This window comes from Scardinius erythrophthalmus (assembly GCF_964197995.2).
Source record: "Scardinius erythrophthalmus genome assembly, chromosome: 14".
NCBI lineage: Eukaryota > Metazoa > Chordata > Actinopteri > Cypriniformes > Leuciscidae > Scardinius > Scardinius erythrophthalmus.
Genome location: NC_138234.1, coordinates 24,521,342 through 24,649,197, shown reverse-complemented (window position 1 = coordinate 24,649,197; position 127,856 = coordinate 24,521,342). Strand labels below are relative to the sequence as shown.

At 38.6% G+C, this 127,856-nt stretch overlaps 3 protein-coding genes across 5 annotated transcripts in view; all 3 read left to right on the top strand.

Moving 5' to 3' along the window:
* Positions 1–17,523: 17,523 nt before the first annotated feature.
* On the top strand, positions 17,524–46,900 carry LOC308702358 (guanine nucleotide-binding protein G(q) subunit alpha-like). 2 transcript variants are annotated; one of them, XM_081385156.1, is made up of 7 exons: positions 17,524–18,508; positions 29,063–29,247; positions 29,612–29,766; positions 36,865–36,993; positions 41,776–41,905; positions 42,624–42,777; positions 42,938–46,900. In XM_081385156.1, the coding sequence occupies exons 1-7, from the start codon at positions 18,373–18,375 to the stop codon at positions 43,126–43,128; spliced, it is 1,080 nt and encodes a 359-aa protein (XP_081241282.1). In that variant the 5' UTR covers positions 17,524–18,372; the 3' UTR covers positions 43,129–46,900. The 2 variants fall into 2 exon arrangements, with proteins under 2 accessions (XP_081241282.1, XP_081241283.1); XM_081385157.1 differs by lacking the exon at positions 36,865–36,993 and adding an exon at positions 36,390–36,518 and having other exon boundaries at positions 17,552–18,508.
* Positions 46,901–48,414: 1,514 nt separating this feature from the next.
* Positions 48,415–71,121, top strand: tle5 (TLE family member 5, transcriptional modulator). Of its 2 annotated transcripts, none has more exons than XM_081385243.1 (7): positions 48,415–48,792; positions 61,388–61,476; positions 65,009–65,072; positions 67,026–67,070; positions 69,327–69,389; positions 69,550–69,624; positions 70,761–71,121. In XM_081385243.1, exons 1-7 carry the CDS (start codon positions 48,766–48,768, stop codon positions 70,986–70,988), a joined length of 591 nt encoding a protein of 196 aa, XP_081241369.1. In that variant the 5' UTR covers positions 48,415–48,765; the 3' UTR covers positions 70,989–71,121. The 2 variants fall into 2 exon arrangements, with proteins under 2 accessions (XP_081241369.1, XP_081241368.1); XM_081385242.1 differs by having other exon boundaries at positions 70,758–71,121.
* Positions 71,122–112,049: 40,928 nt separating this feature from the next.
* tle2b (TLE family member 2, transcriptional corepressor b) overlaps positions 112,050–127,856 on the top strand; it is a 47,809-nt gene continuing 32,002 nt past the window's right edge. The window contains exons 1-6 of the mRNA XM_081385241.1: positions 112,050–112,076; positions 112,848–113,049; positions 113,462–113,525; positions 113,625–114,407; positions 121,851–121,948; positions 123,791–123,854. Coding sequence (XP_081241367.1) covers positions 114,384–114,407; positions 121,851–121,948; positions 123,791–123,854 — 186 coding nt within the window. The 5' untranslated portion in view covers positions 112,050–112,076; positions 112,848–113,049; positions 113,462–113,525; positions 113,625–114,383. The remainder of the gene's footprint in view (positions 112,077–112,847; positions 113,050–113,461; positions 113,526–113,624; positions 114,408–121,850; positions 121,949–123,790; positions 123,855–127,856) is intronic.

The window sequence follows — 127,856 nt, the reverse complement described above, 5'->3', positions numbered from 1 at the left end:
CGATGTATGTATGAAATGTGCGTGTGTGTGTGCGTGTTCAGTCCGTGCATAGTCACAGGCTTACCCTGTGACATTTCCTCCCCCTTCCCTAGACACCACTCGTGGTGTCCTGGAGAGGAAATCTGCCGTGCAGTTCTCAGAGCCAGTCCGATACAAAACTTCAAAATCAAATGGCTGCACAGCCAGGAACCACCGTGTTATACGGGCATTCGTGTCCTTCATTCGACCAAGCCAAACCAGTGCCCGATGATCAGTCTCCAACTTAAACTTCCTACCCATGAGGTAATACCTAAAAGAGTCTAAGGCCCATTTAACAGCTAGGCACTCTTTCTCTACGGTTGAATACCGTGTTTCTCGTGGAAGGAGTTTTCTGCTGATAAAAGCAATGGGTCTCAAGTGCCCCTGCTCTCCCTGTAAAAGCACAGCCCCAAGGCCAAATTGTGAAGCATCGGTCTGAACTGTAAAGGGTTGTTCAAAATCTGGACTTTGCAACACTGACTCTTTGCACAAAGCATCCTTCAAATCCACGAAAGCACGGTCACAATCTGTCGTCCAATTAAGCTTGTTAGGTTTACTCTTTTTTGTCAGTTCAGTAAGGGCTACGGCCCTCGCAGAGAAGTTTGGGATGAAACGTCTATACCACCCCACCAGGCCAAGGAAGGATCGCACCTGTTTCTTTGTTACAGGCCGCTCAGCCTGTTTAATGGCCTCAACCTTCCCTACCTGAGGGCGTATGATTCCATGCCCCAGCACATGACCAAGGTAGCAGGTCTCCGTCTTCGCTATAGTGCACTTGTCTGAGCGAATGGTAAGTCCAGCATTCTTTATTCGGGTTAACACTTCCTTGAGATGTTCCAGATGACCCTGCCATGTCCTACTATAAATAATGATGTCATCCAAATATGCTGCAGCGAAATTCTCAGTTCCCTGAAGGATCTGATCAATCATCCTCTGAAAGGTCGCAGGTGCCCCATGCAGCCCGAAAGGAAGGACCCGGAATTGATAGTGCCCAAACGGTGTCTTGAATGCTGTAAGCTCTTTGCTATCTGGACTTAAGGGCACTTGCCAATAGCCTTTGCACAGATCAAGAGTTGTAAGATACTTTGCACTACCAAGTTTCTCAATCAAATCGTCCACTCTGGGCATAGGGTAAGGATCAAATTTGCTCACCGAGTTGAGTTTCCTGAAGTCCAAACAGAATCTGAGGGACCCATCTTTCTTAGGTACTAACACGATGGGGTTATTCCACTCACTGAATGATGGTTCTATAACCTCCAGTTTCTGCATCATCTCCAATTCTTGCTTCATGATGGGCAACAGCCTTTCTGGAACTCGGTAAACTGGTTGTCGGATCGGTTTCAAGTCCTTCAAGTAGATGTGATGTTGTACTAGGTCTGTTTTCCCAGGTGTGTCCAGGAACAGTTGGTCAGGTATGCATTCTTGCAATTGATTTCTCTGTTCAGTTGTCAGATGCTGCAGATTTAAAGGGCACTCACTTTGATGAACAGGTAAGTACTGCTCCTCTACTTCGTCCTCCTCCAGCACTGCCCTCACCAAGAGCTCTTTCACGGCTGCCCCTGCTGGTTCTGGCAGTGAAGACGGACTGTGCCACTTCTTCAACATATTGACGTGGAAAGTTTGCAAAGGTTTATTTCTAGATGGCATTTCGATTTCATACATTACAGGACCAACCTTCTTCCTCACCTGGTAAGGACCTTGCCATTTGGCCAACAGTTTGTTCTCTGATGTCGGTAGCAGCAATAACACTTTCTCTCCTGATTGAAAGGTTCGGGACCTGGCCTTCTGGTCGTACCATGCCTTCTGCTTCACTTGTGCCTGTTGCAAGTTCTCTCGTGCTCGGGTAGATGCCAGTTGTAACTGCTCTCTCATTTTGAGGATGTAAGAAAGGGTGTTTTGCTTGGGTAGCTTGCCACTAGCTTCCCAACTGTCTCTCAACACATCCAATGGACCTCGGACCTGGTGAGCAAAAAGTAATTCGAAAGGAGAAAACCCAGTGGATGCTTGGGGAACTTCACGGTAAGCAAACAAAAGGTAAGGCAGCCACTTGTCCCAGTCTTTTCCGGTTTCAGACACAAACTTCTTCAACATGCCTTTTAAGGTCTGATTAAATCTTTCTACCAGACCATCAGTCTGTGGGTGATATGGAGTAGTTCGAACTCTCTTAATGCCCAGTAACTGATAGACCTGCTGCAGAGTGCGACTCATGAAATTGGGACCTTGGTCAGTTAACACTTCTTTAGGGATGCCTACATGCGAGAAGAAGTTTAAAAGTGCAGATGCAATCTGTTTTGAAGTGACCTCTCTCAAGGGGTAGGCCTCTGGGTATCTGGTTGCATAATCACAAATTACCAGAATAAACCGGTTCCCTTTTTGACTTCTCTCTACAGGTCCGACAATGTCAACCCCTATCCTTTCAAAAGGTGTATCAACTGCAGGTATCGGAATAAGAGGTGCCTTTGCAGGTGTTCTGCCAACTGTCAACTGACACTCAGGACAAGTCTTGCAATATTCCTTCACTTCGCCATACATACCGGGCCAATAAAATCGTTTGGAAATTCTCATTTACGTTTTCATGAAGCCCATATGACCTGCCCAGGGAATAGCATGGCTGAGTTCTAACACCTTCCTGCGCTGTGCTTTGGGTACTACTAACTGCGTGCCTTCTTCACTTTGTCTGTAAAGAAGACCCTGTTTCACCAGGAACCTCTCACCATAAAATGAACTCACAGTCTCATCTTTGCCAACTTTCTCAAAGCATGCAGACAACGTGACATCCTCTTTCTGAAGCTGTCCTAGTTCACTGGGTATGACCAAATCTGACTCACCAATCTCAGGTTCTTCCCACTCATACTCTGCCTGTTCTGCGCTATCCATCAAGTCTGCAACCCTTTTTCTGCGTCTGTCCAATCTATCTTCCTCGGACAACCCTTCTTCACCTAAACTTTCTTCTATAAAAAATGGCATCTCCTGAAGGGTGCTATCTACAGAATCTTGGGGTTGGGACACCTGGGTAAACTTTTGAGCCTGCGCTCGAGTAACTACTCCACACCAAGCTGTCTCCTGCACCAAATCTGCTAATATGGGCATATCAGTCCCTAGCAACACTGGATATGGCAGATTCGTGGCAACACCTACGTTCATCAAAAATGGCTGACTGTTAACCTCCAAATACACCTCAGCGGTAGGCAATTCTGACTTGTCTCCATGTACACAACAAACCGTTACAGTCTCTTCAGTCCATGACTCTCTGGGTATATACTGTGACTGTACTAGAGTACGTACACAACCTGTGTCTACCAACGCTGTTAGTGGCTTACCATTCAACAACACTGAAATGATGGGTTCCTTATCTAGGTTAACTACTACCTTAGAGCTGGATTGGGGCACATAACACAATCTGGCAGATTTAGGTTTTCTCAAAGGGCAATGTGGACTAGTATGCCCTGCCTCTGCACAATTGTAACATACTATATCGTCTTTAGACAAAGTCTGGCGTGTAGCTACCGGTAGTGTGGGCTTCAGGTGAGTGGTTTTCAAAATTTGGGCTTGACTTTGAGAGAACGAACTACCCCCTGACCCCACAGACTTACCTCTTGCTGCTGGAAAGATACCAGAATACCGAAAGGTCCCAGAAGATCCTTTCCGCGCTGCTATATAGGATTCTACCAGGTCGGCTGCTTCTCCTCCAGTGCTGGGGGTTCTCTCCTTCACCCAAGTCCTCACCTCTGGATACAGCACCTTCATATACTGCTCCAACACCAAGATCTCCATCACTTCTGTCTTGCTGCTCACCTCCAGCTGGACCCACTTTGAGAACAAGTCCTTTAAGCGGATGTACAACTCTGTCGGGGACTCATCAGAGGCTGTATTTAATGAACGAAATCTCAGTCTATAAGTTTCTGGACTAATCTCATACTTCTTGAGAATTACCTCTTTAACTCTATCATAGTCAGAGGTAAAAGCAGGAGACATGGCGACAAAAGCACTTCTCGCTTTTCCAGTGAGCAAAGGAATCAGATGAACAGCCCAGTCCTCCCTTGGCCACCTGTACACCTCCGCCAGTCTCTCGAACGTAGTCAGAAAATGTTCAACATCATCACTGTCTTGTAGCTTTGGCAACGGAGGCACATGATCCAGCACTCGTGTAACTGGCTGATCTGAACAGGTAGCTTTATGCCTAGTACGCTCCACGTCCATCTGCATCTGCGTGACCTGATGATTGAGGACCTTGTACTGCTGCTCCCGTCGAGCTGACTCTCTCTCTTGCCTCTCGTCCCTCTCCTTCTGGTACTGCAGGAAGGCCTGAAACATCCCTGCCAGGGCTGTCACAGCTGCATCACCTGTGGTGGTTGGAACCTCAGCAGGTTGGAAACTTTCCTCTGGAACACCACCCACTGCACCTTGATCTTCTTCCGTTTCCACATCTGTAGTCACCTGACCTCTGGTCTTCGGTGGCATTTTGATTCACTGTCACTTTTACCGCTATTTATTTCCTTTACTTCTGACACCAACTGTTATGATAGCAGTAGCGGATGGAGGCCCAAAGTGACAGAAGAAGCCGTTGGTCAGGTTCACGAACACATTTTATTTTTGCCACACGATGAATCTCAATAATTGGGAAACAAAACACAAAAACAGACAAAAAAACTTAAATACAAACTACACCAAACACATAATAAAAATAAATGATATTAACAAGACAAACTCTGACCTGTACGTGCAGCCGCACGACACAAACAGCACTTCCCATCCCCATACTAAATTTCTGGAGCCTTTTTATAGGCCTAACTCCTCCCATGGTCCGGGACCATTTGAAAAGGTAATTATATTTCACATAAATCACATATACATATAATAATAACAATAATACATACATCAACTCATATCTGTAGATATACACAACACACACATTATATACACACAAATAATAAAACAAATAACTCATAAAACATTTCTTTTGTAAAGCTATGATGGATGGAACCCCCGGGTGACGTCACACACACAGACGCATTACCAAGATGGTGCGAACACCAAGTATAAATAAACCGGATTTTTAACTGAACAGGTTTGGCAAATGACTCGTCAAATGTGGTAAGTATATTTGTATGACTCTTAACACTGTACTGAATAAATCTTATAAACCAAATAATAATAGTGAGGTGTTTTATTTCTGTACATCAGACAACAATCCTACTATGTTATATACACTGATGTTACATCCACTGATTCCCCATATAACTCACGTAAACCAGGTAATACTAACACACAGGACATAATACACCACAACACACCTTTAAACATACAATAACATCAAATTTTACACAAGTCCGTGTACATATGATTGTCAGTGCCGGCAAACAGACCGTGTTAACATGACGCCGATGTATGTATGAAATGTGCGTGTGTGTGTGCGTGTTCAGTCCGTGCATAGTCACAGGCTTACCCTGTGACAGTACAAATAATGTAATAATTATTTAATATTTCTTATAATAATTATAATTAGATTATTATTAATAATAAACATCAATATGACACACACACACACACACACACACACACACACACATATATATATATATATATATATATATATATATATATATATATATAAAATCTCACCAATCCCACCACCAATATGATAGTTGATATAAAATGGCCCTCATAAATCTCTGGGCTCAACAGAAACACACTTAGTCTCTTGGTCACCTTGTTCTGTGGGTTGAAGTAGGGAATCTTTAGCGTGCTCATGGCTTTTGTCATTGCACTCATTGCTTGGAAGATATTCTGGAAAACCAGTTTAGAATAGCTACGCCTCTCATCAATTGAGAAGTCCTTGCCAAACACAATCCTCATCTGCTTCATAAACGTTGTCTTTCCACTTTCTCTCGTGCCTAAATTAAAGCAAAGAAATCATGAAAACCTGCTAACTGGACACCTGAAAATAAATGCGCTTTGTAGTGGATTACATAACATTACACTGCTCTAAAAATAGTCATTTGCCATTATGCAATCTGTCCTGTATAAGAATAATTGATGTCTTAATTGTGTATTAATTGAATTGTCTTTTCAGAAAGCTCTTCATTGAGCTGTATGAAACGTCTCGGTTATGTATGTAACTCTCGTTCCCTGAAGTAGGGAACGGAGACGTAGTCGACATGTCGATAGATGGCTCCAGCCTATAACGGGGGGAGACACATCCAGTCAGTGACGGTAAAGCAGGCTCTGCCAAGGGAAGACACGGAAGCGTGGAAAAATTAACATATGGGATCGCCGTAGGGATCACAACATATGGACCCCACGTACCACAAGTTACACAAGCATACAAGTGATAGGTCTAGCATCGGATGCTCCACCACGTCGAACACCAACGGGGGTGAGGAGGAACTCAACAGGGTTCGAAAAGGGAACTCAACTGGAACAAAAAGGCGCACTTATCCAGTCCAAAGGAGTAGAATGGCGCATCAATCCGACAATACAAACCGGGCTAAAGTGAAGCTGGCTTTGTGTGAAGGGAGCCCACGGAAGCAACCAGCTCACATAGGCTAATTTCTTAGCGAATGTGCTGGTGTCTTCCAGTCCACAGCTCTTAATCTGTCAGCGAGGCACTTGTGTCAACGCCCAGGAAGGAGCTACACTCTCTTTTTGGAGGAGCTCACTACCCAGGTGGGCACGGTGCACCTTGGGAATTTCACCAAGATGATGACAACACTAATCTTTTAGTGGGTCAACCTCTGCATGGAAACCGCCTTCCTTTCTGCTGGTTTCCGAAACAGACGAGAGCTGGGGAGGTCCTGTGACTTTGAATTCTGTCCTGAATAACCGCAAGGCGGGAAGAACAGAGAAAGTCAGGGCTGGGTCTGCCTCCTTTGGGGCAGCGCTTGCAGGCTCACCACCTGGTTCCGTTTTAAGGGAGAGGTAGGAACCTTGGGCACATATCAAGGCTGGGGTCTCACATTAGTGACAGTTAGCTGGCCCGAACCCAGGCACGATTTGTTGACCGAAAATGTGTGCAGGTCCCCTACCTTCTTGATAGAGCAAGCAAGCAGGAGAACTGTTTCTTTAAAAACAGGTGTTTAACTCAACTACCTGTAATGCTCAGGGGAGGTCTCACCCCTAATTTCCACCAACTGCGAACGGCTGCGGATCTGCTCCGGAACGGCGGCAGAGTCAATAGGTTTCCATTAAAGTCAATGTGTGTATTCCGTTCCGACTCCGGCGATCCGCAGCCCTCTGGAGCAGATATGCAGAGCTTCTATTTTTCTCGAGATCTCGTGGGTCCTTGTGACTTCAGCTATCAGTCATGGCCGCAGCTGTTCCACAACACATCCGGACCTGGTGGGTATTGAAGGACTACGTAACATGGAGCCGACACGCAGCAGAGCCGATCCGCAGCCGTTCCGCAGTTGGTGGAAATCCGGGGTCAGAGTGCAGTAGCACTGGAGATAGTTCCCAAGAAGGTATAGAGGGGGCGCAAGGAAGATTTCAACTCCTTGCACCGCTCAGGAACCTGACGATCAAGTCGTACTTCCTATATCTCAACCGCATCCTGATGTGCTTTAAGGGCAACATCATTTTGAGGGTGGAGCGGAACTGCCACGCTCCGACCCATCTTCTGCCGGAAGGAAGCACAGAAGTGATCGAACGCTCTCGGGGGTCCTCTCATAAGAAGAACACCAACAAAGAAACAGGTTCTTCCTCAGATCGTAAGCAAGCTTCATTCTTTAGAGGGAGCTCTCGCAGAAGTAATAGTATCTACATTCCTTCAGAGGTAGATAGCTGAACCACAGCAACGGAACCTGGATTTCTCCGGTTCGGTGCGGGTCCCAAGGGTGCCCCATCCCTGAGAAGTCTCAGAGGAATGAGTCAGGAAGGCTGTCTAGGGAACGAGGTCCTAGTTGGGCCATTATGGGGCAACTAAAACAACCTGCTCTTTCTTACCTGACTTAACACAGTGATGTGCAAGAGCGCTCACTGGGGAATTAATGCATTTTGCGTAGGCCCCAGCATCAGCTGTAAGCCGGTGTCTCAGTGTTTAAGGGAGTAAGCAACTGGCAAGGGGACAAGATCAGAGCGGCAACAGATGTAACTGTGCGGCCCCGAAGATATCCCGGACAGCTGGAATGCCTGGGGATGGAGTCTCCTCTCTCTTTGGCAACAGGCTGTCGTGAGGCCACATGGGCTACACGATTGAGCAGGCCGGAATTTGTAGTGGAAGAAGCAACCTCAGAAGCTTCTGACTCCATAGGAGTAAGTGGCGGGCGAGTTGTGACCAACGGTCACAGTACTTGATGAGCAACAGTCGCTGTACTGGGCAGTGCATCTCGCTGAGCAGTGGCATCAAGCAAGGAAACTGCTAACAACTCGAGGCAATTGAATGCCAATGCAGTGTGAGATATGCCCAAGCCCTCCTTACAGCATGCCCGTTATACATGGCCCCTGAGCTAGTGTTTTGTAGACACTTCTGTTCTAGGAGCGATTATCCCAGAGAAACAAAAGGTCTGAACACTGCTTAGAGTTTGGCAGCATACCAGGTGGTGTTAACACACGGAGCGGCCACCTAGGGACTTGGTCATGAAGTCAGTGCTGAAGCGGTCATCATATGGAGGAAACCATTTACATGCGGCTGCGTCTCACGTATGCCCCAGGAGCCTCTGAAGTTTATTCAGTGGGACTCTTTCTTACCTCTAAGCACCGACTGGACACATTCCAGTTGAGAAACGTGTAAACCAAGTCCACCTCTGTACTGGAAAAAAGCTCCTCAGTCCGTAGACGAGTTACTCTTCTCCAGTTGACCTGAAGACCCAACTGGCTATGTAGCACTCGAAGGGAGGGACTTGTACTGAGACTTCGACCCCTCACCGTAAGACACAGGATGGCCCGTGTTTATGGAGTGGATATCTGAAGTATACGTCCTTCAGTTCCCACGCTGCTGACCATTCATAGGGATGAGGATTAGTAATGCATACTGTGTAGTTACTTGAACGGAGGCTTGAAAAAGGGCCAAAATCAAGCACACAGATCCCTGATGGTCTAACTCACTATAGTTTGAGTACAATGAAGGACAGGTCTCACTAATGGCGCTTTTCCACTACACAGAACCAGCTCGCCTCGGCTCGACTCGGCTTTGTTTGGTTTTCCACTGTGTAAAAGTAGTACCTGTACCTGCTTCCAGGTACTTTTTTTCGTACCACCTCCGGCAAGGTTCTAAGCGAGCTGAGGTGATACTAAAATGTGACGTGAAAACACGGCAGACTGCTGATTGGTCAGAGAGAATCGTCACTATTCACTGCGTCATCATTGCACGCACCAGACGGAGTATCCTGAAAAAAAAAACAGCAAAAACAAAAACAAATCATCCAAAAACAGCATACACTCGATTTCCTCCATTGTCCTGTGTGTGTGGCAGCGGGTGTGTCTCGCGTAGAAGATTAAGTCACGGCAGTTTCCTGCGGCGTCGCTATGACGACCAGGTACTATTGTGGAGGTACTATCTGCAATGGAAAACGGAGCGAAAAGCAAGCTGAGTTGAGTCGAGTCGAGTTGAGCTGGTACTGGTAATGGAAAAGCGCCATTAGAAGCCTATCCTCATTTTGGCTGGAGGAACGGCTCGATCGCAACCTTCGCCAGTAGGAAGTGACGACCGCACACATGGTAGCACAATTCGGAAAACAAAGATGAGTAACAAACAGCGCTGCACATGAGAGGGTGCCGGACGAACTGAATCGTCTTAGCTGAGTCTGATGATACAAGAACCGGCTGAGTCGGTCGGGAGCACCGGTCCCCTCAAAAGATGATGTAACAAACATAAAATTGTATTTATCTGCATTGTGTCATAACATATAATGCCCTAAGTTTACCTTCAATTTTAGAGACCAAAAAAAGTAAAAATTCCAAAATGTTTCACTTCTTGTCCCTATGGGAGGAATATATCTTGTTGTTAGAAAGCAAAAATAAGCACACATGATCACTTCACATAAATGAGATTGTGTGGAAGTATTAATGACATTTCTGATAAAGGACTGACAGAATCATCTCACCCAATAAAAGCAATTTGAGTTCTCTATGGTCACTTTTCCTCTGCTCCGTCGATTTCCTTATTTTTGGCAATGGCGTTCCTCTTTTTTTTAGACAAGCAACAGATGCAACATCCACAGTAGTAGTAATCCCCCATTTCTCCTTCAGAAATACAATAACTACAAAAAACATAAATATTCAGCATTATTTTTAATACAGTGTAGGAGATTTGTATTTTATTAGTGCTCCACGTATAAAAGCCAAAGAGTAAGTCCTTCATTAAATGCAAATTCAGACAGTTGAGTTTCTCGCAATAATGTACAGGGAGATGGAAAAGGAAAACCCGAAGTGGAGATTGATTACAGAATGCTTTGAGCGGGAGGTTCTACTCATTTATGCTTATCCACACAGGTTTTAGCGTTGCCAGGTGACACGCAAAGCCTTGAATTCATCTGGAACTTTTTTGTTATTGAAAAAATAATATTTTCTGGCCAGTTTTTGTCTGAAAATGAATTGACTTGATATTAATTACTCGTTTAATTGATGTATGAAAACAATGTTACACTCAAAATCAACATTCAGATTGTTTCTAATAAAATATAGCTTACTGGAATGCAAATGTGAAAGTTCTTCTATAGACAACAAATAAAGCCAGGCATAGCAAAAAAACAAAAAAAAAACAAACAAACACATAATCTTCTCAAATGAATACAGCCTTTATGAATTTTGAAGCTGAAATATAATCGGCAGAAGTAAAAAGCTAAACAAACTACACTACGGTCACATGACTTCAATGCCACCATCACTAAGCTTCAGACAACTCTTTGGGCCCTATCTTGCACCCAGCGCAATTGACTTTGTACACCGACGCATGTATCATTCCTATTTTGCACTCGCGCAAAGCGCGCTTTTCCCTCCACAGAAGCACGTCGGTTAACTAAGAAATACACTTGCGCTTCAGCGCAATTTGCGGTTCAGCGCAAAGAGGAGGCGTGTTCCAGCGCAAACGTTCCTTCATGCTGTTTTGCAGGTTTAGAAAACAATTGCGCTACTAACCAGGAAAAAATGGTTTAAAGTCAGTGGCGCGTTGCGCATGTTATTAATATGCTATTTTAAGGGCGCATGCTTGGCCATAATCAATGTAGCGTGTGCACAACGCGAATGCACTTTGATTCTCTCATCTACACAGAAGCAGCAGTTTTCATTTTTGCAAATCATAGCCTACATTATTACGATAGATAGATAGATAGATAGATAGATAGATAGATAGATAGATAGATAGATAGATAGATAGATAGATAGATAGATAGATAGATAGATAGATAGATAGATAGATAGATAAAAGCATACATCTAGCTTACACATTTACCCAAATTATCATACGCCTTTTTAACCGAAGTTAATTTGGGTGGGTTTCTCCATCCCCAACGTCCCTGACGAGAGCGTTGCTCTCCTTGGCTGTGAACCGCTCCTGGCGCGCGCCTGGCAAATCCGCCGTTACAATAGGAATCCGCTTTAGAACAAACGCGTCTGCTCTTAAAGGGAATGTGAGATGACGCTCTGATTGGTTTATTTCACGTTACGCCCAAACCACACCTATGAATAATGAAGCTACTTCAGACCAACCCATTTTAGATTTGCGCCTGGCGCAAGAGTAATTTATCCCGCCGGGAAAATAGCAACAGCGCCAAGACCCGCCCACAAAGTTACTTGCGCTTTGCGCTTTGACACTTGCGTTTCAGATCGTTAAAATAGGGCCCTTTAAGTCTTTGTTTAAAAATATTTTCCTGAAAGTTCGAGTTATAGTAGTTAGCAAGAGCGTGATTATAAACACAACGAGGCTATGAAAGTGGACTAGTGAGTAGATGAGTTTAGTTTACCTGTTCGGCTGATAATGTCTCTGATGTATTTTTATTTTATTTTTAGCCCAATTTTCCACCGGACAAAATTGCGATTGTTAACTCATGATTTCTGTTCTGTCTGTGCGCACCAATCTTGCACTTCTATCTACTCCTCAACCAGACCACCTAGAGACTTCGGGTTTTCGGCATTATGTTAAATAGGGTCTAATCTCGGGAACGCACAAAAAAAATCCAGGAAAAGATTTACTTTTTTTTTTTTTTTTTTTTTTTTTTCAGGAAAAGATTTACTATCTCTTAGTGTTGTGATCCCATGACGTCAGAAAATTGCGCTAAAACACTCACTGAGTTTTTATTACTTGTTTTCACTTTTAAAGTACACTGCCCCTGCAGTCAATCATTTTATCCCTTAAACTCATGTTTGATAATCAAAACGACATATTAAACATTTCTTCCTGTGAAAATTTCTTCACACCTTAAAATAGCTTGAAAGGAATTCTACACCCTTGCTTCATTTAGTAAACGGGGATCAATGAATATGCAAATAGTCCCCGCCTCTGCTCAACTGCACCAGCTCAGACTACCTGATCCACTCGGTCAACTGTAGTAAACGCTACAATTGGAATTGTAGTAAATGCTGGCAATTGTAAATATTGGTTAAATTCAGCCATATATGTTTGCAGGGGTGGGCGATATGACAAAAATCTTATATCACAATATGAATAATTTTATTTCACGATTACAATATGTCACGATATAGTCATTTTTGCTTTAAATAAGGTTTTCATATTTACTGACGACATGTAAACAGTAGGTGTTACAAGTGTCACAAACAGTGATAAAATAAGAACAAATATACTAATTACAAGCAATAGGACAAAAACAACAACAATAGAACAAAGACAGCTAAAATAGACCTGAAAAACTAAATAAGAATAAGAAATGCTACCTAAATTGTATAAAGTAATCAAATGTATAACAAAAACTAAACCTCCACACAAAAACTAAAACTATATATATATTTTTCTTTTATGTTTTTATATTTATGTACATTGTTGGTTCTTACGCATGTTGAAACTCAAGCAACAAAAACTTCCCCACAGAGATAATAAAATGCAAGTCAAGTCAAGTAAATATACATTTGTTCTAATTAAAGTTACAAAGTGAGTGATTTTCTCTCTTTGTTGTTTGATTAAAGGGGTCATGAACTGAGGAATAAAATTTACCTTGAGGTTTTTGGTCTTCATATTATAATAATATCCTGAAAGTTTCAGAACTGAAAACATGTTAGTCCAAAAATCAGCTTTTATTGTTACCAGGCCCAGCGAACGTCTCGTCCTGGAATGTGCCTCTTTATGACGTAATAAGGTAGTGAAAGACCGCCTCTGCAAGAAAATCAACTTAGGCCCCGCCCACTGGCGTTAGTGAGATGAGGAAGAGAGAAGAGCAGGGTGACTCAGTTGTCTCAGTTGAACATTGTTTATTCGTGTTCGGTACTTTTCACTGGATTCTTTGGTAAATCAGTCCACAAACTCGGTGCAGGCTTTTACGATATGGACTCGACAGTATTGCCACAACATGTTAGTAACCCTGTTCATTCTAATGCCTGATTTGTGATTTCTGATGTAATGATTCATGTAGCTACAGTCAGATGTTCTGTGAGTAAATCAAACCAGTGACAAAACAGTCAACTTCACATTGTTTCTCTTAGTAGGGTGTAAATAATCTTTTATTTAAACTAAAATCAGGCTAGGAAAAATGCCTTTTATTTCTAAATTATGTAAATTTTTGAAGTAAAAATCATACTAACATTATAAGCGCACCCCAGGAAACATTATGAAACAATAAAACAATGCAGTTCATGACCCCTTTAACATGAATGACAGACAGCAGGAATATTAGGCTGTTGTCACTTTAAGAGCTTCCCGGATCCAATATACTGTTACACATGCGTTTCCTTTCTCAACTGTGTTTACATTCACTTAAGACATAAATGAATGTAGATACTTGCAAAGACAGGTATTTTGACACCTACATGTGTGTATTTAGCTGTTCAAGGCCAATAAAGGGGCACAAATAAGTCAGGACACACTCGCTAATTGAGCAGCAGGCCTCACGTGTGTCTCTCAGAAACAGTCTCTCAGAAATGAGTTCTGTTTCATATTATATTCATATTCTCTTATCAGTTGGGCAACGTGTACGGTTCTCTAACAAAATTTACTAGCACCGGCAAGAACATTTTTTCACCCAAATCCAACCATTTGGTCCCAGTCTGGTTCCCTGAGCCAAGTTTAACTGCCAAAAAGTAATTCCTTCATTAAATGCAAATCCGGACAGTCTGGTTTTCTTGCACTAGTATGCAGGGAGCTGGAAAAGGAAACATTGTGTGGAGTTTGATAACAGAACGCTTTGAGCGGGAGGTAAAATGTAGACCCGCTCCCCCCAAATATGCTTATATACAAATATCACAATTTAAACTGAGAAAACAGAGGCGAATCACTCACCTTACTTCATAAAACCTACGGCGTTGATGGCGAAATCTTCTTTGAAATAAACAATGGCTGTGACACATTGAAGGAGTTTTTCCAAGTGCAGTTTTCTGTCAATTGCGTCACGTTCGTTCACTAAAAATAGTTGAACTTCCCAAAAGTCTGACTTTAATGCATAATATGCTGGGTATGTTTCAGTCATGCAGAGCAGATAGAAATAAGTCATTGGAATGTGCCCTGACATTTAAAGTGACTGACACTAGTTTTCAACTTAAAGTAGTTGTTTCCATAATGTTTAGAATCTGTTTGTGTTCATTTATTAGATTACTTGGTAGGGGAGAACGGGGCTAGATATCACACAGATGTCACACAGGGAAGTTATAGCTATAGTATATTGGGACTGATTGTCACATTTGTTTGTCACGATTTATTAATTACGTTTTCTGCTGATCAGAACAATGGTTTACTGTAGTTTAAACGGGCTATTTATGTTTTATTTTATTGTACTATATAAATGTAGCAGAAGCTGTGTTGTGGCAGGCCCTGTTTCCTGCGTTTTCAGTGATCCGATCACAAGTGGTCGCTATTTCTCATAGCATACAATAGCATTAAAGTCCACATGAAATTAAAATTGTGTTTTGTGCTTTTAGTATGAATATGTTAGTCTTACTGTTATCTAAGCAAGTGTGCTCCAAATCAATGACAAAATTTGCATTTAGAAGATATAAGCATTCAAAACATAGAGTCTTTTCACTTCCGCCAATATGGATCAATGATTTTGATCTCTCTGCACTTCATCTTCTCATCAGATTTTCTGTCCAGTCCAATGCTCTCGTCTAGAATCTGAAGTGTCCCGACCCTACACTATAAATGGAGGCTGAAGCTGTGGCTAAAATCGGTCACTTGTTCACACATTTAGTATTTTCTAATGGTTAATAGTATTTTGAATGGCACATAGTGCACTATATAGGGTATAGGAAACAAATTCAGTCCAGTCTAGAGACACGATCATAGCACAGAGCGGATCATATGTGCGAGTTGGTGCAGACCACAAAACATACAGTATCGGATCCATTTGAATTCGGCACAGAATGCTCTATTTTAAAGTCATAATATGCGATTTCTTGTTTTCCTTTTTCTTTAGTGTGTTATGTAGCTGCTTGTGCATGTGTAAGATCTGCAGAGTTACAAAGCTCAAAGTCTCAAACGCAAAGAGATATTCTTTGTAAAAGTTAAGGCTCAGCCACGCCTTCCCAAAACGCTTCAATTTCATAACACCGGCCAGATGTATTATTGTTGCTGCTGGCGCCGCCATGTTGTGGAGACGCTGTGTTTTTCGTTGCAAAAGCCAAACTACCTTGTTTGGCCTTCCAAAAGAGGACACCATTAGAAAACAGTGGTTAAAAAAGTGGGGAAATTCCATCTTTGCAAGTATAGTCTGGCACTTCTGACTCACAGACACAGGCCTGTAAGTATGTTTTCATGTTTTAAGAATTTGCTTCTGACTGTTCAAACACAAGTTTTGAGCAGTATAAAGTAGCACTTGTATGTCGTTTGTACGATCACAAATGCAGACATGGTTTCATGTTTATAGTGTTCTCCCCCCGTAGCACGGCACGACGGGTAAAAAGACAGTATAAGTCATTATAATCATTAATTATGTCCCCAATGAAATAAAAATGAAATCTAAAACGTTCAAGTCCAGTCGCGCTGGCAAAGTTGATCGATCAGCTTGGTCATTGCATTTTCCGGAACAGATTCGGGCTCGAATTGATAGTACCGACCAAATATGGTAAGGGGTGGGACATTTCCGTCACATGCTTAAGGTTTTCGGGCCAATCACAATGCACTGGACCGCTGGCCAATCAGAGCACTTTGCGCTTTTCAGAACGATGAGCTTTGTAAAAATCACCGCATTTCAGAAAGGCGGGGCATAGAGGAGCAACAATTATGTACGATATGTGTAAAATAATTACTTTTTTTTAACCTAAAACCACGTAAACACATTGCATTAAACCAAATACACAAAATAATGTTCTTTTTAGAACCGTCATATGACCCCTTTAAAGTGATATGGAGGAGATTACGAGGAAACTTCGACTTTACAAAGCTCAACAGCTCTGGCTGAGCAGTGATACAAACAAAACGCCATTGGCTGTTTTAAAAAAGAGGAGGAGCTGTTCGATATGTCCCGCCCCGTTTTCCTGCTTCAGTGGAAATAATGTCAAATAAGAAATATTCAATGGAGTCAATTATGTGACAACTAGTCTATTTAATTTGTTATTTTAGTAACAATTATTATATGGAAATGCAATTTTAAGCAATTATTTGATAAACGACGGAAGTCAATCAATCAAAACTTTAGCTGGACAATATCTTTATTCTAGAGCTGCTGTAAAGCCAAAACAATCTATGTTACTTTAATTTCCTATTATCACTGTTAAGCTGCTTTGAAACAATCTATATTGTTAAAAGCGCTATATAAATGAAGGTGACTTGACTAGACAAGTGCTGAAATAGGTTACATGCAACTACAGGCTCAGAAGCAGCTTTTAAATAGTTCCAACTATAATAAATATAATTTTAATAACATGTAGTTGATGAAGTGATGGAAGTGAGAACAAACTGTTTGGACCTTGTTTATTAAGTTACATTTCCGTTTAGATGAAAGCGTCCCATAGTCAGGGGTGGACACAATTTTAACAATGCCCCAATTATGCAATTTCCTACTCTTTTCTTCCAAGCAGTTTCCACATGGTGTCGATAAAGAGCTAGGAATCATCTGCAAATCTGGACGTCGATTCTCTCTTATTACAGTTTGACAATGACACCACTCAAGTCAAGTCACTTCAACTATAAACGGAACAGAAGCACCACGTGTATAGTCTGTGAGTGGTTTGAGTAATACGCATTTGTATATATGCGTTATATGTTTTATGAAACTATTAGAGGTGTTACAGAGGCTTAGGACTTAACCAGATTTGTTTGACTAGGAATGGGCGTTGTCCATTCAGTCGAATAGCAGGGTTTGTGGCGAGACACGCCCCGCGAGCTCCACAGTCGTTCCTCCACCAACCTTGCCTCATTCCGGGCCCCGCCCCCTCGCGCGTCTCTACCTCTGATTGGCTCCGCGCCCTGTCACTCACGCTCCATTTTCCAGCTGTCGCAGCTCCAGGTTTGTGTGCGACTCACACCGGACTGGACGGTGCGATCATCTGGAAATTTTTTCACTCCGTCGATTTTTTTTAGGAGCCCACACCTGTGTCATTTTTTCGTCCATTTCTCGTCTTTAAATATTCATTAACCCCAATCGGATGCAAAGAAATGAGCGGTGAAATCAGCGCGCGTAGTGTAAATAAAGATTCCGGCTAGCTAGCAGGTTAGCCCACCCAATTAAGCTAGTTAGTGCGCTTAGCTAATTAACTTATCGGGTTTTGTATGCTCAGAATCAAATGTTTGCACTGTAGTCAGTGTTGTAAGTGCACACAGCGTCTTTAAAAGCGCATATGGCTGTCTTCTGCCACCTGTCGCCGTGTGTTAGCCAGAGATCCGGGTAGCTGATGGACAGTGTTGCGGTGATTCTGGGCAGTGGGGCGGTTAGCTTAGCGAGACAGCAAAGGACAGCACGGATGTCGTGGCAGGCTAGTTTGTCCCTCCGGGACTCTAGTTGGTAGTCATCACAGATTATTAAAAACAGGGCTTGGGTCGGTCTGATTGTGGGGAGATCTTTGGATTCACATCTGGCCTCCAATCTCATCCAGTCTTTGGCCTTGTTTCATAGACCCGTTTGTATGAGCAGGCTGAGGTTGTGGTGCTCTGTTTTACTTCATCGATTTACGTCTACCATCATAAGGCATCCTGGATCGCATGCTGCATTTTTAAACAACATTCCCCCAAATCCATCCTGTTCCTCTTTCGACGCGGTTGCGAAGGGAAGCGGACCGTAGAAGTGTGTCAGATCAGGGTTGGGATCTCCAAACGCTGTGGTGATGACTCTGGAGTCCATGATGGCCTGTTGCATGAGTGAAGAGGCGAAGGAGTCCAAAAGAATCAACGCCGAGATCGACAAGCAGCTCCGGAGAGACAAGCGAGATGCCAGGCGAGAGCTCAAACTCCTCTTGCTGGGTAAGTGCATCTCTGACAGCTGCTGATGGCGAACACAGAAACGCATATTGCTTTGTGGATCTAACGCATAACGTTAGTGATGCTGACATGCGGTTTAAGTCCAAATCAAAGGCAAACGTGTAACTACTTTCACTGCTTCGTGTACATATATGATTTCACTTTATATAATTCATGCACGTGTCGCATTGTGCTTTTAGGAGGATTGTTTCACGAAATGTCCTTGTCAAAAATCCTACAGACAGAGAATGCTGATGGAATGTTTATCTTAATTAGACCTGGTTCCTATAGGATCTAATAGCATTCCCACGGTCATGGAACTATCAGGGACTTTCATGGCATATTCTATTCTTCCATTTTTGCTTGATTACATGGTGAAAAATATTTTAAAATGTGTATAGTGAATGTTTTTGCTTTATTACATGTGGAAAATATTTTAAAATGTTTAAAATGAATAGTGTTTTATATATATATCATATGATTTTTACTTTATATAGTTCATGTGTTATAGGCATTGTGGTTTTTGTGATATTCTGCAATATCTTGTCAAAAAATCCAAAAAGGAAACAAATCCCACTCATGGAAAACTGGAAATATGAAGGAACTTGATGGAATATTCTATTGAATTGCTTGCCTGCATGGGTGTACAAATATTTAAAAATGTATTCAATATAGTGAATGTATTTAGTTATATAAGGGAAACTATTCTAAAATGTATAGTGAGCGTGTTTTTACATTTATGCTTGGTTATATTAGGGAAAACTATTGTAAATTGTAGGCTATTCCAAATACACAGGGAATGTGTTTGTATTTTTTCTTGGTTACATTCCCAAGGATCAAACATGCATCCTCAAAGAATCAGAAAAGTTCCTCAAATCCTATTTCAATTGTTCCCAAATTACAGTAGAAATTTAATGTATGAAAGTACCCCAACACCCGTTAAACTTTCCCTAAAAGTCTAGATGTTAATTTATTAGCACTGAACATTAGTGTTTTAGAGTTGCATGAGTGTCAGTTTACATTCATCTCGTGATCTGCCCATTAGTCTGCTCTTTGCTTTCGTTTTGGTGTCAGAGCCATTAGGTCATTTGTGGCTGTAAGCAAAGCTAAATTGTCAGCAATTTAAGCCTAAGAGATTATATCTGAATATTTCAGTACTGCAGAGCGCTTCAATAACACGCGTCCTTACATTATTCTCAGAACGGAGAGATGCAGTAACTATGAAAATAATTAGATCAGAGGCTTAATTTGAAACTCGGGTTGCAAAATCTATTTAGGACGGTGTTTGCATCCCAGTTAATCGCTGCTAAAGTCAAAGAGAGTCCAGATTTTATCTTTTCTGATTGAGTATCTTTAACCCGATACTTGGCTCTCAGCGAGAAGAACGCTCAGCGCTAACGTGGAGAATGAAACCTATTGTGACCAGATTGTGGTTTTACAAGCCGATCCGGTTCCCAAAAATGGCGAAAACTGGCAGCCGTGCGGCAGGTTGCTGTTAAAAATGGCTGATCTGGTCAGAAAGGGATCCTCAAATTGCGTAGATGAACAGACACGGTCACGGACGCTTGTTGTGTGGTGTGGGCTGACCCGTAAAAGTGCTTCATAGAATGCGTGTCCTTAGAAAGCTTTGGCCCTGCTGCGTGCAACACAACCAGCCTTTGTGCCGAGACTCTCAGAGGAAAGACGGCAATAAGATACGCCTCGGTGGAGGAAGAGGGCCTTGCGTGACCAACGAACGCTGTTAACCTCCTGCTTCTGTCTCGGTAGACTCTCGACCGCTCTGTCTGAAAGCTGACAGGAAGTTGTCATCTCTCAGTGTTTTAGGGGGGTTTGGAAAACCATGTTCTCACAGATCAACAGATTTCAGTTTTACTTGTGTGGTCAGGCCCGGTTTCACAGACAAGGTTTAGATTAAGCCAGTATTAGGCCTTGGTTCAATTAGGACATTTAAGTAGCTTTTATAAACGTGCCTTTGAAAAAAACATTGCTGGTGTGCATCTTTGATACACAACATATTTGAAGATATGTCAGTGCAAGTTGCTTTCAGTTAAACAGCTCTAACATGCATTTCAGTCTGTGAAACGTTCTCTTTGAGGTTTATAAAAAAAATTCTCATTGTGCTGTGTTCCTCAGAAGTCTTCCAGCACTTAGATTCCCCCCCCCCCCCCCACTTTCCAAGAAAAACGTCTGTTTTGGATGTCTGGTTAAACCGGATTCTTAAAGTGTGCTTAAATAGGCATGATATGGCGTATTTGAAGCCTTTGACCTCGCTCTGAATATTTGATCAACTTGTCAGCGTGACAACCTTTCCTAATATTGTCGTTTCTTTCCAGAGTAATGTGTCGGAAGAGTTTGCTGCATGTGATGCTCAACGTTCATGTGAGATCTGATGTTTGTTCAAGCACTAGTTGGATTACTGAAGATAAATGCCTTCTGTTTGAACCATTTTTTTTTCTGATTACAACGCTTTTTATTGTACTAGAAACCAATTCGTAAGATTACTTTTGTAATTTGTTTTAAATGTTCCGTCAATGTTTTCTCCATGCTCATTTCTTGGAATGTGTGAAATATTTCGTTTTTTCATGAAATGGCATGAAATGAAAATTCACCCTATTTTATAAATGCGTGGTATTGATCTCATATCCATATAAATGTTTTTTGTTTGTTTGACTATTTTTGATTAAAAAGTCATAACGCGATTTTGTCTTGAAATGACAGACTTCTCTTTGGTGATGTATGCAGGACTTCTCCAATCATTTTGTCCACTCAAACTCTACTTTCCTCCAATCGACTGCAAGCTCGCATTTATCTGCCTTCATCCAATCAACAGCCGTTGAACAGAAACTATTCCTAGTGTGTGTGTTGACATTGGTTGAACTGATATTGAAATTTTTGCAGATAAATATGGCCGTTATTCTAATTCCTTATTTTAAGTGCTACTAGTGAATTGTGGCATTATAATATACAGTATGAAAAATGGAAATTATGGCAGTTAATCAAAACGTACAATATCCGAAATGTGCAAATATCTAATATCTACTGATAAATAAATCAAAACGATTTTGTAATATTGTGTGTTAACTGATATGGTATCGACATATCGTTCATGCACAGACCCAACTGAACTATTTGAACATTTTAGCACTTTTTAAAATTAAAATAAAGGTAAAATGATCTGTATAAAATAAGGTGTATATATGGATGAAAAGAGTGAAATTTTGGCTGATAATGTTTTTTTTTTATGTAAAATTAAGTGGATATTCATTTTCAGATTTGCTAAAGATTCATTTTAAATGACTGCTAGATGATTGAAAAAGTCATTAAAGTTTTTATTACATTTTTTATTTCATATCCAATATATACCGATAAACAGAATAAAAATCTTTAACATTGCCTGATAAGTAACTGATATGATACCAATGATATTGTGCATCCAAAGTTTAAGCACAGAGCCAATTAATCACATTTAACATTCGTCGTCAGCTATTTTCATTCATCGATTTGTATGGTTTTGACCGGTTTGTTGTAGCGGCCCAGCGCGTATGAGCTGCGTTTTGTTCTCTGCTGCAGGAGCTGAAGATACAGGCTGATTGAGGTAGAGAGAAGCCTGTGTGTGTGTTGGCGTTCTCTGCTGGAGGGACTTGAGCCGAGGGCAACCACTCTTCATTTTCAGCCCACACTTCTGCTGCACACATGAATGCACGCTGTTGCTGTGTCACATGATCTGGAGGCAGAGATCCAGAGAGAAAGAAAGCAAGGAAAAGATCTCATCCGTCACTCACTTGAATACCTTATTCACGAAAACGTGCTACTAAGCAACTTGTTTCTGGCGCGGGCACGTCTGAATGACAACCCGGACTTCCAGGTTTCTTGTTACGCCACACGGTCGGTTCTAGCCAATATTTACCTAGCCGAGTCGAAAGCGCGCTGGAGTATAGAGTCTATAACACCTGAGTGTTGTGGAGGAGCTCGATGACTCATAAAGATTGTACAGAATGTTTGTTTTTGGACACACCTAGCACAAAGCTGACATTGTTCTCATGCAACCAACATATGGCCTGTTTTCGTTTCACTTTATTGCTAAATAAAGTCCATGTTGCCCTTTAGTGTCGTTCAGTGCTTCTATACGAACCGCTCGGAATCCGAATTTTAAGTATTACTCAACCCACTCGCGATGAATTGCTCTCGGAAAAAAACTGATTTGTTTCAAACTCTGCTCCTCACTCAAGCGAAGCAATCTGACCACTGTGGTGGTGGTGTTTATTAAACGCCGGGTTCGCATTTGCAACCACATAACGATAAGGATTCAGTATTTGCATGCAAGTTTAAAACCATGCAAATAGCCCGCTAATACACACCTCATGATTTCCATGTTCAAACCAGTGAGCTGGAGTTGCAGAGACTGTAGAAAGTGTTTGTGTTTGTTCAACAACGCTCCGGTATCGGGTTCAATCTTGTGAAAAAGGAGGGACCGGCAAAGTAGAATTAGCTGGTTTTCTTTTAAAATCACCACAGTGCCTTTTGTTGTTAATTTTTTCGACTTTTTTTTTCTTCTTATATATACACTTTTTACTATTTAATTTTATTATTATATTATTTTATCTTTTTTTTTATTATTATTATTATTTTTCTGTAATTCTGTGAAATAGGAGGGACCGGCAAAGTAGTATTAGCTAGTTTCTTTTATAAAACCCACAGGTTTTTTTTTTTGTTTTTTTTTACTTAGTTTTTTTTATAATTGTTTCTATTTTATTTTAATTTAATTAAAATAGGAGGGACTGGCAAAGTAGAGCTTTTTTTTTGTGTATGTAATTTTTATTATTTATTTATTTATTGTAAGTTCATGTCTGGAGGCATCTCCATGTGCTTTTGTTGGACCGTAGTGACTTTTAGTGGTAAATATGCTATAAAAAAAACACTGCAGAATCTGGTTTCACTGCAAGATTCAAATGTTACATCTGTTGATAGGGAAGCTTTGTCTTACCCTCGCTTCCAGTTCTCCAGTATGTGTGTTTAGCAAGCACCCACACACACTTGTATCTCGACATGGGTGTATTAGCTGATGTGAGCTGATTTTACTATCCGCCATTTTACACTAGCAGGGGAAACCGGTTATGTAGAGCTGGAACTTTTGATTGAACTGATATAAATTTTGGAGTGTAATCAGGTGGATGTGTAAGTTATAGAATATAGGTTGAAATGAAAAATGATTTTAATTGTCCAATTTCCTACAAAATGTGCCTCAGTTAAATTGCTGCCATACATCATGGCTGTTATCTAATGAGTTTTGCCAATATAATACCAATATATTTGACAGTGCAAAAATAAAAGTTCGACATTAAATTCAAAATGTACTCTAATGCATGTTCCTGGTCTTATTGTGCACTACGCCTGGATGTACGTCAAAATTCACTAACTTGCTCCTATAGGGTTGTCAAAAGTACCTGTGCTTCGGTACCAAATTGGTACTGAAATTTTGAAAACGTGACTATACCAACATTTCTGTAGTACTGAGTACCTGGTATTCGGTACCCAGTGATAGGCAGCTGCTTTCAGACGCTTTTGTGTTTATCGAAGTGCGTCAAAGGTTTCTATTTACTTGTTTTTTAATTGTTGATCTTTGTCAAGTCAAGTCACCATTTATATAGCACTTTTAACAATATAGATTGTTTCAAAGCAGCTTTACAGTGATAAGGTGAAAGGCCCGCTCTTTCATACAACAACGGTGCCTGGTGGCTCGAGAATGCAAACCTTGAAATAGGTTCCAAGGTGCAAGCCTTGAAAAAAATAAAAAAAGAATTATATCTGTGCAAACTTCAACAACGCAAACCTGTGAGAAAACTGACGGTATACAGAATGTGTGTGCAGGCGTGTAGTGTTTCTTTACAAATTGACCTCAACAATTACTTGTCTGGCCTTAATTTATAATACAGAATTTTTTTATCAGATCCGGCGGACTGCGGTAAAGCTCGGGATAAACAGAGAATAATATTAGCGTAGATGCCATTCTTCTGTGTGTTATGTGTATGCTAGGTCAAAGAAATGTGTTTTTAGTCTAGATTTAAACCAGGGTTTCTCAAATTCGGTCCTAGAGGGCCACTGTCCTGCACAGTTTAGCTCCAACCCTGATCAAACACTCCTGAGCAAGCTAATCAATGTCTTCAGGATCACTAGAAACTCACAGCTAGGTGTGTTTGATCAGGGTTGGAGCTAAACCATGCAGGACAGTGGCCCTCCAGGACAGAGTTTGAGAAACCCTGATTTAAACTGACAGAGTGTGTCTGCTTCCCGGACAATGTTAGAAAGATTGTTCCAAAGTTTTGGTGTTAAATAGGAAAAGGATCTACCGCCAGCAGTCGGTTTTGACATTCTAGGTATTATCAAATGGCCGGAATTTTGAGATCACAATAGACGTGAAGGACTATAATGCGATAAGAGCTCGCTCAAGTGCTGCGGAGCTAAACCATTTAGTGCTTTGTAAGTAATCAACAATATTTTAAAATTGATGCGATGTTTAATAGGGAGCCAATGCAGTGTTGACCGAACCGGGCTAATATGGTCATACTTCCTGGTTCTGGTAAGAACTCGAGCTGCTGCGTTTTGAACTAGCTGTAGTTTGTTTATTATGCGTGCAGGGCAACCACCCAAAAGAGCATTACAATAATCTAGCTAATTGTTCCGCATTTGTCATTGAGAGCATATGACATAATTTAGATATATTTTTAAGATGGAAGAATGCGGTTTTACAGATACTAGAAACGTGACTTTCTAAATCATTTGTGACTCTTAATGAGAGCTGTCGCAGTACTATGGTACGATCTAACTCCCGACTGTAGCCAATCACAGCCAATATTTCTCTGTCCAGTTAACACAGTATAATGTAAACATTCTACATTTACATTACCTTATATATATTACCGACATTGTAACAATACAAAACGGGTTAAAAATCAACAGTTACACTTAAATGTGAAGTGAAATTCATTTTTTATTTGTCTTAAAAGGAGGATGTATGGCACATACAACAGCCTTTGAAATAGGCAGTTTATTTTTACATGAATTTATTTTTTGGTTGTTTTTAATCTTGTTTCACTTAGTCTAATCAATAACTGATAGTAATTGTAGCTGTTCTTTTAGCTATATTTGTCAGTAAGTTTTGTCAGGGAGTTGAGTATAGGACCATCACCTCATTTCCTTGTCCAGTAGTGTTTCGCAATACAAATCATGCATTGCTATTATTGCAACGCCATTTTATTGGCTTTATATATTATCTTGTAGCAAGCAGCAACCCGGCATGGCTGAAATGTAGAAATTGTTTTACAAATTTGTTAATTCCTGCTTGCCATTTTGTGTCCGTTGGTGGATTGACACATTTGATGGTGGAAGAAGAGTAGGGCTTGCTAATGTATGGCTCCTCTTTGAATCATTGCTGTGTGGTAAATGCTTTAAAAATGTTGCCATGGTAACCTGCTTTGCTGCACTGTGAGCTCACAGACTTGAATATAGGATGGATCCAGTCTCACTGGTGTTGAACGCTGTGTCCTTCCCCAATAAAGAGACCATTGGCCTCGTCACCTTGAGTTTTGACCTGTCATATTTAAGAATGCCTGTGTAGTTCTAAGGAGATTTTGCTGTCTTGAAATCAAAATTGGCACCATTTACATTACATATTCTTGGTCTTACACTATTCTATTATTTATTTATTTTTCATAATATTTGATCCAATATCATACTTTTTGCCTGGAACTAATGATTACCGTGGCGTGTACTACATTTTAAAAGTTTGGGGTCTGTACAAGTTTTTGAAAGAAGTATCTTATGCTCACCAAGGATGGATTTATTTGATCAAAAATGTAGTAAAAACAGTGAAATAGTATTACAATTTAAAATAAATGTTTTCTGTTTGAATATATTTTAAAATGTAATTTATTCCTGTGATGGCAAAGCTGAATTTTCAGCATCATTACTCCAGTTTTCAGTGTCACATGATAATCAATGTAGAAAACAGTTGAGTTGCTTAATTTTTTTTTTGAATGGAAACCGTGATTAAAAAAAATTCAGGGTTCTTAATTTATCTAAATATATAGTATTTGTCCTTATTGAAGTGTTATTTCTTTCTAAAAAAAAAAAAAGTTTACTGCCTCAACTTATTTTTAAATTAGATTTAGTTGTTGTTGGTGGTGTTATTAATAGCCTATATATTTTATTTTCTTTGTTGTTGCCACTTGGTTAATGTTTGGACAATAGCCTATTTAACCAATAGACAGCTTTTTAGCCATTGTTTTAAAATTCCTTATCAGTCTCCTCCATTTGGTTATATATTTGGGTATGTATTTTCACCATCCAATCAATTCCCAAAGGATAAAATGTAGGATTCCCCCCTCACCATGTTGCCCATCACGTTTCGATTAAAAGCATCTAATTACGGAAATAAATTGGTTGCAAACAGCAATTTACGGTGACAAATACCCATCTATTATTTCTTTACTTTGTAAAATTAAACTCAGTATTTGTTTTGCGCATGCATCAGTTTCACTACCAGGTCTCCGGTTTCTTTTTATGGTCTTAGTATTGTCATTCAACCAAACTATAGTGTGTTTGTTATCCTCAAAATGACCTAATATGGAGGAAAACCTGATATCAAGGTGCTCCAGTAATGTTCAAACAGTTGTGGTGCTATTTCTATGGAGCAACTGTTGGAAAGCTTCAGGGAGGTGCAGCTATTTGGCAAGCTGAGGGAGCCAGGAGTGCAGCGGTTATGCAACCAGGCTTTTTATTGGGTTTCCCCTGTCAGCAAACCGCCGGCAGACGGAGATGAAGACGGAGCAGACAGTCAGCAGGGAGGCCGGAGCATGACAGTCCAGCTGTTGGAGTTAAAACTACCCATGACTCGGCTAAGGGAGAGATGGGACAGGAAATTGATGGGAAATCGAACCCGTTACGGGTTCAGCGCATCTCGAGCGTGTGAACCAACCGTTCGGCCTTGGCTTCTAGAAAAGATTTCTAAAGCCTGGTTTAGACTAATGTAATTTAAAAAAGCTTGTGTTTGTGACTCATGAAATTTGAAGCCCAGACAGAACACCTTTTGTTTGAATGGAAACCCAGAACTATGGCGCATTTAATTACAAATTCACAACAACAAGAAATGTCTGATTCCTCTGAAATGCATGTTTAAAGTTGTAAAAATGACATCACAGGCAACTTCTCCATGTAAAAATCATTTGTTTCCTTACCTGAAAAGTGGGTTCTAGTGGGTTTTTTTTTTTTTTTTTTTAATAAGCCTTTCTTGTTTATTTAAATAAATGGCAGTTGTCAAGGATGTCAGTCGTATGTATGCCAAGATAAAACTTGTGGAACTGGTTATCATACCAATCGAAGCGTGACTTTCCAAACTGTTGACATTGTATTGTCAAGAACGTGATAAATTTCAAAAACTGGAACAGTTACTTGACTTGTTTTTCCCCCTGCCGGTCCAAGACCTCCCAAGTTTCCAGGGAAGTCATATTGTTGAACTTTGGGGATGGCTAAAACATTTTTATTGGCTTGAGTCATCAGGACCAAAGAAATTTACGGGGAGATGGTTCTTTTTATAGGATTTCTGTTTTAAAGTGCTGTATGTGTTTACATAATGTTAATATTGTTTACAGCAAGGTTAGATCCTGAACTTGAATTAATAATAAAAGTTTGTATCTCCTCAAAGTTGATTTTGTGGGGAGGGGGGGCATACTTTTTTTATATATTCCAATTCCAATATAGGATTGTCATGTATCAACTTAAAGTTCTGCATAACTCAAGTTACTTATTACGCCTGTACAATAATGATTTTGCAGTTCAGGCAGTATGTTGTTAAGTGTAGAAAGTGTAAAGACCAATAAGGGCACATATGTTAAATATTGTTATTAAACATTTTGGATAATTGTTTTCTGATACCGGTTAGTGTCTAGTAATCTTAAATGTGAATCAAACAATTTCAAGGTGTCTTTTTAAATTATTAAATGTGTTTGTTTATAATTATTTCTTTTTATTTTAAGTATAGAATTGTCAACATGGCTTATTAAATACATTCTGATACCAATAAGTGTCTGGGGATCTTAGTTTAGTTTAACACATTACTATATATTAAAAACAAATGTATAATAAGCATAGTAATACATGAAATATTAATAAATGTATTGTAGTTTGTTTGTAACACTGTTTTTTATACTTTTGCAAGGCTGTTATTAAATGTGTATGTGTAATGTTACTTATTAATTTAATGAGTGTAGAAATTTCAATAAACAATTAACAAATCAATATTTGCCTAAATGGCTTTAGTGATCTTTGTTCTGTCAATAATAATAATAAATGAATGCTGTAAATATATTATTGTAATTTGTTTGGGGTGCTGTCTTTTATACTTTTATTATTATTATTATTATTATTATTATTATTATTTTAATAATTTGTTACCTTAAAAGTATTTATTTACTGTGATAAGAGGCTGTTATCATACTGAAGCCAAAATATTATCTAACCCTATTCCAAAATTTGTGTGTTTTTCTCTCTCTCTCTCTTCAGGCACGGGAGAGAGCGGCAAGAGTACGTTCATCAAACAGATGCGCATCATTCATGGGACAGGCTACACCGACGAGGACAAGCGCGGCTTCACCAAACTCGTCTACCAGAACATCTTCACCTCCATGCAGGCCATGATCCGTGCCACCGAGCACCTCAAGATCCCATTCAAATACGAAGAGAACAAGGTGACAATCCCTGGCCGTCACTGCGCCGTAATCATCTATTTGATGCCCAGAGTGCACGTCGAGATGCAAATCAAACCCAGATAGGCCATAAACGTGGCTATAAAAAGCACTGCGAGCCTCACTTGTAAATTTTATTGCTGTCACACCATGGTCAGCTGTCTTTCTTCTGTGAAGGATTACGGGTTAATTATTCTCATGTTTTGCTTTTACAGAATCAGTTAATATTTCCTAAAGAAGATCCTTAAACTTTAACTCGACAACTTGTGACCTAGTTGGTTCTAAACCCCTCTGGAAGTCATTAGTATTACACTGCCATTAAGTCATAAACTGGGTTGTTTACTGTGTACGGTGTCTTTATCCACAGTCCAACGCTCTGGTGGTGCGAGATGTTGATGTGGAGAAGGTTTGCTCCTTTGAACAGCCCTATATCAATGCAATAAAGATGCTCTGGGCGGATCCAGGCATCCAGGAAGCCTATGACCGCAGGCGAGAGTACCAGCTCTCCGACTCCACTAAATAGTAAGTGTGTGTGCTGTCATTAGCCATTAAATCCTTTTAACTTCATTGCTTTTAAATGAGTTGTTGAATGCTCTGTCTTTGAATCCTTGAGGTCAGTTAGAAGCATATTTCTTTTCATGTATAAATGCAGTATTAAGGCCCGTTCACATCAACAACAATGGTATAACTGTAATAGCATCCACATCAACAAGCACTTATGCTCTGTTTATTATAAGCGCGCACTGCTGTTATGTTGCCTGCCAGTTTAAATGGTTGAGCTCTTCAAAGTCAGGTGGATTCTGATTGGCTGTCAAGGTTTTAGTGTTCATCAGCTTAAATCATTCTAAAAGTGATTCCAAAAATATTGTTTCTCTGTGTCGTTATCGTTATAGTTGTGGTGTGGACTTCTCTACTCTCATAGAATTCTTTAAAACTGTTTCTTTATCATCTTTGGTGTGAACGGTCCTTTACAATACAGTAATATCATTTATTTTGATCACAAATGGCATAATTAGTTTGTTACACCCACATGGAATCTACGCTCTTCTCAAAAACTTGTGAAATTAATATTTCTACCCCCGTAGAACACAAAAGAAGACATTTTGAAGAATGTTTACGCTGCTCTTTTTTTAATACATTAAAAAGCTCCTAATGAAAAAAGGCTGTCAGGATCCAAGAATATGCCATAAAAGAAGCCCATGTGATTGTGAGCAATGTCTTCTAAAATTATATAATATCTTTGCTCATAAGGTTCGGTCCCGCTGCGCTTTTTCAATATATTAGCTTCTATCTATATCAGGGTTTCCACGGAGTCATAAAAAGTCATAAAACGTCTTAAATTTAATAATAAGAATTTTAGGCCATAAAAAGTCATAAAAACGGACGTATTTTCCATACAAGGTCATAAATTTCATTTAGCCACTTCTTAAATTGATATGCCCGTTCATTCGTTGGTTCTACCATTGCCTTTTCCCCCTGAAAATGCGCTGGCGGCATAATGTTAAATGCGCCAAAAGTGGAACGCTCATTTGAAACGCGCGCCACACGGACCATTTACCCGCTCGGCTCCAAGTCCAAACGGCAGCGCAGCGCGAGCTCAGTAGAACTGATGCGTTTACTCTGATCGGTCTCGGTCACAAGATCCAGTGAGAAGTGCTTGAATTCAGCGAGGAACACAAGTGTCTAAGTGATTTAAACCAGTTTAAAGGCAGATGAAGCAGCGCTGACAAACAGGAGAAACTCTGCACAACGATACAGTCAGAGGGCTTTTCCGTCTACAATCTCCCATCATTTATCATGGATTTACTGTAACGTTAGCCTAGTAATATTAACTGCACCATGTGGGATATACATATTGAATTTTATTATATTATTAGTGCTGATAATGTATTAAAGGACTAATGGAATATTTACAGTATTTAATAATATATTTAGGCTACTGTTTTTCATACATTTCCTGAATATACGTGCCATCAAAGTTAGGCAACACAAACCTGTTTCAAGACTTGACCCTTATTAGTAGGGCTGGGTAAAAAATATCGATTTCTCGATTTTAATCGATTCTCATTTTTATGAAACAATATCGATTCTTAAATCCCAAGAATCGATTAGTCTTCCTGTTTTCAGTTGATGAATGAATGGATCATTGTTGCGCACATCCCATCCAATAAATCGCAATAATCTTTGTGCTTTGTTATTATTGATATGAAACAAAGTCTCAGATTCAAATTACGTCCATTTTCTTACGAAATTCAAAAACATAATTACCGTTTTGGCGCTGTGGCGTGAGATCGCTCCGACTCAGCTCAAGAGAAGCAACGAAGCTACTCTTCCGCCTTAATAATACCAGTTACAGCGCGAAATAAACATGAATGAGCGTCTGAAAGTGTGTTAAAAGATAGAGTACAACTTATCGAAGTCCGTATCATGTCTCATGGAATCGCTCAATCAGTGTTTCAACCGTGCAAAGACGTTAGTAAACAATGTCATGTAACGTCACATTTACCTCAGAAAAAACATATAGTGACCATAAACTCGTTAGTCAGCTAGAAAAGTTAACTCTAGAGGACTGAGGAGCATTTTGTTAAATATATGCACCATATTATATATTCATTATAATTTTTAATGTTCTTCAATATTTAATGCATGTTTGAATAAATCTGGAAAGTTTTTTGACAGCCATCATTTAAAATTGTATATAATTTCATAGAACTTTATTATTATAAAAATAAATAAAAGTGTATTTTAAGTGTTTGTATACATCAGTTAATTTTTACCTTCAATATTATAGTAGGCTAATGAAGCCTATAGGCTACAACTGACTCCCATGGTTTACACAGCATTAAGAGATTTGTTTTCCTTGAGAAAATTTGCAATGTATTGTACCTGATATCCAAAATAATCGATATTGAATCGAATCGAATCGTAATCGTAATCGAATCGAATTGCAAGCTTGTGAATCGAAATCAAATCGAATTGTGAAATTTGTCAATACCCAGCCCTACTTATTAGCACATGCAGAAACTAAGTAATTATTTTCCCAATAAAGATATTTATTTTAAGGACAAATGTTTGAATGTCCTACCTCAGATTTGTGAAATGTTCACCTGTTTTAGCAAGTGTTTGTCATTATATTTTCTGACAATAAAGAGTAAAGTTAGTTTAAAACCACAATTAACGCTCTGGTTTCTACAACTTTCACTTAGAAGCAACAGTCTGCCTTTAAACTTGAAAGAAATAAAGATTTGACATTTATCGTGATAATTATCGATATTGACTAATATAAAACAGTTATCGTGATAATTGTTTTTGGCCATATTGCCCAGCCCTAACTGAAATCTCCAGGTCTATCACAATGGGAAAGTGTACATTTAACGAGCCATGGCTCAAAAGGTGGTGTGTTTAGTAGTTGGCTCAAGCCCGTTGCAAATAATCAGTATCAAGCATATTGCACACTGGGTAAGAAGGCGTTGGAGCTGTCTTTAGGCATTTAAATAATACATCTTGTTACTTTCAATGAAATTCAATTAAAAAAAAAAAAACTTTTGAAAGGAATTTTAATGAATTTTTCGTAATTCGTGTAGGTCATAAATTTCAATCATAATGGTCATAAAAAGGCCTTAAAAAGTCTTAAATTTGACTGACCAAACCCTGCAGAAACCCTGTATATGTATGCGAATACAGAGGACGGAAAACTGTGAATTTGCTGCGGTCTAAAGTTCATGTAGAATTTGTATCATGTGAAAATGTGCGCCCAATAGAAGACAGATCTTTAAAATTTTACATTATGTATGGATATATTATACATGGAATTGTTTAAAAAAAAAGAAATTGTAGAGTTTGACGTCATATTTCGGCTATTGCGTTTGTAGAAATGTCATGTGCGTAATGTCTTGTGTGACTGTGGCTTCAGGCTGTTTTCACGCCTGGCTTGTTTGGTTAAAATTTTTTTTTAAATAATTTTATGCATATACGCACACGCAGTTGCACTCGAATACGCATCAAACCAGTTGGTCCAAGATCACCTGAACGAGGTGTGACCCGAAGAACCAATATCTTTATGAATTATTCCAGCTCAAAATCATAAATTTTGTGGCAATGTTGTCAGACATAAATGACACACTTCTGACCCATGAGTGGACAGTTTACTCAGTTGTGACTTGTATTAAAAAATTTGTCAGTTTAAAAATGTTGGTTTATTGTATATTTTATTTTATTTATATATCAATATTGTAGCAATTTCAACCACAAAAAGTAAACAAACTACAGATCTGAAAAGTAGTGATCGACCGATGAACTTAAAGAACAGGGTGGCCGAAATAAAGCATATATATATATATATATATATATATATATATATATATATATATATAAATATAAAATAAAAGTTTGGGTTTAAATAATATATGTGTGTGTACTGTGTATAATTAAATTTGTATATATAAATACACATGCTTGTATATATTTCAGAAAAATGTGTAATTTATATATACAAAAATTATATTTATATATAATATAAATTATATATAAATATATACAGTATATGTATGCAAATATTTCTTAAATATATACATGCATGTGTGTGTATTTATATATACAAAATAATTATACACAGTAGTACACACTTACATATATTATGTAAACACAAACTTTTATTTTGGATGCGATTAATAACGATTAATCTTTTGACAGCCCTAATATAAATAAATAAATAAATAATTGGAATTAATATTTAATAAATTAGAAATAAATAATTTGATAGAATAAGTCTCTGAATTAAACACATAAGATGCCTACTCCTTTACTCTTGTCATAATTCAGTATTTTTCACACATAAAGACATTTTATTACATAAAGTGTCAACACTGTAACCAATAAGGCAGGGAACGGCAACTGGCGGCCCGCGGGCCAAAACTGGCCCGTCAGCAATATTTTCTGGCCCGCCGGATTATTTTGGCAGTCCTAAATGCTGTACAAAACTCTTCCACTACTTGAGAAAAGCCTTAGTCGCGCGGCGATTTCACCGCCGCATACTGTGTGAAACGCCCATAGGGAATCATGCGGTGCAGGATTACATTTTAAAGTATAACTGTGCGTTCACAACGGACGCGAATAGCGCGTCAAATTCGCGCCTGCCGCGTCTAGTTATACGCTTGACCACTTTGTGTCCATTCGCGCGTCAAAAGACGGTAGCGGTCAGAACTCTGGTGTACTTTGGACGGAGCGTGCGGTCTGACTGACAATAGCCAACTCCCGACATCTTTTGACAGCGTATCCGCACTTAATTCTGACCGCCTGTACACCTATCTCTGAGGAGCTGTTTGGTACTGAAACCATTGTCAGTCAACAACATTCTTTTTTTGCAAGGATGTTTGAAATAGTTCGACAGAAAATAGCCTACTTCATTTCGTCAGTAGGGCAATATGTTTTTCGTTTATGTTGCTTAGAAACTTGAGTGATAGGCTTTGTCCTATTTAATTCATGTTATTTATATTTCATATTTTTTTTCTGTGACATTTTTTTTCTCTGCTGACAGTACAATGTTAAAATAGCCTAATATTTATACTGACACGAACACAATTTTTGTATAGCATTTATAATTATTATAGGCTACTCCAATCTCCTTCTTTCCATTAGAGACATTTGAATGTGAGATTATGGAAACGAGATCTAAATTTTGTGGACCCGTCAGGTCGGGAAATAAAGCGGGTGAACACCGAGTGTATTTTAAGCGGTTGCTGAATAGAACCTTGTGGGAGCGGGACGGAAAAAAAAACAGTCCCACGCAGACCTCCTTAAACCTTAGGTGTGTATGTGTGTGTCCCCGAATAAATAATAATAATAAAAAAGGAATAAAGTTCAAAAGTCGGACTGTACGGAATGAGGCATGATTGCTATTCACACCTTTATTAAAATGGCTGTAATATGTTACCACAATAGTAGCCTACTTGATCTGTTTAAAATGGTTTCCTTGATATATGCATAAGGTGTTAAATTAAAACTTAAAAATCAAAATTTAAATTTGTCTAATCCAGTAATTCATTTTTTCTATTTTTGATCTGAGCACAATCAGAAAATCAGAAAACCCGTCCTTATTTTTTTTTTTTTCATTTCAGTTTAGGAAATAAATAATGGAAAAACAAGTCGTTTTTCATCTTTTTATTTTTGGTTTTAATTTGAAAAAAAAAAAAAAACGATTGAATGAATGATCCACGGACGGTGACGGACCCATCATATTCCGCAATTATAGGCCTATATAAGAGTATTTAATTTGTATCCATAGGCCTACTCTGTGTAGCTGGCCCGCCATCTACTGGCTAAAAAAAATATTGGCCCGCGGCCAAAGTTACTTGCCGACCCCTGCAATAAGGCATTCTGTAGTTTAAGCTTGTGCACTCTGGGATCATATTTTTTCAAATAAAGACAAAGTAACAGTAATTTTACACACAGCACAGTGAAAATGACATTAAGATAACAAAGTGGTCAACTGAATATAGCACGGCATAATTTGAAATCAAGGGTTGAAGTTTGTCGATCGTGCGTCTCCAATGAAGCTGAACTCCCCCGTCCGCATTCAGTTCACTCGGACCGACCGTCACGCACCATATAAAAATACTAATATAAAATCAAAGTAAATATTTTTGCTTTTATTTTTGCTCGCTATAATACTTTTTCGTACACAGTTTAATTTGTTTAACAGTTATATCTAGTAACGTATTAAACCAAACTGTTAAGAGACCATAACTAAAGACCGTCAAAATAAAAGTCCCACTTCCAACACATTCCGAAAGTTATCGGCCGAGGATGATATTTAAAAAAATGCTGATATCGGTTGACCACTACTGAAAATCCCTTTGATTCTCATATTAAAACACGTTGTGTCAGGTTTGACTTGCTATCGACTCTTACGTGGCTCGTATTGAATGAGTCGCGGTAAGTTAGAATGGAAAAAAAGAGCAGCATAAAAAATCCTTGAACCTTCTGTTTTACGAAACAAAATCGAACAGGTTTGGAATGACGAGGATGAGCTTTTCCAAAACTGGCTGGAAAATATGAAAAGCTTGTGAATTCCATGTGGGTCTACTTCTGTAGTTCTGTATATGCACATGTACATGCCTGTGTTTCTTACCGGTTCATCCCCACAGTTACCTTAATGATTTAGAGCGTATATCAACTTCGGGATACGTGCCCACCCAGCAGGATGTGCTGAGGGTCCGAGTGCCCACTACTGGCATCATAGAGTATCCCTTTGACCTAGAGAATATAATCTTCAGGTATCGCCAATCCACGGCACACCCTCACTGCCGCCGCTGTCTCCTGACCTTTAACCTGCTGCTGCTGCAACTGCACTGCTGCCTTCCCTGATCGCACTCTCACACCCACCCGGGGCTCAGCTATTACTGTTGTTGTTTCTTTGCTGCTCTTAAAGAGTTTTGTTTCGGGGAACTCGGTAGAGATCTTCACCGGAGTAAGCAGAAGGTTGTGCCGTCGCATCCCAGGATCCCCGAGCGGCATTCTCTCACTGCTTTTCCAAAGCTCTCAGGCTCTTGAAGGGATCTGCTGCCATGCTTTATTTTGTTTTCTTCCTCCTTCTCTCTCTCCGTCTCTCCTTGTCTCTAGCTATCTAAGCGATTTGGACCGTATCGCAGAGCCGTCGTATCTGCCGACCCAGCAAGACGTGCTTAGGGTTCGCATCCCTACCACAGGGATTATTGAATATCCCTTCGACTTGCAAAGCATCATTTTCAGGTAGATTATAATGCCGGCGAGGACTCCTCCCCGTTTCAATGTCTCCATGTTTGTAACATTTTGCAAATCAGCTGAACGAACGAGGTTCGATAAGTTCATCCACTTTTCTGTGACGTTATTGGCTGTTAATGTCCTTGTTAGTCATTAACCTCTTTGCATCATTAACTTCATTAACATTCATCCGTTTGTTTGTCTTTATCGTTTGAAATTGAGGGGATTGTAGAATGATTTTGGGGTCATCCTTTTTCTTTTCTTTTTTAAACCAGTAACTTTCATTTTTTTATTATAAAATAAATGCATTTAAATATTTTGCGTTATTTAGAAATCGAGTTTAAAAAGGATAATGTACTTTTTTTCTTTTTTTTTTTTTTTGGTACCAAAGCTTTTGTTTTTGTGTTTTGAATATAAAATATTAAAAAAATGTATATTTATTTAAATATATTTAGCTGTATGTTACAATCAAATTCAAGAAACAGAAGGTGATATGAAGTCTTTTAGACCCTGTTTACACCTGGTATTAACATTTTGGTCGATCGGATGACTCTAAATACAGGTGTAAACTGGGTCTAAAACGTTTTGAGTTTGTCCATTTTCTACCACTTCCAGAGGTAGTCGAAAACACATTCACATAAACGCTTATGTTGTCCAATGAGTCCGAACAGCCACAAAAGACCGTCTTCTCTCCGCCTACTGACCTAATGCAACATTATGGGATTACATTAATTAAACATTAATTATGGGAACATTAAACTTTGTCGGCTGAAGTCCCAAATTTAGTTTGAAGATGAAAAATGTACCAAGCACAATGTTCTCTCACCATTTCTGATTTCTAACACACTCAGCCTTTGGCTGGCCTTGTTTCTTTCAGAGCAGAAACTAAAGCTACTGCTCCACGTATGTTTCTCCGTCGTCTCCGGGCGCGTTCATATTTAAATTCTTATTTCGTCCATTAGATTGAAAGATCTGAAAAAACACACACATTTACCCGCCAATAGACCCTCCCCAAATCAGGAAAGTGGACAAAAGAGACTAATTAAAAAACTTGAAATACATCTACTTGTGATCCGATCAACCAAAACGCATTTTAATACCAGGTGTAAACGGGGTAATCAAATTTTACATTTTGATACCAAAGCTTTTTTGTTTTGCCTCTTGTTTTTGTTTTGAATATAACATTTTAGTATTTAAATCTAACAATGTTTAGCAATCAAATTCTAATAAACGGGTAATATAAAGTCTCTTTTTGATGGGGTGATAAGAATTTTCTAAAGCATTTGTTTTTTTTTTGTTTTTTCAATTTTGCCTTTTGTTTGACGTTCTTGAATGCCCACAATTTTTTTTTTCTTTTTTTGTCTGTGAGCTCAGAAAGCACATCAACGCAAATTTAGTCTACTTTTAATAAAGACTTTGCTCTTAATTATTATTTGCATAATGAAAAATTTGGCCATAGTAAGATTTGTAATTTTCTCAACCACATACTAGATTGAGTTCATGCTACAGAAACCGTATAAATCCTAGCATGGTATCGCTGCTTTAATAGTGGCGATGATCTTGTTTTGAAGTTCATGGTGGCCAGGCGGCAGAGTTCTTTGACAGTAATCAAATGTACCTTTTACGCATTGCAACTGAAGGAGCACACAAATGCACAGTTTGAGCTCAGGCCTGTGAAGGGGGAACGTTTCCGAACCGCAGGTGATGCGGCAGCGAGAAGCCCTCCACAACCCCCCCCCCGTTTAGAGCCGAGATGAGAGAGAGAGAGTTCCTCTGAAGAGAGGTGATCACAAAAGCCCACAAATCGATTGGAAGCCAGCGTGTCAAACCCCTCCTACGCACGCTGGCGCCAGAAATAACTTCACTTACAACAAGGTTCCCTCTTGATCTTGCTTGACGAGCACAAATAACGTATTTGTGAATGTTTATTGTGCATTTATTTATGTGGACACTTCCAAACAGCTCAGGAAAGGTGGCTGGGTCACATTCCAGGTAAATGTTGAGGTAGATCTAGTACCTTCAAGGCCTCTCGTGGTTTTAGGTGATGCATACTACAAAATGCAAATAACCTGTAGGCGATGTTACGAAATACAGGTGAAGTGTTTTGGTTAAGTAACCTACATGGTTACCCACTTAACCCAACCCCAGCCATTAAAACATTCTGTAACAAGGTTGAGTTGTCTTCCTCGTCCTCCAGAGTAAGAGAGCTTATCCTCGTAAGTAGGTCAGCTGTACCTCCTGCAGGAATGGAGGCTGGCTGAAGAGGCTTTATTTTAGGTTGTAGCTCCTGAAGGAGTCCATTTATCAAAGCTTTACGCCTGGCCGCTAGAGACTGAGCTAGCGAGACTGTGTTGCCTACATAAAATAAAACCCTTCTCTAATGTTTTCCCTTACTGAGCCTGAGTGCAGGTGTGATGGGCGGCCGGGGGGGGGGGGAGGAATAGCACAGATGAGAATTGCTCTGATTATTCCCTTGTTTTAGCTGGAGTCTCCTGTGAGTTGTCTCCGTACATTTCCATTAATTTAGGAGCAGTGAGCGTTACCCAACTGCTGAGCTGGGAATGGCCCATATTCTTGTAATGTGCTGTAATTTTAGGCGAAGTGTTAAGGTCTGTTCACGTTAAGAGTGACACAGAAAAGCAGTTTGATCATTCGCCTGCTTTAATGCAAGGTATAATCAGTGCTGGGCTGATTGCTTGCTAATTGTAGTCCGTTACTGATTACAAATTACATGACGATAATTGTTAGTAATGTAATGGTTACTCATTTTAGGTTATGTGTTCAGATAAATTAGGTCAAAAGTAATCTAAATGTAGTCAATCGCTTTGTTCATCACTTGAATGGGAATGGGCTTTAAGCATTACATTATGCCAGGACTTTCCCAAATGGGAGAATCAGTAAATTATGAATAATTTACTGCCATTGTGTGAATATGCAATCATGTAATCCATTAGTTAACATCAGTAACTAACATTAACAATGAGCAGTACTTTGTTGCAGTATTTATAAATCTGTTAACATTAGTTAATAAAAATACAAGTGTTCATTATTAGTGTTAGCTCAGGTCCATTAAATAACATCACGTACACAACATTTGATTTTAATTATGTATTAGCAGATTAGCATGAACTAATAATGAGGCATTTAATGATAATAAAAGTTTAATTACTTGAAATAAAATGTAAAAAAATATATATAAATATTATATTATAATATTATAAAATATTATGATATTATTAAAATATTATATTATAAACTATTTCTGCTAGTTTCTGAGGTAACTTTATTTTTTAATAAAACCTTCAAATCACCTTAAAAAACAATCGACATTTCTGAATGTCTTTTTTTAACACCATTCCTTTTATTTTTATTTTTTTATTTGAGTTTTACCTCAGATTTTAACCTAAAATATAGAAATCTGCAGATAATTTTTTTTTCATGTTTCAAACTATATAATCTAAGTAATATAGTGTTAATAATAAAATCTAAATAATTAAGAATTACTTTTATTTTAAAAATATTTATTGTATTAATTACCAATAAATTCATTACGACTGTCCCACTGTGGCATTACTTACACCACGCCGAACAGTCCCCCCCCCCCCAATAAATGTTTTTTTTAGGGTACTTGTTTACCATACACTAAAAGTGATCGTAAAGAGCTTGCTTAAGATGAAACATGATGTTATTAAATTAGTGTGTTAATTTTATAAAGTCCACAGGGCCAAAAGAGCCTGTAGAAATGTCCACATAGCCAAAAGCTCACATCTGATTGGTCAGTGAGGTTTAAAAGAAAAATCTACAATCACTCCGTTGTGAATAAGCTTTTAGCGTGTCATTAAAGCATTTTTCTTATTCCTGGAGCACCTTAGAATTGCGTATCTGTTTTTCCATCTGTCCGGGGGCTTTACTGATACAGTGCCAAAGTCTGAGCACGCTATTTCCTCGCTCATCCACCCCATCCGTCATGTCCATTTTTCTCATTGTCTTTGCATGGATGTTACTAATCCCAGCGTGCATCTGAAACTCTACACTTCTCTTTTTGTTTGTGGCGTATCTATAAGTGTTTGTGTCTAAGTTTTGCTTCCTTTGTGAAACAATGTCACTGTTCTTTCAGAACTGAACTGAAGACGGCCGGCTCCATACTTGACCATAGATTCAATCTCCCGCCCAAAACTCTTGTTTTTAAAAAAGCTTGGTTTCCCGTTTTGATACTTCTGTAATTTTTTTTATTAAATTGGGAAGGTTTTACCTCTGCTGTCATGTTTTGAGCTGGTCTTGTTCGGTTCACGTTTTATCCAAACAGTTGATACCTGGAAACCGTGCAATGTCACGACTTAATTTGTGCATGTTTGTGAGAATGAATTCCAGATGTAATGCGATTAACCTCATGATTTTCCTGCCAAAATGTTAATATAATGATAACCGACATGTGATTTTTGAGGTGCATCTAATTTTGTATGACAAGTGGTTCCCATCCTGAAGTGCCCATTTATTTTGCTGCCGTTGCAGGGCCACTAGATGTAATTTGATTTAATAAACAGGCAATATTCTTACTCTTCGAGAAATATAGAAAGAGCAAATCTCTTTCAGAAATGGCCCTTTTTTTTTTTCACGACGACCAACAAAACTTAGTTTTAAAGACTAGTAATTTTAATTCAATGTCCAGATTGGTCACCTTATGCAAGTGGAAAAGGACTATATGTAGCCTTTGTTTTTCTCTGCTTTTTCATTGTCATCCTCATCAAACCATTGTTTATGTCTACTCATACTTTGTTGCGTCTGTCTCAGGATGGTGGATGTCGGAGGGCAGAGATCAGAGCGCAGGAAGTGGATCCACTGCTTTGAGAATGTCACATCTATCATGTTCCTGGTTGCCTTGAGCGAATACGACCAGGTCCTTGTTGAATCTGACAATGAGGTGATTATTTAGATTTAGTTTTTTGTTGTTGTGTGTATGTTTATTTTGTGTTATTTTATATATACGTGTATATGTATGTCTGAATGTGTGTGTATAAATGAGTACAATATACATATTACATTTTTTATTGTTATATTTATAGGTTTTTTTATGTATTATTTATTAATATTATCATGTTTTTTATATATTTTATAATTTATAATGAAGTATTTTATTTTTTTATTCATTTTGTCATTATTTATAGGTTTTTATAATATTTATGTATTTATTATAGGTTATTTTGTTTTATAATGTACACAAATATTAAAACAAATGAATATACATTTGTAAATTAAAATGATATTTTAATATTTTTGTTGTTTAGATTAAGATTTTTAATGTATTTATTATGTATATATTACATATTTTATAATGCATAAACATACTAAATGTACATTAATAGAATATAAATTTATTATTTTTAGTTGTTAATTTTTCATAGATTCGTTTTTTCTTTTAAATGCATTCAATTTTTTTTTTTATGGTCCATTATAGAGTAGTATAACATAACATTATAGTATATTCGGAAATGCATCAATTAAATTAATTGGTGTTCATGGAACAGTTAGAAGTGCATTTAACCATGTTCAATGATGCTTGACAGTAATGCATTAGTCCTTAGCGCAGTCGAAGCCGGGCCGCCCTTTCATTGTGGTATTTTTGTTTCTGAAATCTGCAGAATCGCATGGAGGAAAGCAAAGCTCTGTTTCGCACAATCATCACCTACCCCTGGTTCCAGAACTCTTCAGTCATTCTGTTCCTGAACAAGAAAGACCTTCTGGAGGAGAAGATTATGTACTCTCACCTAGTGGACTACTTCCCTGAATTTGATGGTAACATCCTCTTAAAATTCAGATGAAGCCTACACTGACACCATGTGGTAGACTTGTAAACTGCAGCCACCTCCAAAAAAACATTTTATTTTACTTCCATAGCCTGTTTTGTCTCCATAATCAGTGATTTGTGTACTTGTCTCATCCACCGACTCCGCAGGTCCACAGAGGGACGCCCAGGCGGGCCGCGAATTCATCCTGAAGATGTTTGTGGACCTGAACCCGGACAGCGACAAGATCATCTACTCGCACTTCACCTGCGCCACAGACACCGAAAACATCCGCTTCGTCTTCGCGGCGGTCAAGGACACCATCCTGCAGCACAACCTAAAAGAGTACAACCTAGTGTGAGAGAGAGAGACCGAAAGAGAGCGAGACACCTGCAGCCCACATACGGCCGAAAGCACTACACACCTCACACGCAGAAACACACACGCACGGGAACCGTGCGGACACACCTTCACTCCCATTTGGCACTGGATCTTCATGTAGTCCTTTTCTTTGCCTGTTTTTTCCTCTCTTCCTGAGTGTCGACCCCCTCCAGTTGATAGCTTTATCATCCACTCTTCCTCAAACCCGAGGGCTGGGCCGCTAAACCGGTGCCTAATGATAAAGAGCATTCGTTTGCTCTGTAGATGGGCTGTAGGTGGGCTCTACCTGAATGAAACTGAGGTACGAACTTAACGGAAACACTCTGTGGAGGCGCACGTGTCCGTAAACGAAGAGCGGGCGACATTCTTGAAAGACTTTACACCTCGCATCACTGAATTTAACCAGGTGTTAGTTGTGCAATCACATGCTATAACACTAGAGGTGAAGGTGATTGGATGATTTGATTTAATACTATTTTAGGAGTGATGTATAGAGATTTCCCATCACTACTTGAGTACTTGGAGAAGACCGTGTGACTTTTTCCGAGACGTGAGGAAGATAAAATGAGTAACGAGAGCCACCGCAGATTTGAAATGTGTGATTTCGATCGAATTGTGTTCAACTGTCTCTGAAATTTTTCAACAAATTCCCAGGTTTCATCTGTATCCTCTAAATTTAAATCCAGTCCAGTAGTTGGCAGTATTGGGTGTTTAATCAGTATAATTAAATGGATCCAGCTAGTATTCAAAGATATTAACCGAAAGATTGTGATTTGTTTACATGCTTCGACACAAATCAGTTTTGAATCTTTGAAGGAATCAAATAAACGCCTTTCCCAGCTGATTCATATACACTTTACTCCGTATTACATTATAAAAATATGAATATCCAGTGATTGAAATGTTCGTAAACACTCAGCACAACACAAAAGTGCTATATAGGGTGAAATCGGTTCGTTTTTTTTTTTATTTATGTAATTTATGGACCAGATATGTAATCGGACTCACTTTTCCGCATGAGCGCACTACAACGAAAGCGGGGGTTGAGTCTCTACTGCTGTAAAAAAATCCATTGGCAAGTGATCTTTTCTTTTTTGGTATTGATAAATTGATTGTCACCGTTATGTTCTTTTAGTTTTTTTTTTTTTCCCGAATATTTGAAATGCTTGAAAATGGGAAGTTGAATTTCCATTTCATCAACGTCGCTTTATGCAAATAGGAAAGTGAGAATTTTATCAGTGGTTGAGTTCTTAACTGGTCTCTGCTTGCATTGTTTTTTCTCTTGGTTTCGTAGTATCATATCTTAGTTCTCACTTGATTAGCTTTTTGGATTCCATAGCTAGCTGGCTTTTTTGGGATCTTTATGATGTAATTCAGGTGAGTTTTCATACTTTTCATTACAAGGGCTAATCGTGGGCGGAGAATGAACCGACTCTATGGAGACTATAGAGCAATAGGTACGCCGAAGCGGGTATCTGAATCAGGGACAGCGCGGGTGACGCCACAGGAGTTGCCATTTTCCGTAGGTTCGACTTGCAGTGCATCCAGGGAGCACCTTTTGTGTGGCCCTTGTGATCCTCGGAAAAAGTACGCTATTTCTTGCCGTAAGTTAAGCGACTTTTGGATGGGTTGTTTTGATTCTGTAAGTTGATGGATGAAGTATTAACTGTTTTACTCGGTGGCGGTGGTGTCGCACATTTCTATTTGCCATGTTTGGTTTTGGGGGCCATGACGGTATCGCTTTTGAGTCCCGTTTACTCATTTATCGCACACCTTGAATTTATCGCACATTAGCACTCGTACAGTCTTATTGGCTTCTGTTTGTATTATTGAAACAAAATATCTCGAGAGAACCTGATTCGTTGGAATTTGCGAAAATAGCGAAATCTCACGTCAATCAACATTATTGCCGCAGTTTTTTTGTTTGTTTTAAACCTGTAATTGAATGTATTTTAAGAGGTTTCTCTATTTGTGACGAATTCTAGAGTTTGGAAGTGTCGGTCAGTGCACAAGGCTTTTGAAGGTGTTATTTATACGCATTTTCCCCCAACCGCAGCTGTATATTCGCTGTTTTGTTGCGTTTAATCCTGCAAGCCTTCTTTACATACATTTGGACCTTTTGGTGCATTGTAAGACTTGTTTGCCAAATTGCGAAAAAAAACAAAACATTTTTGTTTAACTAAACGATCCTCCCGTGCCAGGCCAGTTAAGCGTTTTGTTTTGTTGTTTCGTTGTTTGTTTCGTTGCTTTGTTGTTTTGTTTTGCTTTGTTTCATTTGTTTTGTTTCGATGTTTTGTTTCATCGCTTTGTTGTTTTGCTTTGTTTCATTTGTTTTGTTTTGTTGTTTTCATTGCTTTGTTGTTTTGCTTTGTTTCATTGTTTTGTTTTGTTTCCTTTCCTTGTTTCGTTTCGATTTTGTTCGTTTCTCAAACATCCAGAATTTGCATACCGTCATGCTTCTGGGCGGGGTTTCGTTCATTTTAAACTGTATGTTTACTTGGGTGGGATGGTACTGTCAGTCGTCATATGCCAATTTCAAACGGTTGCGTTGTTGTACAAATAGTGGACCTGCAAATTATGACGGCATTTTTGAACATGTGAACGTTTGAAGCTTGTACATACAGCTTTCATTTTAAAGGGCTAGGCCTAATCTGAGAAACACCTTTCTTTCTTTATCCAGCTAAAACACTACAGCCATTCATTTCGTACCCATTAAGTACAAAAGTACAAAAACATCGTATGTTGTGCTGATGGTAAAAATAGCTTTGATTATGCTATTCAACTGGTGTTTTTTTTTTTTTTTTTTTTTTGGTCCTCCTCAACAATTTGCGATGAAGTTTGATACGTTTTTCCTCCCTGGGTCAATGCACTGAACCTACTCTGCAGTAATGAAACTAACTCCACTCATGTGATGTATCTGTTCCTCCAAACTTGTTCCTGGTACTCTGAGAGATGCAGACACTAATGAATAGAAATGACGCTTTCGCTTGAGGTCCACACTGACGTGATGGATGCGTACAATATGAAGCTATCTTTACTTTTTTTTTTTTCTTCTGACGTCGATGCATTACCTGAACACTTGTATGTAGGACACTTTAATATAATACATTTGTTTTTGATAAAACCGGTAAAAATAAACTTGTGTAGTGGTGTATAAAATCAAAGTATTGTATTACTTTGTAATGTATTGTTCAGTTGGTTGCTCTCTTTTTCTTTTTTTTTTTCAGTTCTTTTTTTTTTTTTTTTTTTAAGCATACCAAATGTAAATGATGTACTATATTGAGTGTGCCAATCCCTTTGATTTGTAGAGCCAGACTCTTTACAAGTGCCAATGTTGTGGAAATCATTTAAAAAGGACTCGTGTATTTTATGGTCCGGTTTTTAAAAACAAATAAACATTAAGTATGTGATTATGGTAAAATGCGCAACAGGAAAAGGACAATTTTATTCTGTATTTAAGATTAAAGATGACAAACTGCTGTTTTTAAAAAGAAATGACATTTTAATTGCATGTGTTTGTTTTCGGTGGAGAGGGTTAGGTAAAGGAGAAACCGTATTAACGCAAAACCCTGCTGACAAAGGGGCTTAATTATTGTTCATTTACAGTATTTTAGACATATTTCTCTTTTTGTATGTTTCATTTCAACCACTGTTGCCTGAACCTCATTCATACATGAAAATGACTTTCATAGCCTTCTCCTTTCAAGAAAAAAAATATCCATTTTAAATTGGAATAAAATTTGTTCCTATACATTTGGGTCTGTGTTGAGCTTTTGTTCGTCATTTATTACATGAGAGATGAACAAGGTAGATGATTCTCCTGGTGAAATATGAACTACATTAAGAGTCCTTGTAGTTATAACGATAATCCTAGTTTCCACCAAAATGACATATTTGAGCTTGGTATTACCCTTCCTTCTCATGAAGAATTAAATGGATGACAAAATGATTCATACACTGTTCAACAGATCTCATATTATAATATAACCTCAGCTACAGAGATATTAAGTCTCATTTCTGCATATTTATTGGATGACTGTCACATGCACTTATTTAATCTATGTAAACATTGGAAAAATCATTAATGTTCGTCAGCACATTGAGTAAAACCGAAAAAATAAATGTAAACATATACATTTTTTTTTTTGAAAAATATATTTGCATAATATACTTTTTATTTGCATAAATTATGTAAAAAAAAATCTAATGAAATGAATATACTGTATATATGTTGATATTGTTATATATTAATCATATAACTATAAAATTAAAATGAAATTAAAATATAAAAATGTATTTCTATAAATATTTGAGCTATGTGGTCGTTCTGTTTTAATATTGTGACAAATTTAAATGTTTTTTTTATAAATGGTGTAAATAAAATAAAACAATATATAAACTTATTTCATATATTCATGCGAGCTGTTTACTGGTTTTGATATTAATATTTTTTAAAATATTATTCAATAATTAATATTATTGATATCAGATAATATATAACAATTTAATATATATAAATACATAATTGTAGATAAATAAATTATATAAATATTCCAGCTATGTGGTGGTTCTGTTTTAATATGTATATATATATATATATATATATATATATATATATATATACAAATTATGTAAATAGAACGTATATCAAATAAAAATATAAAAAATATTTTATATATTTATATGAGCTGTTTTCTGGTGATGTTTGGATACGGTTATTAATTATATAATAACTATATATATATATATATATATATATATATATATATATATATATATATATATATATATATATATATATATGTTTTTATATAAATTTGATATCGAGCTGTGGTGGTTCGTTTTAATATTGTTACATATTAAAACAGTTTTATATAAATTTTTATCTATGTAAATAAAAAGTAGATCATATAAAATTGTATATATTTATACTAGCTATTTGCTGGAGCTGTTTTGAACTAATTATAACTAATACAAAATAATAATATCAAAACAGCTCCAGCAAATAGCTAGTATATATATATATATATATATATATATATATATTTGTATTATATATATATATATATATATATATATATATATATATATATATATATATTATAACTAATACAAAATAATAATATCAAAACAGCTCCAGCAAATATATATATATAAAAAAAAAAATTAAACATATTTGAGGATTCTGTTTTTATATCGTCAAATATGGAAAGAAAGAAAAAAACAGCAGCAGCCATCAGCTCCCAAACTCCACTTCAGCTCTTGCACAGCCACTCGGTTTCCTCCAACCAGGGAGGAGAGAGACACACCAGCCCTTGTCTTAGCTCATTCCCAACGTGGAAAAGGACGGGAAAGATACCATATCAAATCAGCAGATTCCAGCAAATCATCTACGGATCATTTCCCATGCCGAATGCGTGTTAAAGAGCGCGCTCAGTGCGGCACACATCATCAGGCTGTGCTTTATTGCCATAGCAGCAGCGCGAGCTGCCTGTAGCTGGCACAGGAGCTAGCGACGAAACAAAGGAAACACTCACTAAATATACACGTCTACTGAGCAAACTGCTTCCCTGTTCTTTAAGGAGGAGAAGGCAAGACCTCGAAGACCAAAACTGACATGATGTTTCCACAATCCAGGCACTCGGTGAGTGTAAATCGAGCTGTTTGCTGGCGCTGTGTTGATGTTGTTAGCTGGCTTGAGCTTAGCATTGGCAGGAGAGACATCCGTGCAAGTGTGTGTATGCTGAAACTTATCGCAAAGATTAAAAATGTAACATATATTTCATAATATCGTCTTATAACCTTTTATATTTCCAAAGCACACGTTTCTGACTTAAAAATCCACTAATGCGTGATTTGGCAGGGCATAACTGGGTTCGCAAATGGGAACAATGTAGATGTTGTGTGCTTGTGACATTTAACAGTTGGTGAATTGTGTTTTATTATATTCAACTTCACTCTCAAACCTCATAAATGTGATGCATAACCGTTCATATCTCTTTATTAGTCTGTACTTTGCAACAACGCGTGGAATTGTGAGATTTCAGATGTTTATGTTGACATCTTTCAGTCTTTTCCGATGAACTCTCATCATTTTGCCTGTGGCTCAAATGGAGTAGTGCCAAAATCCATTGGTTAACTAACACTGCAATCACAGACCTTTTTTTTTACTTTTGCCAAAAACCTAAGGTGTAAATCTGTAATGACATGCATTTGCATTATGCAAGATGTTTTCCCTGCAGCAAAGCAGAGGTGTGTGTGTGTGTGTGTGTGTGTGTGTGTGTGTGTGTGTGCACCACCTCTTGATCTTTTAGCCAAAGTCTCTATCACAGCTTATGAACTCATTTATGGATTGAGTTGCACATAACGAGTTGCTTCCTTATCAGCCTGACTAGGTAAGTGATTTAAAAGTGGGTTTAGAGTATTTGCAATATGCCCAGACTGTGAAACCTCATCACATGTTAAGTTTCCTGCTGGCTGTTACTGATTAATGAGCTAATATGACAGATATTTTGATTAGGCGCTCTTGATTAAAGCCGTAAGGCTGGAAATAGTAAGGAACTAGATGTCGATGAGCTGCATGATCTGGTTTGCTTTAAAATTATCTTGTCACATTTGATCGCCACTTAAAATAAACATATAGTGGCATCCGCAGCCCGTTTTATGCCAATAATGCTGTATTTTCAAGTGAAACTGAGCAAAAATGTAGGGTGACACTTGATTGGTTAGTGTGAATTGGACTTGGTGATGTCATGCGAAGAGGAAAGTCGTTTCAGTGGCGGAGCGCTTTGTTTCGATTAAAGGACCAGGAACACATGGATGTTCATTTTTGTTCCTAATAATTTATTACAAATAAATGCATTATAAATGCATCTCTTTTGTGATGAGCATGTTTCATTTTTATTTTAAGCCAAGCAAGAATGATTCCAACAATGTAACAAGGTTTCCTTTTCAAGAATTTCTTCTTTTTTTTGTGCGTCATATAAGTCTTTTTATCTTGCGTCACCTAAAATTCACATATTTGTACTTTTTTAAGGCAAGTCAAGTTTAGTTTAGTTTGAAAAATGTCATGTGGCTCGACCGACCGACCCCCTCCCCCCCTAAAAAAAAGGACTTTTAATTAATTTTAAATGTGTAAAGTAAACTTTTGCCGTTGACGTGAATGTGAAGAGCACAAGAACTTTGCACTTATAAACTAGATTTTTTTTTTAAATCGTGGATACTCTTTTATGTCATTGACCCGTTAAGAAAGTAAATGGGGTAAATTTTGATGTTGACTAACATCAGGACTTCTTTGCATTGGCTGAATGTTGGATGAATAGCTCATATCATATCATATATTTTCCAGGTGTTTGAGCTGAGATGATGAACTGGACGGCTCCTTTACAGTCTGATAATGAAGGGCCGACGGGGAGCATGTGAAAATGTGGGCCCAGTTGTAGTCAGCACTACTTCGTTGCCACGGCACTGTGACTCCATAGCAACGACTTCTCACCAGACTTGACACAGAAGGTGTTTACTCTGACCAGCCTGAACAGTTCATGACTTCAATTGTTCACCCCGGTGTAGCCTTTTTAATCGTGCCAGCCCACCGCGACCGTTTTTTCCGAGGTCATCTAATGATGTTTCTATTCTCGTGATGACATTTTCGAACCTTACCCTCCTTAATTGCAGTATTAAGACCCAATACACCAAGTTATATCAGGGATTACAGATTTAAACCCTACATATGGGAAACGCATCCCGCTGTGTGCGCTCTAAAATAGTTGGCATTGTACTAACGTTACTTTAGTAAGTACCTGCAAACATATCTCGTTTTTTGTGTGCCTGATGACACTCAATAGCGTTTTGTCCTCCATTTTGTTTGTTGAGTCGAGATCCAGGCGAGTGATGTCATAATGGTGGGGATTTGTGAATTGGAGTGCGACATTGATTGTGGCTTTTCAAGGAGTCATTTCTGAAAGCCATTGTTGCGGTAATGGCTTGAAAGAGAAGCGAGAGTTAGCACAGAAATGAACACACACCAATGTGGGTGTGTATGTGTGTGTGTGTTGCCCCCGACCTGATGCTTTGGGTGGGGCATTCGGGTCAGATTTATTAAGTCGAGTGAGCAGGACAGATCTCCCCAGATCCCTCAACGCGGCGGATAATCCCACATCTTGCTCATTAAATAAACTCTGTGTCTTACACACACTCACAGCCACACACGCACACACACTCGCTTATGCATGCACGCCGAAAATTTTATTGCGTACTGCAACTACTTTTTTTTTTGCCACGCTAAGATTAAAAAAATGACTTGATTTGCTTGTATAGTGGTGAAAGTTTAAATCTGGCTCACGTCACTTGCCGATTTAGTATTTTCAGTAACAAGTATATGAATAATAAATAAAGAAGAAATAATTCGGACAAAAATGTGCTTCAAATATATTTCAGTATATTGCGGCTTTTCCCCCAACATTCCCAATGTTGCATCGTTTATCTTTTTTTTTTTTGGTGTAATTTCTCTGTGGGTCGTTTAAATGAAAAAAACTGAAATTAACATTTAGATGTGCTACTTGACAAAAATAAAGTGAAATTAGTGAAAGTTACAGTTTTAGATGTGACTCAATATCTTAAATATAATAATTCAATCATATTGTAAATGCGTGTATGATATGAATTGCAATCTGTGTCGTATTTTGAGGTTGTTGGCGATACTATATTAATGTTTCATGTATAGCACAAATTTTTGTGTTTTATATTTGTGTATTTTATATTATAATATACATCAATTAATTGTGTGTGTGTATATATATATATATATATATATATATATATATATATATACATATATATACATATATATATATATATATATATATATATATATGACACTCACACACACATAATAAATAGTCATTTAAATAATTCAAGCATGTTAACAGTAATAATAATGTGTGCCTTAATAAGCACTGCTAATATATAAAAACATTAATATAATCTTTAATGAAGAAATTTTTAATGAACATGTAGCAATTTTAATTCTTGCCTTTGCAACCATGACTAATAGTTTTTGATCAATTAAGTAAATAGGCAGCAACAAATTCAGTGTTCATTTCTGCAGGTTGAAATTGTAACGCGCACACACACTCCTGAGCAGATGTCTTGGTTGTTGATGGCAAATCTGCTCATTAGCATCGCAAATAGGTATTCGAACACCTTTCTGGACTGAAAAGGTGTATGTGGAGAAGACAAAGAAAAAGAGTGCCCATAGGTGTCACTGACTCCTTTATTTCCCTGATTTTTAGTATTAAATGAAAAATTCAGGCCGCTTCAATAGAGGCGCTGACAATACAGCATCCGCCGTGAATGGGCTCGGCCTGTACTGTGGTGAAAGGACGAGGCACGGATGGCTTAATTAGCTTGTCTGACTGTTTGTGTTCCTCCTGGCCTTTGGTGTGAAGGACGCGTGCTGGGATAATTGCGTCGCAGGATTATTTTTACTAGCGCAGGTTTTTTGCCAGTTGCTTGTGGCTTAGAGGCTTTGTATGTTGCACACATGTTTCTGGATGTGTGTGTGTGTGTGTGTGTGCACTGAGACAGACGGGCTGCATCAGTATTCTCTGGCAGTGATGGACTTGCGCTGTGGGAAAGCTGCGCCCCAGAGTAAAGCAGCGGTCTGGAACAAAGCAGCCTGGTGGGGGACTGTTTAATGTGGCAGCACCTCGCTCAGACCTGCCTGTCGACAGACACACCGGGCTGAAGAACCCTTCCTAAAGCGCTTCCGCCTCTACAACCAAAGACCACGAGCAGCTCTCTTCTTATGGTGTGCGCACACCAAAAGCCAATCTAATTATTTGCGCGAGTAGATTACATACAAAGTCAATGTAAATAAGTAAGTAGATGTGAATTCGCGCCGGGCGACACTATTTGCTGCGATATTCGCATCATGCGTTGTCGAGTTTAAGGGTTTTTTGTTTGTTTTGTTTTTTATTCCAGGCGCCATTTACACAATGTACACATTTAATACGTTTTGGGCGTTCATTTACACAACAATGGCGTTTTGGGTGCCTGAAAACGCAAACTTTCGTGAAGTGAAAAGTTTTTAAAAACGATATACCTTTATCGTCTCGGTGTAAACTACAAAAATGTGAATTTGTGCAAACGGTGATGTCTTGTGCATACATATTAAATGTTCAGTCTATATGTGCGCAGCGTTTCTTTACAAAGTGACATCGCTAACTACTGGCCTGGTATAAATACAGCGTTTTTAGTCGTTTTCGCAGATCCGATTGTTTTGACAAAGTTGTCGTTTCTAGACGAAACTTTCCATCATGTCTGATTCAAATTTTACAACTGATTTTTACAGTTTAGTCTATTAGACTATATATTTTGTTCAATTATACGTGCGTTAATGCAAACACACTTTCCATTGTCTGGTATTTGTCAGAATGTGCACAGAGTTTTGGGTTTAAACTAAACAGAGTTTAAACTAAAATGTTTAGAAATCTGTTTCATTATTTAAAATACAGCTGAAATAAAATACTAATGAAAATAACAAAAGCACAAAACAAATTGACTAAAACTTAAACTGTCATTAAAATGAAAACCAAAAGCTAATTCAAAATACCCTTATATACCTCAAATAAAACCAAACCAATCTTATACGATATTTTGGTTTAACTGCGAAACGTGAAGTGAATAAGTCTCCAGGGTTCTTTCCAAGGGGTCATTATTTGTGGGCAGCCGCTCGCCTCCCATAGCTGTGCCATTTGTTACAGAGTTGGGAGTAATCGGCTGTCTTCCGGAGTCTCTGACCCATGCCGAGCTCTTTACCAACAAGGCATCAATCACGATCGCTACTGTTCCATCTGTAATCTCGCAATCACCTTGACCCGCCTGCTTTTAATTTCCAGTCTTGAGCCGCTGTGCTGTTTGAGCTCTCTTCTTGACTGACGTTCCCATCGCTCGCTCGCTCTCTTTCACTACCCCCTACCCGCTGTGTTGTGTATCCTTTATGCTGTGTGACAGCTATTTGTCTGTAATTTGACTGCCACCGTCAGCCTTTCCAGCGAGAGGAAGCTTGTGTTTGGGAGTGTGCGGCGCCTGAAGTGATAAAAGTTGAATAATTCCCTTCCAAACGACTCGATGAGGATGGATTGGAGCCGGGAAGTGGGATAACACCATTTCTCCTAAAGTGAAAGGGGGTGAGGGTTTGCAGTGACTGAGGATGGGCGAAGAGATAATCATCAAATCAACTTCCTGCCTTAACATGATTAGCCAGCGCCATCATTTGGCAGTGTGGCTTCCGGTTCACCAGCCCCCATGAGGCTTTTGCCTCTTTGAAGAAACACTGTACCTTAAGTCTAATGTGGATACAGGTTTGGATACATACAGTAAGAGGTCTGTTCTTGTTAAATCATCAAGTTCTTACATTGCTGAGTTGTATTTTACAACTGGTTCCCATTGGTACCACAAAATGTTTTGTTGCCGTAATTTTTTTTTTTTTTGTGGAAACTAGGGGTGGCACGGTTCACAAAACCCACGGTTCGGTTCGTATCACGGTTTTAGGGTCAGGGTTTTCGGTTCTGTATGTTTTTTGTTGTTATTTTTTCTTTTAATCTTTAACACTCCAAAAATGTACTTAAGCATATGATATAGCTTAATTATCTGATTATTAATGAATGTATTTCATAAATGGGGCGTGTTTGCAAAACGCAGCTTATCATTTCCCATTCCGAAGTAATATAGTGAGTGAGTGAGCGGTTACTGTGAGAAAACGTTCAGTTGCCCTGGAGGTCCATCCATCTGTAGTGAGAGCTACGTGGGCTGTGTTGGACAGTTCTTTGTCAATTTCTCCTCGTGTCTCGTCATCATAGGCGTAATTTGCAGGTGGGACATGTTCCCACCACTTTTTGCCGGGTCGATACTATCTTGCAGCACGGATGTACCAATATACAAATAAATAAAACATCTCCAGTTAACTAGCAAAGTATTCGTTTCGTTCGTTTGTTAAATAAGAAGCAATCTAGCGCTGAAATGTGTTTTTTTTTTTTTATCAAGTGATCAAAGTGCTCGTTGGCGCTGATACCGTGTTCTCTTGTGGAACACGCCGCAGCGGCCGCACATTCTTCACTCGGACGCGCGCTTCAATCCGTTGAGGAGACTCTATTCGTTCCGGTGAAATCACAACACAAAATTCACACAAATCTGTCCCTGCTTGATATACAACCACTGATAAACATAATCGGTTTTGATGAAAAAGAAAAAAATATATGAGTGCGGATTAGATCTCAGAACCTATGACATGCTTGGCAAAAGTTCTGCCACTGGACCATTAAAGTACATACGTGAAACAGTCGATCTTCTGTATTTATTCACGTGAAAAAAACAACATATAGTGGAGTAGATCTCATTAAATGTCTAAGTAAACCCAGTGTACTCTTTAAATCGATTGCTGGACATCGTAATGTTATTCTACATATGTCTGATTTATGATTTAGCATTGTATTAGCGCGGGCACGAGGCTACATTGCGCATGCGTCGAACCGTGCGAACCGTGCGACGCACATACGCTCCGAACCAAGACAAGCGAACCGAACGGTTCGGATGTTTTTTCATGTACCGTGCCACCCCTAAGTGGAACCAGTTTTAAGCGTGGTGTGGCATGAAATTTGGCACAGAAATCTCCATTACAAACCCCTGTCAGAACCTCAAATGAATCAAACTTTACATAAACCTAGGAGCCCTAGGGCCTAACCTTTTAAACTTGTTGTTTTGTTTTTAGAGAAACCAAATTTACATCCCACTATGGGGGGGATTCATATGTGGTTTTTACCTGTGGTTACCATGGTCCCATTAAGTTTAAAAAAAATTATGAATAATGTGCAATTTAAAACCTGAACCTCCATAAATTACCCAAAATTTTCAGTAAATTTGGATTTTTGGTGCAATAAATACACTAATATCACCATAATAACCAGGCCCTCCTCTATCTGTACAACTTTTAGGCTATTAGGCCAAATCTAATTGTGTGTGTAGATCCGATTGAAATCTGATCAGATTTAGAAAGTGTAAACAGCAAAAAATCACATGAAATACGATTTTTGCTAATCTGTTTCGAGCTACATTCATAAGGTTTGAAATCCTATTGAAATCGCTTTTCTGGAAATCAGTTTCAGTCTGACTGCTCTGATCGGATTTGTGTCAGGTTTGTGATTTTTCTCACCTCAAGCAAAACGTAAACGTCAGATGTTATAGGAAACCTGCTGAAAGTCGCTGCAGAAAAAAGGTTGTGTTGTTACAAAGTAGGGATGCACCGATATCACTTTTTTCAGAACGAGTCCGATAACGATACTGTAATTTTTGGTACTCTACTCACCGATACCCTAACCGATACCTGTACTACAACAAAAACTACAGTAATCAGTCAAATGTGAAAAAAACACTGCATATTCATTACTCTATAAATTAAATATAGATGGATCTTTTTATTTAGTCAAGAACAGTGAGTAATTTATTTGTCCTTTGTTTGATTGAACATTAAACAATGTTTGAACATTAAAACACAGCAGCGGGTTTATTAGACTGCTGCCCCTTTAAGACCGAACGCACGGACCCCATTTGAATATACTGTCTACGTTCACTCGAGATATAACCGACTTTGTTTACTAGGATACTTGCCAAGACAGACGTTTTTACATAATTTTGTGTAAATTCGTCAGTTCAAGCGCAAGACGTTAAAAGACGATTCAATTCAGTATTCGCGCTGTCTGATACGTTGGTTTTCGGGCCGCGCGCTTTGGATGTTTGTGTTGGAACTTCTTGTATGTGACACTTCTTGGCCTGCAAACATCCTGTAAGTAATAATGTAGGGAAGCACTCGTTATACATAAATCAGGTAACAGTTCATGTTTTACTTGCATATACAATTTAGTTTTAATATCCAAATAACACGTGCTGAGTGAACGATCAGCAATCAAGAGCATTCAACAGAAGTCTCTCTCTCTCTCTCTCTCTCTCTCTCTCTCTCTCTCTCTCTCTCTCTCTCTCTCTCTCTCTCTCTCTCTCTCTCTCTCTCTCTCTCTCTCTCTCTCAGCTGTGCCGCTGCGCACTCAATCCGCTGCACATTTTTCTCTTATCAGCTCACGCACCACAGCTATAGGTGTTCCTATATTTCATTTAATATTCTACTAATAAGATGCATTTACATCATAGAAAGCCACCTTTTTTATCCCCATTATACTCTTAGTTGTCAGTGTTCTTTGTCTGGACACACACACTGTACAAACGCTGCCTGGTATCGGTTGTTGGTATCGGAGCATTTTTACGAGTACATGAGCTCAGTATCGGGCCGATACCGATACTAGTAATCGGTGCATCCCTAATACAAAGTGCCAGAGGAGCAGAAAATGGTGAAATAGGAGACATGTTTGACCTATGGTTCTTCCGCTGCCTCAGAAGACGCAGTTGTCCAGTGCGGCGGCTACACTCTGTCATGTTGTAAATAAGACAACATTTGTATTGCCAACGCCTCCATGTTGTGGTGGTGGTTGTTGTTTTTGGCGTATACCTACCAACGCAATGTCACTGCCATAGACACCAATGCAGATATTCCTGAAAACGAAAGGGCGGCATGGGACACACAAATTGGATCTGAACAGTTGCTTGCGATATACACAATGTGGGCAGTCAATAATTTCAGATCATATACCAATAGGATAATCAAATTTTCCGATTTGGACTGACAGTGTGACTGTGAACTTTACTAGTCTGGAGTCTTTGACCAATTTTGGTCAAATAATTAATATCAAGAAATTGAAGTTCAAGTTGAGTGCATTGCATTGTGGGATACTGTATTCCTCACAGCATGCATTGTTTCATACTTCACATTTTAACTAATGTCATAGTCCACTGGGTGTTATATTCTGCGTTGTATACTATACATACTATATACTGCAGAAATAGTACAAGTAGTATGCTATTCCAAACACAGCATCAGTACAGGAAGACTAGGGGTGAGGATTTGGCTGTAGTTATCCTAGTGGCTCTTGGTTTGCCAGAATTTTACCGATCCACATTCGCTGTAATTCAAGTATAAAAACTCTCTTCTCTTCTTCAGATAACTACATCTGGGTCTTTGTATGTAATCCCTTGGGATGGAAAAAAAAAACTGCCAACGTTAGAGTTGAAAGATTTTTCTAGAACATTTCCTTTTTCTGTTAAACGGTGGGGTGGGAGGCACAACTGTAAATTACTGGAATGATGAATCCCATTTAGCCACAGAAGACTCACAATTTGCCCACCAGCGTATAAAGCCTTTTAATGGTTTAATTGCATCTCAAAGGAGAAGCGCACAGAGGCAGAGTCAAATTAGGGATTGTCCCATATTTTGGCTCTTGTGCTGCATGAGTGCGTCTGTGTGTGGTTTTCTTTTTTTAAGTGAATATGGGATTTGCTCTAAAGCTTAAAATCATTAGACTAAGCTTCGCAACCCTGAAGGTTCCCATCGCTTCATTAAAGCTGGTGTAGCTCAGTGGTTAAAGATTTGACCTGGTAACCAAAAGGTTGCAAGTATACTTGGGATTCAACAACCGAATCTGTAGCTCAAATTGTAGAGAAGAGCCATGAGTCATTTTGAAAAAATCAGATCACTCAGTGGCTATTTTTGCAAGGTTTCTGAGAAGCTATTTCCAGTTCTACACGTACAGCTCATATCTACTTTAATGGGAAAAGACAGAAATCTCCTGTGTGAAATGTTTGTTTGAATAACATATTTCAAATCTGCACTAAAATCTGACAACAATGGCATCATAACTTGTGATTCTTTTGCTCAATTCACACGTAAAAAATATTTTACTTGTATAATGCTAATGCACATGACCACTCAAGTTTAAGACACTAAAGGTAAAATGGTATTATGGTATTGAGTATTGATAATTATTAGACCGATAAGTAATTAGGATGATACTGACATTTTCTACTTTTTTGTAAAAGAAATAAAGCACTTAAAAATCTACTTCTTTAAAATGCTACAAATGAACTTCGGCATCACTATTAAAACCTATTTAATTGCTAAAGCTTACATTTAAGATATTTAAAATATTACATTTTAAGCGACTACGTTTCTGTAAATGTAGCTAAATCACCATTGCATACTTGGGCCAGGCATTTAACTCCAGGATACTCAATACCAGTATGTTCTTTAAGTTGCTTTGATTAAACACATCACTTAAATGTCAAAGTAGCAAAGTTCAGTCATTATGAAAAAAGAACCATAATTCTGCTCTGTATTTATTTCTTTAGGACTCTAAAGCATGTTTTCATTCACACAGCATGTTTAAATCTGTTTCAACACACTTGTATTAATGTATTAAAGACCGGTTTAAAGTCCTCTCTTTGCTTAGCACACAGCTAACACTGTTCAGTGCCTGCTTAAACCGCATGGATGACGTTATGCTGTAGCAAGCAGGTCAGCAATGGCCTCTGTTGAAAGCAAGTATTGTGCGTACGTAACACCCGTGATCTCCCCCGTCGCCGGACACTCCAGCAGGGGCTATCGACTCAAACTTTCCCAATCGGCCCCATTCCCCCAGCATTCCCTAAGGAAACCGTATCTCCAGTGGTCACGCAGAAATGTGAGGACTACTGTTAGCGGCGTCTGAAAAAGATTGACTGTTTGGGCACTAAGTGCTCGCTGTTGACACAAGCCTCTCTTTCATATGCAGTGGAGCACAGAGCGCTCGGGCTAAGTACACAGTTTGTGTTAAAGGTTGGTCCGCTCGTACCATGGGTTTCAAGAATTTCATCCCCCGAGCTCTCACCCTGCAGAGCGCCACAGGATTTTTGAAGCGGAAAAACGCAAACACTCGAAAGGAGTCAAGAACGGGTTGGCAATTTGGAAAATAACGTGATGAATTAGCTGCTAGATTGTTCAGAAGAGATCAGGGCGTCAAATAAAGCCCAACCAAGTCCAGCATGCTGATGGATGACTAGTATCTGAATTTTGTTTTCTTACGTCTTTTTACTTGTAGGACCACAAGATCAAACATGAAAACATTATTATTTGTCTTTCTGCCCTAAAAGTGTATGAACGTCAGAGACCTCAAATCGTAGAGACACCAAAATTGGCAGAATGGTTCTAATCTTGGCGCACAAACACACAACCGTCCGACACTAGGTGGCACTATAATAAGGTGATTTGTGTTTTGGGTCATAACTTTGGAACCCTAAGGGCTAGAAGCAAATTTTTTTGTTTTTTCCCTGAATCCTCTTCAAGCCCTACAATGTATAGCCCTAACTCTATATCTCCAATTTCTGTCTATAATTTTTTTTTTTTGTATTTTCTAAAAACCCTGCTTTTTGCAAAGTGATTGGTAAATTAAATGACATTTGACATATATTTTAACGAAACTTATTACACAGAGACCACAGGACATTTTGTCTATTATTCAAGTTTTTAATCTGGGTACCTAAAAAGGTTTTGAGTCTGAGAGTAATGAATTGTGGTTCAGTAAGTGAGTCATTCACATTAATTCACCAAAGATTCAAATTCATTTGACTCATGTCTACATGAACTGGTAAAAAAAATAAAATAATTTGCTCATCATCGACCCTCATTCTACCCAGAGAACAATTCATTCTACTGTCAAGTAACAAAGTAGTCAAAATGACCAAAATACACATTTTCAATAGCCAGAATCTGAAACATTGGTAATAGCAGAGATCTTTTCTTTTTTTTTTTTTTTTTCAGCATTACTAGAATTACAGCCCGAAGGTCTGCATTCATCAAAATTCAAGTGTGGTAGTTGCTTATTGGGAAAACCGCCAACATATCACCAAGTCTAGGAAAAATCTACCCTGAAAAGCGCAAAATGGTTCCAATAACATCTGCATTTCCCTGCAGGTGTGGCCCCCACACTAGGGAAATAAGCTCACCTGCAAGCCGAATACATGTAATTCAAAAACCTTGGGTGATGTCGAGCTCCAGACATGACTGACGCCTTCTAAATGATGAGTTTTGAATATCGCAATAAGCCCTGTGAGATTTTATTTGCTGATTTTTATACAGTACACTTGAATTCACTCTTGATTACAAAATTTCCTGTTTAGAAAGCTGCATCTGTTTTGGCCGGAGTTCTCCGTTCTTGGCATTGAAACTGCTGTGATGCTCCGTCCCCTGCTGGATGCCCAGCTGATGCTGCGACTCGCGCTTTCTGAATAATGCAATTGACCGCCGTAAATTGCTTTCGTTCCAGGCTTCATCGCAGCAGCTGAAGTTCACAACGTCAGACTCGTGCGACCGCATCAAGGACGAGTTCCAGTTCCTTCAAGCACAATACCACAGGTATGCGCTCACACTTGCAACACCTTTAAGGAATAGTTCACTTAAAAAATTAAAATGGTCATCCTTTACTCACATGTCGTTCAAAGTTTGTGTGAGGTTCTTTCTTCTGTGGCAGTCATTTTATTTACTATTATAGTATATTTTATTAATTCCTTTTAATTAGCTTATATTTTAGTTTAAGTTTGAGTAATTTATTCTGGCTTTTGTTATTGTTCAGTTTTTATACTTCTTTTTAGCTTTATTTCAGTTTTATTTTAGTACTTTTAACTATTGAATTTAAGGACTTTAACATTCAAACTGCATGGACCTGTTTTATGATACTTTAAAGGTGCTTTTGCGTCCTTTTTGGAGTTTTAGGTGCAAATACAAAGACTCGTTCTGATATTAATTTAGTAACTGTTCTGACTGATTCTGTGAGTTCATTCTGTGAAGGAATCAGCTGTTTGATTCAGACCCATAACTCATGAGTCGTCTTGTGCAATTCATCAAAAGAATTTGTTTGAGTCATTTGTTGTTGAATCAGATTACAGTAGAAAAGAACAACCAGCACAGTATGATTCGGAAAGTAGTCAGATGTAGTCAACTGCTTTGATTGATTCACTGAGTTTGTTCTGTGAGGGGATTGCCAGATTGATTCAGACGCATAACTCGTTATGTTCGTTAATAGAACCGTTCAGAAGACTCATTTGTTCTTGAATCCGACTATAGTAGAAAAGTAATGACTTGTGATTCAGTGAGTGAGTCAGATGTCAATAGACCTTTATCACAGTCTGCATGTTGTCGTATCCTGCCCTGATTAGTAGCGTAATTGGATTCCCGCCTTCATTATTGTCAATGGACGATCGCCAGTTTTGACAAGAATATTACACTACACTTAGTTGTAGATGTTTCAAATGGGTGTATTTAGCCTTACATGATACCCCGCCATTTGTGTAGTCTTCCATTTTAATGTGCAACGAGGCTATTGTCAGCACTGCCGGCGTTGACCACGGCGAACGCTGTGACTGTGAGTGTGTGTTAGAAATCAGGAATGCTGAGAGAACATTGGGCATGGTACGTTTTTCATCTTCAAATCAAACTTCAGTCGAAAAAGTGCTTCCCATAATATTTATGCATTAGGTCTGTAGGCGGAGAGTAGATTGTCTTTTGTGGTTGTTCAAACACATTCGACCACATGAGCGTTTATACTACGAAAACAATCTGGTCGAATGTGTTTTCGACTACCTCTGGAAGTGGTTGAAAGTGGACAAGCTCAAAACGCTTTAGACCCGGTTTACAACTGTATTTAGAGTCGTCCACTTGTGATCTGATCGACCAAAATGCATCCAAGGTGTAAACAGTATCTATGATAAACTCTACATCAATAAATCACAACAGTCCTGTGCTATGGGCACTTCCATTGATACATGCGGCAGCAGAAATTATTTTACGCTACTATTTTAAGCTCTTGCTTTTTTAATATGGAAGTCTAATAAAGGCCTATTTAGTAACTGCTCTGATTGATTCAGAAGCAGAACAGAGCAACCAGAACCTTTCAAGTCAAAAAGTAATGACATAATGAAAGTAATGACTTGAGTGTGAATGAGTCAGATGTTAATTCAGTTGCTGCTCTGATTGATTCAGTGAGTTAATCCTGTAAAGGAATCACCAGTTCCTTAAAAGAACCAGTTCATACTCCAGAAAAGAGCAACCAGCACATTATCAAAAGTTTCACCGAAGAAAGCAAGCCAATCGGGTTCAAAACAACATTCCTTTTAACCGTTTCTTTAGGGTGGTCCTCTACAAAGCAGTGTGACTAAATTCACGATTAGCCGGCATATTTGTTTTATCACTTCTAACAAGCTTCCCCTAGTGCCTCATTCCCATGCCGATTAACACGGAGCGGCTACTGTGATCTGATCCGTCTGATGCCTTAACTCCTGTAAATGGAGACGGAAGACTCTTTAAAGACACAAAGACGCTGCTACTGTCCCGTCTTTAAGGCAACATGTCTTTCCCTCCCTATTCCCATGACAACGAGCAAACCCTCATTTAACCCTGGTTCACAGAAGAATAGGCCCTACGTTTTTTTGTATGTGTATTCAGAGCATGGATTCACCGCCATTGACTTCAATTGAGATTCAACAGACAAGGGCTTTTTTGGTGCTGCGTTCAGCCTTTTAAAGGAAATGTACTGCAGGCGGTCCCCAGAGCCTCGCCGAGCTGTCGCTCCCTTCTACAAATGCATAAATAGATCAGGGAATACATAAATCAAAATAAGGATGACAGCAGGAGCGATTTGGAGGCGGAAAGAAACGGCAATACAACTCCATCAATGTGTCGCTTTTTGGCGTCTTTTTTTTTTCTCCGAGAGCATCTTTGGAACCTTCAGGAGGTCTCGGCCAATCAGTGGCTGGCATGGCCAATCACAGGTAGCCTGGCAGCAGGGAGGATGGTCACCATGACAACACCCAATATATGTTACACAGTCATAACAGCCCAGTTTTTTCCCCCCTTTTTTGGGATAAGTGGAAGCAGCAGACTGGAGAGGTATGAAGAGACAGAATGCTTGTCATACGCCAACGAAACAAAAACCTCTAGTATGTCGTGTCACTTTATTTGTATAGAGATCAGATGCTTTCTCTTGGCTTTCTTTTGTCAGATGCTTTCCCAATCCCAATTTTTTTTCCATATGGAATTACTAGTTGATTATTCACTTTGTTTTCTTTGGGAAGAAATGAAATAATGTGTCTTGAAAGGAGTCACGGCCTAGCGGTTTGTACACATGCTGCCATCACATCGAGCCATGGTGCATGGTGGGAAATTCTGGTTCGATTCCAGTTTGTGTGGTGTGATAAACCAGTTCTGCCACAACTAAATGATAAAAATATATAAAATATTTTTGAACAAAATGTACATTTTTGCATCCAATAAATCAATTTAACTCAAAATATCGTAGTATCGTGCTACAGTGCACATGCTGTCAGTTGCAGTTCTGGCGCCTCAAGATGCTGTACAATGCCACATACATTCACATCACGTTTAGTAACACAGCGGAAGGGTTACGCTCAAGTGACATTGCAGTTCTTCGCAATCATGAACGTTTATTATTTGCATGCGTTTTAAAGCCTTGCCAGTTAAACATTTTATTCGCATGCTGTTCAGTGCGCACACTAAAAGCCTTTCACACAGCGCGTGAGCACTAAACCAAATTCTCTTTCACGTCATATTGCGCTTAAACTGTCAGATACACACCAGGTTTACATAAAGGCAGTCAGTTATGTCTTAAGTGGCCATAAACAGTTTGGAGAAAATCCAGAGCTTTTCTGATTGGCTAGTTTTCTGATTGGTAGATGTGACATTTAATGAGTGGCCTTAGTGTTTTTAGCTGACTCTAAATTTCTCTCCCCATCTACCGACTCTGCCAAAAGAATGTGAAAAAGTCCGAAAAGTCTCTGAAGCAGTCTGAACTCTTCAACTGATCTGCTGCATAATATATGTCTAGTCAGTGTCTGTTCTTTTTTATTGACCAGTCTTTTTTTCCTCTTTTCAGTCTGAAGCTCGAATGTGACAAGCTGGCCAGCGAGAAGTCAGAAATGCAACGTCATTATATCATGGTAAGTCTGCACAGAACGCACTCTCCTCCAGAGGGACGCGCCTTAGGCTGGATGTGCCGGAACATATTCACATCCACAAGAAACTCACCTAGCCCTCACCTGTCTGATTTCATTGTGTCTTATTCTCTGTCTGCCTCAACACTTTCTTTTCTGCTGCTCTATTATTCCCTACCTCCTGTCCACCCAGAGGCGTCATGCACCTCTCTTTTGAGGGGACGCCAGTGGCATGCCTGACCTACTTGGTATCATAGATGAGATTAGACTTGACTAATTATATTATATTATATTATATTATATTATATTATATTATATTATATTATATTATATTATATTATATTATATTATATTATATTATATTATATTATATTATATTATATTATATTATATTATATTATATTATATTACATCATATTATATTATATTAAATTGATTATTTATTGACAACTTGGCAGTTCATTATATTATATTATTAATTTTCAGGTTGATTGTTCTTATGTTCTTATAAGATTGTTATATTATTTACTTTTCTTTTGTTGTTTACAAACAACATTATATGTGTGTGTGTGTGTGTGTGTGTGTGTGTATGTATATGTGTATATGTGTATATATATATATATATATATATATATATATATATATATATATATATATATATATATATATATATATATATATATATATATATATATATATATAATATCACGATTCTTAATATAAGAAAAGCCACATTATATAAAAGATTTGTTATATATTGTGCATGTATGCATTTACTTATTTACAAACAACTTAGCAGTTCTTATATTATTATTTATTTATTTATTAACAAACAACTAAACTATTATATTAAAGTTTTTTTTTCAACTTAGCGGTTCTTATGTGGTAAATATGTGTGTTATATTATATTTTTTTAAATATTTGTTCAGCTTGGTGGTTTTTATATTTTATATTAATCTATTATGTTATATTAGGTACAACTTAGCGGTTATCATTATTATTGTTCTCATTCTTATATATTATATTAACTTGTTTTGTATATTACATATTTATTTGTTATATATTATACATGTATATTTATTATATATGTATATTTATTATATATGTTTTTTTATTAACAAACAACTTAATGATTCTTTTATTTTATATTTTTTTATTTAATTATTCAATAATTCTTCAGTTTATATTTCAATAAATATTTTACTTTCACTAATTGTGCAACTTAATTGTCTAGAATGCAAGTAAAATAAATGTTTAAGAAGTTGCATTAAAAATCCACTTGGCTCAAAAATCTTTCATGTTGAATCTGGCCGTGATCTTCAGGCATCATGTATGCTTTGTCTTCCCCTCCTCTCCAGTCGAGCCACCCCCCCCCCCCCCCCATCCCCTCCTTTTTACCTTGTCTGCCATTCCTCCTTTTGTCCATACTCTGCTCTCTCTTTTCTCATCTATCCCCCGATGATATCCCCTCCCTCCTTCCCCTCCACTCTAACCTCGTTGTCTCCGGCCCGGGCCTCGTGTTGCTGTCTGATATTCCGCCTCTAATTGATCCGTCGAGCGGCTTAATCTCATTTAATCTGTGCGGCGTTGCTCTCACGCGCATCAGCCAGAGCGCCCTCCCTCCCTCTAATAGCCTATCGGGTTCCCCCGCTCTGTCCGCACCCGCTGGAAGATGGGGAGGGTGGGCGTCTGCTTTGCGTGGGTGGTAATTGCTTTAGGGACCTACTGCTGCTTGGCAAAGCCGACCCTGATCCAACTCTGGCTCCATCACTGATGCTCCCCGGTCTTGTTTAGCTGCAGAGGTTGTGTTACGCTGCTCGTTGACGTGTGGATGATGAGCGAGGCTAACACTTTAGCACGTAGTACACGCTAATATGCCCGCACATGTTACACTGGGGTTCTAGATGTTCAGTGCTGTAATACTAAAAAAAGTTCATGTCTGACTTTATTTCTTTGCAGTACTATGAGATGTCCTATGGGCTGAATATCGAAATGCACAAGCAGGTGAGTTTGTCGCTTCTACGTCTAATCTGATGAAATTACGCCCATCCAGTTTACACTCTCATCAACATCATCACTTTTGCTCAACGGTATTGAATGCTGATGCTTTTAGTTTGAGACTGTCTAAACACAGAAGTGTCAGTAGGGGGCTAAATTATGCATTAAAGGGTTCGTTCACTCAATTACTAACCCTCATGTTGTTCCAAACCCGTAAGACTTTTATTCACCTTCAAAACACAATTTTTTAAATGAAATCTGAGAGATTTCTTTCCCTCTATTGATAGTCTTCGCAGCTACCACTTTGACGCTTCGAAAAGATCATAGAGATTGTAAAATTAATCCATATGAATCAAGCGGTTTAGTTAAAATTTTCTATGATGAACAGATTGAATATGTTTTTGTTCAATGTACTGTAATCTGAGAGATTTCTGGGTTACACTTTATTTTAAGGTGTCATTGATACAGTGTAATTATATATTTAAGTACTGAGTAATATTAAGCAACTACATGTACTTACTATAGGGTTAGGGTAGGATTAGGATTTGGTTGAGGGTTAGTTGCATGTAATTATGCATAATTTACTGTTATTACTATGGTAAGTACATGTAACATGTAACAAGGACCCTGTAAAATAAAGTGTTACCGATTTCTCTCTCCATTGACATTTAAAATACCCTCGTTTGTGTTTTGATGATGAACCAAAAGCTTACGGGTTTGGAACGACATGAGGGCGAGTAAATGATGACAGAATTTTCATTTTTGGCTGAACTATCCCTTCAACAATTTATGACAACTGGTTTATTCACGGCATACTATTTGACTACACTTTATAGGCTGTGATAGCTGGGAGATTTTTGATGAATATGGGACACAAAAACACTGAAATGGTCCATAAAAATGAAACATTTTTACCAGTTTTTTTGTTGTTGTTTTTGGCTTGCCTTTCTAACATTTAATGGCTCTTATCACCAAAAAAAAAAAAAAAGATTTTGTGTACACTGCATTTCTACGTCAATTTTTTAAAAGAAATTAATTCAGGAGGGATGCATTGATTTGATCGAAAAATACTTTTGCATTGTAACAAAAGATTTCTATTTTGAACTTTGTGTTCATCAAACAGAAAATCCTGAAAAAAATGTCCACAAAAATATTTAACAGCACAACTGTTTTCAACATTGATTTCTAAACCGCAAATCAGAATGATTTCTGAAGGATCATGTGACACTGAAGACTTGAGTAATGATGCTGAATATTCAGCTTTGGCATCACGGATATATAAATGAGTATTTGAATCATGCAGTGACTGAAATTGTTTTTTTCCCCCTCAAAATGAGAAATGCTACAAAAAGTGTTGATTTACAGAACAGTTAGTGGTTAGTAGGGCGTCAAAATCTAAACACGTGCCATTGCGTCGCTGCAGCCAGTCTCGAGAACACAATTCATCAGTCCCTGACCCTTTATGTGACACAGGTGAAATATGTTTTAAAAAAGTCAGCCAGCCACGGAAGAGTGTGTGCGAAAGAGAAATACAGAGCATGAATGCAAAGGATAAGGCATGCCAGTGTTTGGTATGCAGTCATTTCACTTTTTCTCTCTCTCTCTCTCTCTTCTGAATGCTGTAAGAAGTGTCAGCATGGCAGGCTATTGAAACAGGGTTATTGTTGCCTCTCTCTTTGTCCCACTGCATGTTTTTTTTTTCTCCAAAAAAAAAAAATTCTCAAGCTCTCGCAGGCTTTTCAGTGCTCAGAAAAATCACGTTTCCTGACATGAGCTTTCTCTATATTCATCTATATATCAATCTCTTTATTTAGAAGTTCTTTTACCTAAATATGTGAATATGTGCGTGCGTGTGTGTATATATATATATGTGTATATATATATGTGTATATATATATGTGTATATATATATATATATATATATGTGTATATATGTATGTATGTGTGTATATATATATATATATATATATATATATATATATATATAAAATCTATTTATTACATTTTCTTGTGAGCCATCAAGTGTTATCAAGGCAAGCCATATATATATTAGTCATAATAATTTATTATTTATTCTGTATTTTTATTTTTGCTGTCAATTATGTAGTCAGGAATATGTTTGTTTATATTTTTTGGAGCTGAATAACTGGGCCATTTGAGGCTAATTTAAAAGGGAAGAATTTGCTGAGTGTGTGTGTGTGTGTGTGTGTGTGTGTGTGTGTGTGTGTGTGTGTGTGTGTGTGTGTGTGTTTCTCCCTGCAGGCAGAGATCGTGAAGAGATTAAATGGGATCTGTGCTCAAGTCTTGCCTTACCTGTCTCAAGAGGTACAGAGAGATAGCAGCGCTACCTCAGCATTTAGTTTATAGCATTACACTTCCGTCTTAAACGCTCAGTTAGTCTGATTTGATTTTAATGATTTTAATGTGAATGTGGGAGCATATAGCACGAGATGTGATTGTGATTCAGATTATTATTATTTTCCAGCACCAGCAGCAGGTTCTGGGGGCGATAGAGAGAGCCAAACAGGTCACCCCACCAGAGATGAACTCCATCATACGGGTAAAGTGTGTGTGTGTGGGACTCATGTGGATGACACACAGGTTTATACAGAAGGCTGTTTATGGAAATGCAACTGAATGAGTTTATGGAAGTCTAATTATGTATAAAGAAAGGCTTTATTAATTGGTTTTGTGCATTGTTGCTGTGCAATTATATGGCTTTCTGAATATCTTAACTCTTAGTGTAGAAACAATTTTCACAGAAATTGCTAGTAAATTTCACAACTAATTACAAAGAAACGGCAAGCAACAGATTGGGTTAAACGCAAAAAATGTAACTAGAAAGACTGAATAGTAGTATTGTCTTGTAAAATGTACACCAATAATCTTTGATATATATTTTTTTACAGTGCATGACAAAAACAACATTCATTAAGCGTTTGCAGCTCTTGCTTTGTACAGTGATAACGCAAAATAATCCAATGCAAAAATCAAGAAAAATAAGCACAGTGCAAATGGTTTAACCAGCAATTTTATAAATGACATAACCAATAAAATAAAACCATGAGAGGCCATGCAGTGTAATTATTATTTTTTTACCTCAATTAATAGGAGTATTAAATAAAACATAAAATACCATATTTGATCAAATTACAGCAGTGATCTAAAAATACCAGTGTTCAATAATTCATTACTGATTACATTTATTAATAAATAATAATCACAGTTAATAGTTTTTGCACCATGTAACATAGGTCAAATAGATAAATGGATACTATCATTTTGTGTCTTATTCTCGCTAAGTTTGCATTAATTTAGGGGAAAAAACTGTAATATAGTGGAATATTATTACAATTTAAAATAGCTGTTTCTTACTTTAATATATTTTAAAATTCCTATTTTCAGCAGCCATTAGAACAGAACAGCATTTTTTTGTAAATAGAGGCCTTTTTTTGACATTATACATATCTGTACTGTCACTTTTGATCAATTTAATGCATCCTTGCTGAATATAACTTTTAATCTTACTGACCCCAAATTTTAGAATGGTAGTGTATATAGATTTGATTTGTTCATTTAGAATTGGCAGGTTCATCCAATCAAACTTTTGTGTTGAAACTGTATTTCATCAATGTTGTAAGTGCAAAGTGTAACAGTAAAAGTAAGAAATCCCTGTATGTGTGTGTTGTATAGCAGCAGCTCCAGGCTCACCAGCTCTCTCAGCTGCAGGGGCTGGCACTGCCCATGACCCCTCTCCCTCTGGGTCTCAGCCAACCGGCCGGCCTCCCCGCCGTCACCTCCAGCTCCGGCCTCTTCTCCCTCTCCAGCATCCTGGCCTCTCAGGCCCAGCTGGCCAAGGAGGACAAGAGCACACGCGAGACCTCCGACAGCCACCGCGAGGAAGACGGAGACAAGTCCGACTAGTCGCCCCGCCGCCAAACCCGTTCCTTCGTCCGGTCATCATCCAGAGCTCAACGTAGAGCAGAGGCACTTGTTTCCCTTTTTCTTTTCCTTCATTTTCCACTCTTTTTCCATCTTTCTATCTTCCCCTCTAAATTGCTACTGTGTTCACATGCCTAACGTCATTCGTTCTGGTTCATTCCTGCAGCTTTCTATATGTATTGATACCAATCCACCTTTTTATTGTGTTACGGATGCTTGATTTGATTTTCTTTACACTATTTCTTGCCTGCGTGTATGCATATATCTATATCTATCTATCTATATAGATATATAGATATAGATATAATTGTATATTTCTTATGCTAGTTGTGGAAATGGTCTACAAAATGGTGCAACCATTAATGGACCATCGACCCTTCAGTAATAATTCCTTTTTGTTTTCCCCCCCCCCCGCTCACTCTCTTCCTCTTAAAATCTTTCACCTTTTAAAGCTACAATCTACAATAACTGAGTCAAAAGCACTTTGGCCCTAGGCAGTAACTCTAAGACTAAAAGCAACTTTGCATCTAAAAACTTAGCCGCAGCATAATCCATTTAGAGTTTAAAGGATCGGTGTTATTTCTCGAAGGCACGGCTGTTGCATCTGTCCTACCTTAAAGGGATAGTTCAAGTAAAAATGAGGTTTTGTTTTATTTTTATGTTATTCCAAAATTATTTTACCTACGTTCTTCTGTGGAACACAAAAGGAGACGTTTTGAAGAATGTTCACACTGCTCCTTTCCATACAATGAATGGGTACAGACAAAAAAATCCTAGTCCATATGACTTAGGCTATGTACTATATTTGAATTGTTCTGAAGCCATTTGTGTGTAAAACTAAAATTTAAGATGTTATTCACTGGAAATGTTGCTTGATAGCGTAGTCACCATTTATTTTTTTTGTAAGGAAAAGAGCAACTTCGACATTTCACAGAAAACATCTTTTGTACTTAACAAAAGAAAGTCATACATATGACATTTGAGTGAGTAAATGATTATCAAATCTTGTTTCAAACTTGTTTGACTTTTTTTTACTGTGGAGCACAAAATGAAGACGTTTTGAAGAATGGTCATGCTGCTCCTTGAGTGTGAATAGGGACCAAAAAATTAACTAGACCACATGACTCCTTTATTCCATTCCAAGTGTTTTGATGACATTTGTTTGAGAAATTTAAGGTGTTATTCCCTGGAAATTTTGCTTGATAGCTGTGGTCACCATTCACTTTCATTAAACATGAAAACATCTAAACATCTCTTTTTGTGTTCCACTGAAGAAAGTGATACTGATTTAGAATGACATGAGGGTGAATAAATGATGATTGAATCTTCCTGTTGTTTCAAACCTGTTTGTCTGACTTTTCTTCTGTGAAAGACAAAAGGTGATGTTTTGAGGAATGTCAAAGCTGCTCCTTTCCATGCAATGAAATTCAATGGGGTCCAAAGCTGTCAAGCTTCAAAATGGAAAAAGCATCATAAAACTAGTCCATATGACTCCTGTATTATATTCTGAAGCCATTTATCTGAAGAAACGTGAATAATTTAAGTCGTTATTTATTGAAAATTTAGTTTGATTGCTGTGGTCACCATTCCCTTTTGTTGTGTGGACAAGAGCAGCCTGGACATTTCTCAAAACATCTCCTTTTGTGTTCCACTGAAGAAAGAATGTCATACAGGTTTGGAACAACATGAGGGTGAGTAAATGATGACATTTTTGTGTGAACTGTCCTTTCAAACTGCTTGACGAGACGTGATGAATAGTGTTGAAATGAAGAAAGAACATTTCTGCAAGGCTCTTCAACGTACTGTATATCTATATACCCGTTTGCCTGATTTCTAATGTGTTTGGAAGCTGTGTTGTGCTGTCTTAGACAGAGAATATTAGATGAATCCTCTGAGAAGCTAGCTAACCTGCTCACCAAGTGAAAAGGGATGCTGTTTAAAAGATATTTTTGGTCTTCTTTTATAGTAATGTTGATTGTCTACATGGTGAAAGTCATGTTGTTTTCTTTATAAGTTTAGTTGTAAGAGAAAGGTATTTGAAAAATGAGAAGCACCTTCTTTAAACATTTATTTTTCGTTGTTTTGATCGCACTACAGAAACAGGAAGTATGTGAAATCATGTATAATGATCCCAACAAAGAGAAAAGAAATCTAGCACATTGCTTCCTTAAGTGGTCTTAAGGTAAAGGTAAAAACATTTGCATTTTTTTATAGTCACATCTCCTAGTGTGATATTGTAGTATGAGATTCTACCAAGAGGGGGCAGCAAGTCCACACTAACACCCTCATGGTCACTTTAGTTCGAAGTTGTGCTATTTTAGGTGTCCTATGTATGTTTCTGCAAACATATGATATAAAATATGCTTCTTTTGACAAGCCCACAAAATAAATAACCAGTCTAACATTTATTCTAGATTGCATCAAGAAAAAGCTGTTTTTGTGTCGAATTGAAACTGTAACTTGCAGCTATAGCAGTATTCGAGTCATAGATTGTTGCCATTTTTCCCCCCCATTTTCTCATTTTGATGTATTCTGGAAATGAAAACTAGACTTAACACGTCTTTTTCTTCTAGCTCTATGCTTTTACTGGCATTGTGTGGAGACTTTAGATTTGGGTTGTCCAAATGTTTGCCTTCCAAAACCGTAGACGCATTTAAACTAGTGCGATTAATCGTATCTAACATAAAACTTTGTAAATGTATAATGTGTGTATGTATACACATACTCGCATATTTACAAACTTTTATGTTAGATGTTATTAATCACGATTAATCAACTTGACAACACTATTTTAAACTATATTGGATTCAGGAGTGAAGCTGCTTCCTAAACTTGTCTTAATGGGACAGTGCACCGTTTTTTAATTAAATTGTCTGAATTATGGCAGTGCCAACATAAGAATACATAAATGAAAGGCCTCCTAATGATATTGTAGTGCTTTCAAAACAAATCTGCTCAGTGTTTATTGGTACAATGTTTTCTGTTTGATTCTGCCAGTGTATTTATGATAGAAGTGCCAGGATTTCTCCTCGTAGCTTGCTACATATGCTCAAATCTATTCTGTTGACGTTTTTCTTTTAAAGGACAGAAAGTAGTAGTCGCTGCGTAAACGTTAAGAGTTCAAAATCAGATCTAGCCAAACGCAAAGTGTTTTGCTATACAGGTGGGCCGCAGGTGTACCGTATGTGTACGTTATACATAGACTTAAAGCTTTATGTGCAAACGGATGCTTTCGTGTCAGTCTTGGATGATACGTCTGTGTTTTAGGGGACTCTTAACTCGTGAGGCACTTGAGAGCAGGTTGTCGCCCCATCATCCTTTCTTTCTTTCTTTCTTGAACCCCCTACAGCCCTCTTTCCAGAACTCATTGCTTGCCTTTTGCCATTTCTTACAAGCATTGTAAGCATTCTGTGCTTTATAAAAGTTTTTTCGTTTGTTTGTTTTTCAATTCCTAATTTTATGTATATTGTACAACCTACAGTGCAAAGATAATTGTGTTATAAAATAGCTTCATTCCATATTAAAACAAAGTACATAAACATTTACTATACATAAATGGAAATTTCTGCAGTAAGGAAATGCTTCTGGTGCCTTACAAATAAAATCAATCAAATCAATGTAGAAAATGTCAATGTTTTTATTTGTGTTTGTGTCCTGGTGGGAATTGGGATTAGATATGAAGTAATATTTTTTTCTGATCATTTATTTATTTATTTTTGGAATCTATACCAACAGCTTTAATTTTAAAGTCATGTTCATTTTAAGCCCCCAAAAAATGTAATTAAGACATTATATTAAGTCAGTATTTTATATATTTCTATACTACTGTTGTAGTTGTAGTATTGTGGTAATTGCATTATGCTTTTTTGTGCGTTTCATGTTCATTTTGAGGGGAAAAAAATCATGACAAAACCAAAAAAGTATTTGAACACCTGTCTATCAGCTAGAATTCTGACCCTCAAAGACCTGTTAGTCTGCCTTTATAATGTCCACCTCCACTCCATTTATTATCCTAAATTAGATGCACCTGTTTGAGGTCGTTAGCTGCATAAAGACACCTGTCCACCCCATACAATCAGTAAGAATCCAACTACTAACATGGCCAAGACCAAAGAGCTGTCCAAAGACACTAGAGACAAAATTGTACACCTCCACAAGGCTGGAAAGGGCTACGGGGAAATTGCCAAGCAGCTTGGTGAAAAAAGGTCCACTGTTGGAGCAATCATTAGAAAATGGAAGAAGCTAAACATGACTGTCAATCTCCCTCGGACTGGGGCTCCATGCAAGATCTCACCTCGTGGGGTCTCAATGATCCTAAGAAAGGTGAGAAATCAGCCCAGAACTACACGGGAGGAGCTGGTCAATGACCTGAAAAGAGCTGGGACCACCGTTTCCAAGGTTACTGTTGGTAATACACTAAGGCGTCATGGTTTGAAATCATGCATGGCACGGAAGGTTCCCCTGCTTAAACCAGCACATGTCAAGGCCAGTCTTAAGTTTGCCAATGACCATTTGGATGATCCATAGGAGTCATGGGAGAAAGTCATGTGGTCAGATGAGACCAAAATAGAACTTTTTGTTTATAATTCCACTAAACGTGTTTGGAGGAAGAAGAATGATGAGTACCATCCCAAGAACACCATCCCTACTGTGAAGCATGGGGGTGGTAGCATCATGCTTTGGGGGTGTTTTTCTGCACATGGGACAGGGCGACTGCACTGTATTAAGGAGAGGATGACCGGGGCCATGTATTGCGAGATTTTGGGGAACAACCTCCTTCCCTCAGTTAGAGCATTGAAGATGGGTCGAGGCTGGGTCTTCCAACATGACAATGACCCGAAGCACACAGCCAGGATAACCAAGGAGTGGCTCTGTAAGAAGCATATCAAGGTTCTGGCGTGGCCTAGCCAGTCTCCAGACCTAAACCCAATAGAGAATCTTTGGAGGGAGCTCAAACTCCGTGTTTCTCAGCGACAGCCCAGAAACCTGACTGATCTAGAGAAGATCTGTGTGGAGGAGTGGGCCAAAATCCCTCCTGCAGTGTGTGCAAACCTGGTGAAAAACTACAGGAAACGTTTGACCTCTGTAATTGCAAACAAAGGCTACTGTACCAAATATTAACATTGATTTTCTCAGGTGTTCAAATACTTATTTGCAGCTGTATCATACAAATAAATAGTTAAAAAAATCATACATTGTGATTTCTGGATTTTTTTTTTAGATTATGTCTCTCACAGTGGACATGCACATACGATGACAATTTAGACCCCTCCATGATTTCTAAGTGGGAGAACTTGCAAAATAGCAGGGTGTTCAAATACTTATTTTCCTCACTGTGTATATATATATATATATATATATATATATATATATATATATATATATATTTATTTATTTATTTATTTATTTATTTAAAATGTAATTATATTGCAAATAATTGCAAATTGCTATTTGCTTAAAAGCATTTTTGCACCATTCTGGAACAGAGTATTCAACAAACGGAGCAAGATGTTTTTCACCTCTCAAGTTTAATTGGGTTTAAATGCTTTTAATCATTATTTTATCACCATAAATAATGAATTGCCAGTAGAGTAATTATAGCACTGATCAGAATCATTGAGAGAGAAACTCTCCACAGTGGCTAACCAGATGTTTTTCACTAAAACGACGTCTATATTTGACGTTAACGCTTTAGATCAAACCCCCTCTGGATTTTGTTCATTGAAAAATTATAGTCTTTGGTTCTATGTCAGTCTAGTTTCCTTTACAGTAACAGACGGATGGCTTTTCTTCCTGTTATGAATCGTGTTTATTTGTGAAATCCAGACATCATGATGTTTTAATCAGGGTGTTGGAGATGCTCAGCCTGATTTGGTTTCATAAGCTGCCGTCAGCTCTCAGTCATATCTAAATGTGACAGTGTGATCTGTGTGGGTTTTTTTTCTGCGTCTCTCTGGTACACACACTCACACACTCCCTCGTGATTGTGGTTTTTGAATGACAGTCTGCCCTTGTCTCTGTGTACGAGCGGCTGGCAGCTCTCTCTCTCTCTCTCTCTCTCTCTCTCTCTCTCTCTCTCTCTCTCTCTCTCTCTCTCTCTCTCTCTCTCTCTCTCTCTCTCTCTCTCTCTCTCTCTCTCTCTCTCTCTCTCTCTCTCTCTCTCTCTCTCTCTCTCTCTCTCTCTCTCTCTCTCTCTCTCTCTCTCTCTCTCTCTCTCTCTCGCTCATTCTCTCTCGCTCATTCTGTCTCAAACTCTCACAGGATTTCTCTGGATCTGAGCCCAGTGCTTAAATAAATATGAAAGTGCCCTATTTTCTGTCAGAACGCTGTCAGAAAGGCAGGGTTTTGTTTATTTCGCTTCACTTTCTCGAGTTTAGCACAATGGTTTAATGCTTAAAAGCTGTTGTGATCAATTTACAGAGCGGAATGAGATCAAGCCAGCTTTAAAGATTAAAATGGATCACAATATAAAATAAGGTTGCAAGCGTACGGGTGAGTCTCACAGAAACGAGCTACATGTTTAGGTTACATCTGCCCCAAAATCAAAGAACATCAAACAAAAAATATTTTTATATATATATTTACATTGCATACATTAAGTATTAATGTATTAAAATTAAGTATTTATGCACCATGAAAGTATGTGTTGTGCCTTTAATTAATGTAGTTTTATATATTATATTAAAACAACATGACAAATTTATATAACTAGTTTTAATAACTTTAACGCACATGGACATGTTACTGTTGAGGTGTGTTTTTAATTTTTTTTATTGTAATCCTAATTATTCTGAGTAGTTTTCTCTTTAGATACTTATTTCTGAAATAAAGTAATTTTAATACAGTAATATTTTTATTTTAAATTCTAATTCATAGATTAAAGGCTACTATAAAATAGTTTAAGTAATATAACATTAAATATGTCATTGCATTTTTATTTTTTAAGAAATTGTGTATAATTTATTTTATAAAAAAATGCAATAAACTAATATTTTATTATATAATTGTGGTTAATTGTCATAATTGTTGTCAAAAGATCTGACATTGAAAACATTACACACTTCAGCTTTAATGGACATACTTTTTGGAAATATTTTGTGGACTTTTTTAAAGTAAAAAAAAAAAAAAAAAAGGATATTTGAAGAATGTTGGTTACCATTGACTTCCATTGTATGAACAAAAATAAGACATTTCTCAAATTATCTTCTTGTATGTTCCACAGAAGAAAGTAAGTCATACAAGTTTGAATCGACATGAAGGTGAGTAAATGATGACAGAGTTTTCATTTTTCAATAAACTATACCTTTCCTTAAAACCCATTAATCTTATTGAATTATTTAATTGTAAATGCATTCATGCCATTTCTGAGCCACAGTAAATGGTCTGAAAATATCTAAATACCAATTCAGATGCAGCATCTGAAAAAATAAAAATAAATAAATTAAAAAAAGCATGGCCTAAAGGCCTGTTCACACCGGGACGAATTTCGCGCGCGATATTCGCGACGTTTAACGCCTCGTGACTAAACAAAGGGCGCCAATGTGAGTGTGCACACCGGCGCGAAAAACGGCACGCGTAAAAGCGGCATTTTTTAAAAAACGCCTCGGGTTCGTTTTTTTGGTTTGACGCGCTGCGTCAAAAACTATCCGACCAATGAGATTGGCGCTTTTGCTCACGTGTCTGGAGCTTCTGAAGTTACAGTAAAACACAACTTTGGGGTGCTCAAACACAAAACGGTCTTGCCGAGCACACATACGTAACAGCGAAGAAGATATACACCAAGTAGCGTCTACACTGCCGGGAAGAAATAAGACAAGGAAGATGCAAGACAAGATGAATGTAGAGCTGCTGGTCTCGTTGGTGTCGGAACATAAAGAATTATATGACAAATGGGACAGCAACTACAAAAATCTTGATAAAAGAGAACTGTTATGAAGTGGTATTAAGCGCCATCTAATGTCAGGGAATGAATTTGCATATTCACTCGGCTCATCGTCAGCGAAAGTCGCTTGGGTGTGAACACAAAAAACGCGTTGAAAAACGCTGGCGAATAACGTGAGCCGATATTCGTCCCGGTGTGTAGGGCCCTTTAGATGCAAATATTTCTTTATTACTTTTTTTTTACATTTCTGGGATGGGATGACATGGAGATGTTCTTGACCCATTTCTAGAGATTCGTCTGTATAGTGACTGTCTGCTTAGAGCATTTTCTGCTTAGTTTGGCAGGTTTCCTGTGTCAAGCGTGGAAAGAGAGATGGGCGGAAGGGTGATTATTAAAAGACGAGAGGCTGTTGATTAATCATGATTGAATCCTTTTCTCTCTCGTTCTGTCTTCAGTTATGTTTTTTCTATTTCATTCAGGCTCACACCAGACTCATCATCCCATTGTTCTTTTTTTCCCCATCCTTCTTTCTTTCCGGCGATGGCCAGAGCACTCATCTTAATCTTCATTTTTCTTTTCACCCTCTTGTCCGGTGATCTCTCTCTCTCTCTCTCTCTCTCTCTCTCTCTCTCTCTCTCTCTCTCTCTCTCTCTCTCTCTCTCTCTCTCTCTCTCTCTCTCTCTCTCTCGTTGACTCACTGCTTGCAGAATTGAGCCATGGGAGAGTAGGACTGTCAGACAGTTTTTCTAATCCTTCTCTTTTCTCATCCATCCACTCCTCCTTTTCTCGTTCTACCTCTCCTGTAAATAGAAAGCACTACTTGGCCGACAGCTCTGAGATTTGAGAGCATTTATCTCGGAAAAAAAAAATCCCCTAAACAATAGAATCAGGCTGCAGAGAGAAGTATGACCTTAAAATATACTGGTCTGGAATCAAATCAATTCCTGGTTGCACACATCTTTCCCACAATGCACTAGTAAGGTAACTGCAATTTTGGGGTTGGTTTTGCTAAGATGCATTTTTAGATGTACATGGTTATTTTTCAAGTAGAAATGTTTCAAGGTAAGGTCAGATATATTATATTATATACATAATTAGTTCAACTATTTTAATGATACTTTTCTGTCCCGTATCCTTAATGGATAAATTAGTTAGCGGTCTAGTTGGTTGGAGTTGGTTGATTGTTTTATGTCCTTTTAGGTGTTTGACTGCCTCTTGTCTTATATAGGAAGATATTAGTTAGTTGGCTGGTTAATTAGTTGGAATTCTTTTATGATACTTTTCTGTTTTATAAGAGCTACCATTCCTCATCCTGAATGGTTGAATTGATGTTAGTTAGTTGGTCTACTTTTGTGATATTTTATATACTTTTAGAAGATTGATTGCCACTCATCCTGGATGTATAAATAGATGTTTGTTAGTCTGTTAGTTAGTTAGTTAGCTGGGCTTCCTTTACTGATAATTTTATGTCCTTTTTAGAAGCTTGACTACGCTTTGTCTTAGATGGATAGATAATAGTTAGTTGGACTAATTTTATGATACTTTTATGTCCTTTTTGGAGCTTGACTGCCACTCATCTTGGATAGATCGATGGATTGGTTGGTCGTTTGGTCAGTTAATTGGTTAGTTGGTTGGTTGATCAGTTGGTCAGTTAATTGGTTAGTTGGTTGGTTGGTCAGTTAATTGGTTTGTTGGTTGGTTGATCGGTTGGTTGGTTGGTTGGTCAGTTAATTGGTTAGTTGGTTGGGTGATCGGTTGGTTGGTCAGTTAATTGGTTAGTTGGTTGGGTGATCGGTTGGTTGGTCAGTTAATTGGTTGGTTGATCAGTTAGTTGGTTGGTTGGTTGGTTGGTCAGTTAACTGGTTAGTTGGTTGGTTGATCAGCTGGTTGGTTAGTTGGTTGGGTGATCGGTTGGTTGGTCAGTTAATTGGTTAGTTGGTTGGGTGATCGGTTGGTTGGTCAGTTAATTGGTTGGTTGATCAGTTAGTTGGTTGGTTGGTTGGTCAGTTAACTGGTTAGTTGGTTGGTTGATCAGTTGGTTGGTCAGTTAATTTGTTAGTTGGTTGGGTGATCGGTTGGTTGGTCAGTTAATTGGTTAGTTGGGTGGGTGATCGGTTGGTTGGTCAGTTAATTGGTTGGTTGATCAGTTAGTTGGTTGGTTGGTTGGTTGGTTGGTTGGTTGTTCAGTTAATTGGTTGGTTGATCAGTTAGTTGGTTGGTTGGTTGGTCAGTTAATTGGTTAGTTGGTTGGTTGATCAGTTGGTTGGTTGGTTGGTCAGTTAATTGGTTAGTTGGTTGGTTGGTTGATCGATCAGTTGGTTGGTTGGTCAGTTGGTTGGTTGGTTGGTCAGTTAATTGGTTAGTTGGTTGGTTGATCAGTTGGTTAGTTGGTTGGACTACTTTTATGATACTTTTCTGTCCTAAAAGCTTGACTGTCTGTCATTCTGAATGGATCGAAGTTAGTTAGTTAGTTAGTTAGTTAGTTAGTTAGTTAGTTAGTTAGTTAGTTAGTTAGTTAGTTAGTTAGTTAGTTACTGTAACTGTTTGCTTTCATTGTCGTGTGAATATTCTTCAAAATGTCTCCCATATTTAACAGAAGGAAGTCAGTTATAAATATTTGGAACAGCATGAGTGAGAGAACATGTCAGAATTTTCATTTTTGGATAACATCTTTAAAAAATCCTATATCAGTTAGTAGTAGAAGCTGGAGTCAGAACTGAACTGAGCTTTTTTTTGGCCTAAGTCACTATTATAATCCATCTCTCTCTCTCTCCCTCTCTCTCTCTCTTGGCCTGGATGTGTTGATGGAGGAGAATCTGTTATTCCTGGAGAGCTCTTTCATCTGAAATTCTCATTCTTTATTCATTCGTTTACCGCCTCCTCCATCCATCAGGCATCTGAAGTAGGAAAACACCTCGGGCTACCAGCACAATACTGCCCTTTTGCCCTTCTCCATCTCCCGTCTGCTGTCAATCTATCCATCCTTTCCTCTCCTGATCTGTCACTCTTTCCCATATTGTTCTTTCCATCTGCCTCTGTCTGTCTCTGCTTCAACTTTTCAACTCTTTCTCACCTCTCCTCTCTGTTCCTTTTCTTACACCTTTTCTTTCCCAACTTTCTCTGAATTGCAATTTATGAGTCATTCTCAATTCTGGATGGTGCGCAACCCTTATACAACAAAAGCCGGACTAACTTTTACTGGACAGGTTCATGTGGCGAATGTAATAATGATGGGAGGGGCTTATGGGCCTGAATAAAATCCCTACCGGACGCCTCAACCTCGCCCTCGCCTCTCCTTCCAAATGGTGTCCCACAAGGCTGCACTCTTTGCTACCGCCAATAAGCAGAGGCCGGGTTAATGGCATGTGGTCATTGTGCGGTCTGTTTACACCGCTGGAGTGGTTGTGTCACAGTCACACGCGGCCTGGAGTGGTAATGTTTCTGAGTAAGACGGAGAGCCTGGCCAAGTCGAAGGACTCTGCTCATATGGTTTAGCCGGTTCAGTACACTTCACATAAAGCTTCTGTTCTTATGTTAATATATAGTATAGTATACTATATAGATGGCATTTACCTCACAGTGCTAACAACCCCTGATGTCTTGGATGTACACAATATGTACAAAGTGTGGGTCGGTATTTAATATTATAAATATTGAAAAACCTTTGTCTTCTAAACTGGTACTGTGGCACAACCAATGTGCATAAACATCAAATGATATGATAGTTTCTTAAGGTATGAACTGTTATTGTCACTATTTATAATTAAATCAAATTAAATGTAAAAAATAAGTAAAATAAAAACACAGTAATGGGTCATAGTTATAGTTGCTGCCTTAAATTAAGTACAATCTACTTGGTTGTTTAAAGGTCCCATATTGACAAAACTGAAATCTCCTGGCTTTTCTCATGATAACAGATGTCTAGGGGCTATGTAACTACCTTATAAGTTTCAAAACAGTCAATCCAGACAAATGCACACAGCCTGCATAAAGTAGCTGTGCCTTTTCACGAGTCGTTGTGACTTCCGTATAAATGTGACGTCAGAACTACTCAGTCACTGCCTTCAGTCCCACCCCGAGCACTGCCCACCATCAGGACATCATTGCACAGGCTTACGAACAACATTAATATAAGAGGCTAATGTTTATTTATTCAGAAACGCCACAGCAATTTAGTTCGACCTTAACCGTCTGTTCTGCACATTTCACAAGTGACTGCTTCGTCAATCAGGCACAGCTCTGCCGTTTTTTCAAAGAAGCAACTCCTCAAAGATGCTGCAGTCCCTACAGTGCATAGTTTTACAAGTTTACCTTGGACGTCTCTTTGTAGCATGTTCTCGTGTTCTGTGGGCATCCTTGCACTGCATTTACCACAAGTAAGTTACACCTTTTACAGAAAAAAGTAACATTGTATAAGAAATTGTAGCACATCAACTGACTGTATCAGTAGGAAAGCAATAGTTACATAGCTTACTGCATTCGGTGTCTGTCTGCTAACATTATAAAGCATTTAAGTGTTTAAAAATCAGTGTATAACTAGCTATTAACGTGCATATTTTGGAATTTGACAAAAAGAAGTCTGAGTTTGTTTACAGACAGTTTAAATTAGCGTTAACGTTAAAGGAACACGCCGACTTTTTGGGACTTTAGCTTATGTACAAATAACAAGGTCACATGAGAGCAAATCACTCCGCCCAAGTAGCAGTGCTTCGTCTTCTGTGAATATAGTTCCCAGTATGTATACGATTAGAAGATGGCTGTGTCTCATGTGACCTTGTTATTTGTACACGCTGTGACTACAAATCACAACATGTAAATAGGAAAATGTTGCTGTGGAGCAGTATGCTAGCTGGAGCCGTTTACCTCCAGTCTTTGTGCTAAGCTAGGCTAGCGGTGGGTGCGTCAGACAGAGTTACGGCACGCACGGAGATGAGAAGGGTATGTATGGACTTATCTAACTCTGGGGGAAATGGTGAATAAGCTAAAGTCCTAAAAAGTTGGCGCGTTCCTTTAAATCTCTGTGCAGCATTGATGTAATGGTAATTATAATACTCTTACAATAACGCTGAAAGTAAGGAGGTGGTTGTTTGTCTCCTGTCGTCGCCGATTCGGGGTCTGAGTCCGGCTCGAACATATAAGGCCGGATAACATTTCCCTCAGCAATTTCCATCATTACAGGTGTTTTATTTACCTTACTTGTGAGCATCACCAAGTCAGTGCAGGGTACAGCATACATGACCCTAGTTACCTGTGGTTGGCCTGGCCGTGTGTCACTCAGAAAACAACAGGCCAATCAGAAACGAGACTCATAAATATTAATTAGACAGGCCAGAATCGACCTGGGGTGCGTTTCCCGAAAGCATCGTTGGCCAACTATGGTCGCACGTTCCATCGTTACCAATAGAGTTCAATGGACATTGCGATGAACTTGCGACCATAGTTGGCTAACGATGCTTTCGGGAAACGCACCCCTGTTCTAAGCAGAGCTCATGAGAAAGGAGCTGTAAAAATATATTGGGATGATTTTTGGCACTTATACCACAAATATATATTCTTAAGGACATCAAAACTTAAAATAAAACTTCAGAAAGGTGTACAATATGATTTTAAATTACATTAAACTGACATAAAAATATGAGTTTAATCTTGTATAACAAGATTGTATTTTTTTTTTTCAGTGTGCATATATTAGTGCATATATTAATTTAATATGATCTGATTTAAAAAGTGATTTAGGCCCTGTGTCAACCAAAGCGTTTTTTCGCACGGCCGGCGTATTTTTCCAGTTGTTTTCAATGGGAACGTTCTGCTTGTACGACATCAACAGATGACAGCATAATAACGGAACAAACTAATTTAAAACTTCATTTAGTTTAAATTTTATTTAATTAAATTAAATTCAAATTAAATTAAATTAAATAAATAAAAATCCTTTCCTGAGAAAATACATTACATTGTATCGACATTTTAATATAGAATCAACACAGAAACAAATTATGTGTGAAATGAGATACTAGTAACACTTTCGCGGATATTCCGTATCATAACAAGCAAAGCTCTCAACTGAAAAAAAATGCTGCGTTGCCAAAACGCTCTCAAGCGCGCATAGCTAGGCGTTTTCAGCTGGCTAAAAACGCTTTAGTGGACACACGGCCTTATACTGTACATAACAAAAAATATGTTTGGTGACATCCACCAAAACGGAAAGTTATTACAGAATCATTCTATTTTGATGAAAAGTTATGAAGTTGAAATGTTTTACATGTAGCTGCTAATGAAATGTTCACAATAAGACCTGTAATTTTGATTAAAGGTGAAGAGGAAAACACTTTTCAGCTTTATGAAAGTAAATAGGGCCCTTTTTGGTTTCATGTCGACCTTAATACAAAGCCATACTGTTTATTTGTGCACTTTAAATCTCAGGAACTGTAATTATACACACCCCTGGTTACATATATAAATCCCAGGGGAAATTATAACGTTAATCCTTTAAAAGTCTTATATTTTTGTAGCCTAACTTGAAGTTTCCATGCCTTCATTTTTCAGAATAGCAGTCAGTCAAAAGCAGTGCCCGAGGTTATTTTTACCGTCTGATATTTCCTTTCCTGACACTCCGGTATGAGCGCGCGTGAGAGTGAATAAGTGACAAACGCAATCCAACAGAGCAGCTTGTGAATGTTTGCGATAGACTGTCCGAATATCAAATGTCATTTATAATTCTGTGTACACTCAAAGTTTCACTATACATACAATATTTAGTGTGATATATCAGCCAGAGCTGGCACAGAAGGCCCTCAAGGGCCCAATGGAGAACAGGTCATTGGGGGGGAAGGGGAAGATGAAGAGAGACTTAAAAAAATGACTTGACGGATGATAAATCAGTGAGAAAGAGGGAGTGAATGTTGTGGTTGACAGTAAACAATATCTTAACTCCCACTAGTAGTCAACTTTGTTGAACGCCTAGACATGCCTGCATTGAATTCTCATGCAACTCGCTGTCGATGTGAATGTGCTCATGTCCTCATTAGGTAAAACTTTGCGTCACGCCTAACTCGGTCACTTTGTTCCTCTGTAATTACCAGAGCAAAATCTCAAACGTGGCCACCGCGCACCACGTCGCCGTTTCAAGTGTTAGTCGATTGAAAGCCAAACTAAGGGAACATTATGATCTGAAATTTAATTTTACAGCTGCACTGTGGTATAGTACATTCAAGCTTTAGTTTCCTCACAATATGCGTTAAATAGCTGATGTCGAACGCTCTTGTAATTCTGATTTGTCTCTTTAATGCAAGGCTCCCAGCAGATGGAGTTATTTAGCTGGATTGTGATCTGTAATAGCCCATTGCACATACCCACAAACCATTTTTATGTGAACACTGTAATCCAACACTGTTGCAAACAATAAAGGTTAATGCTGGAATCAAACCAAAAGAAAACTAAATTGCTTGAAAGAGGAAAAACGATGGAGATCAATAAGGTGGAAGAGAAAGAGTCAAAATGGAGAAGGAATTCTTACATCCTGTGTGTTTTTCCGGGACGAGTTAATGTTGTCTGTAACAGGCGGCATTCCCAGATGGAAGACTTTTAGCTGATGAACTTAATTGGCATGACATGGGCCGGGCATCATGCCAACTGGCCAGACCTCTCTGCAGCTGCGCACGAAGAGAGAACTTTCATCTCATTTATTTTCAAGATCTTTCCTTGTCCAATTATGCCTTCAAAACAACAACTACAACAACAAACACTACATTATACTCTAAAGCCTCTTGAAAGTAAGAAATACTTCAGCTGAAATTAAAATTGTGTCATCCTCCACTCACTCTCATGCCGTTCCAAACCAGTATGATTTACTTTCTTCCGTGGAACACAAAAGAAGATATTTTGCAGAATGTTCAGTGCTCTTTTCCGTACAGATGGAGACTCGAGTTGTGGAGCTCCAAAATGTCTCAAACGCTTTATTGCACGCCTTACAAAGTCTCTAGATTAGGAACAAACCCAAATTTAAAGTCAGCATGAAATGAACATTTTCACCCTATTTTCTAAATGCACATTATTGATAATGTTTTGTAATGTTTAATGAAAAAGTCATAACTGGACCTTCCAGTGAAAACGGCAGACTTCTCTCTTGAGACGTATGCAGGATTCTCCAATCATTTAGTCTAACCCCGGATTTCCACCAACTGCGGAACGGCTGCGGATCCGCTCCGGAAAGGCGGCGGAGTCAATAGGTTTCCATTAAAGTCAAAGTGTGTATTTTCACCGACTGCGGAACGGCTGCGTTCCGACTCCGGCGATCCGCAGCCCTCCGGAGCAGATGCGCAGATCTTCTATTTTTGCCGGATGCCGGAGAGCTCCGCAGCAATTCAGCACTTATATCGCACAATCATATGTGAATTCGCGAGATCTTGTGGGTCCTCGTGACTTCAGCTGTCAGTCATGGCCGCAGCCGTTCCGCAACAAATTCGGACCTGGTGGGTATTGAAGGACGGTGGAGCACGGAGCCGACAGGCAGCGGAGCCGCAGTTGGTGGAAATCCGGGGTAAGTTTACGTTCATCCGCTTCCACTTTTGAGTGAAGCGCCCACGTCAAAATCAAATCCACATCCGATACACAGAATAATGTATATATAATCCGTTTCACAATCTGTTTCTATCGCCATCTGTAGCTGAAACATAAAAATGCAAGATACTTGTAGAGTTGGGCTGTGTTCAAAATCACCCACTATTCCCTACAACACTATATATATATTACATAGCTCACTTGAGGTAGTGAATGAAAACAAGTGAGTGAATTCAGACACTGAGTGCACCGGAATGGCTACTGATTTGCATAGTTTGTGCTTGCTATTTAATAATCATTTGAAACTTGGCAAACTGGCCGCTCCAATTAAACAATTTAATAATCAAGTAAAAAGGAATTTATACCTGTATGATATTACGCTGTAGCCACATTGGACCCGCGGTTTGGATAATGGATGATTCGGCTTTGGGCGCCATCTTCTGGTGAGACGCAGGAATTCATTCGACACAACCATCTCAATGCATTATTGGTATTCTCTAGCCGTTGAGCGTACATCGGTTGTACACTTGTCATTGCGGTGCATTGTAGGATTGAATGAGTGCACTCGATAACATCCACTATGGTTTCAGACACCACTACAAATGGCTGTTCCCTCCAATAGTGCCCCATTTAGGGTATAGGGGAGATTTCAGACACTGCTTTTTTTTTTTTTACTTACTGACATACCTTAAACTTAAAATTCCACAACCCGATTTCCAAAATATTAATGCACTATATAGTAGGCTTACCATTGTGATTTTAAAATGATTTTTAGTAGGGATGTGCTCTAGGACTAAAGCCCAAACTATACTTCGGCTGTCCACATTCCGCGACGGTCCGAGCACTGTCCGTTGTTACGCAAAGTTGAGATGTTGTTGTTAAAAACATTTTTTGGGGTACCTCATGTACAAATTATTATTGCAGACCAAAACTTCAGATCTGGATCGTTTGTGGTTGTGTTAGTAACTTGTGTGTGTTGCCTTTGTTTGCTGCATGCTGTGTCGTGTCCTCAGACTGAAACATGTGCCTATAATAAATCGCATAAATCCTCTTCTCTGCCTGTTAATTCACTTCCCCTATGAGTTTAAGTCGAGCTGTTTTTTAGGCCATTTAAACCACAGAATTCCCTCTGGATTCTCAAAACACGCTATCTGGAATTTTTCAGTGTTTACTCGCACTGTCTGGCCCTCAGGCAGAGCGCATACACTTTCTCTCTTCATCTTTCTCTTCCTCTCTCTCATTCTGTTGATTATTTCACAAACCCTGTTTTCCTTCACAAGCTCTTTCCATTCTCACACACACACTACATCTGGTCACAAGAACCTTTGTTCTTCACAGTGCATTTTACACTTACATAATGCACCAATGCAAGCCAAAGAGAAAGAGAGATGAGAAATGTCCATTGACATATTCAGCATCCGTTTTTGTTCACTGCAGTCACATGAAATAATAAATGTTCCTAGTCAGATTGTGCATGTTGTTGTAAAGAATAAATGTTTGTCTCAAACGACTTTCCTTTTGTGATGATGTCACCTAGGCCACTGGTTCATGATAATTAGCCAAAACTATATGATAGTTGTAGGTAACATAACGTATATGTGTGACCTTAGCACTCACAGTCCAATCAATTTCCATTGGATAAAGTCCTATTTTCTTCCCCTCGTTAAAAATCCTGTTTTACCATACATCCTATTACAGAAGTACATGGGTTACAAATGCTATTTTATGCTGATTTTAATACATATTGATGCACGTTCACTTTCATTTGTAGTCTCCGACATGATACAATTTGCAAATGTGTCTCACAATGTCAAAATCTTCCACTCAGCTCCATCATCCTCTAGGACAGCAAAAGATCGGTCATAATTCATGTTGAACGTCCTCTATTTCCTGTAACTGCAAGGTTAGACAGTATAGTGGATATCATTATGTGCTGCATTCAAGTCCTCAAGGGAAATTCGTATTTCCGAGTTTGCAAGTTGTAATTACGACGTCAGATGTGTTCACATCACAAAATGGCGATTCTACAAAAAAATACAGCAAGGTTTTTAATCACGCTTGCTTCAGAAGCGAGGAAACGTAGTTAGATTTAGGACTTCATGGTTTATTCATTGGGTTCGTTTTCATTGAGGCAAAAATGCATGATGGGAGATTTGACAGAGCAACTTTTCTTTTGCTTAGTTGTTTGTGGCGTGATGGATTTCAATAACAATTAAAGCTGCAAGCAGCGATGAAAGGGCCCTCGCACCCGTGCCATCAACACTCGGGGGCTTTAGGAAGACAGAGCATGGTTGGGAAATGTACATTTAAGGAGGTATGTATAGTAAGAGTATGTCAAAGTCAGTTACAAAATGTTTTGTATAATGGTGATAATAGCATGCTTCATGACTCAGCTAAGTGTTGCTAGCATGTTTAGTCTGTTTCTAGCATGCTTCGTACACAATAATTATGTGGTTAGTACTGCATTACTGTGTTAACCATGTCAGTTTCTGTTGCCAGTAGGTGGCGTTATGACTATAGCTGAATATGAGCATGGATGTGTGTTCAGGACAGAACTCTTATCAAACGTGTGAAGTTTGGTGCAAATTGGACATTGCCTTCTTGAGTAACAACAAAGTCATGTTTCATTGAATTAGCATTCTTTAGCACTTAGCTAAGCATTGTTAGCATGTTTTAACATGTTTCTAGCATGTTTAGAACTCAATGGCATTTTTAACATGTTGCTAGAACGGCATCAACGTGTTAAACATGTCACTTCCTGTTGCCAGTAGGTGGCGCTATTACTATAACTGAACATTTTCATGTAGATGTGTTCAGGCCATGACTCTTATCAAACGTGTGAAGTTTGGGGCAGATTGGACATTCCATGCCTGAGTTACAGCAAATTCCTATTTAGTTGCAATAATAGCATGCTTTAGCACTTATCTAAGAGTTTGCTAGCATGTTTTAGCATGTTTCTAGTATGTTGTTAGCATGTTTAACACTTGCTGGCACTTTTTTATATGTTATTAGGAGTCCATAACAGTGTTAAACATGTCACTTCCTGTTGCCAGCAGGTGGCGCTATGACTGTAACTGAATATAAGCATGGTCATGTGTTCAGGACAGAACGCTTATCAAAAGTGTGAAGTTTGGGGCAGATTGGACATTCCATGCCTGAGTTACAGCAAATTCATATTTAATTGCAGTAATATCATTCTTTAGCACTTAGCTAAGTGTTTGCTAGTATGTTTTAGCATGTCTCTAGTATGTTGGTAGGATGTTTAGCACCTACTGGCATTTTTTTATATGTTATTAGGAGTCAAGAACAGTGTTAAACGTCACTTCCTGTTGCCAGCAGGTGGCGCTATGACTATAACTAAATATGAGCATGGTCATGTGTTCAAGAGATAACTCTTATCAAACGTGTGAAGTTTGGGGTAGATTGTACATTGCCTTCTTGAGTAACAACAAAGTCCTGTTTCATTGAATTAGCATGCTTTAGCACTTAGCTAAGTATTGCTAGCATGTTTTAACAAGTTTCTAGCATGTTTAGAACTCAATGGCATTTTTAACATGTTGCTAGAACGGCATCAACGTGTTAAACATGTCACTTCCTGTTGCCAGTAGGTGGCGCTATTACTATAACTGAATTTGAGCATAGACATGTGTTCAGGCCATGATTCTTATCAAACGTGTGAAGTTTGGGGCAGATTGGACATTCCATGCCTGGGTTACAGCAAATTCCTATTTAATTGCAGTGATAGCATGCTTTAGCACTTAGCTAAGTATTTGCTAGCATGTTTCTAGTATGTTGCTAACCTGTTTAGCACTTGCTGGCTCTTTTTTATATGTTATTAGGAGACCACAACAGTGTTAAACATGTCACTTCCTGTTGACAGCAGGTGGCGCTATTACTATAACTGAATATTCTCATGTAGATGTGTTCAGGCCATGACTCTTATCAAACGTGTGAAGTTTGGGGCAGATTGGACATTCCATGCCTGTGTTACAGCAAATTCCTATTTAATTGCAGCAATAGCATGCTTTAGCACTTAGCTAAGTGTTTGCTAGCATGTTTTAGCATGTTTCTAGTATGTTGTTAGCATGTTTAGCACTTGCTGGCACTTTTTTTATATGTTTTTATATGTCCACAACAGTGTTTAACATGTCACTTCCTGTTGCCAGCAGGTGGCACTATGACTGTAACTGAATATGAGCATGGTCATGTGTTCAGGACAGAACGTTTATTAAAAGTGTGAAGTTTGTCGCAGATTGGACATTGCCTTCTTGAGTAACAACAACATCCTGTTTCATTGAATTAGCATGCTTTAGCACTTAGCTAAGTATTGCTAGCATGTTTTAACATGTTTCTAGCATGTTTAGAAGTAAATGGCATTTTTAACATGTTGCTAGAATGGCATCAACGTGTTAAACATGACACTTCCTGTTACCAGTAGGTGGCGCTATTACTATAACTGAATGTTCTCATGTAGATGTGTTCAGGACAGAACGCTTATCAAAAGTGTGAAGTTTGGGGCAGATTGGACATTCCATGCCTGAGTTACAGCAAATTCCTATTTAATTGCAATAATAGCATGCTTTAGCACTTAGCTAAGTGTTTGCTAGCATGTTTTAGCATGCTTCTAGTATGTTGTTAGCATGTTTAGCACTTGCTGGCACTTTTTTATATGTTATTAGGAGTCCATAACAGTGTTAAACATGTCACTTCCTGTTGCCAGCAGGTGGCGCTATGACTGTAACTGAATATGAGCATGGTCATGTGTTCAGGACAGAACGCTTATCAAAAGTGTGAAGTTTGGGGCAGATTGGACATTCCATGCCTGAGTTACAGCAACTTCCTGTTTCATGGCGAAACATCGAAATTTGTCAGGCCGCCGAGGACCCGCCCTTTGACGAAAACTCAAGATCTTCGCAATTTAACGTCGCAAAGGCCTTAAGATTACACTCACCAAATTTGAAGATGATCAGATTAAAACTGTAGGAGGAGTTCGTTAAAGTACGAGGCCTGAAAATGGCAAAAACTGCACAAAAATCTGAGAGGAAGTTCAAAATGGCTGACTTCCTGTTGTGTTTAGGGCTATGCTCCAAGAGACTTTTTTGTAGGTATTAGGTCATTACATGTATGTACCGAATTTCGTGCACGTACGTGGAACGTTGCGGGAGGCGCACTCCGTTGAACTTTTATAGGTGGCGCTATCGAGCCGTTTTGCCCCGTCCAATTCTGAAACCTATATCAGATGTAAATTTTCACCAGTTTTGACGCGTGTGCAAAGTTTCGTGAGTTTTCGAGCATGTTTAGGCCCTCAAAAATGCAATTCAATGCGGAGAAGAAGAATAATAATAATAATTAAAGCTGCAAGCAGCGATGAAAGGGCCCTCGCACCCGTGCCATCAACACTTTGTGGCTTTAGGAAGACAGAGCATGGTTGGGAAATGTACATTTAAGGAGGTATATATAGTAAGAGTATGTCAAAGTCAGTTACAAAATGTTTTGTATAATGGTGATAATAGCATGCTTCATGACTCAGCTAAGTGTTGCTAGCATGTTTAGTCTGTTTCTAGCATGCTTAGTACACAATAATTATGTGGTTAGTACTGCATTACTGTGTTAACCATGTCAGTTTCTGTTGCCAGTAGGTGGCGTTATGACTATAGCTGAATATGAGCATGGATGTGTGTTCAGGACAGAACTCTTATCAAACGTGTGAAGTTTGGTGCAAATTGGAAATTGCCTTCTTGAGTAACAAAAAAGTCATGTTTCATTGAATTAGCATTCTTTAGCACTTAGCTAAGCATTGTTAGCATGTTTTAACATGTTTCTAGCATGTTTAGAACTCAATGGCATTTTTAACATGTTGCTAGAACGGCATCAATGTGTTAAACATGTCACTTCCTGTTGCCAGTAGGTGGCGCTATTACTATAAATGAACATTCTCATGTAGATGTATTCAGGCCATGACTCTTATCAAAAGTGTGAAGTTTGGGGCAGATTGGACATTCCATGTCTGAGTTACAGCAAATTCCTATTTAATTGCAATAATAGCATGCTTTAGCACTTAGCTAAGAGTTTGCTAGCATGTTTTAGCATTTTTCTAGTATGTTGTTAGCATGTTTAACACTTGCTGGCACTTTTTTATATGTTATTAGGAGTCCATAACAGTGTTAAACATGTCACTTCCTGTTGCCAGCAGGTGGCGCTATGACTGTAACTGAATATGAGCATGGTCATGTGTTCAGGACAGAACGCTTATCAAAAGTGTGAAGTTTGGGGCAGATTGGACATTGCCTTCTTGAGTAACAACAACATCCTGTTTCATTGAATTAGCATGCTTTACCACTTAGCTAAGTATTGCTAGCATGTTTTAACATTAGCTAGCATGTTTTAACATGTTTCTAGCATGTTTAGAACTCAATGGCATTTTTAACATGTTGCTAGAACGGCATCAATGTGTTAAACATGTCACTTCCTGTTGCCAGTAGGTGGCGCTATTACTATAAATGAACATTCTCATGTAGATGTATTCAGGCCATGACTCTTATCAAAAGTGTGAAGTTTGGGGCAGATTGGACATTCCATGCCTGAGTTACAGCAAATTCATATTTAATTGCAGTAATATCATTCTTTAGCACTTAGCTAAGTGTTTGCTAGTATGTTTCAGCATGTCTCTAGTATGTTGGTAGGATGTTTAGCACCTACTGGCATTTTTTTATATGTTATTAGGAGTCAAGAACAGTGTTAAACGTCACTTCCTGTTGCCAGCAGGTGGCGCTATGACTATAACTAAATATGAGCATGGACATGTGTTCAAGAGATAACTCTTATCAAACGTGTGAAGTTTGGGGTAGATTGTACATTGCCTTCTTGAGTAACAACAAAGTCCTGTTTCATTGAATTAGCATGCTTTAGCATTTAGCTAAGTATTGCTAGCATGTTTTAACATGTTTCTAGCATGTTTAGAACTCAATGGCATTTTTAACATGTTGCTAGAACGGCATCAACGTGTTAAACATGTCACTTCCTGGTGCCAGTAGGTGGCGCTATTACTATAACTAAATTTGAGCATAGACATGTGTTCAGGCCATGATTCTTATCAAACGTGTGAAGTTTGGGGCAGATTGGACATTCCATGCCTGAGTTACAGCAAATTCCTATTTAATTGCAATAATAGCATGCTTTAGCACTTAGCTAAGAGTTTGCTAGCATGTTTTAGCATGTTTGTAGTATGTTGTTAGCATGTTTAACACTTGCTGGCACTTTTTTATATGTTATTAGGAGTCCATAACAGTGTTAAACATGTCACTTCCTGTTGCCAGCAGGTGGCGCTATGACTGTAACTGAATATAAGCATGGTCATGTGTTCAGGACAGAACGCTTATCAAAAGTGTGAAGTTTGGTGCAGATTGGACATTGCCTTCTTGAGTAACAACAACATCCTGTTTCATTGAATTAGCATGCTTTAGCACTTAGCTAAGTATTGCTAGCATGTTTTAACATGTTTCTAGCATGTTTAGAAGTCAATGGCATTTTTAACATGTTGCTAGAATGGCATCAACGTGTTAAACATGACACTTCCTGTTACCAGTAGGTGGCGCTATTACTATAACTGAATATTCTCATGTAGATGTGTTCAGGACAGAACGCTTATCAAAAGTGTGAAGTTTGGGGCAGATTGGACATTCCATGCCTGAGTTACAGCAAATTCCTATTTAATTGCAATAATAGCATGCTTTAGCACTTAGCTAAGAGTTTGCTAGCATGTTTTAGCATGCTTCTAGTATGTTGTTAGCATGTTTAGCACTTGCTGGCACTTTTTTATATGTTATTAGGAGTCCATAACAGTGTTAAACATGTCACTTCCTGTTGCCAGCAGGTGGCGCTATGACTATAACTGAATATGAGCATGGTCATGTGTTCAGGACAGAACTCTTATCAAAAGTGTGAAGTTTGGGGCAGATTGGACATTCCATGCCTGAGTTACAGCAACTTCCTGTTTCATGGCGAAACATCGAAATTTGTCAGGCCGCCGAGGACCCGCACTTCGACGAAAACTCAAGATCTTCGCAATTTAACGTCGCAAAGGCCTGAAGATTACACTCACCAAATTTGAAGATGATCAGATTAAAACTGTAGGAGGAGTTCGTTAAAGTACGAGGCCTGAAAATGGCAAAAACTGCACAAAAATCTGAGAGGAAGTTCAAAATGGCTGACTTCCTGTTGTGTTTAGGGCTACGCTCCAAGAGACTTTTTTGTAGGTATTAGGTAATTACATGTATGTACCGAATTTCGTGCACGTACGTGGAACGATGCGGGAGGCGCACTCCGTTGAACTTTTATAGGTGGCGCTATCGAGCCATTTTGCCCCGTCCAATTCTGAAACCTATATCAGATGTAAATTTTCGCCAGTTCTGACGCGTGTGCAAAGTTTCGTGAGTTTTCGAGCATGTTTAGGCCCTCAAAAATGCAATTCAATGCGGAGAAGAAGAATAATAATAATAATAATAATAATAATAATAAACAGAGCAATTCCAAGAGGGTCCTCACACCATCGGTGCTCGGGCCCTAATAATAATAATAAACAGAGCAATTCCAAGAGGGTCCTCACACCATCGGTGCTCGGGCCCTAATTAAAGCTGCAAGCAGCGATGAAAGGGCCCTCGCACCCGTGCCATCAACACTCGGTGGCTTTAGGAAGACAGAGCATGGTTGGGAAATGTACATTTAAGGAGGTATATATAGTAAGAGTATGTCAAAGTTAGTAACAAAATGTTTTGTATAATGGTGATAATAGCATGCTTCATGACTCAGCTAAGTGTTGCTAGCATGTTTAGTCTGTTTCTAGCATGCTTAGTACACAATAATTATGTGGTTAGTACTGCATTACTGTGTTAACCATGTCAGTTTCTGTTGCCAGTAGGTGGCGTTATGACTATTGCTGAATATGAGCATGGATGTGTGTTCAGGACAGAACTCTTATCAAACGTGTGAAGTTTGGTGCAAATTGGAAATTGCCTTCTTGAGTAACAAAAAAGTCATGTTTCATTGAATTAGCATTCTTTAGCACTTAGCTAAGCATTGTTAGCATGTTTTAACATGTTTCTAGCATGTTTAGAACTCAATGGCATTTTTAACATGTTGCTAGAACGGCATCAACGTGTTAAACATGTCACTTCCTGTTGCCAGTAGGTGGCGCTATTACTATAAATGAACATTCTCATGTAGATGTATTCAGGCCATGACTCTTATCAAAAGTGTGAAGTTTGGGGCAGATTGGACATTCCATGCCTGAGTTACAGCAAATTCCTATTTAATTGCAATAATAGCATGCTTTAGCACTTAGCTAAGAGTTTGCTAGCATGTTTTAGCATGTTTATAATATGTTGTTAGCATGTTTAAAACTTGCTGGCACTTTTTTATATGTTATTAGGAGTCCATAACAGTGTTAAACATGTCACTTCCTGTTGCCAGCAGGTGGCGCTATGTCTGTAACTGAATATAAGCATGGTCATGTGTTCAGGACAGAACGCTTATCAAAAGTGTGAAGTTTGGGGCAGATTGGACATTCCATGCCTGAGTTACAGCAAATTCATATTTAATTGCAGTAATATCATTCTTTAGCACTTAGCTAAGTGTTTGCTAGTATGTTTTAGCATGTCTCTAGTATGTTGGTAGGATGTTTAGCACCTACTGGCATTTTTTTATATGTTATTAGGAGTCAAGAACAGTGTTAAACATCCCTTCCTGTTGCCAGCAGGTGGCGCTATGACTATAACTAAATATGAGCATGGACATGTGTTCAAGAGATAACTCTTATCAAACGTGTGAAGTTTGGGGTAGATTGTACATTGCCTTCTTGAGTAACAACAAAGTCCTGTTTCATTGAATTAGCATGCTTTAGCACTTAGCTAAGTATTGCTAGCATGTTTTAATATGTTTCTAACATGTTTAGAACTCAATGGCATTTTTAACATGTTGCTAGAATGGCATCAACGTGTTAAACATGACACTTCCTGTTACCAGTAGGTGGCGCTATTACTATAACTGAATTTGAGCATAGACATGTGTTCAGGCCATGATTCTTATCAAACGTGTGAAGTTTGGGGCAGATTGGACATTCCATGCCTGGGTTACAGCAAATTCCTATTTAATTGCAATAATAGCATGCTTTAGCACTTAGCTAAGAGTTTGCTAGCATGTTTTAGCATGCTTCTAGTATGTTGTTAGCATGTTTAGCACTTGCTGGCACTTTTTTATATGTTATTAGGAGTCCATAACAGTGTTAAACATGTCACTTCCTGTTGCCAGCAGGTGGCGCTATGACTGTAACTGAATATGAGCATGGTCATGTGTTCAGGACAGAATGCTTATCAAAAGTGTGAAGTTTGGGGCAGATTGGACATTCCATGCCTGATTTACAGCAACTTCCTGTTTCATGGCGAAACATCGAAATTTGTCAGGCCGCCGAGGACCCGCCCTTTGACGAAAACTCAAGATCTTCGCAATTTAACGTCGCAAAGGCCTTAAGATTACACTCACCAAATTTGAAGATGATCAGATTAAAACTGTAGGAGGAGTTCGTTAAAGTACGAGGCCTGAAAATGGCAAAAACTGCACAAAAATCTGAGAGGAAGTTCAAAATGGCTGACTTCCTGTTGTGTTTAGGGCTATGCTTCAAGAGACTTTTTTGTAGGTATTAGGTCATTACACGTATGTACCGAATTTCGTGCACGTACGTGGAACGTTGCGGGAGGCGCACTCCGTTGAACTTTTATAGGTGGCGCTATCGAGCCATTTTGCCCCGTCCAATTCTGAAACCTATATCAGATGTAAATTTTCGCCAGTTCTGACGCGTGTGCAAAGTTTCGTGAGTTTTCGAGCATGTTTAGGCCCTCAAAAATGCAATTCAATGCGGAGAAGAAGAAGAAGAAGAATAATAATAATAATTAAAGCTGCAAGCAGCGATGAAAGGGCCCTCGCACCCGTGCCATCAACACTCGGTGGCTTTAGGAAGACAGAGCATGGTTGGGAAATGTACATTTAAGGAGGTATATATAGTAAGAGTATGTCAAAGTCAGTTACAAAATGTTTTGTATAATGGTGATAATAGCATGCTTCATGACTCAGCTAAGTGTTGCTAGCATGTTTAGTGTGTTTCTAGCATGCTTAGTACACAATAATTATGTGGTTAGTACTGCATTACTGTGTTAACCATGTCAGTTTCTGTTGCCAGTAGGTGGCGTTATGACTATAACTGAATATGAGCTTGGATGTGTGTTCAGGACAGAACTCTTATCAAACGTGTAAAGTTTGGTGCAAATTGGACATTGCCTTCTTGAGTAACAACAAAGTCATGTTTCATTGAATTAGCATGCTTTAGCACTTAGCTAAGCATTGTTAGCATGTTTTAACATGTTTCTAGCATGTTTAGAACTCAATGGCATTTTTAACATGTTGCTAGAACGGCATCAACGTGTTAAACATGTCACTTCCTGTTGCCAGTTGGTGGCGCTATTACTATAATTGAACATTCTCATGTAGATGTGTTCAGGCCATGACTCTTATCAAAAGTGTGAAGTTTGGGGCAGATTGGACATTCCATGCCTGAGTTACAGCAAATTCCTATTTAATTGCAATAATAGCATGCTTTAGCACTTGGCTAAGAGTTTGCTAGCATGTTTTAGCATGTTTCTAGTATGTTGTTAGCATGTTTAACACTTGCTGGCACTTTTTTATATGTTATTAGGAGTCCATAACAGTGTTAAACATGTCACTTCCTGTTGCCAGCAGGTGGCGCTATGACTGTAACTGAATATAAGCATGGTCATGTGTTCCGGACAGAACGCTTATCAAAAGTGTGAAGTTTGGGGCAGATTGGACATTCCATGCCTGAGTTACAGCAAATTCATATTTAATTGCAGTAATATCATTCTTTAGCACTTAGCTAAGTGTTTGCTAGTATGTTTTAGCATGTCTATAGTATGTTGGTAGGATGTTTAGCACCTACTGGCATTTTTTTATATGTTATTAGGAGTCAAGAACAGTGTTAAACGTCACTTCCTGTTGCCAGCAGGTGGCGCTATGACTATAACTAAATATGAGCATGGACATGTGTTCAAGAGATAACTCTTATCAAACGTGTGACGTTTGGGGTAGATTGTACATTGCCTTCTTGAGTAACAACAAAGTCCTGTTTCATTGAATTAGCATGCTTTAGCACTTAGCTAAGTATTGCTAGTATGTTTTAACATGTTTCTAGCATGTTTAGAAGTCAATGGCATTTTTAACATGTTGCTAGAATGGCATCAACGTGTTAAACATGACACTTCCTGTTACCAGTAGGTGGCGCTATTACTATAACTGAATATTCTCATGTAGATATGTTCAGGACAGAACGCTTATCAAAAGTGTGAAGTTTGGGGCAGATTGGACATTCCATGCCTGAGTTACAGCAAATTCCTATTTAATTGCAATAATAGCATGCTTTAGCACTTAGCTAAGAGTTTGCTAGCATGTTTTAGCATGCTTCTAGTATGTTGTTAGCATGTTTAGCACTTGCTGGCACTTTTTTATATGTTATTAGGAGTCCATAACAGTGTTAAACATGTCACTTCCTGTTGCCAGCAGGTGGCGCTATGACTATAACTGAATATGAGCATGGTCATGTGTTCAGGACAGAACGTTTATTAAAAGTGTGAAGTTTGGCGCAGATTGGACATTGCCTTCTTGAGTAACAACAACATCCTGTTTCATTGAATTAGCATGCTTTAGCACTTAGCTAAGTATTGCTAGTATGTTTTAACATGTTTCTAGCATGTTTAGAAGTCAATGGCATTTTTAACATGTTGCTAGAATGGCATCAACGTGTTAAACATGACACTTCCTGTTACCAGTAGGTGGCGCTATTACTATAACTGAATATTCTCATGTAGATATGTTCAGGACAGAACGCTTATCAAAAGTGTGAAGTTTGGGGCAGATTGGACATTCCATGCCTGAGTTACAGCAAATTCCTATTTAATTGCAATAATAGCATGCTTTAGCACTTAGCTAAGAGTTTGCTAGCATGTTTTAGCATGCTTCTAGTATGTTGTTAGCATGTTTAGCACTTGCTGGCACTTTTTTATATGTTATTAGGAGTCCATAACAGTGTTAAACATGTCACTTCCTGTTGCCAGCAGGTGGCGCTATGACTGTAACTGAATATGAGCATGGTCATGTGTTCAGGACAGAACTCTTATCAAACGTGTGAAGTTTGGGGCAGATTGGACATTCCATGCCTGAGTTACAGCAACTTCCTGTTTCATGGCGAAACATCGAAATTTGTCAGGCCGCCGAGGACCCGCCCTTCGACGAAAACTCAAGATCTTCGCAATTTAACGTCGCAAAGGCCTTAAGATTACACTCACCAAATTTGAAGATGATCAGATTAAAACTGTAGGAGGAGTTCGTTAAAGTACGAGGCCTGAAAATGGCAAAAACTGCACAAAAATCTGAGAGGAAGTTGAAAATGGCTGACTTCCTGTTGTGTTTAGGGCTATGCTCCAAGAGACTTTTTTGTAGGTATTAGGTCATTACATGTATGTACCGAATTTCGTGCACGTACGTGGAACGTTGCGGGAGGCGCACTCCGTTGAACTTTTATAGGTGGCGCTATCGAGCCGTTTTGCCCCGTCCAATTCTGAAACCTATATCAGATGTAAATTTTCGCCAGTTCTGACGCGTGTGCAAAGTTTCGTGAGTTTTCGCGCATGTTTAGGCCCTCAAAAATGCAATTCAATGCGGAGAAGAAGAATAATAATAATAATAATAATAATAATAATAAACAGAGCAATTCCAAGAGGGTCCTCACACCATCGGTGCTCGGGCCCTAATTAAAGCTGCAAGCAGCGATGAAAGGGCCCTCGCACCCCTGCCATCAACACTCGGTGGCTTTAGGAAGACAGAGCATGGTTGGGAAATGTACATTTAAGGAGGTATATATAGTAAGAGTATGTCAAAGTCACTTACAAAATGTTTTGTATAATGGTGATAATAGCATGCTTCATGACTCAGCTAAGTGTTGCTAGCATGTTTAGTCTGTTCCTAGCATGCTTAGTACACAATAATTATGTGGTTAGTACTGCATTACTGTGTTAACCATGTCAGTTTCTGTTGCCAGTAGGTGGCGTTATGACTATAACTGAATATGAGCATGGATGTGTGTTCAGGACAGAACTCTTATCAAACGTGTGAAGTTTGGTGCAAATTGGACATTGCCTTCTTGAGTAACAACAAAGTCATGTTTCATTGAATTAGCATTCTTTAGCACTTAGCTAAGCATTGTTAGCATGTTTTAACATGTTTCTAGCATGTTTAGAACTCAATGGCATTTTTAACATGTTGCTAGAACGGCATCAACGTGTTAAACATGTCACTTCCTGTTGCCAGTAGGTGGCGCTATTACTATAACTGAACATTCTCATGTAGATGTGTTCAGGCCATGACTCTTATCAAAAGTGTGAAGTTTGGGGCAGATTGGACATTCCATGCCTGAGTTACAACAAATTCCTATTTAATTGCAATAATAGCATGCTTTAGCACTTAGCTAAGAGTTTGCTAGCATGTTTTAGCATGTTTCTAGTATGTTGTTAGCATGTTTAACACTTGCTGGCACTTTTTTATATGTTATTAGGAGTCCATAACAGTGTTAAACATGTCACTTCCTGTTGCCAGCAGGTGGCGCTATGACTGTAACTGAATATAAGCATGGTCATGTGTTCAGGACAGAACGCTTATCAAAAGTGTGAAGTTTGGGGCAGATTGGACATTCCATGCCTGAGTTACAGCAAATTCATATTTAATTGGCAGTAATATCATTCTTTAGCACTTAGCTAAGTGTATGCTAGTATGTTTTAGCATGTCTCTAGTATGTTGGTAGGATGTTTAGCACCTACTGGCATTTTTTTATATGTTATTAGGAGTCAAGAACAGTGTTAAACGTCACTTCCTGTTGCCAGCAGGTGGCGCTATGACTATAACTAAATATGAGCATGGGCATGTGTTCAAGAGATAACTCTTATCAAACGTGTGAAGTTTGGGGTAGATTGTACATTGCCTTCTTGAGCAACAACAAAGTCCTGTTTCATTGAATTAGCATGCTTTAGCACTTAGCTAAGTATTGCTAGCATGTTTTAATATGTTTCTAGCATGTTTAGAACTCAATGGCATTTTTAACATGTTGCTAGAACGGCATCAACGTGTTAAACATGTCACTTCCTGTTGCCAGTAGGTGGCGCTATTACTATAACTGAATTTGAGCATAGACGTGTTCAGGCCATGATTCTTATCAAACGTGTGAAGTTTGGGGCAGATTGGACATTCCATGCCTGAGTTACAGCAAATTCCTATTTAATTGCAGTAATAGCATGCTTTAGCTAAGTGTTTGCTAGCATGTTTCTAGTATGTTGCTAACCTGTTTAGCACTTGCTGGCTCTTTTTTATATGTTATTAGGAGACCACAACAGTGTTAAACATGTCACTTCCTGTTGACAGCAGGTGGCGCTATTACTATAACTGAATATTCTCATGTAGATGTGTTCAGGCCATGACTCTTATCAAACGTGTGAAGTTTGGGGCAGATTGGACATTCCATGCCTGTGTTACAGCAAATTCCTATTTAATTGCAGCAATAGCATGCTTTAGCACTTAGCTAAGTGTTTGCTAGCATGTTTTAGCATGTTTCTAGTATGTTGTTAGCATGTTTAGCACTTGCTGGCACTTTTTTATATGTTTTTATATGTCCACAACAGTGTTTAACATGTCACTTCCTGTTGCCAGCAGGTGGCACTATGACTGTAACTGAATATGAGCATGGTCATGTGTTCAGGACAGAACGTTTATTAAAAGTGTGAAGTTTGGCGCAGATTGGACATTGCCTTCTTGAGTAACAACAACATCCTGTTTCATTGAATTAGCATGCTTTAGCACTTAGCTAAGTATTGCTAGCATGTTTTAACATGTTTCTAGCATGTTTAGAAGTCAATGGCATTTTTAACATGTTGCTAGAATGGCATCAACGTGTTAAACATGACACTTCCTGTTATAAGTAGGTGGCGCTATTACTATAACTGAATATTCTCATGTAGATGTGTTCAGGACAGAACGCTTATCAAAAGTGTGAAGTTTGGGGCAGATTGGACATTCCATGCCTGAGTTACAGCAAATTCCTATTTAATTGCAATAATAGCATGCTTTAGCACTTAGCTAAGAGTTTGCTAGCATGTTTTAGCATGCTTCTAGTATGTTGTTAGCATGTTTAGCACTTGCTGGCACTTTTTTATATGTTATTAGGAGTCCATAACAGTGTTAAACATGTCGCTTCCTGTTGCCAGCAGGTGGCGCTATGACTATAACTGAATATGAGCATGGTCATGTGTTCAGGACAGAACTCTTATCAAACGTGTGAAGTTTGGGGCAGATTGGACATTCCATGCCTGAGTTACAGCAACTTCCTGTTTCATGGCGAAACATCGAAATTTGTCAGGCCGCCGAGGACCCGCCCTTCGACGAAAACTCAAGATCTTCGCAATTTAACGTCGCAAAGGCCTTAAGATTACACTCACCAAATTTGAAGATGATCAGATTAAAACTGTAGGAGGAGTTCGTTAAAGTACGAGGCCTGAAAATGGCAAAAACTGCACAAAAATATGAGAGGAAGTTGAAAATGGCTGACTTCCTGTTGTGTTTAGGGCTATGCTCCAAGAGACTTTTTTGTAGGTATTAGGTCATTACATGTATGTACCGAATTTCGTGCACGTACGTGAAACGTTGCGGGAGGCGCACTCCGTTGAACTTTTATAGGTGGCGCTATCGAGCCGTTTTGCCCCGTCCAATTCTGAAACCTATATCAGATGTAAATTTTCGCCAGTTCTGACGCGTGTGCAAAGTTTCGTGAGTTTTCGCGCATGTTTAGGCCCTCAAAAATGCAATTCAATGCGGAGAAGAAGAATAATAATAATAATAATTAAAGCTGCAAGCAGCGATGAAAGGGCCCTCGCACCCGTGCCATCAACACTCGGTGGCTTTAGGAAGACAGAGCATGGTTGGGAAATGTACATTTAAGGAGGTATATATAGTAAGAGTATGTCAAAGTCAGTTACAAAATGTTTTGTATAATGGTGATAATAGCATGCTTCATGACTCAGCTAAGTGTTGCTAGCATGTTTAGTGTGTTTCTAGCATGCTTAGTACACAATAATTATGTGGTTAGTACTGCATTACTGTGTTAACCATGTCAGTTTCTGTTGCCAGTAGGTGGCGTTATGACTATAACTGAATATGAGCTTGGATGTGTGTTCAGGACAGAACTCTTATCAAACGTGTGAAGTTTGGTGCAAATTGGACATTGCCTTCTTGAGTAACAACAAAGTCATGTTTCATTGAATTAGCATGCTTTAGCACTTAGCTAAGCATTGTTAGCATGTTTTAACATGTTTCTAGCATGTTTAGAACTCAATGGCATTTTTAGCATGTTGCTAGAACGGCATCAACGTGTTAAACATGTCACTTCCTGTTGCCAGTTGGTGGCGCTATTACTATAATTGAACATTCTCATGTAGATGTGTTCAGGCCATGACTCTTATCAAAAGTGTGAAGTTTGGGGCAGATTGGACATTCCATGCCTGAGTTACAGCAAATTCCTATTTAATTGCAATAATAGCATGCTTTAGCACTTGGCTAAGAGTTTGCTAGCATGTTTTAGCATGTTTCTAGTATGTTGTTAGCATGTTTAACACTTGCTGGCACTCTTTTATATGTTATTAGGAGTCCATAACAGTGTTAAACATGTCACTTCCTGTTGCCAGCAGGTGGCGCTATGACTGTAACTGAATATAAGCATGGTCATGTGTTCAGGACAGAACGCTTATCAAAAGTGTGAAGTTTGGGGCAGATTGGACATTCCATGCCTGAGTTACAGCAAATTCATATTTAATTGCAGTAATATCATTCTTTAGCACTTAGCTAAGTGTTTGCTAGTATGTTTTAGCATGTCTATAGTATGTTGGTAGGATGTTTAGCACCTACTGGCATTTTTTTATATGTTATTAGGAGTCAAGAACAGTGTTAAACGTCACTTCCTGTTGCCAGCAGGTGGCGCTATTACTATAACTGAATATTCTCATGTAGATATGTTCAGGACAGAACGCTTATCAAAAGTGTGAAGTTTGGGGCAGATTGGACATTCCATGCCTGAGTTACAGCAAATTCCTATTTAATTGCAATAATAGCATGCTTTAGCACTTAGCTAAGAGTTTGCTAGCATGTTTTAGCATGCTTCTAGTATGTTGTTAGCATGTTTAGCACTTGCTGGCACTTTTTTATATGTTATTAGGAGTCCATAACAGTGTTAAACATGTCACTTCCTGTTGCCAGCAGGTGGCGCTATGACTATAACTGAATATGAGCATGGTCATGTGTTCAGGACAGAACGTTTATTAAAAGTGTGAAGTTTGGCGCAGATTGGACATTGCCTTCTTGAGTAACAACAACATCCTGTTTCATTGAATTAGCATGCTTTAGCACTTAGCTAAGTATTGCTAGTATGTTTTAACATGTTTCTAGCATGTTTAGAAGTCAATGGCATTTTTAACATGTTGCTAGAATGGCATCAACGTGTTAAACATGACACTTCCTGTTACCAGTAGGTGGCGCTATTACTATAACTGAATATTCTCATGTAGATATGTTCAGGACAGAACGCTTATCAAAAGTGTGAAGTTTGGGGCAGATTGGACATTCCATGCCTGAGTTACAGCAAATTCCTATTTAATTGCAATAATAGCATGCTTTAGCACTTAGCTAAGAGTTTGCTAGCATGTTTTAGCATGCTTCTAGTATGTTGTTAGCATGTTTAGCACTTGCTGGCACTTTTTTATATGTTATTAGGAGTCCATAACAGTGTTAAACATGTCACTTCCTGTTGCCAGCAGGTGGCGCTATGACTATAACTGAATATGAGCATGGTCATGTGTTCAGGACAGAACGTTTATTAAAAGTGTGAAGTTTGGCGCAGATTGGACATTGCCTTCTTGAGTAACAACAACATCCTGTTTCATTGAATTAGCATGCTTTAGCACTTAGCTAAGTATTGCTAGTATGTTTTAACATGTTTCTAGCATGTTTAGAAGTCAATGGCATTTTTAACATGTTGCTAGAATGGCATCAACGTGTTAAACATGACACTTCCTGTTACCAGTAGGTGGCGCTATTACTATAACTGAATATTCTCATGTAGATATGTTCAGGACAGAACGCTTATCAAAAGTGTGAAGTTTGGGGCAGATTGGACATTCCATGCCTGAGTTACAGCAAATTCCTATTTAATTGCAATAATAGCATGCTTTAGCACTTAGCTAAGAGTTTGCTAGCATGTTTTAGCATGCTTCTAGTATGTTGTTAGCATGTTTAGCACTTGCTGGCACTTTTTTATATGTTATTAGGAGTCCATAACAGTGTTAAACATGTCACTTTCTGTTGCCAGCAGGTGGCGCTATGACTATAACTGAATATGAGCATGGTCATGTGTTCAGGACAGAACTCTTATCAAACGTATGAAGTTTGGGGCAGATTGGACATTCCATGCCTGAGTTACAGCAACTTCCTGTTTCATGGCGAAACATCAAAATTTGTCAGGCCGCCGAGGACCCGCCCTTCGACGAAAACTCAAGATCTTCGCAATTTAACGTCGCAAAGGCCTTAAGATTACACTCACCAAATTTGAAGATGATCAGATTAAAACTGTAGGAGGAGTTCGTTAAAGTATGAGGCCTGAAAATGTCAAAAACTGCACAAAAATCTGGGAGGAAGTTCAAAATGGCTGACTTCCTGTTGGGTTTAGGGCTATGCTCCAAGAGACTTTTTTGTAGGTATTAGGTCATTACATGTATGTACCGAATTTCGTGCACGTACGTGGAACGTTGCGGGAGGCGCACTCCGTTGAACTTTTATAGGTGGCGCTATCGAGCCGTTTTGCCCCGTCCAATTCTGAAACCTATATCAGATGTAAATTTTCGCCAGTTCTGACGCGTGTGCAAAGTTTCGTGAGTTTTCGCGCATGTTTAGGCCCTCAAAAATGCAATTCAATGCGGAGAAGAAGAATAATAATAATAATAATAATAATAATAATAAACAGAGCAATTCCAAGAGGGTCCTCACACCATCGGTGCTCGGGCCCTAATAATAAACAGAGCAATTCCAAGAGGGTCCTCACACCATCGGTGCTCGGGCCCTAATAATAATAATAATAAACAGAGCAATTCCAAGAGGGTCCTCACACCATCGGTGCTCGGGCCCTAATAATAATAATAAACAGAGCAATTCCAAGAGGGTCCTCACACCATCGGTGCTCGGGCCCTAATTACAGTAATATCATTCTTTAGCACTTAGCTAAGTGTTTGCTAGTATGTTTTAGCATGTCTCTAGTATGTTGGTAGGATGTTTAGCACCTACTGGCATTTTTTTATATGTTATTAGGAGTCAAGAACAATGTTAAACGTCACTTCCTGTTGCCAGCAGGTGGCGCTATGACTATAACTAAATATGAGCATGGACATGTGTTCAAGAGATAACTCTTATCAAACGTGTGAAGTTTGGGGTAGATTGTACATTGCCTTCTTGAGTAACAACAAAGTCCTGTTTCATTGAATTAGCATGCTTTAGCACTTAGCTAAGTATTGCTAGCATGTTTTAACATGTTTCTAGCATGTTTAGAACTCAATGGCATTTTTAACATGTTGCTAGAACGGCATCAACGTGTTAAACATGTCACTTCCTGTTGCCAGTAGGTGGCGCTATAACTATAACTGAATTTGAGCATAGACATGTGTTCAGGCCATGATTCTTATCAAACGTGTGAAGTTTGGGGCAGATTGGACATTCCATGCCTGAGTTACAGCAAATTCCTATTTAATTGCAGTAATAGCATGCTTTAGCACTTAGCTAAGTGTTTGCTAGCATGTTTCTAGTATGTTGCTAACCTGTTTAGCACTTGCTGGCTCTTTTTTATATGTTATTAGGAGACCACAACAGTGTTAAACATGTCATTTCCTGTTGACAGCAGGTGGCGCTATTACTATAACTGAATATTCTCATGTAGATGTGTTCAGGCCATGACTCTTATCAAACGTGTGAAGTTTGGGGCAGATTGGACATTCCATGCCTGTGTAACAGCAAATTCCTATTTAATTGCAGCAATAGCCTGCTTTAGCACTTAGCTAAGAGTTTGCTAGCATGTTTTAGCATGTTTCTAGTATGTTGTTAGCATGTTTAGCACTTGCTGGCACTTTTTTTATATGTTTTTATATGTCCACAACAGTGTTTAACATGTCACTTCCTGTTGCCAGCAGGTGGCACTATGACTGTAACTGAATATGAGCATGGTCATGTGTTCAGGACAGAACGTTTATTAAAAGTGTGAAGTTTGGCGCAGATTGGACATTGCCTTCTTGAGTAACAACAACATCCTGTTTCATTGAATTAGCATGCTTTACCACTTAGCTAAGTATTGCTAGCATGTTTTAACATAAGCTAGCATGTTTTAACATGTTTCTAGCATGTTTAGACCTCAATGGCATTTTTAACATGTTGCTAGAATGGCATCAACGTGTTAAACATGACACTTCCTGTTGCCAGTAGGTGGCGCTATTACTATAACTGAATATTCTCATGTAGATGTGTTCAGGACAGAACGCTTATCAAAAGTGTGAAGTTTGGGGCAGATTGGATATTCCATTCCTGAGTTACAGCAAATTCCTATTTAATTGCAATAATATGCATGCTTTAGCACTTAGCTAAGAGTTTGCTAGCATGTTTTAGCATGCTTCTAGTATGTTGTTAGCATGTTTAGCACTTGCTGGCACTTTTTTATATGTTATTAGGAGTCCATAACAGTGTTAAACATGTCACTTCCTGTTGCCAGCAGGTGGCGCTATGACTATAACTGAATATGAGCATGGCCATGTGTTCAGGGCAGAACTCTTATCAAACGTGTGAAGTTTGGGGCAGATTGGACATTCCATGCCTGAGTTACAGCAACTTCCTGTTTCATGGCGAAACATCGAAATTTGTAAGGCCGCCGAGGACCCGCCCTTTGACGAAAACTCAAGATCTTCGCAATTTAACGTCGCAAAGGCCTTAAGATTACACTCACCAAATTTGAAGATGATCAGATTAAAACTGTAGGAGGAGTTCGTTAAAGTACGAGGCCTGAAAATGGCAAAAACTGCACAAAAATCTGAGAGGAAGTTCAAAATGGCTGACTTCCTGTTGTGTTTAGGGCTATGCTCCAAGAGACTTTTTTGTAGGTATTAGGTCATTACATGTATGTACCGAATTTCGTGCACGTACGTGGAATGTTGCGGGAGGCGCACTCCGTTGAACTTTTATAGGTGGCGCTATCGAGCCATTTTGCCCCGTCCAATTCTGAAACCTATGTCAGATGTAAATTTTCGCCAGTTCTGACGCGTGTGCAAAGTTTCGTGAGTTTTCGAGCATGTTTAGGCCCTCAAAAATGCAATTCAATGCGGAGAAGAAGAATAATAATAATAATAATAATAATAATAATAAACAGAGCAATTCCAAGAGGGTCCTCACACCATCGGTGCTCGGGCCCTAATAATAATAATAATAATAAACAGAGCAATTCCAAGAGGGTCCTCACACCATCGGTGCTCGGGCCCTAATTACAAAGGCCGCAAGAACAGTAATTTTGAATTCAGAACTGCATACTTGTATACTACTCATACTACTTTTACCATTTCTTACTATGGCAGAAATAGTAGTATGCAAGTGTGTCATTGTCTATTGTCAGTAGTGTATCGATGTATGAAGCACAGCTCACACAGAAGCTTTCTGTTGGTCAACTCGGCGAGTCCGGGGGACATACTTGAACCCGTTCCGAAATCCCTCATGCGGAAATTCCCGATCGCGTGAGTTCCTTCTAAAATTCGGCAAACAACGGTAAAAACAGTTGCATCCAGGGCAGTGCACATGGCCCTGCAGCGGACGGACCTGAGGGGGAACACGATCGCGAACGGTACCCACCCCCCCGGAAGCGATATTTTTTTCCCCAGGATGGTAGGGGAAGACTCATGAATATTCATTAGGGAAGTCATCCCTGATTGGTCTTAACCCCAGTGATGGGTAGGTTTAGGGCGGGGTTAGGGGTTGCTCATCAGACCCCCAGTGGTGGGTAGGTTTAGGGGTGGGGTTAGGGGTAGGTCATCAGACCAATCAGGGATGACTTCCCTAATGAATATTCATGAGTCTTCCCCTACCATCCTGGGAAAAAAAATATCGCCCCCCGGAACGCTATCGGACAGAGGGGGACCCGCTTCTGCTACCTCGCACTGGGCCCCGCCCCATGCTTGAGACGGCCCTGCCAAATTATTGTTGGAAACTGCTACCTGATTGCCTAATCCTAACCCCACCCCCTAATCTTAACTCCACCCCCACACCTAATCCTAAACCTACCCATACTGGGGGCATAGGGGGTAATTATCTGGAATTCGGAACAACACTGGTCTCAATGTAGGACTATTATTAGCATACCCATATGTTTGCTAAAGGTCTGTCTGTGTGTTGTAGAATGATATGTAGGCTACATTACCGAAGCAGAGAGTGTGAAAAAATAAAGAAAAGCAGCATCTTTAGATCTGTAGTTCATGACAAGCTTACAGGCAGATGACTGAGGAAAGACTGTGTGGTGTTTGATGGCGCGAGACGCTACTCCGATTCAAGCTGCCACAACAGGTGAAGCCTTAAGTTAATTACTGGAGAGAGAGGCCACACTGATGCGCTCGCTAGCTAGCTTAGCTCAGTTAAAGAATAGACCCCATCTATCACAGCAATCGATACTCTCTGACAAAGGTCGTCTCTCTTTTCTTTCATTGTGTGCAATCCGTAGGCTTACATAGGCCTACATATATGCACACATCTCACTGTAATGCTAGTATAGGCTATTGCTTTAAATGTTGTTTTACAAACATTGTTGCCATATTACAGTGAATTTTATGAAGCTTAACAAAAATAGTAGCCTACTGTGGTACCATGGTAAAGATGAAATGGTATAATAACTCCCTTTGTGTTCCACAGAGAGAGAAAAAAGCCATGCAGGTTTTGGAATAGCAGGGCAGGAGAACAATGATGACAGAATTTTCATCAGTTTAATAAACAATCTGCTCATTAATTTACAATGTTATCATGGAGCCATTATGACTCACCGAATAAAGAGAGTGTTTATTTGTTATTTCGCTTAATTGTTCAAGGCAGTCATCACTAGATGCTACACGTTGCTCATTTGTCATTAGCAGTCATAGGTGATCATTTATGCGGCGTGATTGACAGCTGGAGGCGGGAGCGCGGAATAATCGGAACTTCAATGCCCACAATCCCTGTAGACTGGGCTGCACACCGGCCACTGCCAATCAGTGGCCGCGAACGCAGCAATTGGCCCGTTTTAATCTCTGATGTCAAGCACCAACGTGGGTCCCCGAAGGTTTGATTGGTTAGATCGGATGAGTCGCTACAACCAATCAGAGAACTACTGGAGATTGCTCCACAGCCTCGAAGTTTTAAGGTGGTCTGGAAAAAAGGTGAGGGATGTGATTTATCTCGTGTAATTTACTCTTTTAAAATTTAAATAACTTGATTTATATCTAAAACACGAATAAATAAGTAGAGTAAATAAAATACAACGGGACTTATTTCTGTAATTTCCCCCGCTTATATTTTAAGTAAACATAAGACCGAAGTTTGGTCAAGAGAGCTGTCAGGACACTCGACACATTATATTCAGCAGCTTTTTGATCTTTTATAAGCTTTTATAAGTTTCTACAAATACGACTTATAAAATGTTTGTCTTGTTTGCAATATTGTTACAAATGATATATTAGGAAATTACATGCATGGAACTTTGTATCACATTATTTGAGAACGTGTGCTGATTCGGATCAAATGTGAACCAGTAATCAGAACTGATTAATTGTGGTAAATTGTGTTCATACAGGTACATATCTAAAAGACAAGCCCATTTATACCATGTTTATGGATAGATAGATAGATAGATAGATAGATAGATAGATAGATAGATAGGACAACATATGTCAAAATGTCAGAATAAGTTCTAAATGCAGCAATTCTGATACATTATCCAGTTCTTATTTCTCTAATTGTTCTTTTTTTAATCTTATTTTAAACCTGCTGAACCCTTACAGGATGCAAAAGCCTAACCAGTTCAGGGCAGATTATTGTCAAGATGGTCATTTCCATGAAGTCTGTCTGTTCTCAGCCAGCTTCACAAGTTTCGTAAAAGGTTGAAGGGAGAGAGTCGTGTGAATAATTACCTGTCTAATCCGCACAATTAGATAACGGCGATTAGGGCAATACCTGACCTGAGAGGTGTCGCAGACAGAGGGATGACTAACAAGAGACACCTCTTAGATCACGCTAATATGACGGAGGAGAACAAGAGAATGATGAAGAGATGAGAACATGGTTCAATGACTGAAATTTGCTGATGTGTCACACTAACAAACGAAGTGAACAAATTCTGGATACATCAAGAACGTGAGTATTGCAATCACAACTACATTTGCAAGTTTATTTCTCACAGGGCAGATAAATGCTCCTCTGTCAGAGGCGTGCGTGCAAATATGAGGTTGGACACAGTGCTTTCAGGGAATTGCTGGCAAATTGAATCATTCCTAATCTCTCTCATTCTCTTTCTTTCACATCCCTTGTTTTCTGCTTTGTTTTTCCCCTGAGGCAAACCTCATTGCTCAGAGGTTTCTCTTTCAATTCTCAGGAGACTGATTTGTGATCTCAGTAATACTTCACTGAAGTATGAATTTAGTCTCTGATATGATATTTCTTCTAAGAATAAATTGAGACCCAGTACAAATGTATACAAGGAATAAACATTTGAATAATTTGATGATGATGATAGTTGAGTGCGTATTGAAATCTCTTTTTATTGCAGATTTGAGCACATTTTGAGACATTGAGATCTGCTTTAGAAAAGACACATTTCTTCCTTAACTAGGGTAAGTGTTGTTTTTCAGTCGAAAAATATAAGCAGGACACTCTTCATTTAATCTAGGAAACACAACTGAGATATCTAATTTGTGTTTTTTCCCCTATAGGTCTATCTGTACGATGATATGAATATTTTGGCTGTTCAAAGCAACGATCATGTATATTTGTTTGTGTGCATGTACTGGTATCTATTTCTGTCTCTATCTCTCCGTCTAGCTATCCGTTATCTATCTCGCCTGGTCCACCTTAAGTGCAGCTTGAGCAGGCTGTCGTGTTTGTGTTGAAGCCAACAGGCACAATATATTACAGTCTAGGGCTCACTGCTGAAAAGCCTGCTGGATCTTCCAGTGACCTGCTGTTCTTTCCTGCTTTCCTGTGTGTTTTTTTTCTTCCTCTCTAGATTTAGATTAAAAACAAAGCCCGTTCCTCTTTCTCCTTTGCCTTTTTAGACCTCAGCAAAGAAGCCCTGTAGTTTAGAGGTACTGTTACAAGGTTGGAAGACTCGAATGGAGATACGTGTTTGTTTTTGTTGCTTATTGGGGACATTTGCAGAAGGACGAGACAGCTGGACTTGATTCTTCTGAATTCCCTGCTTCTCCTTGTCTCCTGATCTGTGGGGACTGAGAGCCGGACAGTAACGGAGTGGGACGTCAGGGGATTCTGGGGGGAAATCCAGTCTTAAGTGTGAGTAAGGGGATCTGTTTTAGGAGGACCCTTCGTCAGATGTGCTGACAGCCTTCAGCGGCTCAGAAAGGACAGAGCCGGGTTCCCAAACTCGATCTGGGGATCTGTCCCCTGGTGGAGGGGGACACAGGAGTTCGGAGGGTCAGCGCGTTGGCCGTCAAACCGGCATCCCTCCGGTGACCATGTACCCACAGGGCAGACACCCGGTAAGTGCTACGCTCTCTCGTTCTCCCACATGAACAAATGGGACAGATGAAGCGACTGGATGTAAGAGAGACGTCTCTTTAGGCTTTCAGCCGCACATACGCATATCACCCAGGTGTCCTCAAGAGCCAGCTGATAGAAAGTTGTGTGGGAGGAATCAAACACAATGTGTGTCTTTATTAGTTTGTGTAATAACCCTTTCTCAACGCCCCCTCTAATAGATGTCATAGTGCATTTGGGCAAATGTAGAGTGGTTTAGGTGTGTATGTGGGTGGGGTTGGATAGGGCTCACAGTGGGAAGTTTATTTGTTATCTGTTATCTGTCTAGTATATTGATGTTTCTAGAATCTAAAGAATCTACCGTACATTGCAGCCTGTTTTAAGTGTGGTACAGCGTACAAGCCTAAACTTGTAATACATGAAAGAACAAGGCGTCAGTTGTGTTTATGAATGAATGAAAGGTCCCTTGACTGATTTAGTGTGTATGTTGGACATTTCCCCCATAGACTTACTTACATTGTAAGGGTGAAGCTCACAAAACTGCCAAGGAATATCCAGAATGATAGACATTTAAACTTTTCTTCTTTTCTATCAGAAAAACAAAGTCCATTTCACATCTTCCTCACCTTACTTAGACCTCAGCAAAGAAGCCGTCAGATGTCTTTATTAATGAATGAAAGGTCCCTTGACACTGATTTAGTATGTCTCTTGTTGTATATTTGCCCCATAGAACTCTGTTGTAAGGATGAATCTCACAAAAACTATCAAGAAATGTCCAGAAAGGTTCAAATTTCACCTTAAAATCATAAGTGAAAAAAAAACATTTTAGGACCATTTTTGCATTTGATCGAGTTCATTATTTTTTAATAATTTAATTTTCGAGTTAACACGGGCATTTCTTCATGAGACCACTTACATATTTTGTTGTTGTTTTAGAAATTAAAGATACAAGACTTTAAATGCATGTTATTTTGCCTATTTTTTCATTTCTATGACCTTTTTTTTTGTGCTGAAATATGATCTGAACATTTCTTTAAGTGATTCAGCTGTAAGTACATAACTGTCAGTGGATTTTTACCCACATTCTTATTACACAGTTTGTATTTTAACCCATTACGTTCCTATAACAAACATACAAACATGTCCTGAGGTTCCTAGCCAGAGTGGTCGAATGTGTTTTATGAAACGGTGAACAAACTCCAAAGGACCAGTGAAATCTTCAGCGAGGTTTTATTTTGACCCTTATGGCCTATGAAAAATGACCTACACCAGTTAAAAGGTGTGAGAAAGGTCTGCGCGTGTAACCATGCATAAACATTGCCTTTTGTACTCACACCTTTTCTTTGTCTCTAACTTTTAAGAAATCAAGTCCATGTGTGTGAGTATTCAGTTCTCAGAAAACACAGAGACACATGCTTTTTTAAATTTTTATTAGCGGTTCTAGTTAAGCCAATCATTACTGTTACTTTTGCTCATTCTTGCTCTTAAAAATGGGGGTTCTTTTAATGCCATCTGTGGTTCTATGAACATCCATAGAAACTTTTCATTGGACAAAGGGTTATTTATAGTGGAAAAGGTCTTTAGAGTATTATAGTGTTCTTCACGCAAGAAAAAATATGGTTCTTTTAAGAACTGTTCACTGAAATATTCTTTGGGGGACCCAAATTGGTTCTTCAATGGCTAAAGAGTGTACTCATTTCTACTTGATCCAACCAACCAAAACACCCTAGAAAAACCACTTAAATCCAGTTAGAAATCCTTAACATCCACATAGGAATATCCTGGCAACCACACCTTCAAAGTTGTACTAGTCAGAGGTAGATCCATCAGTGGTTTTGTTTAACCGTTCAACACCATGCAGTGCAAATCAGATGGAGACTATCAGTGTGAGATGAGTGTGTTTGCATGTGTCGGAGTCTGCACATACCTGCCTGTTGAAAGGGTTAAGCCTGATTTGCAAGGCAAACTGCATCGGGAGGACTGGTAATTGGTTCCACTGGATTTTTGTGGTTAGTGTTATCTGAAGCAGGGGGATTGGAAGGTGGAATGAGAGGAGGTTTACTGTGCTCCGTGCTTCTGAGCCAAAAACAATAACAATAAAAAAAGCCGGGCAGGGAAAGCTCATAATCCGCTGCAGCCACACCTTCAGTTTCCGACTGTTAAAGAATGCACTTTGCATGTTTTTAGGCCTGGATATTAAGAATCTAGAGGCAATGCTGGTATTCAGTCAACATTCAAGGGTGAGAAGTCCATAGATGTCATGAGTGAGGTGTAAGAAACATGAACTGTCTGTACAGGAGATATGTGGATATGTTTGACACAACAAGAACCCGATACAAATAAGAGGCTGTAATATGAGTGTGTTAGCGCACGTAGCACATGAGGCGAGTTTGCGCTCTCGCTAACAGTACCTGTGTTTGCAGTGTGTGGATTTATGGCTCTTTCTTGGCAGGTGCTTGCGTGTTGTATCAGGATGAGAACATTTATATAGTTACTGAGTTCATGATCTAATGGTGAAGATGGCATAAAGAGAAAATTCAACAGTCCTTGGTTCATCAACGTTACGTCATTTAGTTTCAGATATGATAAAAGCGGTTCAGTGAGCAAGCCAGAAATTCAGAAATGTTAAATAAACGGTTAATAAGATTCATTCATTTGGTAATCGGAGTACACTTATTGTGCCGTATATTTTTGATTCATTAAAAGAGCCGCTTCAAAAGATTCATTGTTCAAGAATCTGACTATATTTAAGGTCATGCTTGTTATTCACCCCCCAAAAAATCTTGGCTAGCATTTGTTTGGGAATCAGATTACATTGCTCGCTCTGCATGTTTTTAATTCATTATAATGAATAGGCTCAAGTTCAGATTAATTTGTTCGGAAATTAGACTAGATTTTCTAAAACAAACCATTTGTTTGAAAATCAGGCTAAACTGGTTCATTACTCAAATTGAGAATAATATTACTCTAGTGTGTTTTTGATTCACAAAAAAATTAACTGTAATCAAACTAAAAGTTAATTTAGTTCTGGTTTTAAATATCGCACCTGAAAAATGTTTCCTCACTTCCCAACCCTTTATTATGACTTTATAGCTGCTTTGATAGTTAATACATTCTTTAATTCTCTGTAACTTTTATTCATACATGTTTTTTTAGTGTTATTGCGTGTGTGTGTGTGTGTGTGTGTGTGTGTGTGTGTGTGTGTGTGTGTGTGTGTGTGTCTGAGAGTGAATGCCATCTTTCGGTTGCACTGATGTGATGGCCAAGTGAAAAATGTGGCCAAATTCCATGGCCACAAAATTCACATATGCTCATTTAATGAGCTGATAGTTTGGGCTGGTTTGCTCATTTTTACTCACTGCCGTATTGTTTTAGTAAATGTTTTTATTCTGGCCACATTTGGATGTTAAACTTGGTTTCATATCTTCACACTCTTTTATTGTCTCTCTTTCGTGTTGGTCGGAAACACACATATAAGGATTTCTTTCTTTCTTTCTTTCTTTCTTTCTTTCTTTCTTTCTTTCTTTCTTTCTTTCTTTCTTTCTTTCTTTCTTTCTTTCTTTCTTTCTTTCTTTCTTTCTTTCTTTCTTTCTTTCTTTCTTTCTTTCTTTCTTTCTTTCTTTCTTTCTTTCTTTCTTTCTTTCTTTTTCTCTTCAGCTCAATCCATTGGCGATTTACTCTGTAAAGTATAAAAGCTGTTTTCTCTGCCTGCCAATCCACGGTTCCTAATCCAGTATTGGACAGCGATGGCTTTTACTCTGCCTCACAAAGCGAGCCACTCCAGAGCCGCATTGTCATTGAGTCGCCAAGATATAGTCTAGAGCAGCTACCCGATGTCCAGCATTCAATGGGGTTTAAGATCAGGTGAAAGCTTCAGATATGATGAGCAAAAGTGGAAGTGGAGAGTCGTTTAATGAGCCGGTTTGAGGTATACCTGCTGAACTCAAGCACCTCAAAATGATTGTATCCTGGGAATTGTAGTCGGTTTGTGGAGACAAGGTCTTGCAGGACTGGGCAGGAAAGAAAGACGAGTTTTTAGAGTGCGAGATCACACTCACACATTCACCCAGATCCCCCCGAGATCACACTGACACTTCTCTTCCTCCCACTCTCTGGTGATCCTCATCTATTCGTGCGCCTTTTCGCACTAAATATTTCACCAGCGGATGATTATTTCATGGATGTCTCCATCCCAGCCTGTCTGCGAGGATGCGAGCTGAAAACTGCTCCGTATTTGTCTCGGTCGTTCCTTTTTCGACGTGTCTCCTCCTTCAAGCCGATTTAAGACATTGTATCCAAAATAGCAACTCGAGCAGTGATATATGAGATGATCGGAGTGGGCGATTGGGAGAGATTTCATTTCCCACCATTGTTATGGGATCTGCTCATCTCTCTCACTCCCTTTGACCTCCCTTAGAAGATAATCTCCAGTAATTCTAGGCTAGCTTGCTGCAGCTCGTCTAAATTGTGATTGACTAGCTGCTGTCCCACATGGCTTGCTGTCTGCCTCGTCCCCCTCCGTCCAGATTAACCGGATCAGTTTTGGATTTCAGGATTCCCCCTCCTTCTGTCCGACACACACTGTTGTGTCTAAACAGACACTCTTTTTTTTATATGCAAGTTTTGCATGTATGTTGTGAATCCCTCCAATTTAAGTCCGAACTAATCTATTTTTATAATAACTAAAAGCAAAGAAAGATGCTTTGTTTTTTAGTTATTTGCAGTGCTAATTACTGTTGCTCATAAAGTACTCAGCATTATCATTGTTTTGATGTAAATCACTCGGCACCATTTGACCATCAGACCTGATAGGACAGGTTTTTTCTTGGGCCTGTAAGTAACCACCTAACAACCACCCAGAACACCCTAACAACTGCATAGCAACACCCTGGCAACCACTTATCATCAATGCATTAACAATGCTCTAGCAACTGAATAGCAACACCCTGGTAATCACCCATAGCATTCTAGTAACCACATGTCAAGTGTACAGGAAATGTGCAGCAACGCCCCAGCAACCACATACCACCACTCTGGCATCTGCATAACAACGCTCTGGCAACCACCCACAACACCCTGGCAATCATTCACGACATCTGAGCAACCACATAGCAACACCCTAGCAACTGCAGTCAATGCCCAGGCTACCACTCACAATATGGCAACCGCATAATAATTCTCTGGCAACTGCATAACACCACACTGACAGCTACATAGCAACACTCTAGCAACCACCCACAACACACTATCAACCGCATAGCAACACCCCGGCAACCACCCACAACATCCTAGCAACCGCATTACAAGATCCTAGCAACTGCATAGCAACAGCCTGGCAACCGTGTAGCACCACACGGCGACAGTGTAAAAGTAACCCAATTCCATGGGAAAACCGTGGCAACACAGCACAACACCCTAGCAAATGCTTAGCAACCATTCCCAACACTAGCATTGTGGAAGCTGGTTCTGCTCAGAAACTACACATTTCCTTCAGAAAATGTAAAAATGGAATATTTTTTGAGAAATGATTAAATTGTCACAGTAATTTAAATGAGACACTTCCTCTAAACGTTCTAGTAATATTTAATTCCTGGTTCTTGTGTTGTGGTGTGGCGTTCAGGACAGTTAGGCCTACTACTCACACACACACACACACACACACACACACACACACACACACACACACGCACACGCATGTTTGAATGAATGAGGGTCAGTAGGGATATGATGACGCTCCCCCTCCCTCTATCCACACACAAACACTGTGGGGTGTGTACTGAACTCATCCAGTCAGCTGTTCTCCTGCAGCTTAATTACTTGAAAGCTCACCGAGTGTCTGACCTCCACCGTTAGCCTAATTGAAATTTAATTGAATTTCGCTTGTCTAGACTAATTAAGCTCCTACTGAAACCGCCAATCTTCAGCCGCTCACCGGACAGCGAGCTTCAGAGAGAGAACTGTAAGCCCGGAGGAGTGCAGGACAAAGGCGGCCATTTTAGGAAGCAGCTGACAGAATGGCAAACGTGTTTAAAAATAGCAAAGGAAAGGACTCTGGTCTTAATGAGGAGGAGAAGTAGGATCAGATTAAAGCATGTAGGTCTTGCTCATAGATGGGCCCACACATGCAATGTTTTCAGATGGAAAATGTGTGGATGTGGTGAACATGGTAACGTGTTAAACAATTCAGAGTACTACGCACTTATTTCAGTAATCTCTGCAATTGATTCGTTAGTCTTTCTGATTCATTAAAAAAAACTGCTCAGAAGAATCATTCATTCAGGAATCAAACTAGTCTTAACTCTTTAGCCGGCATCGATAATCACACACTCTAAGTAGCTACTGCATTTTAAAAAGAACTTTGTGAGTGTTAAAAAGTGTGTTCTGTGTAGTGTGAGTGAAATTCGGACCTATACTACATCCGCCATGTTGTCATTGTCATGTGACCAACTTGCTTCTCTGCCATTCACAACTCCTCTCCCGTGGCCTCATGGGATAGTTAAGTGTCCATCGGATGTACACTTCAGATTCTCACTGGAAGTATTAAATCATCTGGGTATACTTAACTGTTTTATGAATGCTGCAAATTCAGACGTACTAGTTTTCACATACTGTATTCGACTTCTATATAGTAGGTCAGTAGACATTTAAGATGCAGATGCCTGTACTTTTTTGGTTCACTTAAAAGAATGAACTCTTAAGAGTCATTAGTTTGGGTTGAGTGGTTTGTTTTTGATTCAACTAAAAGAACCAACCAGAGGAGTCATTCTTTCTGGAATTAGACTCCACTGGTCAAGCAGTTTTTGATTCACTGCGAAGAGGTGACTCATAAGATTCATTTTTGAACAATCGGACTACACTGGTTCATGATCTGATTCGTGTCATTGTCAAGTTAATTGGTTCGTTCGGAATTCAGATTCATTTTAGTGAACCGTCTGCATTACCATTATAGTTTTTGGTTTAGCAAAGAAATGCATTTTCTGTCATTATTAATAAAGTTAGAAATCATCATGCTGGGTTTGTATAGAATTGGTTAGATTGAAATGTGGTAGAGTTTGGAAGGACAAATTGAATTCTGAATATCTGACGGTACAATTTCCATGCAATACTCGTAGCTGCTTATCTAAAATAAATGATTTGCACTTGAGATTGGGAGGCATATTCGTGACTACCAAGAGTTTGGGTTAAATCTTGTGAGAGCTTTGCAGAATGAGGGTTAACACGACCCCATAGAAGTGCTGCTGTTATCAAAATGTCTCTCCTCTCTTACTAAAAATGCATGAAGTGTTTGTAGTGAGGCCAAGGTCAAAGATAATGTGGTGGGAGCACATTTTCATTTGTATTTCAATGAGTCACTTTTGATAAATTAATTTACCCAGTCCAATCTCCCAGCTCAGAGTGAGGGCTGTTTACTGATTTTCACGCCATCTCTTTCTCGCTCTCCTTAGGTTCCTCTGCAGCCTGGACAGTCATTTAAGTTCACGGTGCTGGAGACTCTGGACCGCATTAAAGAGGAGTTCCAGTTCCTTCAGGCTCAGTATCACAGGTGAGATCAGACGAGCTGATTTATCTCTTCCACAGGCTGATAACTGGCTGATAATGCTACTATATTGTACACAGCAGTATGACATCAACATTTTCATATGTTATTCACTGAAATGTGCGTTCACCCCCGTGTTGGAGAGTAACTGACTAAAAGTGGTGATGGTACTAACCACATTTTCACTCTGGCTTTTCAAACAACAAGCGACTTTTCCCAAGAATTAGTGGTTTTATATTACATTGTTACAGCTGAGCAAACTGAAACAATAATTAAAGCTCTGCTGATCTGACCTTTTTTCAGTAGCATGCGAAGAAGTCTGAATCGTTTAAGTGTATTCATTTGTGTTGATTTCATAAGTGACTCAATTTGTTCTGATTCCTTTGAATGAATTGGTTTGTTCTGATTGATTTCAGTGAATTGGTTTGTTCTGATTGATTTCAGTGAATTGATTAATTCTTGTTCTCTTTCAGTGAATTGGTTTGTTCTGATTGATTTAACATCTGGTGCAGTGACCGAAAATGTAACATTTGTTTTTTCTTCATCGGAATGGTACGAAACTTGGTATAGGTTTTGGCACTTGCTATGTGAACACAAAAAAATCATGGACATAATTCAAACTGAAATAAAATTGTCACACTTGTGCTCTTGGCAGTCAAAAATGACCGCATTGGAAATTAATAGGAGACGAATTTCATCTAAGGAGAACTTTTGGTACTGCGGCCAAACAAAATCTTACTGAAAGCTAATTTTTTGAGATTTCAGTTTCAAAATTTGAACACAGCATGTTTAGATTTATGACTTTGATTTTCTCACAGTTTTACAGTAAAACATGTTTTTGAAAATATATATTTCATATAAAAAAATTAAATAGTATTTTTGCACATTTTTCATAACAATAAATGTAAAGTTCTGTATCTTTTTTTTTTTAAGTTAACTTTTTAAAACATTTTTCACTTCAGCAATAATCTGCCAAGTGTCGTCTTTGAAAAGAGATCATACTTAAGTCTGTGCTCTAAACCATTCAAGAATTATGACTGTTTAAGTTGGAAATTTAATTTTCAGGTCTATGCTCAAAAAGTGAATGAATGGATTATAAAGACAGCGTAAATCTAATTTAATTCCATAAAATACCCTAAAAATACTAAATATTACATAAAAAAAAACGTTATCGAACTAAAATATAGTACATTAATTTCATTTAAATAAAAAGATAAATTTCTGCCATTTTTGACTAAACGTTGACCTTTTTTTAAGTAAATTGAATTATTCTTACTAATTTAAATGCATTGGTTTGTTTTGATTTATTTAAGTAAACTAGATTATTTTGATTCATTTAAGTGAACCAGGTTGTTTTGATTTCTTTAAGTGAATTGGTTTATTCTGATTCATTTAAGTGAATTGGTTCACTCTTGTTAATTTAAATTAGTTGCTTTGTTCTAATTCTTTTAAGTGAATTTGGTCATTCTGATTCATTTAAGTGAGGTGAATCATTCAGATTCATTTAAGTGAATCAAATTGTTTTGATTCCTTTAAGTGAACTGGTTTGTTCTGATTCAGTTAAATGAATTGGTTTGTTCTGATTTATTTAAGTGAATTCGTTAATTCTTGTTAATTTAAATGAATCGGTTTGTTCTGATTCTTTTAATTGAATTGGATTCCTTTAAGTGAATTGGTTCATTCTGATTCATTTAAGTGAATCAGATCGTTTTGATTTGTGTAAGTGAACTGAATTATTCTGATTAAGTGAACTATCTGCATTGTGTCAGCATGTGAACGGCTCTTTCACAATTTATATATTTTTCTACTGTGTTTATCATTCATATTTTTCTTTTGTGTTTTTCACAGTCTCAAGCTGGAGTGTGAGAAGTTGGCCAGCGAGAAGACAGAGATGCAGCGACACTATATCATGGTGAGCTTGTTCATCCCTCATATCGTCAGATCTGTCGTACGCTCCAGTAAATACAGCATAAAAGCCCTTCTGTATTTAAAAGGGAGATTGCGTTTGATTTGATGTTAGGGGGTGTTTGGTTAACCCGAGGACACGTCAGCGGGACGACGATAGGGGTTGGGGAGATGAAAAAGTGAGAGGGAGAAGGACGGGTGATATGCGAGAGCCAGAAAGAGAGGAGGATGGAATGAAGAGAGAAACAAAGATCGCAAGCACAGACATGTAAATAATGAGAGGGAACAGCAATTCGGTGCTTGCAGAAAGCAGATAACCCAGAAGGCTATATTTAGCCCGCTAGACCTGCCATGTAGACTAAGACTTGTTTCAACAGCCTTCCCTCTTATTTGAATGCATTTGTAGTTTACCACATTTTTCTCTCTGTGCTCTTTGACGACTAAACGGAGGACTGCGTGTTCTTCTTGTTTCTCTTTAGTGAATGATTTATATGTTGATGATGGGCATGAAATAGTTTTCAGAGCTCATTTGCGATGGTGCGTTAGCCTCCTGGCTAACAAAAGCAACAGAGACAGTGAATTGGATGATATTCAAGCATTAAAAACCCTTTTCGGTGCCATGGTGCAATGGCTGGCGCACACACTCCTCATATTTTGAGCAATGCTGAAAGTCTTATCTCTCTCTCCACTATGCAAAACTCCCCAAAAATGATTTCAAAAACATTTTCGAGTTGTGGCATTGGTCTTAAAGTAAGGTGTTTTGATAACTTTATCCATATAAAACCAAATTTACTGACAAAGCATTATGAAATCATTTACTTGGGGTTTGTGGTGCAGCTGCTGTCAGATTCAATGCAGATGACTGCTTCATCTTTCAACAAAAGTTTCTCTGCGAACTCTCCATTACACCGTGCCTCGTTTATAAAAAAAAAATCCTCCGATACGATGCGGGATGGCATTAAAATAAACCATCCACTGCACTTGTTTTCGACACTGGAATCCTTTTGAAGTCTATACAGAAACACAAACTCTGTTTTTAACTGGACGTGTCAAAGTGAACACTCTTTCACTCTTCCATTTGTCTCAAGTGACTCAAGTGTGTGTGGAGAATGTCAGAAAATGAACACGCATCTGTATTGTATACAGTGTAGACAGCGTCAGTGATTATAATGGGTTCTGTTTGCTTATGGCGTGCTGCGACTCTCTCATCTAGTTTAGCAAACGTCAGCCGTTAAGCGACTGAACTCTGGTGGGCGGGGCCTATGGTGCGATGATGAATAACTATTCGTCGATGTCTTGCTCTGGAGGCAGTCATATGCAAATGTGCGATTTCACAGATCCTGCAATGTCAAAACGAGTCTTTTTGGAGCTTGATTAAATAAATTGTTTGTTTATAATGAGGAGGAGGTTTTAGGCTATACAAATTGCAGGTTGTTTTAATGGTTTAAAGGCAAATTTGATTTCCCATGTCATGACCACTTACCTCACACTTTGTAACACATCTTTCCCTCGAGGGTCAAAATGACCCGAAGCCCTAAAATTATACTTAAATTTTTATTGTCTAGAAAACTTATTTTGTATCATTTTGATCATATTTTTTATATTTTTAATGCAATTTTTGGGAGATTTTTTGTTGTTGTTATTTTAGAGATTTGATCAATAAATAAATAAATTTAATTAAAAAAACATTCCTCACATCAGTATGCATTCAGATACACATGTAGACATTATAAAATTAATTTTTTGGTAAAGTTTTAGCATTTTTAGTTTGAATTTTGAGCATTTTTAGGTTTTCTATGTGTACTGAAGCATTCCATTCATTCCTAAGGGGGTCAAATTGACACGCGAGGGAGGCACAAAACTCCTCGAATCCATTCCTTTTTTATTTATTTTTTTGTGGGGTTTTTTTGTGTTTGTGGTTCAAGTGCGACAAAAGCCCTAGGGTCTTGGACCCCTCTGATGAACACTCGATTTTACATTTTAAATTTAAAAAAATGAGATTCGGGTCAAAATGACCCATATTGAGTCATGGTGCAGATTCAGAAGAATCAGATTCAATTGGCCTTTGACATTACATCACTCCTTCCATAAAATCTTACAGTTATCTATCCAATGAAACAAAAGAGCCTAATATATAGAACTATGTTCATGCAAGTTTGAATCTGGCTTATGACATGTCCTGATCCAATTCTCTTTCTTAATAATATAGTTAGGCCTGAATATTAATTCGCAATATAAATATCAAGGCTATGGCTTAAAAAAGCTTGTTGAAGTTGTGGCTTTTGTCTTGATATATTGAGCTATGATGCTCATGTGGAAGACAGAGGTACGAATTCGCTTCAGGAAATCAGTGTCAGATTGTAAATTGCAGTATATGTGTGTGTCTGCTGATGCGCCATCATGATCTAGCCTTTAATGAGCGACTGTCTACATGGTCACTCTGTGACCGTTATATGTAATCCAGACCCTGGGGCGGCCGAGGATAGAAAGACTGAGCGAACGAGGGGGCTAATGCGCTGCTTTTGCAGTAACACCCCCGCCCCGACTCACCCGTCTGATGCTCTCTGCTCGCCTCTGAACATTACTGTCACAGATTGCCCTCGCGCCAGAGAGAGAGAACATAAGGAGAGATCAGCGGCAAAGACGAACGAGGAGAGTAAAAGAGTGAGTGAGAGAGAGAGAGAGAGCGGTGATTGAAACACAGCAGTAAAAAAATAAGAAAAAGGAGGGGAAGATAAAGGCTGATAGAGAAGATGAAGAGGAGAAGAACTGACAGAGTGAGAGAGACAGTATAAAGACGCAGCGGGAGACAGTAAGACGAAGAAAAGACGAGGGCAGAGAAAGAAAAACAGGAGAAAGAGATGAAGAGAAGGAGAGAGAAGGGCAAAACCAGGAAGGCAGAAAGGATAAGACGCATTTGAAAACGATTACTTTGTGAGCTAAACATTTGAGTGCTGCCATGTGTGTGAGAATAAGAGAGAGAGAGAAATAAAGAGTGCAGAGGGTTTAAACAAACAAAAAAAAATGATACTAATGGATTGCTCCTGTTTTGAGAGATTTTGATGCTTGTTGATGTCCTGTGATGGAAAATAACTGATGTTTCCAAACCAAACAAATCAAATTGTTAAGCAAACAGCAGCAGCAGTGCAATACATTGATTTACTTTCAGTTTGACTTTAACTCTCATTTAAAGCTACGGTGCACAATTTCTGCTCCATTAGCGGCACCAAAGCTAATTGCAAAAATAATTTTCGAAGCAATTTAAAATGATTTTATTTTTTTCCGAAACATCTTTAATTTACTTTCAGTTTCACTTTGAACTTTCACTTTTAACTATTAAGGCTTGAAACTTTCTCGTCTAGCCACGCAAGCTTGATTTCAATGCCGAGAGTTTGGGTCGGGACTTCTGTTTCCAGATTTCACCTTTAATTTATCCATTAGGATATGTTGGTCAACCTAGACCTAGAGGAACATTTTATTCTCCTTTAATAGCTCACGAAACCTTTGCTGTTGTCATTTTTCAAGTATCAATCAACTCACATCGCTATCATGTTAATACTACACATAAAATAACATCCTAAATAAGCAAATGGCTGTAATTATGTGGTTGACACTCCAACATGGTAGGTGGCAGTATTGCACCTTATGTGGTTGTGTGTTATGTGGCATTCCACTGTACTTTTATTAAGCGTTTCTCAATAAAATATATATAAAATATATAAAAAGAATAAAACATAAAACACAACCCTGTCTCTTGTTGTTAAATGTCAGATTTAATGAACAATAATAACCATTAAAAAATTATAAATATAAAAGCTTATACAATAGGAAATAAAGACAGGCAAACAATTCAGCCAAACATACAAATTCAGCGCTTTAGTAGCCTACAACAGTATTTAAATATGTAAAATTATGAAACTTAACTTTGCCCTCAGCCAAAACGATATGCCCGGGAACAAATAATAGATTCACGACACCAAATATTGCCCTTAGATATAGACAAGATGAA

Excerpts from the sequence above, each read along its gene's own strand:
- LOC308702358 (XM_081385156.1), top strand. The coding sequence starts at position 18,373 with ATGACTCTGGAGTCCATGATGGCCTGTTGCATGAGTGAAGAGGCGAAG. Across the intron at positions 29,248-29,611 it reads TCAAATACGAAGAGAACAAG|TCCAACGCTCTGGTGGTGCG; the intron begins GTGACAATCCCT and ends CTTTATCCACAG. Across the intron at positions 36,994-41,775 it reads TTGCAAAGCATCATTTTCAG|GATGGTGGATGTCGGAGGGC; the intron begins GTAGATTATAAT and ends CGTCTGTCTCAG.
- tle5 (XM_081385242.1), top strand. The coding sequence starts at position 48,766 with ATGATGTTTCCACAATCCAGGCACTCG. Across the intron at positions 65,073-67,025 it reads TGCAACGTCATTATATCATG|TACTATGAGATGTCCTATGG; the intron begins GTAAGTCTGCAC and ends ATTTCTTTGCAG. Across the intron at positions 69,390-69,549 it reads TGCCTTACCTGTCTCAAGAG|CACCAGCAGCAGGTTCTGGG; the intron begins GTACAGAGAGAT and ends ATTATTTTCCAG.